At 39.4% G+C, this 144179-nt stretch overlaps 4 protein-coding genes and 1 long non-coding RNA gene across 11 annotated transcripts; 3 read left to right on the forward strand and 2 right to left on the reverse strand.

Moving 5' to 3' along the window:
* Positions 1–11862: 11862 nt before the first annotated feature.
* Positions 11863–29531, reverse strand: TMEM169 (transmembrane protein 169). 4 transcript variants are annotated; one of them, XM_075756981.1, is made up of 6 exons: positions 29420–29531; positions 29000–29183; positions 25888–26000; positions 24761–24874; positions 17193–17627; positions 11863–15723 (listed from the first exon to the last, which is right to left on the reverse strand). In XM_075756981.1, exons 5-6 carry the CDS (start codon positions 17494–17496, stop codon positions 15101–15103), a joined length of 927 nt encoding a protein of 308 aa, XP_075613096.1. In that variant the 5' UTR covers positions 17497–17627; positions 24761–24874; positions 25888–26000; positions 29000–29183; positions 29420–29531; the 3' UTR covers positions 11863–15100. The 4 variants fall into 4 exon arrangements, with proteins under 4 accessions (XP_075613096.1, XP_075613099.1, XP_075613097.1 ...); XM_075756984.1 differs by lacking the exon at positions 29000–29183 and having other exon boundaries at positions 29420–29525; XM_075756982.1 differs by lacking the exons at positions 24761–24874; positions 25888–26000.
* A 75-nt stretch (positions 29532–29606) lies between these two features.
* PECR (peroxisomal trans-2-enoyl-CoA reductase) lies at positions 29607–47121 on the forward strand. The gene is made up of 8 exons (XM_010305308.2): positions 29607–29746; positions 32803–32936; positions 40590–40755; positions 41380–41461; positions 43698–43794; positions 46022–46132; positions 46704–46815; positions 46938–47121. The coding sequence occupies exons 1-8, from the start codon at positions 29632–29634 to the stop codon at positions 47024–47026; spliced, it is 906 nt and encodes a 301-aa protein (XP_010303610.2). The 5' UTR covers positions 29607–29631; the 3' UTR covers positions 47027–47121.
* A 5500-nt stretch (positions 47122–52621) lies between these two features.
* MAP3K2 (mitogen-activated protein kinase kinase kinase 2) lies at positions 52622–102529 on the forward strand. Of its 3 annotated transcripts, XM_075756989.1 has the most exons (18): positions 52675–53065; positions 71131–71200; positions 72837–72918; positions 73509–73627; positions 75349–75389; positions 77845–77944; positions 79789–79902; positions 80543–80642; positions 81605–81735; positions 84778–84857; positions 86782–86849; positions 89748–89843; positions 92521–92727; positions 93469–93617; positions 96018–96149; positions 97516–97645; positions 98739–98916; positions 100718–101547. In XM_075756989.1, the coding sequence occupies exons 4-18, from the start codon at positions 73535–73537 to the stop codon at positions 100941–100943; spliced, it is 1845 nt and encodes a 614-aa protein (XP_075613104.1). In that variant the 5' UTR covers positions 52675–53065; positions 71131–71200; positions 72837–72918; positions 73509–73534; the 3' UTR covers positions 100944–101547. The 3 variants fall into 3 exon arrangements, with proteins under 3 accessions (XP_075613102.1, XP_075613103.1, XP_075613104.1); XM_075756987.1 differs by lacking the exon at positions 72837–72918 and having other exon boundaries at positions 52622–53065; XM_075756988.1 differs by lacking the exon at positions 72837–72918 and having other exon boundaries at positions 52636–53065; positions 89751–89843; positions 100718–102529.
* A 5331-nt stretch (positions 102530–107860) lies between these two features.
* ERCC3 (ERCC excision repair 3, TFIIH core complex helicase subunit) lies at positions 107861–130405 on the forward strand. 2 transcript variants are annotated; one of them, XM_075756986.1, is made up of 15 exons: positions 107861–107982; positions 108140–108345; positions 109509–109745; positions 110395–110444; positions 111784–111919; positions 112134–112298; positions 113215–113419; positions 114467–114781; positions 115978–116162; positions 119422–119624; positions 122924–123020; positions 123209–123326; positions 124507–124625; positions 128600–128752; positions 129564–130405. In XM_075756986.1, the coding sequence occupies exons 1-15, from the start codon at positions 107964–107966 to the stop codon at positions 129696–129698; spliced, it is 2343 nt and encodes a 780-aa protein (XP_075613101.1). In that variant the 5' UTR covers positions 107861–107963; the 3' UTR covers positions 129699–130405. The 2 variants fall into 2 exon arrangements, with proteins under 2 accessions (XP_075613101.1, XP_075613100.1); XM_075756985.1 differs by lacking the exons at positions 128600–128752; positions 129564–130405 and adding an exon at positions 126686–126833 and having other exon boundaries at positions 107884–107982.
* A 6253-nt stretch (positions 130406–136658) lies between these two features.
* Positions 136659–139694, reverse strand: LOC142602377 (uncharacterized). The gene is made up of 3 exons (XR_012836153.1): positions 138680–139694; positions 137646–137787; positions 136659–136759 (listed from the first exon to the last, which is right to left on the reverse strand). It is a non-coding gene; the product is annotated as an uncharacterized LOC142602377 (long non-coding RNA).
* Positions 139695–144179: the final 4485 nt, after the last annotated feature.

The raw sequence follows: 144179 nt of genomic DNA on the forward strand, positions 1-144179 counted from the left end.
GGGCGGCTGGGCTGGGTATGGCCTACCTGGGTGAGGGGGATTGGTCTCCTCAGGTCATCCCCTGGCACTCCCTCAAAGTACCACAGCTCGCAGCTGTGACTGTATCTGTGGTTTTGACCATGGGGTGAGCAGCATGTAGACAAGGACAAGCCCGGTTTGGGTGGACTGGGGTGCCTGAGGAGAGGCAACAGCAGGGCAGATCTCTGGGGCTGGAGAGACCCTCCTGTCCTCTCCTGCCTCACCCCATCTGTCACCCACACTGTAGAGCCCATCTGCCCAGGGCTCTCCAGCTTCTTCCCAGCACCTGGGAGTCCTATGGGACACATCTGCTGAGGGAGCAGCCATTCCCCTTCACCATCAGGACAGGGCTTTGGGCTGGGTGAAGTGTCCAATAAGATGCATTCTGCCCATGGATCACCAGTGGAACAGAATTGATTTATTTAAACATTGACAACACTAGCTTTCTCCCAACATTAACAGAGAGAATTTCTCAACCAAATTACATACAGGCTCTTTGATGAAACTGAAGCCTGCTGATTTTATAATAGATGCTATACCACATACATCTTGGCACATGTTAGATATTAAATCATCAGAGATGTATAGAGAATGGCAAATATTTCATCACATATATTGAGTACTTCTTGTTGTGCATTACCTTCCCTGTATCCTTTAAGAATATCACTACCAGTGTATCTCAAAAAACACATTATTATCTATGCACTGTTTTGAGAATAATTAAAGTGGTGACACTAGTATAGCTACAAAAGAATAAATCTCACATGAACACTTCAAAAACCTCGTACCAGAAGACTGACCCTGCAAACACAAGCTTTTCCTTTTTATAGTGATGACTGAAGACAAAATTCCCCTTTTCCTCCTTGCTATGTTGCCATGCTTTGGGAATATTGGCAATTGAGGGATTCTCCCTACAAAGCACTTTGCATATCAAAGGAACAGAGCAGCCTGGCACTGTGACAAACATTTTATGGGAAACCTGTAGATTTAAAAAAAAAAAAGAAAAACAGTCAACAACTGCAGGAGAAAGCCATGCGTTGTCTTCCTGAATGTCTCTAAGGAGATTTCAGATTAATCAGCCAAGGAAATCAGGTCGGCATACTATTATTATTATTGTTCCTGATGTTATTTTAGTCCCTAGGAGTGCTCATCACAGACCAAAAGCCCCCTCTTGGGCTAGCAACCAGGCAGGCCCCCACCCCAACTGATTTCTGACATAGCTTGCAGTCTAGGTGTGAGACAAGAGATGTGCACAGAAACATACGTAAATGGGAAGAACAGAGAAACAAGAATTGATCAACATCAGCAATGGCTTCTCACACACCAGCAGAAAAGCATTTTGCAAGGCATCATAATCAATGATCATTTTATTTTTATGCCAGGATTGGGAAGTAAAACCCCAGCCCTGACTACTAGCACAGAACATTGACACAAAACCTTTCATAGCCCTCTCTGAATCCTACATTTGATGCAAAAGCTGAATCCCAGGCTTTGGTCCAAATTCTCATAGCCAGAGCAGTAATTGTAAACATTACCCAGAGAAACCCAGTTTGGGCATGAACTAGGAACCTCTGCTTTGCAGGAAGGCTGCCATACCTGGCCCAGGTACAGCACCCTGTTCCCTTACAGGGTCTGAGTAAAACTAAAGACACCTGTAACCATGAAACACCATCTGTGATCTTCCTATCCATTAGCTCTCAGTCTGGCATAAATGGGATCTTATAACTCTCAGCAAAATACACAAACAATAAACCCAAACATTTCCCCTTCGTGCCTTCACACTGCCAAATTTCCTCAGAGCTATTTCCACCATCCAAAGGAAAACTGGCTAATCATTTCTGAAACAAACTTTAATCCCCATTTCCTTTTCCTTTGCAACTCTGCACAGAGCTCCCTTATAGGTAATCATCAGATCTGGCAAATGAACTCCATCTGGGGACACTGGGGCTTTGTTAGCCTGGATTAAGACTTGAAGATCTTTGTAAATGCCTGCCAAAAGATGCTTGTGATTAATTGGCCATTTCCATTTTACAGAATGTCAGTCTCTAGGTATAAATAATAAATATGTGACATCTCCAAGGACTCAGCATCCAGAGTGATCAGCTGTAATCTCATTTGCAGCAAAGCTAGTCAGGCCTCAGTCCCAGTGAGGTTCTCACTCATTGCTCTGCTTACTCCTTTTTTGGTTACTTTTCTTCCCCCAAAAAAACTAAGCCTGGATTAAATGAGCAGGCTCTTGGGAAATATCAGTGAGGGGCCTGCCTTGTGTTTAACTTCTCTCAATGCCTTTACAAGGCAACAAGGAAAATGGCTTCCCTGTTTTGTTACAGGAAGGAATGCATTATCCAGAGTTGCAGCTGGGACCCAGCTGCTTATGGCAGCTCTGAGCATATGTGAATGGCTTCCATGTAAAAGCAGAAAGATGACTTGGCCTTTCTCCCTCTTTGAGCAGTTGCCTGCAGGGTAAAACTTTAGATAAATGCCTGGTGGAAAGAGTAATACTGTAGCCATCTGGGATCTAGCCCAATAGTTTTATTGGAATAGATACAGGAAGCAGAACTTCACACAGAAGAATTAACTTTGTAATCATTACCTGTTCTTTGCCTGGGTTCATACATAGAAGTGGGCACTAACTACCAGCTGAGGAATTATGAACCAAATTTCCTACAGAAATAAATGAAGCAGGGCAAGGACACTGTGACCCAAATCAGCTTTGTATTCCTACCAGAACAAGCTTGGCAGCAAGCTAAAAGATGAAGTAGACAGGAAATTGGCACCCAAAGCAGAGCTTAGAAGCACATCTGTGAGCATCTTCCTGCATTGGGCTTCATGAGGTGCACACAGTTGTCTCCTCCCAAGAGGTCTTTCCAAACACCTACTTGCAAGCACAAGCAGACCAACACTACTATTTATGATGTCTGTTTAGTGATTCCTCTCAAGAGATGCAAGCCTAACACACTCTCTCTGCTTAGTTGCTTCACTAGAATACACCTGCAGGAAAAAGATCTCTGGTGAAACACCAGTGAAAACACTGGTTTCACTCTCCAATTTTACTTTGAGGATCAGGTATTAAGTCCACAGAGCTTGTCCTCTGGCCATCTATGACTCATGAACATTACAAAACTGTGCCTTTAATAAACTTGAAAATAATGAAAAAATCCATCTGGGGAATTAAATCCTTCTGGTATACTCGCTCAGTCCATTTTCAGTTTAGTTCATGCAATGGAAGGAAATGCAGCTACTAGGAAACATAAGGAAATTATTGTGCTAGGAAAATGAGAAAACTAAGAAGGATTATACCACATCATCCAATCTTACCTGAAAAGACAGAAGAAGAACTTAGTAAGGAGACGTTACAAGAGTATATTGACTCAGGGTGCATCCTGCCAGGCACATTCTAGCTCAGGGGCTTCCAAACTGTGGCAAATGGGTGGATCACAGCTGATGCACAAATAACTTCAAAGCAGCACACCCACAACTCCTAGTCCCACCCCACCACAGAGGGGACAGGGGATAGTTCAGAAACAACTCCACAAATCCTTCCTGCAGGAAGCTGAGAGACTCTGAGGCCCCATGGTCATAGTTCTTCTTCCAAAAGATAGTATCACTGTTGCTTTTCCCTCCTCACTGCCCCCCCTACCCCAGCTGTTGAATTTACAGCCTCCTCTTTCCCTCTGACCCATCCCATTTCTCTTCTCCAGCACATTTTTCAGACAGAATAAAAACTTCCAGTGGCTGTAATATACCAGCAGAAGCCTTATTAAGGCCCATAGAGAAAGAGAAAGCATGAAGTCACAAACTAACTCTGTTTACAACCCTTTTTCCCCATGTGGTATTTACCTTTTTCACACCATCACAGAATCACATTGAGAATCAGAGTCTTCTGTAGCATACATGTACTGTCCTGCAAAACTGCTGTCCATCCAGTGGTTCTTCCACTAATGAACAGAACATTTGCCTAAAGAGTTGCATCTTGTTCTTTTTCTTTCAGACTATTAATGAGATTTGCAACAATCATTTTTTAGTTCTAATCTTCTCAGCCATTGTGTTTGCCATCCCTGTCAGTTTGGGGTCATTTCCAGATTTCATAAGCGCATTTTGTCTTTCACCAAGACATAAAGAACAGTGCTCAGTCCAAGATAGCCACCCCTGGGAGCAACCACTAGACACAGCTCTATATATAACATTCTAGCTGCTTTTACACTTACTTTATCATACATCAAAATACACAACAGCTTGCTAGCCTGCTTATGAAAACATAATTTAAAACAGCATCAAAGCCTTATTAAAGTTAAGGGAAATAATTTCTATTCAAAAAGCCTGTTTTTTTCTCACAGACATACAAAAAGTTAACACCATTTGGTCTTTAAAAAAAATGTTTTTCCTTACTATCTTCTGAGCACCTACAAATGGTTTAATTATTTGCTATGCTAATTTCTAGTAACTGGAGCACAAATAGTCTATAACCTCCTAAAGTCTTTATGCTCCCTCATCTCTTTTTTTAAGAGTAGATATTATACTTATAATCTCACTTACCTTTTCAAGGAAAATCATGATTGTTCCAAGATTGATTTAGCTAGTTTTATATTTGCCTTGGATGAAATTCACCTGGCTCAACTGATTTGAAAACATCTCCACTATTTAAGCACACTCTGACTTTTCTTGGTTTCTCAAATCACCTTTTGCTGCTGGTGTTAATTGTGTGGCTGCCTGATTACAGGTGACCTTTGTAAGTGGATGGGCTTCTACAGCTGTCAATTATTTAATTAGCTCAAAACACGGAAGCATATGCTGTGGGTCCAAAGGTTTCAGCTGGGCTGAAACCCATGTAGCTGTCAGCAGGAGTCTATATAATGGAATTTTATTTTATTTCTTTAATGGGGTTTTCTTTAAGAAGTAAAAAGAATATTGATGTTCTAAAAGTCCATATCCAAAACATGAGGAAATTTTGACATTAAAGTTTCTCTTGCAACCTTAACTAAGTACTTTGTGTCCATATATGATGATACAGCTTCAACTACAGGAGCAGGCATGTTTTTGTCCTGCAATATCATAGTCTCTTGTGCTGGTTTTGGCTGGGATAGAGTTAATTTTCTTCACAGTAGCTAGCATGGGGCTGTGTTTTGGATTTGTGCTGGAAACAGTGTTGATAACACAGGGATGTTTTTGTTACTGCTGAGCAGTGCTTACACAGAGCCAAGGGCTTTTCTGCTCCTGACACCACCCCACCAGTGAGTGGGCTGGGGGTGCACAGGGAGTTGGGAGGGGACACAGCTGGGACAGCTGACCCCAACTGACCAAAGGGATATTCCATACCATATGATGTCATGCTCAGTGTATAAAAAGCTGGAGAAAGAAGGAGGGATGGATGGATATAGATACATGTGATGGTGACATTAGGAATTCCCAAGTAGCTGTTATATGTGATGGAGCCCTGCTTTCCTGGAGATGGCTGAACACCTGCCTGCTGATGGGAAGTGGTGAATGAATTCCTTGTTTTACTTTGCTTGTGTGTGTGGCTTTCATTTTACCTATTAAATGGTCTTTATCTCAACCCACCAGTTTTCTCACTTTTACTCTTCTGATTCTCTTCCCCCATCCCACTTGGGGGGGGGGGGGGGGGGGGGGGGGGAAGTGAGTAAGAGGCTGTGTGGTTCTTAGTTGCCAGCTGGGGTTAAACCATGACATCTCTTTCAATACATACTGGGATAAAATTAGGGCTGTGCACTAAAGGAGTCATTACACTCTTGCCTCATTTGTTACAAAAGTTGGAGACATAGAGTGAAAGAGGAAGTTCTTATGATTATGGTAACTGAATGATATTTTAAGAATTAAGTTCTCTGGTTTTGTTCAGCAGGTTGCCTGTGTTCTGATTTACAAATCACTTGAACCCAAGTCTCTCACCAGTAGGCACTGGTTATGTGACTCACATTTTCTTAGTGCTCAGTTAGAGATACAGTCAGATCTGTGTAAGTGCTGAGCACTCATAGGTATTCATGAAAGAAGCTTCACCTTCAACACAGAAAATGCCTTATTAAGCTAGATGTTCTGAAAAAATCAGCTACAAGGCATCTCTGTCACATGCTATTGCAAAAAAAAAAAGTATTTATGTGAAGTACTTATGTGTTACAGTGTCATGTGTTAGTTTGATTGCTTTGAGAGCGATTGCTTTGCATGATCTGTGCAAATGGGTTTTGGTCACACTTTGAAATATAAGGGCAAAACAAAATACTGCTTGCCATTAAATGTTTTCACATGCCCCACTACATAAGCCTGGCATGGCAGAGAAAGAATAGCATGAACTTCAGTGATTAAAGATTGCTTTAGATTGCATACCTATAGGGAACAAGGAGGGAGGTATTAATTTTATATGAATGTATTAAAAATTGGCATGAGGTAGCTTCTTAGTATTTGCCATTGCATTTCCATGGCATGTAGACTTCTTTGGATGCATTTCTAAGGCAGAAAAAAAATACTGCAGTGGGCTTTTTTTCCTCATTTTACAGTTCAGCCACTGGAGGGCAACATGATCCCAGTCACCTGGGCAGAGGAAGCACCAAAGCCTGCAGAACTAGGTAGCGTGCACCCAGCAAGCACCACCACACTGCAGAGGAATTTCTGCATACAGGTATGGCAGATATTAGACAATTTAAAAAAAACCCAACTTTTACATAGCACTTTTTTTTGGAAGGTAGATTTAAAAAATTCTTCCTACATCTAAAATCTATTAATCTGGGTTTCTGCTTAGGATGATGTTTTCATGAGTTCTAAATCTGTGGATTAGCCAAAGAATTTCTGAAGGAGGCGGTGTGAGGGCCACTTAGCCCGGAATCACGAGAGGCGAAATATTTCCCACTGCTAAGTAACTGAAAACCTGACACATGTTTCTACTCCTGAAATAACTCGGGCAGACTTTTCTGGATTAGTTGTTAAATCCATTATATCAGATGATTTCTTTATTAAATTTTACAGGCCTATCAGCATTGTAGGGTCTGATTTTCTTTAATAGAAATAGTTTGGCTCAACTGAACTCCAGAGCACCTGGGTTCCTGGAGAGGACCAGAGAGTTCATGTCAGATATGCTTTCTTTGGGGAAAGCAACAGCCCAGCAAAAGAGTATCAAATAGTGTTCAAAAAAAGTAAAAGCCAGTGTTTTAGGAAGAGGTAATAAGTCATAGAATCACAGAATCATAGAATGGTTTGGGTTGGAAGGAACCTTAAAGACCGCCTAGTTCCAACCCCCCCTGCCATGGGCAGGGACACCCTCCACTAGACCATGTTGCCCAAAACTTCATCCAGCCTGGCCTTGAACACTTCCAGGGATGGGGCATCCACAACCTCTCTGGGAAACCTGTTCCAGTGCCTCACCACCCTCACAGTAAAGAATTTCTTCCTAATATCTAATCTAAATGTACCCTCTTTTAGTTTAAACCCATTACCCCTTGTCCTGTCACTACACTCCCTGATAAACAGTCCCTCTCCAGCTTTCCTGTAGGCCCCCTTCAGGTACTGGAAGGCTAAGTACAAAGCAGATGCCAATAAAATGAAATAGCACCTTAGAAACTGGGGCAAAATGCAGGCTGCGTTATAGGATACAGGAAAGCAAGAACATTTTGCCCAGAAGTCCTGTTTTGGCTGCTCCTATTTCAGACTGGGTTATCACAGAAACAGAATCTCATCTGTCTTGTTCTCCACACGCTCTTCATTTTGCCGTATCTCTCACCTCTCTCTGTGCAGTCTTTGTTTGTGGCCATTAGCAATCCAGCTATGTTTTTGGCATCTCTGGAAAGTGATTTTATGCAGCAGGATTGTTCCGGGCAAGCTAGCTAGGATAACTCACTGTGTGAAGGATTTGCTTTACAGATGCACAAGGATAAGCCTTTAGCATCCTCCCCTCACCAGCATCATGCACGTATGCACGCATGCACACATACGTGCTGGCTAATGGCCCAGTTTAATTCTCGTAGCACAGGATTCATTCCGTATCCATCCAACCAGCCTGCGGGAAGGGATGGAGAGAGTCTTCAGCTGCTGAACAAGGCTCTTTCTGAGCTGGGAGAGAGGATCCTGTTTTAAATCCCTATTTGTTTGCCTGCACATGAAAGCAGATTGAAATCAGACTGAAGGGATGGAAGTTTGGATCTCTAGAGAAATATTAGCCTTAATGCACTTTAAAGATGGAGCATTGCAACATGGAGGATGGGATGTCATGTTTTAAAGCTTTTAATTCTTGTGAGTTCCCAGTTTGTACAGCTTTGGGGGACAAAGCAGCAGTGTGTAGGAGGGAGCTGCTATTTGAAAGAAGGGATTAAGTTTGGTTTTTATTTGCGTAAATTGATGCTAACCCATGACATTAGCAGATACGTGACAGTGTCAGATGTAGAGGCAGGGGAAGAACAATTTCAAGCTTTCCCTGTCAGTTACTTTTTTGCAGGAATTCCTTGGAGGGAAGGGAGTCATCATGATGACAGCTGCTGATTTCTGCAGGTTCTTTGCACTAGATAAGGCAGAGATTTCAATTTTTATAACTTTCTATTGAAATAAGTGGCAAATTTAGCCATCAAGAGACTTGATTTTAGGGTGGACTTGAAGCCTCAAGCAATCCTGCTGTAATCATGGGTCTGGCTGAAGTCACACCACCACCACCACAAGAAACTTTTGCCTTAGAGCCTGATTCAGTATTGGAGTTCATAGTTTCAGCGGTGTGTAATTGCATTGTGGAGGAGTCAGTATTACTATCTGCTTTGAGTCACTAAAGGTAGCTCTACCAACATATATTTGGTGAGAACAGAGATGTCATTTAGCAATAACACTACATGTGCCCTAGGATGATACTACTTACTATATTAAATATTTAACTCTTTTTTTTTTTACTACATGCAGATACTAGGAATTATTTCTGCTCATTTTTTAAGTCACAGGGGAGCTCATTTGAATAAATTAATGACGGTTAAAATTGCTTGTGTTTATTAATTCTGTGTGCAACTTTTACATGGTTAAAGTATTAAGGAAAATTTCCATTGTGATGGAAGGATATTCTAGTAATTGCCTGTAATTATAAGGGTGGCTCACTACAAATACATTTAAATACATCATAGTGAAAGACATTAGAAGCTGACACTTCCATAGTTTAGGAAAAGTAATGTATTTTAAAAAGAAATACTGAATAAATGGCATGATTTCCTCAGGCCAACTACCCCAGAAGCTGTTGGATTCATGCCCAGCATTGACACTGTAAAAGCCATTCACTTTACTTATGGTATTTGGGTTGTTAGGATCCCAACTACAGGTGATTCAGAAAACCAGACTAGAATTAATTAAGCTATATTTGTGTTATATCACAATGAGCCAGTTTGCTGATATTTTGTAGTAGAAATAATTGATTCACCTTATCGCTGTAGGAGCAGAAAGAATTTGGTGTACATATGAAGATAGTCAAAGGCACCTTGAAATATATTGGTCTTAATATACATTACTGGGAGAGAAACTTGTAATAAACCAAGACCTGAGGGAACATGTTGCCTGGGAGGTGGGTTTTTATCCTATTTGCCAGGCAGAACATCCTATGAAATTCAGTAGTTACCCTTTTTTATCTTGTGAAGTTAACTTTCCAGCTGGAAGAAATGGTTGAGAAAAGGAGCCCTAAGACAGGGAGATCACATCTGGGCAGAAATTGTGAATCTTAGAGGGCTCCAGGTCAAATTCATGGCATACCTAATTTCAATAGATGCAAACCACGATGGGTTTTAGCTGCTCTGGTTTTGGGGGAAGGTTTAATGGTTTAGCATGCTAAAAGCAAGGGCATTTTTTAACACAGGGACAAACTCATTGTCAGTCTGACTCAGGCGTTCTCTTTATTTTAATGCATTCTGACAGACTTCAGCTACCGTGTAATGACAAGAAATTAGAAAGACTGAAAGTTAATGGAACTGGGTGACCAAGGGGGATCCATGAGAGCCCCTCAAGCCTCGTTTCTCTGGGCTGCTTGTTCACATGCAGTCACACTTCACCCGTTTATGTGAAAGGATGCTTAGGGGGCTTTTTGACCCCCTGGAAATTTACCCTGATCAAACACACAACCACAAGCCCCCTCTCATCATTAAGTGGCTGCCTGTTGGAAGAGAAATTGTGCTTTAGTAGTTAAGACAAGGAAACACAATGTACCTTTTAATTCACCAAATTAATTGAAAAGTTAAGTTTCCAGGTGGATTAGCCCCCTGAATTTGCTTCAGCCTCTCTCTCTTTTTTGTGAGTTCCCATTTCCATATAGGGAATAAATTTGGATGGACTAATCTACTCAGAAATGAATCCATGTTAATCTAACTGCCTCCACATTAACAAGTCTTTGGAAAGAAGCGGGAAGGGCACTGATCTCACAAATAATTCACTGCCTGGGATAAAAAGGGCTTGCATAAGTTTTGAGAAAAATTGTGTCCATCAGAGGGCAACAACATGGGCTGTGCATCCTTATTTTCTCTCTTTAACACTAATGTAATTGCATGCTTCAGTGTGAAGAGAAGATTGGAGTTGCTTTTCTTAACTAGTGGTTGCAGCTTTGAAAAGGTATCCATGGGGGTAGCCACGTGGATCCATGGAGCAGCCCCTGCTGATAGTCTCAGAGTGAGGAATTGCAGGATCTTGGCCTCAGGATGCAAAGCACTGTCCCAGGGGATTAGAAAGGCGAATTCAAGGGACTAATTGTGGTTAAAAGTACAGTTCACACTGTGATTGTTTCAGTTCTCAAAGAAACTGAATGGGACAGGTAAGTCAGCAGGCAGAATTAGCACCTTCTTTTCTGGTGAAATACATGGTGCAGTCATACAAGTGTGTTTTGCCTGGTGGAAAGGTCTTCAGTAGGAGCCTATCCCACTGCTAACCATTGTCTTACAAAATTATTACCTTGTGCCTCAAAGGTGAGAAATGCAAAGGCTAATGAGCTAATTCTTTGGGCCCACTACCTCCATCCCACCTTGCCACACCAGGAAGCCAAGTGTCATTCACCAGGTTCTTCGCTGGGGGTGGGAAGTCCACAATGTCATCCGCGCAGTGAATCCTGTTCCCTTGGCAATGTTTGTAGCAGGCATCACACCAACAGCACCTTCCTGGTATTTCTGGCTGTTGCATTGGACGTGGCACTGCCAGTTTGAGGAAATCACGTGCAGGTAGCCTTTTGGCTCAAAGAGATGTTACACTGAAGCTGTGCTAGCCCTTGTCTAGGATTTTCATTTGGGTTTTCCAAAGATCCATGTCTCCTTCTTGGAAGAAAGAAAATGTCAAATAAGTGTTTGCCCTGTGCTAGGTGGGACTGTAGTAAGACTGTGTAGGGGAGCATAGAGGGTGTAATTTAATATTTAAACACCTCAAAGAACTGTATTGGTAGATTCTCCTTTGACTTATCAGAGACATATGTGGAGTACTTAGAAGCTGTAAGAAATCTTCCCAGCACAGCTGTAAATAGCAGCTCCAAGTCACAGACACACAGACCATATTTGTAGAGTTAAATGTACATCCTATTTTGGTGTGGAAGCGTGTCCCTACAGATCCTTGAGGCTAAACCCAAACAGATACTCAATAAGTGAAATTAAATCAAAAGTTTTTGTTTGTGTGCTATGAAGTAAAACCAAAGAAGAACCCAGAGTCCAGAGATCTGACAGTTCTGGATAGGCACAGGTTAACAAGAGGTAAAAGTGAGACCCATTTCAGATGCACTTTAAAGTGGGTCTTCAAAGATAATTGACTTGTAATCAATTATTATCAACATAGAATGACTGTGTCCATCCTACAGAACTGTTTTTAACACAAAGTCAAGCAGAAGCATGAGAACAACACTCTTCTAAAGCCAAGTACATCTTTATTCTCCACCCAGGCCAGCAAGGATGGGAAAAGGGAATGCAATTAAAAATAACAATCAGCAAACACACACTGTCTTAAAAAAAAAACCATCCAGACTAGAGCAGCCAGAAACACACTCAACAATCAGAATAACTGGAATTCCCTGCAGTTTAACAGTGGCACGTAAGCAGAAATTACTTGTGAGTTTCTGAAAGCAGGGGTAGAACAAGACAAAAACTTGTGCTTTTTTTCTGTTACAACAATTGATAATGATTATATATTTTGCAGCAGGCAAACCGCTCTGGGAGATAACAGGCAAGACAGAAAGCTATCCAGAGTTGTTTTGAGAAAAGTTTGAATAAAACTTTTACAAATAGCACCAGAATTAACCCCAAGCTTAAACTAGCCCCCACCAAAATCAATGGCAGAACACCCTGACTTTGGCAGGAGCAGAGCCAAGCTTGGTTAAGTCTAAAGAAGTAGAAAACACACGATGGATTGTTCCAGTATATCCCCAAAAAGGTGGCCTCCAAACCCAGAAGCAGAGCTGCCATGGCAGAGGGAGCGTACTATGCCTTCTCTGACACTCCTTTGTGTCTACGTAGCAGTAAGAGGCACAGATTTGGTTTTGTCTCCACTCTGGCAGGCCGTTTGCAATCCTGAAAGCAAATCCTGCAGCTCAGCAGACATTTCACATGGCTGTATTCTGTAATGAGCTAGTAGTCGTCATTCGAGCCCTCTGTAAGCCGAAGGCTCTTTGTGCTACTGACCCCAGCCTTTCGTCTAGCCTTGAACAGCTGCTGTTTGGCAGTGACAGCTGAATTGGGTTTTCTCCCTCTGCAGCAAGGCACACTTGCCAGCCATCCTTTCCCCAAACCCGGTTGTTTGCTGCATGTTGGGGCCAAGATACACAATCCACTCCTTTCACGCCAGCAGCGTCCCTCTAGGCAAAGCGTGAGAACAGTTGCCAGGGGCCTTCCTTCCCATTAATGCTTGATAAGCATCACTTCTTCCCACCCTCCAGCTATGTGAGCCTGCGATTTCCATGTGGAGGAGTATTAAGTAGAGTGGCTGCGCTGGGTCACTACAGACTGCCAGCACTGGCATGACTTGTCCTCAGCTTCTCTATTAATTCAGAGGCATATCAAGCTCCCTGATTGAAAAAGCCCTGCGAAAGGCATTTCACTGCTTGAAGTGGTCCCAGGCATGTCAGCCTCTTTGAACCCCTCTGAATCACCTGCCATTGCCTCACAGGTTGGGGTTTATTTCTTTATTTTTGCTGGAAGTTAGTCATTGCCTTTAAAGACTTAACCAGTAAAAATAAAAGCTGCGCATCAGGAAGCAACAAACACAGCCTGGCTCTACCTGTAAAGTGTGGGGCCAAGCCTGCTCTTGATATTTGGCTTGTGCATTATTCACACCGTTAATCCTCAAGCCAGCACTAAGAGGCTGCTTTGGCTGGACCTCCTGGAAGGGGATGGACCAAGGATGCAACAGGGACTTTATTTCTCACAGCTTCCCAGATGTCCTAACTAGGACAGCCATTCAGTGTAGTTTTGACCTCATCCTTGAAGTGCAACATGAAGCATTATTTCCTGTGAAATCCAGCTTCTGAATGCTTCTCTTTACTACGCTAGAACTACAGCAGCTCCCCCTCTGGTAGGGAGACTGGGGAAGTGAAACACCTATACAGACATGAGTGACTGTGCAGCCTGCCTGACTGCACACTACGAATTATCTACCTACATGCATGCAAATGGTGGACTCCTCTGGGTTGGGGCTGAGCCAGACTTTCTAGCAGCACCAGCTGAACTAGAGCACTCAGAAAATTGATCATGTTTCAGACATGTAAGTCAGTCTCCATTAGAGTCCGTTATACCTCTCTTTTATTTTCCTTGTGTCCTCCTTAGGCCAAAACCCCACCAGTCAATCCAGAAAAAGAACTCTGCTAGTAATTTTTTTAAAGATCTAATTTAAATTTATTCAGCCTAATATGGCCACCTCAGCCTGGTCTGGGAGCCCACTAAGATGCCATGCAAAATCCCAAAAGGAGGGAAACCACTTATGGAAATGAGACATAAGGGGAGGAGGATGTATAATCCATTGCTCTTCCATATAATTAAACCAGGGAGTGTGTGTGGGATGCAGATTTCCAGAGCTGAGGCACTAATGCAGTTTGCACTGGCACTAGCAGACATGGGCTCAGGACACCCCTGTTCTGAAAGGAAAGGTCCAGCAGCTCTTCCATAAAAGCAACTTGAAAACCAGAATGACTCTTTCAGTGAGACCTTCCCATCCCAAGCACCTTCCCCTAAGTACAGGTGCTGCCAGTCCACACTTGCATTGCAGTGACATGCAAACTGATCACCTTTCCTCAGAGCAGAATTTTCTTCCTTATAATGCAACAGTTTGCACTGCACACTGTGTACGACTCCTGTTGCCCATTCCTTCCCAGCAGTGCACCTATCAAGACACCAAATGCAAGTGTGTCCTCAGCACCTGTGTACCTACTGTCTCCTGAAGGTCCTTGGTGACAGGCCCATCAGGTCCCTACACACTGCATTACAGAGCATGCCCTACTCTTCCATCATGTGATGGGTGCATTTCAGGTCAGCACAGAGCTCACATGTCTTTGTCAGAGGCTATGCTGTCCTCTCCCAGTGAAAAGCTGGGCACAAGTTTTTGTAGAAGTCTATTTTTCAAACTCTGACAGTGTCTAAGCTGTTAGCCTACCTGGAAGGTTTGCTGCACTTGTCGGAAGGACCGGTAAAGGACTCTTTCTAGGAAAGCCACAGGAACATCGCATTTCACGATTTAGTCTTCACCTCTGAATGATTTCCTAGCTCCTGAAGATCATACCGTAGTAGAGACTTCTTTTCACTGAGTCGACAGGTCACTGTTATGTCCCATTCCCTAAAGTCTAACTTTACAGAAGTGGACTTTTCAGCATATATCTCTGCCACCCCAGAAAGAGCTCAAGCCCCATGGACCTGGATTTTCTCACCATTCCCAGAAGTTGTAATTAGCTAAAACAAGACGACAAATCCTTGGAGAGCCATGCACCTCCCTACCCAGACCATGTGAAGCTAACACACTTGAATTCTGTGACATTTAAAGAGCACTCCCAGCCCAGTATTTTATTCATTAAGTTTGTGTTTAAATATATATATATATTAAAAAAACCCCAGCGTGTTACTTTCTAGGTGAAAACCACTCACATATGACCAAAATAGCCAGCCAGGACAAAGGCTCAGACTGCCGAGGTCTCAACCCCCTGTGCAGAGCTCTTGCCAGAGAGACTACCTGAGATATTGTCAGAATCTAGCAGCTCGACAATGCTGTATGGAGAACAATCTTCCAAACCCAGCTTGCTGCAGAGCCAGCCACAGAAGCCCTTCTCCATATCCCTGACAGCATGCCACCAGTACCCAAAGGACCATGCTACCTGGACCACAGCCGAGTACAGGCCTAGGGAAAAAGACACAACCATAATTATAATTGGGTAGAAGATGATCAAAAAGGGACAAAAGGTGATTTTGTGCCAGAAGGTCCTCTCTTCGTTGTACACCAAGAAGATGTTGTACCATGTAATGGTTCCATAGTAGAATGAAACCACGAAGGACACTACAAAAATGATGGGGAGGCAGATGATGGTCCAGAGGACGATGTGGGGTCCTCTGTCCAGCCCAACATCACATTTCTTCTTCTTCTCAAGTACATCCTCTTTAGGAGGTTCCTTTGACTTAGCCAGTTCCTGCAGCTCTTTGTCCGTTAGTGTGACATGGATGTCCACCATCTGACCCTTCTTCTTTCCCCTGGTGATTGTTCCAGTCAAGGTGACATATCGGCTGTCTAAAGGCATGTTCCAGGCACCTACAAACACAGATAAATTCATCAACATTAGATTTATTTTCTGTATGGAGTATTTTGTGTAAATCCCCAGAGACACCAAAGACAATTAGATAGTGCATATGGAGTTAAATTTAAAAAAGATGGAACACAAGAAGCAATGCAGTATAAAGAAGATTATCACAGAAGATAATGGAAGAATAGCTAATGAGGGAGAAGATAGGAATTCCAGACGACAGAAATCACAAGGGAGAAGACTCCAGCATCTGCACTGGGGACAGTATGTGAAGTGAAAGTGCAGCAGGAGTATATGAGAAAGAGATGAGACAGAGTAACTGAATCAAAAATGGTTTGCCTGTTTTCTCATAGATTTATCCCTGAACAGCATGAACACTTGGGGTGAATCAGATAAATATGACTAAGACTCTTGTTCTGGAATAAGCACATCCACACATGGAATTATACTCGAATAGCTAATATTTCGCTTTACATTTGTACTGTATCTCAATCCAAATTAATTTTCAAAGTTTAGAAAAAACTTACAAACTGTTATGTAATTGCATTTTAAGGGATCAACAAAGGCACCAAACAGGAAAGGGTTGGGATGTGTGTTAAAGTCACAAGCAGACTGCCTTAGCTTACAAGTGACATTGGTTTAGGATGATCCCTGCAGTGGTACTGACCATAAATTCTTCCATGGGGCTAAAATATGCTTCCTCCTGGTCTTAATTCTGACTAGTTTGGAAGGAGGTCTTCAGAGGCTCTTAAAAGGAGGATGAGCAGTTTGCAGTGGCCCACAAAAATAGGAAGGCAGCAGATAAGCCATGAGGATAGGGGTTGGGATTGTAGGGGAATCTGGTGCGGCTGAGGGACTAGGAGCACGCATTCACATTTAAGCCCCTCTTAGCCTGCACTGCAGACCCACAAGAGGATTAGCCTTAGGACCTGCCTCCCACACATCTTCCCCGCAAGGGTCTCCAGGACAGACATCAGAGGTGAAAGTGGCTCCAAGATGCCCCATGGTGATCTTGCCAAATAATCACTCTTAAAGAGGAAGCTGTGCTGAGAATATGCAAACAGAAGGCAACACCAAATCCTAGATAATGAGTAAAACTCCCTGTCGCAGGTAGATCCACTAAATCCATCTGCTTCCATCCTTTCACTTAGCAGGCAGTTGTTTTAGACATGGAGAGGGGCTTGATCACAGCATCATTGGCTTAAAGTACACTCAGCATTTTTCTGGATCAACCCCAGCCAGCACATACATTTAAAACTAAGAGTGCGGCAACAACCAACCTCTGCAAAGAACTGTAGGAAACACTCCGCATCAGCCTGTAATGCTTTTCATTTCAGAGTGTTTTCATGTAGGAACTCAAGCTCTCCTTGCCTGCAGTCTTAGAGAGGGTTGGTCCCACAGTCACTTCCATTTGACCTTAGTGCATGCTGGCATCAAAAGAAGTTTATAGAAAGTGGGTGTTCCCAGGAATACATACCATCTGCCATGGATGGACCGAGGAACTTGGAGCCTTCCTCAGAGCTCCTTTCCCCTCCTTCTTCATCTGCCTGTTCTTCTTCCACCTTATTCTCATTGTCTGACCGATACACTATTATTGACTCGGGACGGGACTCTTTCTTCTTCTTTTTCCTCTGGTCCATAGTGGCTTCCCCATCAAAGGTGACAGTGGTTGCCACAGCCCTTCTCACGGAGCCACGGTGAGGGCTCTGGCTTCCAGATTTGCTCTCTTTCTGCACAGTCTCCTCCATCCCACTGCTGCTCTCAAGCACCTCACTTGGCATCTTGTAGCACTTGTTTCCAATCTAACAGCTCCTGCACTTAGAAGTCATTGATTAGACAATGGTCCCATGGATGCTTTGTTTTGGTAAGATGTCCCACTGCTGACATCCAAACTATGCACTCCATTCCCAGCCTAAAACAAGAGAGAAGGCTGAAAAAGTGTCTTTTTCTTACCAAGCAGAAAATAAAATGCCAGAATTCTCCTACAAAGGGTTACTTCAAACTGGTTTCAATGTCATCTGAAGATCCTTATTACTGTCCTGAACATCAATTTTATTACATGCATATATGTTTTGTAATATCACCTAATGGTGATTCTCAGGTTCAAATTTTAAATATAACAAACCAAAGCTACTGGAAAAGGAAAGAGTATTAACATTTATAAGAAGAGATTAAACAAGCACAGCTTACTGGGTGAATTTAACATTCCTCTGCAATGCCAGAAGCAAACAGAAGACAATACTTTTGGCCCACATGCATGAGAATGAAGAAATTAAACCATAGATGAAAAAGAAGTTGATTGATTTAAGGGCCTGGCCTAGATTATAGACAACTGCAGCAGGAACACTGCGTTCATCCTGCATTACAGCAGCTATATTGGTGCCAGCCTTTCTCATTTTGAGTGTCTTCTGATTTACTGCCCATTGGAAGGATATTACAAAAAGTAATCAAATGATGTCAAAATGAACGATGCTTCAAACCTTACCAATTTAGCATTACGTAGTGCTGTCAAACCTTAAAAATACAGTACACACAGTAGATTTAAAGCAAAATTACAATTAAGATGACTTCACTGAGGAGGGAATTGGAAACCACAGCAAAGTCTTCTGATATTGTGCAGGGAAAACAACCCAAATCTTCACAAATCTTTGTAGCAAATATAAGGGCTCAGTTTTTTACTCCTCATTGAAGCAAAACTAACAGCAATATCAAGTGACACTCTTATCTATGGGAAAGCTGCCTAAGTAAAAAACATATAATTAAACATGCATCGAGGCAGACAAATCCTGCTCCATGAACGAGGAAGACACAGGATTAATGGTTCTGAGATTTCATAACATTTAAGATACTGACGGTGCCAGGTATTCATGAAGTATTTGGGTACAAATCTGAATACACTGAATAATGTTTTAACAACTCTGAAGAGCTCTGTTGAACATTTACATGAACATTTATATTTAAAAGAATGCACATGACCAGTATTTAAGCTTCTGCCTAGTATCTGAGTCATCTCTTTAACAGGAAACTAAGAAACACAGTTATCATAATTTATAGCCCACACACAGTGCTGGGGAAATTGTTTTACTTGAACAGATGCTAGAAAACATTTGAGCATTTTTAGATTTGGCAGTATGGTCCTAGTCTTCCCACAGATAGTTTGTTTTGAAATTTGTTGCAGAACTTTATATCAAGTATTTATGCCTCGTACACTCACACTCACATACACACACAACTTTTGGTTGTATCACTTTAACACCTAAGACTGTGGCCAGTTAGCTCTACATGGCTTTAAAGAACTCAACAATTCAGATTATTTTTTCCATTATAGAAAATAAATCTTCTCTGGTGATCAGACGACACATAAAATGGAATTCCAAAAATCAAGATTCAGCATACCCCAGAAATTGGACTACTTCTAAAGTATGGCTGGGAACAGACTGTTTAGATTGCCATCTGAGTTTACACCTGCCATGCAAAAATGTATGCCTAAATTTGCAGACATATTGGAAAACAGCTCTGTAAAATACTAAATTTACTGCAAATACTGTCCCCTTACTGCCATGTCAAGTGTTGGACTTCAGAACTGCCAAGAAGCAACTCAGCTTAAATATTCCACTGTTGATCAAGGGAAGAAAGAGCAAAGAGGGGCAGTGATAATGAATGCCCTGGTCTGGTGTACCAAATAAGCGTGGTTCAGTGTGAGGGTTGTTCAAGATCACTGCCTGTGCATTCTCCTCCCATCCCAAAGTCCAAGCTTAACAGAAAACGAAGCAAAATAAGGGAATTTTGCCTCCTTTGAGTCTCTGGGAGAAACATCTCATCACCTCCGCCCCCCTCCAGAAAAACCCATAAATGAGCTAATGAGAAGCAATTCCTCAAGACAGTTCTTGTACCTCATCTGCCTGAGGAACGTGGCCTTTACATCTGTTTTGAAGCAGTGTGCAGACAGGCAGTTTTCCATGTACCATAATATAAAAGAGGAATGAGATATGCAAGAAACTTCACAGTGAAATCTAATGCTTTGCTTTCCACTTCCCCCTTTTAACTCCAAAGCAAACCATCCACTGACTTCAAAGATAGCAAGCTCTGGCTCTTACTGTGTTAACATTGGCAGGAGTCCGCGATGTCTTCACGTAAGCTTTCATTCAGCGTTTTTTAAAAATGCCTTTATGGGGAAATTTATTCTATGAAATAAACTCACTCTTTGTAGTAAATTCATCCAGGAGGTACAATAGGCTCTAACATTTTTCTCTGAGGATCGACAATAAAACTTCATGTTTTGCCTGTATGAAATCCTAAAATCACCTAATTGAGCCTAATGAGCTGCTGAGACAACAGTGCAATTCCCCTCCCAGACGTGGTGAAAAGAAAGCAGCCCTGGAGTCACAGAGAAGCCAAAAGCATCACTGCCAGGATGATCTACTAAAAGTCTGGAGACACGGAAGTTGATTTGGGACTAGATTTCCAAAGTTCCTGGCTGTACTTGCATGCTCAGTCCCTACTGCCTTGAAAGGAGGATGAGCTGCCAATAACCCAAAACTACAGGCAAAGATTTGTAGTTGGGCATTTTTTTCTTAGAAGTTTATCCAGCTGTGACCTTGATTAAACCCACAGTAGATGATAAGCTAATGTCAGTTCTCGGTGTGATGCCAAAGCCTAAATGACTACGTCAACCTTGACTATGCGAGGAGGAGCACGGTGATGTTTACTTTCGAATCTGGCACATGTAGGATTGCTACTGGAAACCTATGTCCAGTTCTTGTGCTCACCAGGCAGGCAGGATGCTGATTAACGACCAGAGGATGCTTATGATACCTGAACTATTTTGCTATGTCTGACGTTCTCACCTCACTACAGCAGCTGTTGCCACTGTGAGTTACCACCAGGACTAGCAAGAAACACCTCAACACCCGGGTTATCAAAGGGTGGCAGCTCAGTTTCTTCTCCTCTTGCTCCTGAGCTGAGAAGAGGGGAGGAAATGGGCAATAGGGGGCAAGCCCCTAAGAAGCGCTATTGCTGTCACTGGGTCAGAGCCTTTGGGATAAGGAAGTGAAGGAGTCCAGATTATTCTGTTTAAGGCACAAGGAGGTAAAATCTGATGTCAATCTGGCTACATCAGAAACAAAAACATGGAGAAGACAACGCCTATTTCCAGCAGAGGAGGATGCCGTAAGATAAAAAGATGAAGGATGCAAATACAGGGCAGACGTTAGGTAGGTGTTTTAACAAAGTGGGTAGATGTCACTTGATATACATCATGGAGGGCTGTGGAGAGTTGTCCCATCACTGGAAACTTCCAAATCTGGACTGGGTATCTTGGCAGCAGTTTGGTCACCAGTACTTGACCAGAAGAGGTGTTAATGTGGGAAAGGCTTCTGGTTTGTATTAGGGAGCAGTCAGATTGAAAGATCACAAAGATCCCTCCTGATCTGAAGCCTGTTTTCACAGCAGATGTTTATTCTTTTCTCATCTGCCAATGGAGCAGCTGGGATACCCTCTGCCACCTGGTCCAGACCTTCTGAACACAGCACTTCAAAACACCATCAGCCCCACATCCCGCAGGGATGCTGGTGAATCACTGAGGTTCACACTGCGGTCCCATTTTTCCTGGGAATCTTTTCTCCATAGTTGCAAACAAAAAATGGGCTCTTGCAGAAATCACAGCAGTATACGCAAAGCTTATTTTTTTCTCTCTTCCTTTTCTTCACATCCTGTAAGAACAAGGCCAGCCCTCAGCACTACCCAGCTGTCCACAGCACCAATGCTTTCAGCCATACACCAAGATCTTCACCCCTTAAAAGCCTTGCTGTGAAGCTGAAGCATGACAATTGCTGTGCATCTAATATTGGTGATGTCTCCCACATAGGACTACAGGGGCAGACAGGAATCTAATAACTGTCCATGGGAGGGAAGGAAAAGAAATGGTCGAATTTCAGAGATAGCAGGGAGCAGTTTATTAGCCAAACAATTTGTTATTAATCTCCATGTGAAAACAGATGGAGAACTCTGGGGAGGTGGCTCTGCAAAAACACTCTGTAGAGGAATTTTTAGAAGCACAGTCTTCTGTTACTATGCAGGAAAGCTACTGCTACTTACGCTTCCCATGACAGTATTAGTCTTTGACACATAAAACAGGAAAAAAAAAAAAGCTTGGCCTTGCATCATTTAGGTCAAAGGAAGTTTTTTCCATTGGTTTTCAGGGTTTGATCCTGCTGCTAACAGAAGAGAAATTACCCGGTTTGAATGCAGACGGGAAGGAAGAGCCTTCCCACAAGCTAATAAAATCCTTGATCTTAAATCCCTGCTACAGCACAAGTAACCTTTTTATGACTGCTCAGAGCAGACATGAGAGGAGAAATTGTAGACGGTAAGCAGTGAGGAGCATCAATTTTTATTTTTATAGTCACATAAAACATACAACACAGAAGAAGAACTCGCACTGTGTCTTCACTCACATCATGCAGGGGTCATCTGCAGAAACAGAAAACAACCTGTGCTTTAGAAGCACTGTGAGTTATCTTGGGTGAGGAAGAGATAAGGGGAAATTTACCCCAGAGACCTACCTTGAGAGAGACGTCCCCAGCCACGGACCATCCTCTGCCAGCTCCTTTTACTCCATAGCCTCCCCACCCCCAATTCCTTCTCCACCCAACCCTGCCTCTGATTTTGTGCATGTGCATGTGTGTGTTTCTGAGGATGCATGTTACCCAAAGGATTATTTCCAATCCCTAGTATTTTTAAAGGGGTTATCTGCTGGCAGATTGTACACATGAAAAATAGATGGTATCAGATGCATCCAGCTGTTCAGGACAGATCTGTCACCAGTCAATCATATTATGACAAAATGCACTGGTCTAATGCAGGACATGCAGCCCCAAGCCCTACCAAAACATATGGCAAGACCACTACAAGAAAGCACATTTAATTCAGACCTTATGCTGGGAGAGGACTGAACGGTAGGGCTCCCTCAACAGCTTTGGATCTGCTTTAAACACCTAAGTGATTCCACATAATCTTTCACATATGAATCCTCACCATACCCTGCTGAAACACAGGACGTCTGTCTCCATTTCATGGTGAAATAGCTCAAATTAGATTACACAGTTACTTCAATCTAGCAAATACTCAAGTCTGTGATGAATGACCCATTAGAAGGTGAGGCAAGAACACCCCCTCCCTATCAGTACTAGTGTCTGTGCAGCTTGCAGTGAGCTTCACAGGAGGATTTATCTCACTGAAAATAACCCTTTTGTATTTTAAAACAAAATAAAATGTTATTTTTAGCCAGATAGATTCCCTCATCAGGTTCACCATGCAGCTACCTCTAGAGGAAATAATGTCTAAGAAAGGGGAGAAAAACTACCCCTCATGGCAGCCACCCATTGCGAGGCTGCATTAAGCGTCTATATAACAATAGCAAGAGGCACAGAGAAACACCTGCCTACACCATCCCAGCAAGGCAGGAGAAAGCAAACAGCAAAGCTCATAGATCACACCCCTCCTTCCCTCCATGCTTAATCCACAAGCTTCAAAACACTTTCATTTCTTAGAGAGAGAGAGAAGAAAAACGACCATGCTCTGGGTGTGCATCTGAGCAGGAGCAGACCTTGAGCTGGACTGCCGAAAGCAGAAGATGGCACTGTACACCAGAGCAGAGGGGATAACGCAGTAAAATGACTCATGCCACCAAAAACTTTATGGGTGTTTGCTAATGGAGCCCCCTTGCCCCCATACGTAACCCTCAGGAGCAAAGGGTGCTAAAACCTCAAGCTAAAAGCAAAGGGAAGATTGGGCAAGTGACACAATCTCTGCAGGCAAGCACCAACAGACCCAGGTTTGCTGAGTCCTTTCAGATTTACTGCTGGCACATGGCTCCTGCCTGTCAGCAGGTGGCATTACTGCCAGCAACTGCCCCACACTGTTGATGCAGGGCAGCTTCTGGACCAATCCTGCTGGCGCCATGAGCCTGACTGCATCAGCCAGCATGGGTTGACCATCGCTGAAGATGCAGCTAGGCTAGACTTGCTCGGGTGTGGATTAAGGGCTTGCGGGCTCCTGGTGCATGCTGAGCGGCTTAGGCCCCTTGCTCTCCCTGCTGTCCTCTGTGAGACACCCAAACGCTTGCTGACAGTATTCTGACAGATACAGCCAAAACAACAACAACAGAAAAAAAAGTAGTGAAGAGAGTCATTCCAAAGTATCACTAAATTGTTTCTGGATGACATTTTCAAAGGATTTTTTTAAAAGTCAAGGACATTTTACAGAGTATCTGTTTCATGAATCAGTTCTTTTTATTTTCCTCTGCTGTTTCATAACTTTTCCAAATGTCATAGAATAATAACTGCTGTGTAGATCAGTATTACTAAAGCCTGGAAAACAGAATACAAGAATAGCTGTGCATTTTTATTTTATATTACATGAAATACCTGATCAATTTTCTTGCATACCAACTTTTTCAATATCCCCAAACTGTACTGCTCTACCTTTTTTATAGCAAAAGCCTGAAGTGCTGTCTCTGTTGTGTCCCCATTTCTTTGTTCAGACTGCTAGAAGAGAAATTGAGACAAAGGACTCAGAGCTTCCCACTGCCTCCACAGGGATGAGATCTGCTTATGTTTATTTTACTATGCTACAAATGTCAGTGAATGGCACATGCATATTAGCTTTTAAAGAGAACCAAGGCTTTAAAAAGAGAATGACTTGGAAATGGAGGTTGGTTTGAACTCCTCAAAGCAATTCAAGTGGTTTACGTAAGAATCTTGAATAAACTTAACAGATGTCCCTAAATCTTGTAGGAAAAAAATCTCAACCATAAAGTGGAGACAAGCCCTCTTTGTTCCCCTGCTCTACCCCTCACTTCGGCATTTGCCAAAGCAGGCCATCCTGCACCTTGAAACTGCATGTGCCCACTGTAATTCCCCCCACCATCCACCAGGTCACTGCTGAAGCAAGGGAGTCCCACCAACTAGAGCCCTGCATTCTGCTTCCACAGCAGCGCCCGTAGGCTGGGATCAGGTGCAGCATCTGTTTTTATTGGTATAATACCTGATCCATCCTCAGTTTGAAGCCTTTTTATTAAATGGGATTGGAAGATGCACTAGGAGCTTGCTCCACACATCAAACCGGTGTTGTGCTCCCTCTAAGCATCCAAACAAATGCCTAGAAAAAAGTAACAACGGAGCAAGCATGTAGTACATGAAAACAGAGTTTTGAGCCCCTTACCTCCCTTTCCAGAGTGCAGAGAAAACATCTTCTACACAGTGTATACCCACATACCCACACATATATGTAAGTAAGAAACGCTGGGAGTTGCTAGGTTTGAAGACTGCAAAGCCATGAAGGACCAGTGGTGGGTGTGAAGCACTTGTGCTAATGCAAGACAGCACAGTCCTAGCTTGTTAGACCTGGCTGGCAGGTGATTATTTCAGTGAAGGATTGCAAGAGCTCCGTCTCCTTTCCTTAGGAAATCATGCAGTGCTCTTGCCAGGATGTTTTAATGCATGCTGATCTTTACAGTAACTAAAAACTAGGACCTATATTAGCACCTAAGGCTTTTTTTCCTTTCCTTCCTAACTCAGAAGATCTCTGACCATCTTGGTCTCTTCTCCTTTCCTTCCCTGTTCTGTGCTGGCAAGATCAAACACCCCAAGTGCTTTACTCAAACAAAATGAGGAGACACCACACATGAAATGCCTGCAATTAGAGAGCAAGACTTTGCAGCTATGCAGCCCAGTGAAAAACACAGTCAATTGTAAATCCAGTCTGGAAATGATTATCTGAAAGATACCGACCCCAAACTACATCCTGCAGTTTTTATTTGGGCAAGATATTTGGGGGTTTCAGATCAGAGCTTTCTCTGATCCCAGCTACGGCCCAGGAGTTGCTGAAGAGCCAAACTGCACAGACAGAGAACTGGAAGATTCCCCTGGGAGTGATTCAGGATTGCTTAATGCATTGCACAGTAAATATAATCTAAGATATTTAGACAGTATCTCCAGCAGCAGGAATTAGTTGGCTCAGGGGACTCTCGATTGGATACAAGCACAGATACAGATCCATGATGCCAGGGTATTAAAAATGCAGCACTTTTAACTGCAGACAAGTGAATGCTTCGGTATCATTAGTACGGTATTAGCGGGGTGTGTGATTATTTAGCAAATCTGGCTACATACCAGTTTCAAACTGTTTGATGCTGGTATATCTTGCTCCCCTACGAACTCTGCTTTGAGTGGGGCATCTGTCTTCAGTATCTCCTGTACTTTTTTTAATCATTGAAATGAAATTTCTAGGGATAATGATGAAAGGTTGTAAAATTCTGATTATCTCCTAATTAGACTGAAATCCCCCAAGATACCACTGAGAATAAAGTACCTTTGCAAAGGGGAAGTCCCTAAAGAGATGAATTGACCAGAGAGCCTGACCATCAGCTGAGGCTGACCAGGAGGTGTTCTGACATGGAAACCAGAAGCCATGAAACAGAAAGGCTCTCACTTGCCAGTGAGAGATGATGAAGGGAGAAACAGCCACAGGAGAGAATGCACAGACAGGAGGTGAAAGTAGTAAGGATTTCCAAAGAGGTCTTTTGCATAATCCCACGGCAAGGTCCAGAGAGGTAAGGAAACAAACTCACACTGGTTTTCATTTGGTTTTGGCTCAATCCAGGCATTTCTTGTAATCGGGGTGGCAGGGAGAGAAATGATTGTTGTTATACTTTATGCAATTTGGATTCCCAGAAGAAAGATATGGAGCATCCATGAGAGGGGGAATCTGGGAAAGCAAAGGCAGCTGGAGTGCAAGTCTGATTTTTTCTGAAGGCTAGCTATCAGAAATCACCTTTGACCTTAAAGCTTTTCATTAAATCTCCTCTGCTCTCACCTTCTTTTGAGATGGCTGGCCCCAGGGATACCGCTCCCAGCATTTATATCCTGGAGAGGTTTCTCTCCTATTTGGAGCCATCTGTTTTCTCACATCAGGTTGGTATTTAACAACTCTGAGACCTTCTCTCTTGCCAACATGGATTATGAGCTATGGGAGGGCACAGAGCCCCTGAAGGACAGCAGGCTATGAGGAATTATTAAGGCAGTACATATTGCTGCCAGGATTTTTAAAGCATGGCAGCGTACTGGACTGGCAGGTGTCATCAGCTGAATAGCTGAGCCATAGGCTGGCAAAGCACAAAATCAGCTTTTGACAAAAGTAGCCTTTTCTGAAAACACAGAGTTTCCTATTCATCTCAACAAATTGAACTAGTTCATTTAAAGCCAAGACACAATCTGGGAGCTGTAAAAACAGGAAATCTAGTTTTTCCTCTTCAATCTATAAATAAAAAAGTAGATGTTGAAGAATGACATGTGCTAATCCCACAACTTTGAAGGAGCTGACAACTGGGAAAAAAGCTATTGATGAATTCTTTTTCCTAAATGTGTCATTTTGATTTTTGATTGGTTAATGTTTTAAGTGGTAGATATACCAAGAAAAAAAATTCAGATGTTTTTTAACTTCAAAAAATGAAAATGAAGACTCCAAGGCTTTAAATGCAGATTTATTTTCTTCCAAATGCAAGCTGACACATACTGGAAAAAAAAACCCCAAACCCAGCTATCTAATCAGACACTATTTCCTAACACATAAAAATTAAGAATCTGAACATTAAGTTTATAGAATAACATAAATATGTAAGAAGAGCCTTCTGCTTACTGAATTTACCACTATGGCTGCACGTAGTGCCAGACCAACATGTTTTAATGCTACCAATAAAAGAAAATGAACATTCCTTTGTGAATAAGAAAGTACAAGTGTAGAAGATTAAAATTGATTTTAGTTAATTAGATTTTCTTCTTTTCAGCTTAAATAATTTTCAATTTCAACCACTGGAGTAAAATTGATTCACACAAAGGTACACTTTGAATCCTTGGTTCAAATGCAACCCACATGATAGTGAACATAAGCCACTGCCTTGCTGAAAACATCTGTTAGCATTGGTTATCTCAGCTCTGTTCTTTGTGGATAATTTTGTACCAGAAGGGGCGACCCTCCATTGAATGCCAAGGAATGGATGTCTCCTTTTCTCGCCTCCTTACTCTCCAGTCTTTATGCCTTTCCCCTTTCTCCTCCCACTCATCACTCACAGAACCTTAACTTATATGTTCAGCCTCTTATTTATAGCATTTCTATGGCTATTGAGAAATTCCAAAACCTGAACAATTTATCCTGATAGGGAAGAAAAATCATTTGATAGTGCTTTCTGGGAAGAACACTGAAATCAAGCACGTCATATGAGCAAAGAGGCTCACTGGATTTTCTTTGGTGGCCTGTGGCTCAGTCAGGATGGCAGGCAGGTTGGAATATGAAGATCTAGTTCACTAGCACAGATAAGTGCTTCTCCCTGGGATTAATTAATGATCACTCTGATACAGCCTGCCTGAGATACGTAGGGCAGCCAGAGACAGTTAGTGGGCATGTGTGGAATCTACAGATTGTTGAAGATAATTAAAGGGGGAGAAAATGTTCTTGCAGTGTCACCCACAGTGCTTCACATTTTTGCCCCCAGAAAGTACTACTGTGCTTTAAAATATTAAAGTATTCTACAAACATTAAGCCACCTGGAAGGCAACTTTGTCTAATGGTTGCCTCAGTAGCCTAAGTCAGCAAGTCCATTCCTGTCTTGTCACCCTTTGCTGAATGAGTCTGGACACAATTTCTCCATGCCTTCCCTTCCCTACACTTAAAAAGAGGGTATACAGCTTCCTTTGAAACACACTAAACTTCAGGATAAAGATGTTATCTTACAATTGTCTCTGATTTAAAGTATTAAACCTTAGAATATGTTTTTGGAACAGTAAATAAATCCATTTAACAAATGAGAAAGCCAAAATAGCCTCAATGATTCTCCCACTTTACTTATATGTGTCTTTTTAAAAAATTCTCACTCTCTTTTCACATTAGCCATCTCCCCTGAGGCAAAAATAACACGTCGAAATTAAGATATCCTTCCAAACATCTCTTCTGTTGAAAAGGACAGAGGAGATGCCTGGGAAGATACTGAACACGCACGCACGCACACAATCCTGGGCGCATCAGCGCTGGTTAAAATCACCTGCAATGGACAAAGATGCTCTGTCACTTCACTGTGGGATAGAAAGGAAAATAACCTTGGCTGTCCTCTGTGCCAACTGAATAATTAATACTGAGCTTAATGAGGGCGATTTTAAGTGGGGGAAAAAAACTTCCAAAAGGCATTTTATCACAAAGTGGCTATGTTAGGGCCGTGGTAAATGATATCACCTCAGCGTTCCCGGCCTCTTCCCGACAAAGTCCACGCCTGGAAAGAGGATTCTCCGTCCACGGGTCCCTGGCAGGAGAACGGCAGCAGCTTTCTCTGCTATTTATGACACCTTTAGAGCATTACAGTGACTTCTCCCGGCTGGGGCTCCACTCCCCGTGCTCCTGAGGGCATCATCCCGCGTCGCTGTGGAAGGTGACCCGAAACAGTACAGAAAAATACGAAAACCCCTCCCTTTAAAGCCCACGGACGGAGGCTAGGCGGGTATGCTGAGAGGCTCCAGCAGGCAGAGGCAACCCCAGGGCACCGGGACGCTACCTGAGGAGCCGATCCCTCCCAGGCGCTGAATGAGCGGCCAACGGTCTCTCCACCGCGGGAACAAACCCGGGCGTTACCGACCCGTGGATAACCGCCCCCCTTACCTGCCGCCCGCGGGGCTCCGGTGCCGCGCTGTGCTGTGCCGTGCCGTGCCGTGCCGCAGGAGTGACCCAGCTGGCCGAGGCCCCGAGCACGGCCGGCACCGCTCCTCCGCCGCCCGCTCGCCGGCCACAGCACTGAGCCACGGCGCGGGCGGGCGGGGCCGCTCGTCACGTGGCGGGGGCTGTTGTGCGAGCGGCTGTGTGAGGGGGGGAAGATGGCGGCGGTGCGCGGGCTGCTGGCGGCCGGGCTGTTCCGCGGCCGGGTGGCCATCGTCACCGGTGGCGGCACCGGTATCGGCAAGGCCATCGCCGCCGACTTGCTAGCGCTAGGTGGGCGCGGGGGGGCTCCGCAGGGGCTACAGGGCAGGGTGGGTTCTGGGGGAGCAGGGCCGGGCGTGAGGTGAATGGATGGAGTTTGAGGGGGCGGGTCAGAGAGCGCCCGGGAGGGTTGTGGTGTGTTCTGGGGGTAGGCAGCGCTCGGTCTGTGAGGAGTTTATGGGTGGGACGTTGTGGCAGGAGTCAGTGAATAGCGAGGAGAAAGAGGTGAGGTTGGTGTGGGCTTTTGACCTGCTGGTCCTTAAGAGATGTGCTATTTTCAATGCAGCGCTCAAAGGTTGTGTTAAACCCGGACCCTTTCTCTCCTAAGTGAGTTTTCGTCTTGCTTAACTGAAGGATTTATCTGGTTGTTGAAATGAGGTTTATGGAGTAGTATGGTTTTGAACTGCTGTCTGCACAGTAAGCTTAGAGAAACGGTGCTTCTCTCTCCGTGCTTGTGACAGAAATGTCCTGAAGTTAAAGCATCCCTTCAGCGTGCACTTTGTGGGTTTTCTTTCTGTGGTGATTACACAGAAGTGGTAAAATAGGGAGCGAAAGGCAGTTTTTTGAGTCATCCACCTTGCAACACCTTTTCTGTAGGTTTCAACATAAGTTCTAGGCATCATTGGCATCAGACTGGTTTCACATGTTTATTATGATTGGATTCACTGTCTTCAAAATACCAGCACTAGCGTTATGCCTCATGGTGCCAGGCTCCCCCGTGGTTTGTGCTGTTGAAACGTGCACCGTGCCATTTCACTTCATAGTAAAGGGCTTTGTTTGTTAAGACTCAGTGCTGGGAGACATCTCTGCCTCTCCAGGCCTTTGTTGCCCTAGCTTTCCACTTGCTCTGTGGAGGAGCAAGTTCTGCTTGCTTTGTATTACTAGGGAACTAAGCATTTTTTTAAGATGTCCTTACATGCTGCCATAAAGAGGTGCTTTTAAGCATCATCACATTGTTGGTTGATGATGTTACCCAGTTACTTTAAAATTGTACTTAATTTGATCTGTGTTATTTTTCTCAAGCAAAATACAAATAAGAAAAGCGTGTCCTTAACATCCTAGATAGAAAACATGAAGAAGGCTGCAAATCTTTACAAAGCACACATGAAAAAATGAAGAGCTATGGCTTAAGTCTGTCTGAGTAACTTTCCTTACCTGCAGACTTGCTGGCTACTCCTGACAAGAAGATAACCAGGACTATTTCCCTGTATATCTTGCGCTTTAAGCTGTATTTTTTTTGGAGGGGGCCTGGCTGGACAGAGAATGCCTGTAGGAGCAGTGACAGATAATGCCAGTCATGATGTACATTGTTTTTGTAACCAGTCTCCTCTGAAACCTTCTGGACAGATTTTAACCTTTTCATCTGGAAACTTGTGCCCTTTCCCCCCTGACCCTATCAGGAAATGGTCTGGCCATTCTTTGTGAAGAAGAATATGTGAAGTAGTGCCAACTTGTACAGGAGGTACCAAATCTTCCTCAGTAAATTAGAATCTCCCATCCCCCAAGTAGTGTATTTAACAAAAATATAGTCTTTTACTGGACCTTCTTCTATATCAATGTGTGTTTTAGTAAGCACTTAAATTGATAAATATATGCTACAGTGATTTAGTGTTTTGTCTTAATTGATAATTGTGTGTGCCATTTTATTAACTCTACTCAGCGTTAGGTGATTGTGCAAGTGACTGGAGTTCTTAATTTAAAAAATCAGGAGACCTCAGAGACTAATATCTTTACATGTGTTGTTTTAAGATGGCCACTGATGTTGGTTTAAGATGGCCAAAGGTGAAGCTCCCATTCCTAGGGATATGCAGTTGCAGCACTTCCTTCTGAAAGAATTCAGCTCCTCTATTTTTTTATAGTCTTTTTTTTAGTTTTATGTATAGTTTCACAAGACAGTGTGAGCCAAATGAACAGCTTACTGCTCTTTACTCCCACTAGTTATTTTGAGTTTATTCTGGTGTTTGTTTGATCACATGAGAGGCCAAATTCCACTCAGTAAAATAGCAACAAAGAAAAAAAAAATACCTGGCAAGATCTTAACACTTTTTTTTTTTTTTTTGGCTGGTTTTGGGTGTTGAATTGGTTTATGTTAAAGCAGATGAACACCAGAACTGGTATGAGGAAGGGATGGCTTCTGCTGGGATGCTGAGATTATGAAAGGAGGGAACTGGGAGCAAGACCTCCTTGGCAGTGGAAGCTAGTAATTTGCTTATCCATAATATGAAATTGCATGCCTACTGGATTTGCACTAGGAACTAATCTGGTGTGGTATGTTTTAGTCTATGTAGTAGCAATTGCTGAACCTGTGAAACTGTTCTGAGTCTGCTGGTGTGACAGAAGAAACTAGACTGGTTATAGTGCTGTTAATTTGGCACCTGCATTGTTTTTCTGTGTAGAATGAGTCCTTTTGCCTCCAAATGCTGAAAAAAACAGAAGGTTTGAGCTCCTGCCTAGTTTTTTCCTCTCCTTTCTGAGCTAGGATTCTACAGCGTGTGGCAATGCCACGGGGAAGCTTCTGTTCCTGCTGTCTGTAGTCTGCAGATGGGAATTAATCTCATAAGGCTATCATCTTTTCCTTCAAACTCTGTAGGGTTAAAAAGCAGAGCATTACATTTGCTCACTACTAGTCAAAATTACAACCAGACATACAGTAAGAATATTTTTGTGGTTTTAGGAGCAAGCATTTTTTTGTAATCAAGACCTGCTGAAACATCTTTAAATCACATAATTGATGAATGAGGCAGCTGTGAGCAGAGGCAGCAAAAGTGATGTCTGAGAGCTACTTTGCTGACTCTGCAACTCACGGGCTATCTTCCCTTCTGCAGGAAGGAGAGGGAACCTTGTGGACTTTTTTTTTATTGCTCTTTTCCTGGCACAGTGGGATCTTGTTGCTTAGAAGCACCTGACATCAGTCATTTCTCTCTCTTGCAAGAACTTCAACACTGTATCTTCTAGTCAGCGACTGGTAAACACACATCCTACAAGATATCTCCATGATGTTATTAAAAACTAGCATAACTGTAATTTTAACTATGTTAGCTGAAGGATGTTTCATTTTGTCTCTACAGGTTGCAATGTTGTTATTGCCTCTCGTAAATTTGACCGATTAAAAGCTGCTGCAGAAGAACTGAATAATACATTTTCTTCCGTGAGTCCTGCCAAAGTGACTCCCATACAGTGCAATATCCGCAAAGAAGATGAGGTAAAAACTAGTGATCTTGTTCTTGGGCTTAACATGTCAAAAGCATATTGTGTATATAAATTCTTAGATCTCCAAAGGTCTTCTCTGACCCTCTCAAAAGTGGCTTAGATCAAGTGAAAGGTGCAGCACTGTTAAATTGATCTAGGTAAAGATGTGCTTTCCAAGGGAATACCATTTGTCAGCTACCTAAGCAAGAAAGCATTTGTAATTGCAAATGGTTTTTCTGACCATGCATACGTATTTCAGATGTTTGTGGGAGAGGCAGCCCTTGGAATTGGCATGTTCTACAGCTAAACCAGAGCCCACTTAGCATGATTCTGTCACGTTTCTGTGACAGCAGTGAGGGGGTGTTAACTTGTGAAGATGGAGACCTCATAATAGTTCCTTCAAACAGGAAGTCACAGCATGGAATCTCAACACTTGTGACTTGACACAAGTTCCCTGCATTGTCAGTTTTGCTTGTATTAAAGCAAAGAAAAACCCCACAGGTATTACTATTTTTAGCCAGGTTTCAAATTTTGGTTACAACTTGAAGTGTACCTCATTATGAACTCTATTACTATCCCAGTTGAATTTTTTCTTTTTTTCTCTATTACAAAAAATGGAAGATCAAGAGCAAAAGTACTTAATCCAGGTTCTTCAGAAGTCTGTGTTCACCTCCTAATTTTTTAATCTGTGTAATTAAACATTTAAAAGTCCAGCATCAGGTTAGACTTTTAACTTACTGAACACAGCTAGAAAATATTCCAGTAACCACTGATTGCTACATTTCTCTTCACCTTTCAAAGCCACTGTTAAATTCTAGTGTAACGTAAAGAAATATTAGAAATATTAATGACCTTCAGTAGCTATGTAGATTCTGGAACTATCCTTATATACAACCATAAAGCAAATAAAAATTAAAATTCTTCCCTCATGGAACAGCTTACGCCATAAAATATTTATAGTCATATACTTAGACTTTCTCTCCTGAAGGAGGTGAACCCTGGGGCTGTGCAGTAAGTCACTTCACCTACCAGTGAATTTTAGGTTTGTATCTACTAGCATCAGCAGTGTGATATAATAGGTTATGACAGATGTCAGGGGGCAACTTACATGATTAAAGCTACAGGAGAGAAAAGAGGTACAGGGAGAGAAGAGGTTTAAGCCTTCTTTCATGTCACTGTTCTTGCAGAAAATACTCTGGCATGCTTAATAACCTTCTGCAGGTGAATCTCATTTCTGCATCAGTTTAAAAATGATTTAGTGGGAACTGCAGTGTTCTGTGAGATGGTAGAGGGCTTGGATCATGAAACGAGGCAATCTTCACTAACAAACTACCATTTTTTCTTTGTTTCCTGTTTATTAAGTGTGGCTAAATACATACTTGATAAAACAGTCTTAGATGGCTTTGGAAACTTTTTTGAAAGTGCTTTTAAAGCCATTTTTATAGTGATGTGTAAAGTGTTTCGGCATTATTCTATTACGGGTAGCCATGCTGATAGTTGGAGAAACTTCTGTCTTAGGTATTACCCTGAAGTTTCATCATAGAATTGTCTTGTTTCCAGTTTAGTTTTAAGCTCTACTCATTTACAGACACACCAGAACTTTCTTAGAACTTTTAATACAATATTGCAGAAGCATCTATCAGGTGTCTTCTGCCAGTGGAAGTTCTCATAAACCATTGTCATTTCATATCCCTATCTATTGAAGAGAGGGTTCAGTGGAATAAGGTAGATTAAACTCCAGTCTTGAATTTTTCAGTCATTGACTCAGTCGTATAGTTTGACTCAGTTCAGTTCTCCAACCGCTCTTACTTCTTTCTGTTGAAGTCCTATTTAGAAAAAAAAAAATCACTATGAAAATTTTGTAAGCCTTTTGTGGAAGTTTTGAATAAGAAATGGAATTTCTGTTGCACATTAACATAAGAACTTAAGTGTACCTGCTAAACAAATATTTATCCATTCTAGATGCCCATCTTCAAGAGCAGATATTTTTACTGGTTAGAGAGATCCTGTGATTTTTGTTCTTTAGCTCTTATTTTTCTGGTTTTATCCACCTCCATTAGTTCTTTAATGCTGTAATTCTCAAAGATTGCTAAATTCTGGCTGCTTGTTACTTAATTTCTAAAATTACTATTGGACCAGAAATGTGTAGATCATGTTTTCAGCTTTTAAATCTGTAGTGAGGATAGCACTTCCTTACACTTAGGTGCTTAGTGTTTGTAAGTTGAAGCTAGATAAACTTAAACTAACAATCAGTAACTTACACTGCTAAAAACTGTCAGAACTGAGGGATGTGGCAGATTTTCCACAACCTATTGCTCACTATTGCTTATTTATTATATTTGCTAAAAGCAGCGATGGCAAGTACTTTTTTTCTAATTTACACTTGATTGTCTTACAGCGACTAGAGGAAAAGTACTGCTGGGCTTTCCCTTCTATTCAAAGAGCATTGTACATCCACTTTCAAAACCTATTCATTTCTTAACCTAAAATTTAGTGCCTGTGACTTGGAGTTTTAGGAACAGGGATCAGTAAAAGTTGTAGTGAAGGATTTTTCTAGCCTTGGGGGTGAATTTTGAGTAGAGGCAACACAGCAATGTTACTCAGTTCAGCATTTTCACAAATACAGGAGCAGCTTCCTGTTTACAGTAGAACATGGGATGAGAGGGCATTTAAACTTTTGGCTTCCCTCCTGAAAGAAACAAGACTTGTACAACTGGCTCTGTATGCTACTTATTAATAACTTTACAACTCATTGTCTGGTTTCAGCTTAGTATGAGTGAAGAGTATTTATCTCAGAAATTCATGGAATCACATTGTTGGGTAGAGAGGACAGCCTCTACAAGTATTTCCTGTGAGTCATTACATCCTCTTTCTCAGCTCTTATACCAGGTACCAAAGAATGTGTGAGAGAGAAAGACCTTATAAATGTTTCAACAAGGGAAAAAAACTTAGGAGTTCAAGCCTCCTTAGGTGTCAGAACTGATCCATCACAAGCTGCAAAGCCCAGAAAGCTTCCTGGAGAACTACATAATTCATTTAATATATCCTTCTCTTTGACATCTCACTGAAACCTTTCTAAGAGTAAATCTTTCTGTTGAAGGAAGCCACCATGATCACCTGTAGGAAGGAACAGCCATCTGTTCTTACGGTAGCATGTCTTTTGGTTTTTTTCATCCCTTCATCTCCATCAGTTGTTCTGCATTTCTCTTAAGACCCCTATGAATTTTGTCCAGGTTTTAATTTTATAATCAGGCAAGCTGAAGGGAGGGACATTGAATAGAGGAGATCTAAGAAAGATGAAAGTGCTTTCAAAATTGCCAGATGATTTTTTTTTTTTTTGCCTCCTATTGCAAATCTTAAAGTAACTGACTTGCTTTGAAGATGACACAGCTCATTCCTCTTGCGTGCCCTCGTTTGGATCTGTGAAATTCAAGCATTAGAAGATTCATCCTTCATCATATAGTGCAATATGTCTGCTAGAGCTCTTTCTGGCCTAGAAAGAGTCAAAGAAGGTGCAGTGAATTAATAGCTGCAGAAGCTTGATGGCAGATATCATGGGAATAGCTTAATGAATTCACATTTTTAAGTCTCTTAATCTTCATCCTCAGAGGCCCTCTTGCTTTCTAGCAAAGCTTACTTTTTGTTTAATGTGCAAAAAATAATCTTGCTTGATGGAGGATTTTCAACCACTGCATAACCTGTCAGGCTTATTTTTGTCACAAGTTTGCTGTTACTAGTTTTGGCTAGTTTTCCATTGAGTGTTTTGTAAAGTATAACAAATCTGTTTTGTTTTTAAAGATGGAAGAGTAGAGAGTTCTGGGATACCGGTAAGAGCACCTGAGGTTTCTATGTTCTGTTTTCACAGGACCTTATTCTGAAGCAGAGATTATGCACCTGTCCCTTATCTTGTGGTCTGGAGTGTATGTAATAATCAGTATTGCTTCTTAGTGATTATGAAGCTGAAGTGATTTTCATTATTTGGATATTTTCTAGCACTGCTCACATAATGTGTTGAATATATCAAGAGCGGGTCAGTTTGCTCTTGCTGAGATGCAGGTCAGACAGCTCTGTGTGTGTGTGTGTGTGTCTTTTCAAACCAAGCTCTTTTTGCAAAATCCAAGGATCTAATTAATTAATTCCAGTGCCTCAATGTAATGGTGGTCAGAGTGGAGTAGGAAGACCCTATCCTTTTTCCATTATGAAAAGAGCTTTCTGTTTATCTTTGTAGGTGCTGGGAAGACGAAGCATGTGTTTATGTGTCTTTAATGTTGAGGTACAGCAAATCTGTTGACAGGGGAAAGAAAGAGATGAGGAACTTTTTATTCTTGTAAAGCCTTTGTGCTCTATACTCTATACAAATATTTCTTTAATTGGTATATAGATAAGTAGAAGACATATCTAGGTAAATGGAAGATCAAACCTTGTACTTCTAGAAGACCACTGCCCTTCTTGAAATGAGCAATTCAGAATTCTGTGCACAGTGTCCCCTGTCCGTACTTGAGCTCCAGGAAGAACTGCTGCTGAACCAGACCATGAGGCTAAAAACCTATCACTTGGACATCTGACAAACAAGACTCCTTGAGACGGGCTCAATACAGTACTATTTAGTACTTACTAGTGAACTCAGATACAAGGTACATATGAACTCAGATACATAGTCTCAGTTGGTTTATACATCCTTAGTGTCTGTCTGTGCGAAGCCTGTGGTGGAAGAGCGTGGCTTGGTGGGGAGCTGTGGATAAGAGATTCCTGTTGTCTTTAAAATAACACAGCAATAACACAAAGTAAAAATACCTGTTACCACTGTGCAAGAATGCCTACTAGTTCTAGTTCCCAAATAGCAAATCTCAACCACTCGGTAGTGGATAATCTGCCTGTTGTGTTTTACTCAAGCTCGAGGTGACCTGTGAATGCATGTGGACATTTGTCCCTTTTCTCTGTGTCAGCGAATACTGTTATCTTGTTTATCTGTGAAAGTGTGTTACTGCATAACACTTTTGAGCTGCAGTCACACAAAAAAGGTCCATATTGAAGAGCTCTAGTCTTCTGGTTATGTCTGAAGTGCCTTATTTTTTGCTTTTTAGTCATCTTCAGAACAATGTCCTAAACTGTTAGCTATACCTTCTGCAGTTTTGCTTTGCTTCCAGAGAGAGTCTTTAGTAGCTTTTTTAGTAAGTTCTTTCTATTTGGATTTTGAATTTTTAGGACTAAAAAGGGATCTTCTTTAGTTCTCACTGTGATTTAAATGTGTTCTACCAGACCCTTTCTCACTATGCTGGTGGCTGCTGTCACCATGTTTACTGTAACTGGGAGAAGCACTGCAATGATGCTTTCTCTACAACACAGAAGACATGGTGAAGATTGCTACAGTTGGAGCCATCTGAGCTGTCACTGGAGAGCCTGCCAGCCTTTGCTGGCTTTCGAAAGCAGAACTGAGATGCGGGGGTTTTTTGTTTGGTTGGGTTTGTTGTTTTTTTTTTTATTACCCTGAGAATATGGTGCGACAAGTAGGGACAGCAACAGAATTTCTTAAGATACAACATGTGAACCAATTTGAACTGGTATGTCATAGCAAGTTTTGTCTACCTGTTGAAAACTTTCTTGTAATATCTCTTCTCAGTGGATTTTTCTTCTGTTTGTTTGTTTTGTTGTTGTTGTACGATTCTTAGCATTTTCCCTTTTCTCTCTTGCTCTTTCCACACGCACCACCCCCTACACACCCCTCCCCACTCCAGCCTGAATAACCTTAGTCTGGTCAAACATTCCTTGTACTGAAACCATTTATCTTCCATAAATGAGGCCATACTTAAGTGACTTACGGAGAACAATATTCAAAGCAAGATTCTCAGGCTGACAGGGATAAGAGTTTGATAGTGCTGGGTAAAGCATGACAACTTCTGCCTAGTGAGACATAACCTACTTCCCTCTAGTTGTGAGCAAACCTGGAAATCTTTGTGGCAAGGTGGTTCTCCCAAGTCATGGATTTGGGATTGCTGTCACAGATGTTTCGTTTTTTTGGTGTTTTTTTTCCTCAGATCCCACAAGCTGCAGTGACCGATGTGAGGAATAAGATGCTATTCAGAATTTAAATACGGTGATTTAGGTATCAAAATTATTTTCTTGAGGCATTTTTTTCTCAGCAGGCATTAGTTTTACAATCAGGCTTCAGTCTCTATATTTTTGTTTAGGTTTTCTTCTTCAGAGAGGTGCATCTTCACAGGATCCATACTATCATGCTAAACCATCCTGAACTGTTAGCAGCAAAAGCTGTAAGGCTGCTATTTATGAGACTGGATTGGTGACCCTCTTGCTGAGATACAGATCATGAACTGCTTGTTCTTTTATTTCTGATGTTTTCTACTGTTTATTCAACGCAGAGGAAGGTTGACTGATATCATTCACTTAGTCAAATCTGTTTCAGCAACAGCATTGCTCCTGCTGTTTGGTTTGGGTTGGGTTTTTTTGTTTGGTTGGGGTTTTTTGTGTCTGTGTTTTCTTTGATCACAGATGCTAGATTAATTATTTACATATGTTTGAGTAGGAATAACTGATGCATGGTATCTAGTTATGATAGGTAATGTAAGCAGGAAACAGTCAAGTTGTTCCATTTTCCTTATTTCTTGAGATAAAGGTTAAATTATTAAGCAGTTGCTATAGAGTGCTTATTACTATCTTGTAATAGGAAAAATACATCAGCTTTGGTATCTGTAAAATCTTTGAATGCTTTGGAATACATTATCCTCCAGAAGTTCTCTTGTGTTTAGTGTGAGTGTGGGGCAAAACTGCCGTACTTCTAAAAGAGAAGATAATGCAAAAGGCTTAGTTTACAGCCTGTAACTCAGATTAGGTCAGTGTTAGAGCTAGGTTTAGATTCTCAAAATCTCTTTCCTTCCATATGAACTTAAGCCACTCCTTTTCTGCACTAACAGCTCTTTGAGTGAGTCAATAAAATGTCTATTGCCATTTGCTGTTAATACCTTCGCAGAGTACCCAAAGGTAAATAGTGCCAGACAGTGCTCTTAATTGTAAGTATTCATCCTGCTTATAGATAGAAGGTATCTGCTTAGTCAAATATTCACCTTTCTTTTGCTGAAGAAGACAACTTGTAGTATTTCCAGCACTTTTTAGAGTTCATGTTTTATAGGGTAACAAACTAACTTTCTTGGTCTGCATAATATTGGTTGTTGCCAACTCATATGTCAGAGCTTTAGTGAATGTACAAATTTTCTATATAAAAATGTTAAAACTTCACAGGATGACTTACGTTTTCTATTAAAAATGCTCAGGTATATGGGTCAGATGAAAAAACCAGTAGCTTCCTTATATGGAACTCTTCCAGCACCTGATGTGAACACCCCTACCCTTGTGAAAAATGTCAGGAGATTCTTAGTAGGTCTTAAGTACCAGGCTTTTGTGTGTGTTTGTTTTTACAAACCTTCAGCGGCATAAATCCCCTTCTTCTTTCAGTGCTGATATTTCAAAGTAAACATGGACTCAGCCCAATCCTTCTTGGCTGACTAAACCTGTCATACTGATCTTCCAGCCTCTCTGAAGGCTAGTACCTCTTCTTTATGTGTGAAAAGGATATGAGAGAGAAAATACTGTCTGAGAATGAAATTGGGTATATAGCTTAATCAGCATACCACACTAACAAATACTGTTTCAGGTAGAAGCTTTGGTGAAGTCTACACTGAGTCTGCATGGGAAGATTGACTTCCTGGTGAATAATGGAGGGGGCCAATTTGCAAGTCCTTCTGAAGCCATCCGTGCAAAAGGCTGGAATGCTGTGATAGACACAAATCTGACAGGGACATTCTACTGCTGCAAAGCAGGTAAGGACTGAACATTAACCGTTATTTGTTTATTTGTTTTGTTTTTTACAGCAATACCAGAAGATAAGAAATGTAAAGTTTCCCTGCCTTCTTTTTGCACACATTTATCTGACAGCGGATATTTGTTTTCGTGAATCTCATCCAAAGCTTTACATTAAACTGTACATTACATTTGTTCATATATACAAACATACATTTAGGCAAGTATGATCTGGTTAAGGCCAGTTTTGGGGAGTCAGCTTGGATACTCATTTAAAGGACTATAGAGAAACCACTTCTGTGGCCTGGATTCCCTGTGTGTAACGCAGGAAAAGATTTCTCTCCTGTCAGGAATATAAATTTAAAATTAAATTAAAGTCTGATACATGATTCTCAGCATTAAGAATGTGGAAATGAAGGTAATTTATGTGGAAGCATGAAATCGTGATTTCCACCTGGACCACACCTGTTAGCTCACCAATCCAATGGTGAGGCTATGGTACAAAGAGCAGATTGTTTATCTAAATCTGCACAGGAAATGTGTAGTGTAATTTGAGTTAAGACTCCAAAGTTGGCTTCTAGTTGGCAAGTTTATTTTTATGCATTTCTTCTGATATTTATAGGTTATCTTCCTCCTTCATACAGTGTACAATGCCTGGATGCAGGAACATGGAGGAGCCATTGTCAACATTACTGCTGCCGTGAGAAATGGGTTTCCTGGAATGTCGTAATACATATTTTATTTTATTTTTACATTTTCCTATATTTTTCCCCTAGAAATACTAATTGCTCCTAAATACTTCATTTTAGAAAGGTGTGCACTGGGCAGCAGGAGTATAGAAATACAGTAGTTAGGTCAAGAGAGAGCAAGAGTATCACTTGGCTGTATGTGTGGGGATCTCCTATTAATTAGTGTAGACACTACAGGAGCAAACAGCATCTCTGGTCTCTGTCAACTTGTTTGTAAGAAACAGTGAAGCAAGACTTGCCAGTGAAGCTTTCACTGGAAATGGTATGATGGTGGGAATAGTCGCACTGAAATGTAACCTTTGCTTGTTCTCCTTCCAAATTTCTGGAAGATTTACAAGAACTTTGCACCTGTTGTTTTCCTCTTCTACTGGCAGTTTACAGGTATTGATGGTGTAATGAGTTATGGCAGTTGGACTGGGAGTAGAGGAGAAGGAAGAACATCTCCAGCATGTTCAGGTTTTGACTTTGTCATTTGGGTCACGTAATGCCTGCCTTTCCCATTTCCCTTTTCACTCCCACTTTGTAGCCATCTTTCTTGGAAAAAGTCTTTGATGCAGAGAATTGGTTCTATTTGCTCTGCTCCTTTCTTGACTGGGAGAAGGCTCATGGGTACAAACATATTATTTGTGGTTCTTTTATACTGACACAAACGATCACAGCTGTCTGTGAAAATACAGCATCCTCTCCATATCTGTATGTTTACTATATTTGTTAAAATTTCTTTAGCCTCAAAATGGAGGTGAGCAGGAGTCTTCCAATTTGAAACTTTTCTGCCAAAAAAGTTCCAATTTGTTGAAAGAGAAATAATGCTCAGAAAATTAACTGTTTCAGTTATGTTCTTTTCAAGGGAAATTTTGAAGTTGTCAAAATGCCGCATTTTAGTGTTTCTTAATTGAAAAAAATCCGATTTTTTTTCTTTGAAAGGACTTTTTTTAACTTTGAAATTGAATTTCTATTGAAGTAAATATAAAAATATAATTTGAGCAAATGTTACATTACCTCTCTCTGTCCTGATTCAGAGTTGAAAGTTTACAAAATTTCAAATTTTGAAGGAACAGCAGAGTATGTTCTCACTAGCTTGCTCTTGGCAATACAAAATTAAATGTAGAGATCCACAGGGTGGTGCTGAAGCTACAGTTATTTGAGTTTCTCCACTCTGGTTAACTCTGGTTGAATTGTCACACTGAATAGGCTGAAGCTATATTTAAGAGTTGAACCAAGAGATAAAAAAAACCTAATTCTGAATAACAGTGGAAAAAAGTTTCCTGAATAACTGTTGTGTGCGGATGTAGATGAATAGACAAAACTACTTTAAATTAAATTCCTGCTGCATTCATATTTTTTAGAAATGTTCTATTGAAAAAGAATTACCTTTACAAGTCCAGCCACTGCTCATGCCAAAAATCACCTGATACAGTTTTTCATAAGTATTAATTCTGAACATAAAACTAGTCAAGTTTGTTTGCTCATAGTGTGCCTGGAGGTTATTTATTTCTGGCTTAAACATATGAGTAAGTTGGGCTTTCTTACATTTTTCTTAAGGTGTTTTTTTTTTTTTATTCCTTTCCTGGTATTTGAGAAGCTCTTGTATCTGTCTCCTCTAAGTCTGGTTTGCTAGGCCAAAGGAACTACACTGTATTAGTTTGCTCTGAGTCCCACTGTCTATTATTCGTCACTGCATTTGTTCAAGCTTGTATTCATTTCAGACTAGTTTCCTATAGGAGCAAGGTATATGAGATCACTCCGCCTATGGTCATCTCTAGCACCATCCACCTATAGTAATTTTTGAATAGTGGCTTATTTTAATCAAGTTCATCAGCAGATCTAAATGATTTTTCAGACTACTGTTCTTCCAAGTGTGCAGCCTACCTTGCTTTACCTGTGCAGCCTACCTTTCGTAGTTTTACACAGTTTGAACTTTGCCTCCAGTTGTTTTTAATTTTATAAGCTGCTTCTGCAGTAGAATGTAGCTGACCTCATGTCACGCTGGAGAAGAGATGATAAGTATTTTCAGAAATGACAGGAAACCGTAGCATAGCTTGTTTAAACTGTGAAACTATAGTCAAACTTACAAAGTAGAAAATCTCTCTCTCAGGTGGTTGCTTCAGCCATAGAAAGCTACTCTGACTACCCTAGTAAAACTGTGGTAGAATTAACGTTGGGCTCTGTTAGCTGAGGGAACAGATGCTTCTTTTGCTTTCTTTTCTCAATAGGCATACAGGAGCTGCAAGAGCTGCAGTGAATAACCTAACCAAGACTTTAGCTTTAGAATGGGCCCACAGTGGAGTAAGAATCAACAGTGTTGCTCCTGTAAGTAATGGCAAACAATCTGATTAAACTTAGCCATCGTGCATATTCATGGTTAAAACTTTGATACCAAAAGGGATTTTAAAATCTATAGCCTGTTTGCAGATTATTTATGTATGCATTTATAATTCTGTCATTTATGTTCTTCAGGTGATTTAAGAGTGTTTTGTATTGTTTGGTTGACAAGCCAGAGATGTAGGATAAAATTGCTCTTGCTTTCTGCTTTGACTTTGCACTCTTGGTTTGTTTTTTTTTCTAGCTTAAAGAAATGATAGCTGGGAGGAGTTGGTGACCTGTCTTACAAACCCTTGACATAAAATTACCAAATGCTTTGTGTTTCAGTAATGATTACATTATTTATGAGTTTACAAAACTTTTCCTATTTGAGGTTCAGGTATGCTGATGGTTTCCACCTGTGTTTACAAAGTTATTTTGAAAATCTCTGAATGCATAGACATAATGTCTTTTACTTTGTCATTCTGCATGTTAAGTTAGATTAGTTTTAGGCATGCAAAGATAGTGTTTGGCGTGGACCTTCTGTCAAAGAAATTGAATGTAAAAATATGTGTTCTGATTTTTTTTTTTTTCTTATCAAATATATGCAGACAGGAAACCACTATACAGGACACTTAAAATATGCATGCCACATTTCTGGGGAAGTAGGTAGCATGTAGTAGTTGTTTTAAATAACCATATGGAAAGACCAGCTATATTTTCTAGTGTGTGGTGCTACAGATATAGAGGGTATGTAGAAGCCCTAGCTTTGACATTTGAGATTGCACAAATCACAACAGATAACAATCTTCACTCTTAACCACAATTTATTTTGCACATTTACTCCCTTGAAAACAAAAGAGGAAAGGCAAACTTTGTCCAGCTACTTCTACATTCAGAATTTGCCTTATTTCACAGGATAGTTAAGTGTCAGATTTGTTTAATTGGTCCCTAAGAAGATCTTTCTACTGTCTTTGTAGGATGTCTGTATATCCTGTTGTGCCTCTTGTCCTAAAACATCTGGCTCACTTTCTTTGGCATAGCACAGAATGCTTAATGGCAGATATGTAATGATAATTCAGGTAGTGGCTCTTACATAGCCTCTGTGAGGCCCAACTCATCTGGAGACTTGTTAAGTATTAAGATCTACTGGCTTGTTTTTCCTGTTTATTTCTTTTTTCTCATTTATCAAGTCTAGGGGAAGTAAGTAATTAAGACAGCATTATTATGTGAATATATTTTTTGGGCATGCTAATTACGTAATGAATTATACTCATTATATATTATAGCACATGTCAAAAGAAGTTGTTGAGAAGCAAACACTTCAGTGGTTTGGCTCTTTCAGAAGTATTTGCTATCTTTGTTACTATGAGGGTAACAAAAATCCATGTTATAGTTACAGTAATACTTTATATCCTTTTGTTACCTGTATGGTCACAGTAGTGTGGTAACCATACAAAACTGTATGGGAATGGGTACTAGAGAGGGAAACATGCATTCTAAAAAAAATAATTTCACAAGGGAGTTACTTCCTTAGCTCCCAAAACATAGTCACTCACATTTCACAGATATCTTAGAGGAGAAATCTTAGCACGCACTCCATGGATGTATTCAGATTTTGTGATCTTACTTAAACTTGAGTCCCAAAGGTTCTGTCATAACTAATCTCTGTAACCCTGTGTTCCCATTGCTGTAGCCTTCATCTTCCCTTCTCAAGTCTAAACTGGACTTTATAATCATCAGAGCAAAGACAGTCACCTTTTTTCTGTTTCTATAGCAGCTAAGTAGGGAGAGTCTGAAATCTGACTGTGAAATCTGTCTGCTTCCATAATTCACCATAAAATCAATCTAGTGTTCTTACAGATTACAAGAAACTGTTGAGAACTTGTTCTTGGGGCTTTGTAGTTTTCTGCTGTAAGCTAATATGAAATGCTTGTAATTTCAAAACAGTCTTTGAGTTTCTTCTTTATGCTCTCCACTTTACAGTTACGGAAGTGACAGTGGAAAATTGAAATAATCTGAATTACTAGGCTTGAATAGAGATGTGGCTAGCAGTCAAATTACTTTCTTGTATAAATTATACTATTACATTAAATTTAAAAACTTGGATTCAAGTGCTGTTGAGATAGTTCAATCCCACAGAAAATCCCAGTAATGACAACTTCACGGTGTTACAATGATCACATTTTAAACACATGCAAGAGAACTTAATTTTCACTATGCTGTTTTAAAATAGGGAATAGTATTTTCAGAAACTGCTGTTGCAAACTATGGAGAACAAGGTACAATGATGTGGTTAAAGAGCATACCAAAGGTTCCTGCCAAGAGGTCAGCAGTTCCTGAGGAGGTAATGTATTTCAGAACAGTTGTGGTATTTATACTTCTGTGTCTCTATTTTGAAGCCACTTTATTATATGGAGAACAAAAGACTTAATTTTGTACTGTGATGGAATATTGAAAAAGAAAAAAGCTTCTAGTAATGTTTAGTAGTGCCAAGTGGAAGACTTAACCAGTAGTCACTGTTACACTGAGAATTTAATTCAGATGCCTCTTACAGCTGAAGTGTTTCATAGTAGACATTAGTTCCTGAAAAGGTTGACTTCCAGCAGGGAGGACTGAAAGAATGAGTATTAATGTGAAAAAAGTGTATCTTAAAAGTACTTAGCTCACATTCTTGATAAACTGGTCGACTTTTTGTTTGATTTTCAGCATCTGATGCTGATCTTTAAGAGCTTATGGGTTTTCATCTGTTGAGTACTTGATGTTTGTGGCTGGAAAGATGGCTTTAAGACTGTTACGGTTTTCATTACTGAGTAGAAAACATTGCTATGTATTGCCTGTAAAAGTTTTTACAAGCATCTTTGACATGAACAGTTCCCAGCAGTTAAGAAAGATTAAAATTGTCATTCTTTTGCTAGATTTCTCCTGCTGTGTGTTTCCTGCTGTCTCCAGCTGCTTCTTACATAACTGGGATAACCATCGTCGTGGATGGTGGCCAAAGTTTATATAGCCATACGCTAGAAATACCCGGTAAGAAATGGGCTACAAAATAGTGCCCTTCAAGAGATTGAAGTTGGGCAATGAGAAGACACAAAACTAAAATGCCTAGTTTCTCAATCAGCTAAGTATGTTGTTTTATTTGTTTTCCCCAGATCACAACAGATGGCCCTCACCACCAGAAGGAAAAAATTCTGAAATGCTTAAAAAGCTTCTTTCTGGCAAGTTCAAACCAAAGCTGTAAAAGAATGAGATTTCACCTTATCCCCAGTTGCAAATCTTCAGTTTGTGGTTTGGGCTCGCTATTCTCAATAATATAATCTTTTTGCTCATATGTAACTACATTGAGTGCCTTGACTTTCGTTGGTTTATATTTCAAACTTGAAAGGCTATACATAGTAAATTGTTGCAAATTTCCTCTTAACTTTGCTGGAGTCTGAATATTCATAAAGCGGGGAAGTTCATACATAACGATGGTGAAATGCATCACTCATCTCAGGGAAATGGAACATTAGAAAGGTGAGCATTCTCCTGTGTGGGAGACATGTTCAGTCTGCAATTAATAAACTCCTCCACAGGTAAGAACTATAACAAACCTTTCCGGTCACACTGAATACAAGGAACTTCTATTTGACCTTGCCTTCTTTAACTTCCAGCAAAGCAATGGTTGTATTGAGATCTAAGCTAGCTCTTTAGAAGAGGGTTGTTCCTGTGTGTGCTTTTTTTCCCTGGCAAGGAGTTGAAACAGCCAGCATTTATGGAGTCATAATGCACTGCAGCTTAGTGCAGTAGGAGAATACACTCAAAATACTCTAGGGGTAAGAATACAGAAAATATGTCCTCAAAAAGACAAGGGAAAACATGAGTGTTCTCTGCATTTTTTGCTTTTATTTTTCAGTAATAATACTTATGTCTCCTATGTGTTGAAGCATGCTTATTACATTATATTAAATATTAGGATAGTAACTCCTTTGCTGTAATGATTTTGCAGTGATCACAGCCTCTCTTTTTTTTTTTTTAATTCTTGCACAAGGGAGAACACAAAATGTTTAATTCTCAGAACAGAGGTTTTATTTTGGTCTTTGCCTCTTGGGTCCATTTTTATGCAGATTAAAAGTATTCTAAAAGTTTTGCAGTGTCTTGCAGAAACCCAGTGTTGTGTCAGCTGGCAGCATGAATGTTTCAGGTTTCTGTTGTTAGTGCTGCAGATAGTATCAGCTGTAGCAAAGCTCTTCCTATGCCTTTGTACAGCAGCCCTTGATCAAAGGGCATTGAGAGGTTAAAAAAGATGGGTGTGGTAACAAAAACATCCTTGACCTGTATAAGATTTGGGTGTCTGAAGTTCAGAGAACAGGGCTTGATTTATTTTATTTATTTATTTTACAGGGGAGGTGAATGCAACTGTAGGAAAAGGGCTAAGGAACCTTAGGAGGAATCAAGGAGATTTATTGATCAAACACTGAAACTGAAACGTTTGCTGCACTGTATGGTTGTATAAGCAAAGAGGAGAATGTTAGAATGACAGTTACATTTACCATTCTGTTAGAAATCTCTTTTTTAGTTACTTCATTATTTACCTCTGGCTAAACCTGTACCTATTCTGCCTACCCCTTACGAGATACTCATTTGACTGATAAATAGGTGCTTATCAACTGCTACTTTGCTTCACTATCATAGAACTTCACATTTATGAAAGCAGTGTGGTTCCATGAAGGGGAATTTTTATCAACTGTACTTGCCTTATGTTTTACAGATGATCAATATTCTGCTTAACACAAAGAGTATTCAGGGTATTTATTTATAGTAAAATGAAGTTTGATTATTCAGGAGTTTTACTTAGTGTAAAATGAAGCCTGTGTTGTAAAAAAAATCTTCATTCTTTGAAGATTAACAGTCATCATGTTTGCTAAAGGGAATATAGTCTGTGCAGTATCATTCTGCAGTAAGGTCCATTGTCTGCCTTAAGATGTAAATGAACAAATACGAGGCAACAGTTGCTTGTTACAAGCTTTTATGGCCATGTTTAGTCTTCTGAATAGTTGTATAGAATATCCTGTATAATCTTTAAGAAAGCATGCTATTTGTCTGATAGTGTAATTTAATGTACTTCTAATCAGCATCTGCTAGTTTACTCTTGCATCTCAAATGGCAGACTTGTGTTAAATGGCTGAATAATGTAGACATTAGGGGAATAATCTTATTAGTAAAGTCAACGGTGCCTGTGTTCTGGATTATTGAATATGGCTGAGTCCTAGAGGTAAATGAGTTGCTTCATAAACTTCAGTCATGGGGTTGGAGCAGACAAACCTATCAGTACTGCTGCCCGGTCTCATTTATAGTGTGCTTTTTCTAGAGAAGCAACTCCATACCTGAATGACTCCTGTGTTTTTCCCATACTTTGGTCTGTTTCAAGTATTATAGACAAGTCAATAACTGGTTGCTCTTTATTTATTTTGTTCTGGAACTAAACTTAAATGTCTTGGGCAGTGGGAATGCATCCTGGAATGCAAAACACTAAGTATGATGGTAAATTCCAGTCTGGGTAAGAAATACAGTTGCTAGGGGGGGAAGACGAAGCCTCTTACGAATCTTCCAGCAGTGGTTTAGGACTGTCCTCCCCAAGCTATTTGCTCTTCCTCTCTTTCGGCATCAACCTCAGAGGGACGGTGCATTTCTGTTGGGAGGAACTGGAACTACTGAGATGCAGGCACAGGTTTTCTTCTGTCATGGAAAGGCAGAGGAGGATAGCAGGCAGGTAGGACTAGCAAAGGCTGGAAATAATACTGTTGTTTCCTCAATGCGTGCAAGCTGGATTTACATTTATAAACAGAATGTTGGCCCTCCTGCTGGTGAGGAAGGACTCTTGATCGTGTTATAACATTCTGGCATCACAAACTTTACACTACTACTGTTCCCAAAAGAAGCCGTTTTGACTTCTCTTATCTGCTCTGTCTCCAGCAGCTTGTTCCATTGCCTGTTAATTCATCTTTTGATGAAAAATATATGGAATTAATCACTTATTTAACTAGATCCTTTTCGGGATGTAGTTCAGAATGCGGTAACATGGTAATATGGTATCAGCTATAGGAAGGAACGGTGGGGAGGCAAAGAAACTTGGGGAGGAAAAGGAGTTTGATGGCATGGCCGTGAAAAGGGGCTGGTTGTTCCCATTTAAAGTGTTTAGAAGCTATGGCTTTAGCGTTAAGTAATACATGCACTTGTTAGCCTCAAGCAATACGTCTAGAAGGCGAGAACTGCTTATTGCAATGAGGTATTGATTCTGGAATCCAGGGAGAGCCATACTGCCAGATTTCAGTCAATTGCTTGAGTACGCTATCCTAAGATGTGCTTACCCTATAATTTCCACCCCCACTCCTCCCAGCTTCCATCACCTCTATAGGGCTTGTGCTGAATGCATAAATAACTAATTTGCTTTATTGCAACTTCTGTCATCTATTTTTATGCTCTTTTTCCATATCAGCAGTTACACTGTTCTTGTAAGCTTTATTTTGCTCCAGTAGCATGACACATGATCTCAGAACCATGCCCCTGGGTTTAGGCTGAGCTCAGTGTGACCCAGTGTCATAAATGCTGATCCCTGGTGTTGGTAGATATTTTTAATCTCAAAGTCAATATTTAGCTGTTTACCCTGTTCCTGATACTGAAGATGCTCTGGTTTAGGGATTATAGCACAGTAGTGCTGATGCCTCATCACCTCTGCAAAGCACTCTTGGGACGGTGGTCATAGTGCAGTGAGAGCTCTGTGCTCTTCGGGCTTTGTGCAGAAATTCGAAGGACCACATGGGCAGAGGAATGTGGGATGTTTTCGCACAACCCTTGCTTGCTGTTTCTGTAGTGAAGGAACTCTGGCTTCAAAACCTACTGTTCACTAACCCTTCCTCCATCAGTGAAATCCATTTGCAAGATGCTAACACTGACAAATGGCCATGAACTGGAACATTAAGGCAAGGGAAACACTGGATGTGTTTTCAAAGCTGTGTAAGCAGCTGTGGCTCATTGATCTTGCTTGATGGTGCAGGAGCATCACACAAAGTCAGCATTTTTCTTGGCTCTTTCCCTATCATTTAGCAGAAAAGGTCACCTTTTTAACTTTTCTAGTTAAAGATTCTTGGGCACAAGAAGTGTCTCACGAACATGGCTGACAGTTTTACCAACTGTGGAACAAAGTGTCTCAATTTTGAGGCACAACTCCATTTCCTTCATGTTGGCTCTGGAGTTCTTATTAATCACTGTGATTCAGAGCCTTGTGCCTTTCTTGGATATGCTTCATCAGTTGGTCTTTTTAGCACAGTCCTCTTCAATCAATTTTTTTTTATTAAAAGATGACAATACTTGTTTTTATAATTTTCTGCAGTCTATTTCAGTGGAAGATCTCAAAATACTCAGGTCATTTTTAGTTTCATAGGTGGTTCCCACTGAAAATTTACTTGCCTCGGTGTGCAGCTCAGGGTCCTGTTCCACTGAAGACTTGTGTGTTTGAAAGGACTTCCCTGCATAATTATATATATGCCTATAATGATGTAAGTCTTGAATGGAAGTTTAAGTAGGTTTTCCCAGATTTAAGGTGGCCCAAACAAAAAAAAAAAAGCCCCCAACCCTTGTTTTGGGAAGATTTTGAGGCCTTGTCCAGACTTTACAAACCTCTAATTGTCTTAAAGGTTAAATATCTCTGGCCCTAGGGCCAGAAAAGAGCACGGAGCGGCAGCTCAGTGGAGACTGCGGTGCTGTACAGTCAGGTGCAGCAGCACACATCACCATACCTTGGTACCACTCTCTCTGAACACACATTGCCTGTCACATGCCCCAGAAGGGGCTTTCCTAAACACACAGGGGTCACCCATGCATCTTGTACACAAAGGTTCATCACTGTAAGCTTATTTTTAAATCTGTACAAAAGTCAGTGCCACGGTAATATTTACAGGCATCTACTACTTAGACTTCGAGGGTAGCAGTCATAGCTGTCCTGCTACGTATTAGGGAGTGCTTCCTCGCTGATTAATTTAGGGTAGCATCCTTCTTCCTAGCATGTATGGAGTTCCTGAGGGAAGAAGGCAGCTCCAGCAGAAAGCGGTCAGCATGTGCTGGGAGAGATGGGCACCCCGAGGGCGGCAGAGCAGCATTTTGGATTGTCCTAAAAGGCAGGCGCAGCCATGGAGTCAAAGCAAGCCCTTCTGGAGGGGTGCCGCTGCGGGCTTGCCAGGGGCAAGGGGGTTTTTGAAGGAAGCAATGGAGACGTGACTGTAACGAGGTGACTGCTCACATCCTGTCCTTGCACAAAAGGGATCACAAAACGTCAGAAAAGCAATGGGCTGGGCCGAACTTCACATCGCCTGACGAAACACGGCGGCCGCTCCTCCGTGCGATGGCGTACAGCGCGACACTCGAGCAGCAGCAGGAGGCACACAGCCCTGTGCCGCTGGCCTGTCAGGCCGCCGGGTGCCGCGGAGAATCCCAGCGCGGGCGGCCGCCGGGGCCCGGGCTTCACCTCCCGGTACCGCCGCACCAGCAGGCGGGGCGGCAGCGCTTTTCCGCAGCTGCACCGGGGAAGGCGGGGCCTGGCCCCGTCCCCGGCCTCCTCGCGTCAGTCGGGCCGCCTTACGGAAAGGCGCGTCGCGCGGCGCTCGGTCTCGCGCACGGCCGGCTCCCCGCCCCGCAGACCGGGCGCGACGGAGGCGAGGCCCGGTGCGCATGCGCCGCCCCAGCCCTCCGGTGCGGGCTGCGCTTTCCTCCTCCTCTTTTTGCGCGTGCGCAGAGGCGGGCCGTTATTCTTGCACCTCCCGTGCGCCGTGACGCAGGGTCGTGGTGACGTGCTCCCCCTGCCCTCCTCTGCCCCCCGCCGGCGGCGCGGCCGACGTCACGAGTTTCGGCGGAGGGGGAGGCGGAGCTTTCGGTTGGCAGCGAAGCGGCGGCAGCCGCCGGCGCCTCACGCCTGACGGGATCCCCCCCTCCCCCGGCCCGGCCCGGCCCGGCCCCGCCGCAGCGCCAGCGCTCCGGGGACACCTTTCCCCGCTCCCCTCCTCACGGGTCCGCCTCGGCGCGCGGCTTCCTCCGCGCCGGCCTCGGTGGCTCCTGTCACCCTCCCCGCCGTGCCCCCGCGCGGGCAGGCCCCGGGCCCCTTCCCCCCCTCCTCCGGGGGGGGGTGGGCTCCTCTCCGGAAACCTGGCCGCTCTCTCCGCGCCGCCTGCCCAGCCGGGCCTGCGCCCGCCGCCGCCGGGCAGCGCGGGGGGTCCCTCGCGGCCGCCCGGCCTCCGCTGTGACACAGGTCGGTGCCGGCGCGGCGGGCGGGGGTGGCTGTGGGAAAGGCCGGGCGGGGGGGGGGAGGCCCTCGGCCGCCCCGATGCGTGTGTGTTTCGGGGTCGGGTTTGTCAGTGGAGGGGGCCGCCGGTCTGGGGGACGCTTGGGGCAGCTTCGGCATCCCGGAGGTGCCCGGGCTGGCGGGGGGGAGCGCGAACCGCACCGCTGGGAGCCGCCGGGGGCACCGTCCCTGTGCAGATGGAGGTACGCGGCGGTGTAGTTATGTGAGGTGCTGGGGGAACACGACGCGTTAGTTATCTACGTTGTAACTGCAGAATCTTAAGGATTTTTACGAGGTCTAGAAATACTCATATGTCACCGTAAACCTTCCTGCGATTGCATGCTGATGCTGTAGTCTCTTGTCTTTAAATTGCTCTGCAGTGATAGCAGTGCTACGAATTGGGTATGTAGGTCAGATTCTGCGAGATATTTTTGTCGGGGGAAAAAGTGAATGTTAGATTATTTTTTCCCTTATTGCTTTTGAGGTGCATTGCAGTACCCACGAGGTTGCTTTTTTTTTTTTGCCCTTTTTTTTTTTTTCTGGCTTCCTCTCTTGCTTCATAAATCTGGTTTAGTTTTTGGCTGTGGAATTACTGAAGATCAAAGCATTAAATAAGCTGAGCGCTTCTAAGCTGTATTGTATCATGAAGTGCCCTCTGAGAGGGTGGTTAAAGGTAATAGAAGCCCACCTTGAAATAAGGAGGATTTCTAGTTCATACAGAAGACATTTCTCAGCTATAACATTTCTTTTCTTTAAACAATGCGGCACGTTGCGGAGTGTAAGAGGCCTTCAGAAATGTGTTGCTATGCATATGGCAAAGACGTATTTGCAGGATGAATGTCTACACGCTTGTCTTGCACAACATCTTGGATTCTCTCGTGCCGTATTAGCAGAATACCCTATAAAGTGTTCTTTCCTGTGGAATTCCCTTATGAATAGTTTTAAGAGAATGGGCACTGATGAGTTAGTACTCATGCTAAACTGAAAAACCTTACAAGAATTTTCTTCGTTGTTAATTTTCCCCTACCCTATAGCTAAACCCTTCACTGTCATTTGAAAATAACAGAAATACTCTATGAGGAAATTTTACTTTCATGTATGCCTTTACTTACAGTGGCTTTTTAACTAACTGCTTTTCTCAGAAATATATTAAAAAATGAGAACTTGCTGTAATTCCTGTTTTCTTTATGCTTTGTGTTCCGTCATGATAGCCACTGAAATGTATTGAACCTGAATATTGATTCAGATAATGAGCCTGTATATAATTAATCTGACTTTTTTCCCAAGGTTTTATTGTATTTTGATAAAGCAGAATAGCAAGGTAATGTTTGTCAAATTGACTCATTGCTGGAGAAAAATCTGTGTACAGTTTGTCTTGATGAACTCTGTGTCAGTGGTTTACCTGACACTAATGGAAGAAAGAAAACAGATGTTTCTGAATTGCTTGTCTTGGCTTGCTGAGATTTCTAAACTGTCAGAGGAAACTTTTTCTAAGATAGCTGTGGTGTTTGGTAATCTTGAGAGCTTTTGTAGTATATGTGAGTTGGCAGATATCTGTGACAGGTAGAATTTTTTAACATAGAGTCGCAAGACCTTTATCTTGTTGGTTAATATTATGGTAGGGAAGGTCATACTTTCTCTTTTTTTTTTTTTCTTTATGTTGATAAAACTGTAGATAATTCATGGTAAAAATAAATAACCCTTCAAATTTGGTTATAGACCCATCAGTGATTCTTTGCTGTGGTTCTTAGGAAAGCTAGTCAGTGTGCAGACTTGTGGAATTTAAAGCTGATTTAAGCTAAATACAGAAGACTTATTCTTTTATTATAAAGATACAGCTTTCTTGTGGAGAAAGCAAGAAAGTCGGTCATGCTGTAATTTAATTCACATTTATAGTTTTTACTTTCCTTTTTTTTTTTTTCTTACAATTTACTAAAATACCGTGTTAATATTTGGGTACGAATCAGAATGTTTTTTAAAACCTTGTCAATATTAATAAGTGTTTTTTTTAGAAATTCTTGGAAAAAGCTTTGCATATTAGCAATCTTAAGTTTCATTTTTTTGTCTTTCATCTCTATTACCTTTACTGCAGGCTGACTTTTTACATCATCAAACTAAATCTAAAGTAATGAATAACATGTAATTTATTTTTGTTACACACTGTTCAGTGGCCCTCAAACCAAGCATTCTCTGAACTAAAATTAATGTTTTCTTATGAAGTGTAACCTGAGAATGATAATAGAGTGATTTCCTTCGTTGATTTCCCCTTTCCCACCAAACACACAGCCAAAGGGGTTCACATTTGGTCTGGAGTAATGAACTTATTTTCTAATAATTTCTTCTTAGATCTTTGCTGTTAACATTATCCTTTATTTAGACTACTATTTAGAGAAAAATGAATGATGAAAATGTGACTGATCAATGTAACTAAGTACATCTTGTTACTTTTGCAGAACTTACTTTCATATATATGAGACAAACTAATGTAAATATACATATTGGCTAGTGACTCTACCTAGGTTTATCTAATTAGCAAACAGTTAAGTTTGCTGTCCTGAAAGTCTGATTTCTAAATTTAAGCTTTTAAAATTCTGAAGTAGAACTGACATAGTATTAAATAATAAAAAAAAAAAAAAAAAATCCCCAGTGAATTTGATTAACCACACTAATTCTTTTGTGGGAGAGAAGAAAAGAAATATGTTTTTTAAAAGAACCAATACTGCATTTGCTATTTTGATATTCTGGTATTTTGTAGTGCTAAGGAATAGGTCAAAATAGATCATGCATGCTGTAATTGCACATATCTTGCAAAATAACATTGTAAACATGTAATTGGGCAGTGGGAACATTTTCAGAATGCAGTGCATTAGTTGTGATTGTCACATCTGGACCTTAGCATGAGATCTTGATTTAGTAATAACAACAAGTACAGCTTATGGCTCTATGTTAACCTAATTTCTTAGACTGAACATGCTTGCTTGCAGTTTTTTCTGAGATGTTTTTAATATATTCACCTTAAGTGTATTTTTTGAGAAGCTGCAGGAGGTTTGGTGACAATGACTGAAGGAAAGATGGAGTTCAGTGTTAGGATATTGCACCAATTTCCATCTGTGGCAACCGCTGCTCTAGAGACACTTGACCCGCAAATACACATATAGCCCAACTTAATGAGGCCATTTGAAGTTGGACTTACTTGAGCAAGGCCAAAGCAGGGGTATCTGCAGTGTGCTTTAAAAACTGAGAGTCGGGAACTGGTAATGTAGGGAGGCCTGTAGAGACGTGACCTTTTTTCCTGTCCGTTAGCAAAATCTTTTACTTATGTTTACTTCTTTATCTCAAATTATTGCATATTTTTGAAATTATAACAGCAAACTGTAACTTAGTTTTTCACATGAGAGGAAAATAATTTTCTTTAGGCTAAAGTTTGGGTTTTTTTCTTTGCTGTAGCTTTGTTTTCAGCCATTTTTGAGTCCTTCAGTATTTTTTTCCCCACTTGCTTCTTTTTCTGTATTTCCATTCAATCATTTTCCACTTCTGTGGATTATCTGCAGTAGTAAAAGATGCTACTTTTGTGTTTCTGGGATGTTTTGTGCTGAGTACACTAATAGTCTGACAACAGCAATGTAATAAAATTCAAATGTTGATATTGCAAAGACTGTACTTTTGAAGCTTAAGTATGATAACGCTGATAAACAGTTATTTGGATAAATGATGAAATGATAGATGTGTAAGAAGGGAAGGGATTTCATGAGATCCCTGCTGTGAGGCAGAAGCAAATACACTGAAATTATGTCCGGCAGACATTAGTCTCATCTATTCTTAAAAAACTCAAAAGAGGGGAATACCACATGTCTTCACTGGTCTATTTATAGCTAGTACATAGCTATCATTATAGTTCAGAGGCTTTTCTTAATGTTTAACTTAAGTCTCTGTCTTGGTGCTAGTTAAGCCAGTTAGTTCTTGTCCAACTATTACTACTCATGCAGGTTAATGGTTTCTGTACTCTTTGCACCAACTGTTTGCATACATGAAGATTGTTCCTCCTTTTATTTCAGACTTCTCTTTACTGAACTATGCAAGCAGACCTTTTCTTCACAGGTCATGTTTTCTCAGGAGTTTTGTTGTTGTTAACTTTCACTGGACTCCCTGTGATTTGCCTGTATCTTTTTCGAAGTTCCCCAGACAAAGTCTTGCAGCAACAGGGTAATTAACTTTATAATTTGCAGGAGACAGCCTTATTAAAATGTCATTCTAGGGTGTGTGCATGCACCTATGGTTGGGGTTTGGTTGTTTGTTTTTTTTTCCCAACATCATTAGTTTCTTGGTTCCTGCATTTGTTAACACAAGGGACTTGTATAAGTGTTTGTTAAATCAGGTATCTTTTTCTTCATATTTGTGAATTTGAGTTATCTTTCCGAAGAATACAACGTTATACTGTATTGAGTTCAATCTTTATTTCAGGTTAGTTTTCTTATGTTAAGTATTTCTAGACTCAGCAAGATCACTGTTCAAGAAGTTATTCTACAGGAAAGTATGCAGTTTCTGCTCTTCTACATCTATTTCCCAGCACATGCAGTCCCTGTGGCTTTTGAACATAAGCCTGTTCTACAACAGGAAACTTGATTGAGAACAAGTTCTTCTAGGATTAGATGCAGCTTCTATTGGAAAAAAAAATGTCTTTACCAGTCTATTTTATACATGTTCTGTCTTTGAAGTTGTATTGCTAAGATAATTTCTGTCAGTGTAACTGTACCTGAACAAGCCTTTTGCCATTTTTGAGATGTCATATAGTCCAGTGCCATAGTAGAAGAAATTTTTGTCCTATAGGCGTGTTTTATTGGAAGAATTGCAGAGCCAGCTACAAAACAGATGTTTTCAACATGTTCCCTGGCTTTACTCCATTTTATCTGACTTATGTAAATGATTTTATCCATAATTTTTGAGACTTGATCACAGATGGGACAAATTGTGTGATTCTTTCAGCAGTACTGCCTTCACAAAAAACCAAAACAGATACCAATAATAATTATTAAAGAAGGCCTTTAGCTTCTTGCAGGAAGAAGTATTCAAGTAGTCAGTGTTGGTTACCTCTTACCTATCCTGAATGTTATTTTAAAATAATTTAGGCAAGACAGTTCTGTAAATGTCAACAGTTTGAATGCTATGTTACCAAAACAATAACAATGGGAACTACAGTCTCACCTTTGAGCAAAACAGTTCAAAACTGGAAAACATCTGGATCAAGCTGCTGTTTGAATTAAAGAAAAAACAAAATGACAAACTAAAATAGTAACACAAGCAGTAATTAAATGTCTAAAGAAAATAAACAGAAAATAAGATGCTCTTGTGAAGAACATGAGAATTGTTACACTAAATATTTTTGGTTTTTAAATCTAACTGCTGAAAATTCATTGGTAAAGCTCAGACTGTATTTGTTGTTTTGTCATACTGACTGTGTGTATTTTTAGCAGTGCCACAATTATTGTAACTCCAGCATGAGGATTTTTATTTTAAAAAAAAAAGTAATTGCAATGGCAAACCCCCAGACCTTCACGCACTGTTTTGTTTTTTCCGTAAGGGCTTGATGGAAAGTGAATGGGTAGAAAGTAGTAGTTAGAGTTTCTTGCACTGCTGATACCAGTCAGTGCATTAACTTCTGGCAGGGATGAGGTGGATAGTGTAATGAATGACTTTGTAAGCTATTGCAGCAAGTTCCTTTAAAGAATACCTATTAAGGCTCTGTGTCTGTGATATTGGCGCTCTCATGAATACCAGCTGAGACTTTCAAATGAAAATGTAAATGTTTTTGGTGAAGTGGCTGAGAAGTTTTAGGTAAAATCTTAATCCATGATGAAATCAAACAAAAGAAATCCAATATTCTTCTTCCAATGGTAAGCATGAATGAGTGATTATGGAAGAGTGAGAGCACGGCAAGCATATACAATACTTGTCTTGAATATTCTTTCAATCCCTAACTATTTTCAGTAAAGATCTGTTCTTAATCTGATGTGGGTTTTGTGTAGTTAGTTAGTAACCTTGGCCAGTCCTTTTTTGCATGTAGCTAAACATTCTACAGATATGCTATTTGTTATGTTAAAAACTACCTTTTTTTTTAACTTAGCTTGTTCTGGTTTCCTTTGGTGCCACATTTCTTCTGGAAGAGTGTGAACAAATCATCTCTGCCCATCTCTCTGTTCCTCATATGATTTTGTAGCCCTTTATTGCTTTCTACCTCCACCTGAATATTTCTGAAAACAAGAGGATTGGTTCCATTATAAGTTCTTGCTCCTTTCTTTGTGTTGGTACTTGTGCTGTAGAAGTGAGAGATCCATTGGATAGGCTGATGGTTAATTAAGATGTAAAATAAATCTTTTCAGCTGGATCATCTGTTTGCTCTAGATCTGCTTGTCACTGAGGTTCAGCTGGAAAGCAGCAGTAGCTGCAGGCAAGCAGGACTACTTCTGTGACAGAAATGCAACCTTAGCCGTGGAACTGTAGTCTTAAAGATGATGTTTGGATGTGGGCATGTACATAGTAATCCTTCCTCTGGAACTTTTGAATCTGTAGTTAGTTTACCTTATTAGCTGTATTTATGAGGGTTCTTATACTTTCCCTCAAGTGATAAAAATGTAATTATTTAGCATCATAGATGTCATTGTAATGATTTGGTACCTGCTGCTAAAAAGGTATGCTATGGGAGATGCAAGGAGGAAACCTTGTGAGGATACATGTCTTTATAGGTTTTTCTGGTTTGCAGGAAGCTAAAGATTGTTTACCACAGCACAAAGTGAAAAAGAGCATATGTACCTTGTAGCTTAGCAATATCTTAATGTGTTGGCCTATGTGGGTCATGCAGTTTAAAACCGGTGCCTATTAATATGGGTAAAAACTTAGAAGTTTGTCTATTTAGACCTGCTCAGCGATGATGCACAGTCATGTTATGTGTGTGGTAAAAAAATCTTTGGATTTTGCATATCTTAAATATTCTGTGTTAGTGTATTATGAGATATTTTGCATTTTATGTTCTTCCTGTTGGTGATAGAAATAATGGAAGAAATGTCTGACTGAATGTACAGAGTTAATTTGAGTTATGATGGGGAGAGAGCAGATGGAGTATTGAACTGGAAAGTTTGGAGTGTGAGCCGGGAAAGGCATTTTAGGCAGAAGCTCCAGGTGATGGTGTGTTAATGTGATGGGAAAACTTGGTGGCAAGGTAGTGGAATAAGATGAGAAAAATCGTAGTTATGTTATCATACTCTGGATTTCATCATTGTATCGCTGCCTTTTGTAGTGTGCAGGAAGAAGTGTGCTTTGTGGAACAACTGTGCTTTGAGGAATGAGTAAGATGGTATAGAACAAAGGCTGTTCACTGAGGATTCCTCCTTGATTTGATGCAAAATTTGGAAGATGTATAGCAAATGAGACTGAGATGTCTTCACAGTGAAGATGGGAAAATGTCCCTAGAGAATTAGATTGTGTCCTTACTGGTGTCACAGCAAGATACTGGGCAGATCATGTTAATCAGAAAGGTTTGTATGTATTGGTATGTTCAGTTTTTGTGGTACTTGATTTGAAATGATAGTGTATTTTGCAGCCATGATTAAAACTAACAGTTACAACTGTGAAATCAGTGAGTTTTACTCTGAATGGAAGATGCTGTCAAATGTGGTGGTTATAGTGAAGAAAAACAAAGTTTCTCAGTTTAGCACCTGAAGATAGATATTAAAACTAGCTGTAGAAGTGGGTTTATTTCTTTGGCTTATTTCCCCAAATAGTCGTCTTTCAGCCCATCATGATTACAGAACTGGAAGATGAACTGAAAAGGATAGAACTAGTTACTGGAGTTTAACGATGTGGTTTCTTCTGTGTGTTCTCAAAAGCAAAATCTGACTGATGAGTTGTATGTAATTGCTCTCATACATTAATTGAAATGCTTCATTTGTTTACAATACTCGATTTTCTCTTGGAAGCCTGCTTTTTGTCTCATGTACTTTATTTTTGCTTAAAGAATAATGTTCATAGATTATAAGTGATTTGTGATAGATTCACTTTTCTAGTGAATGGTTACTCTTAAAATTCATTTATTTGTCACTGGTGGTAGCACAGTGCTCCATTCGTAAGAGTTGTGAAGATTGCAGGAATTGCCAATACCAGCAGTGCTGGTAAGAGTAAGTTTATTATCCTGTGTAATTAGTTCTTTGGCTTCACTGGTGATCTTGGATTCTGTCATAGAAAGATAAACTGTATTCTTTTAAGGTGTATGCTGGGATCTGTCTGTGATTAAAAAAAAAAAAAGTTTTCCTCCTATAGAATCATGGATAGGGGATGTGAGGTTACATTTGTAGTGGGGAATGGTTTTCATTGTAACACCTTCAGACCTTCTTCACAAATATTTTGACTTGATAGTCCTAAGTTTGGAGTAAAAATAACATTGATGCTACTCATGACAGCTTCAGCAGAAGGCCTCCAGAGAACAGCAGCAGGTGCTGAGCTGAGAGCACCACTGAGAATTTTAGAAGGAGAAACAGAAGGATCTAAATCTCATTATAACACTTGTTGTAGTGCGTGTTTCATGGCATTGTATGGATTAAAATTTCATATGCTTTATTTTCTTTGAGAAGCATTTTATGGGGCTACTCAGTTCACATCGTAAATTAGGAAAAGGTTACAAACATCACAGAAGTGTTTTGCTCTGTGTTTGTGTGAGCACTATAATGTTCATATACTGAGTAAGCCTTGAACATTTTTATGGTGTGAATAGCATTCATCAGTTTATGTAGCTTATAGCTTATTTAATGGTAAAGAGTTTGTTATTCTTAGCGTTGGGATGCTCTGAGACTTTCCGCCACGATGGTGGTGGTAAACTTCCAAGACTTCAGAGTGATTTGGAGGTAGTGGTGCAGTTATTTGTAGCACAGTGAACTGCATCTATTACTTTATAACATACTTTTGTGAGAAAATCTGGTCTTGGGTAAGAGTAGAGGAGTATGAGCAGTCGATTTCTAGCCAGTATGTTCCGTTGCAAAGTTGGCAACACTAAATATTTTGCAAGTTGGCATCTGTCTGCAAGTTTGAACTGTTGTGACCTTCCACAATTTAAAATGCAAGTTTGTTTCATAATAGTTTGGGGTTTTTTGTTGGAATCATGAACAGGTCTTAAGAAAGTATCATGATTTTCAAGGCAGATTTGCTTGATGTATCAGCAAAGTCATTCTTCAGATCTGTCTGAATGACAGAAATGAGCTGTCAGAGTGCTTTGGCTGCTGCTGAGGCAATAACATACAGGAAGTGGAGAAGTTCTGTAAAACTTGAATTAAGTGAAGAAAGAGATCTTGTTGAGGAAAGTAGATGCTTTTCTGTTTGAAGCCAATTACAATCTTATCTTTTTTTTTGTGTACTTGAAGTGGAGTGGGCTTATGAAGGGTTAGCCAACAGAGGCTCTTGATACCATTTGGAAATAAGAGGTTCATTCAAAGCAGGAAACTTGCACTTAAGTGTCTTGAAACTCTCTAAATGTGCTTATCTCCCTATCAACTGTAAAGGAAGTGTAGGGAGATTAGCTTTCCTAGACTACAGTTACTCTTTGTGAATATTGCTGTAAGTGTTAAGATATTTATCTCAAAAGCATAATTTTGCTATAAACTCATCTTGAACTAAATTATCTGCTACTTTACATTTTTATGAGAACAATCCTTAAAAACTGTGTTCTTGCATTCTAAAGCCTTCCAGCACATTTTAACTTTTTCAAGTCAAGATCATTGTTCATCGAGCTGATAAATGTTATATGAATGTGCCAAATTACAGTTTATAGAACAGCAGAAACTAAAGATTTAGTGTGAGTAGGATGCAGTTTTACTTTTGTCATTGAGCATGTTGGATCCTTCAGTTTGTTCTGAAGTCTGTTTCTCAAAGTACTTTGAGAGATGAGCTGTATTTAGGGTGCTAGAACTGATAGCACTGCTATTCGAGGTTTTATCCTCCCTGTAACTGGGAGGGCACCATCCATAATTAGAAGTTGTATTTTATGCCAGTCTGTGTTTTGGGTTTTTTGTTTTTGGTTTTGGTTTTTTTTTGTTTTTGTTTTTTTTTTAATTGAACTCTGGAAGGAGTAGGAGCTAGTAACCATTCTTTTCAGAAAATAAATACCAAATCATGTCTGTAGCTGTACAGATGAGGTAAGTCTGGGTGGTCTTATGTGGTAAATTACACATAAAATTCACCCTTTTTTTGCTCACCAGGAAGATTTTTAAAGTCTTCAACTTAAGAAATGTCAAGCCTGCGCATTGTAGAGGTAGCTGATACATCTGTAATAGCAATAAGGCACTGATGCTTCAGCCGTTCCACACTTGCTGTCTGCAGTCTTTCTGGTCCTCTGCACTAAACAGTATATCTGTAGGTTGTGTACAGAAGCAAGATGGCTTCTGCACACACTGGTTTGTTTTTATTTTTTACACGAGGATTGCATTATCCCTCTTTAATTTTGTATTGCACTTCTTAGATAATTATATATTGTGATTTAAATAATTCTTCTGAATTGTCTCTTGCTAAGACTGTCCAATCTTGCAGCTGCGACTTTTTTCCGATTTCCTAAATGATTGTCTCTATGTCAAAATGCATTCAATGCAAAAGCATTATTTAATAAATGTAATAAACCACAATATTTAGACTTACACAAAATATAACTTCTAATTACAGGTTGGTGCCTTCCCAGTTGCAGGGAGAATAAAGGTTCAAAAAGCAGTCCTGTCAGTTTTAGCACCATAAATGCAGCTCATCTCTTTAAAAAAACCCCAATTATTAAACACAATACAAAAAATATTAAATGCAGGGAGAAAACCAATAAACTGTTGTATTTGTTTAAAATATTCAACTGTATTTAAATACATTTGACTTTTTAAACATGATTCAGGTCATTTGCTTAAGCTGCAACTTGTGTATCAAATTGTGCCTACCTGATCATTGCCAGTCTGTAGGGGGTTGCACTAGGAATCGTATTCATTGATGTTTTCTGCTAAGTAGAAAGATGGGTCTCAAAGTATTTTATTTTAATCCATCAACTGAGTTTCCTGATACTTAATTGAGACTTTAAAGCAAATAATTAATATATCATGTGATATTTAGCCAAATAGGTTGGAAAAACCTAAGTAGGGTAATTGCTGTAGTTAGTTCTGTTAACTAATCTGTAATCATTTCAAGAAGCCATATTTTGCTTGGCAAATCAAGGCATTTACTGTGTGTTTGCTTTTCATTCCGTAGTAGAAACCAAGCTAATTATTACATTATTTTACTCAATTGTGGAGGTAACTAATCAACAGCTCTTTGATCCTTTCCTTTATCATTCTCGGTTATTTCTACAATATTTACAATCCACTAGAATCTTCTTGTTTTCCAAGTATGACCAAGTATTTGCAAGAATGGTGCAGAAAACTGAACCACTAATTTTGTGAAGAGTCTTAGTTAGACCCTTATAAGTCCCTGGATCTTTAATTTAAAATATTTGATCTGAAGCATATTACAAATAGTGCATTGTATCCCTTTGTTGTTATGCATGGTGAAATTTCTGTTCCAGTAACGCTGTGCTGTGGTTTGTATACATCCTCTTGATATTTTTTTTTCAAACCAGAACAAAAAATGGATGCTGTTTATTTGTTCCTGTTTTTTATCACCACTTGCTATTTTACCATCTAAATTCAGTAAAACACATGTATCTAAAGGTTGGGGTTTTTCCCTTAATATGTTTTTATTAAAAACAAAGTCTCTTAACTTTGAGTGAGTTGGATGCTATTGTTTTATGAAGCTCATTATGCTGATAGCGGTAGTTGGCTCATGGTACTATGTGTTTAAGGTTGCTTGGTCTCCGTACAATAGGTTAAAATAGCTTGGGGTTCTGAATAAACTGGTTTAATTACAAGAGAGTGAGAAATTCAGGGGGAAGTTTAGATGTATACTGACTAAGCTACATAAAATCAGGACAAGACTAAAAATATTTTGAAAAATAAACCCAAGTACTTTTGCAGGAAATAAACCAGAAATGCTCTTTCTGCAAAGGAGTTATTTGATGTGTTTTATGTTCCTTGCTCTGTCAATCATTCTAGTGGTAGAAGGGTTAGTTCAGCTGTTCAGGATAGAATTGTTGAATGATGGTAACTATGGAAAAGCAAGCAGTAAGGTGAAAAAAAGAGGGGCATACAGTTTCTGTCAGAGCTGTCTGAGTCCAGGACAGGTAGTCAGTCTTGAATCACTGCCCTGGTTGCAGGGATGCTGTGCTAGATTGTGTCTCTTTTCCTTGCTCTGGGGCATCAGCTGGCAGAGCTTGATTGGTTCTGCTGTTTTGCTAGGCTTTCCTAGCACAGCAGAACTAGGTGGACCCTCTCAGTGTATCCTGTCCAGTGCAATTAACCTCACTATTTATCACTATCGGGATAAATTAAGGGGGGGAGAAAGTGCTTCAGAATAGGTCACATGACAGAGGAAGATGTAAGGAGGAGAACATTACTGCTTAGTGGCTTATGCCATTACTGGTGTGCTGTTGATAGGCAAGATCCCTCCTGCTGGCTTTCGGACCTTAAGATTCCTTGATGTACGCAAAGAAGGCTGGAATCAAACGTTTTAACAACTTTTTTCTAAGAAACTTTTATCCATTCATTCCTCTCTAATATCTTTTCTTTTTAAAAGATCCCATAGTACTATGACATGAAAAATATTTCTGTTATTTTATTCACCAGTTAAACTTAATTTCTAATGTTCCAAATTTGACCCACTGAGTCCTTGTTTGTTTGATTGATTTTCCAAATGTTACCTTAATTTATCAATGTGTCATTGGCTTTTGATTTGGATTGATTTAATCTTTCTCTGTTTTCTACTTTCCCTGTGAACACCTTTTCTTAAGTATTATTACAATATGTTAAAGATCTGAATTTTTATAAAACTGAACGCACATCTGATATGTTATTGTTAGACTCCAATTATTAACAGACCTTTTTGTTACCTGCTTAAATATTTTTCTTACTACTATTCTTTACTTCTCTTTTTTTTCCTATCCTTCATGATTTTCTCACTGCTGCTGCTTTGAAAAGGGCGGCTTTTGTCCAATGTTCGTTTGTGTGTACGTTCATATAAAATCCTCTCCTTTACACTCGTTTCTATGCAGTTACCTTCTTTTAGGTATCTGCTAATGTCTTGTAACAATAGTGTATTTTCTTCTGTGCTTGCCACACTATGTAAGTTCCTGTCATTTATGCCAAGAATTGCTTCAAGCTATGAAAAATTCTTCTATAGAAGTTCAGATTTAGGTATTACTGTTTGCTGTCTTGTTCACAGACACTATTTTTATTTGATTTTAAATAAAAAAAAAGACAAGCAGTGCTGCACATTGTTTTGGTTAAAGGTTAAGTAGGAGTATTTGTCTAGAAGATCACTTGAGGTTTTGTCAGCCTTGCTTACTGTGATTTATAAGAGGTTGGTTGTGTGAGACCAAGCATTTGATTGTTTAGAAGTAACATTTAGTCTGGCTCATTCTTCTTCTTATGAAATAAATTTTTATAGTCTTATTTTATATTCTGATTATCCATTCTACAGTCTGAAAAATTACCTGTGAATGCTCACTCTCCATGTTTACCTGGCTCTTTGTATAATCTTTTAATAGACAAGTATGTGTCTGAATAGCAATGGTAGCAAATTTTGATTTCTTGTAATTTTGGTTTAACTTGCTTATGCCTAATATAATATAATTTCCAATTTAATCTTTACCTGTGGTTGGAATAATTATAGTACATCTTCTTTTGAGTTCACACTGTATCATTTTGCTTTGATGCAAGAACAGGGAACTGTGTATTATCGGACTGATTTATTTTAGTGAAAATTTGTAGGGAATTGATATTCTTGAGATTCCTGCCCCGCTCTTGGAACAGGTTTGGACTCCAAAGGTGGGAGGCACCTTGCTGTGTAGGTAAAGTGTTACTGTAGAAGTCTGAATTCCTTACAAAATCAGGCTAGGAAAGATTACTTGCTTCACTGTGGTTTTTCTTCTTGATTTTTAACATATGAGGCAGCGTGAAAGCTGGCTTATGTTCTTAAGTACTTCCATACTACCTTTACTGTTCTCATATGATTAGTTTATGGCTCTCATTGCAGCCATAGATAATTTTACTCTTTAACTGTTGTACTTTTGTTATGACATTGGATGCTGTAGAAACCATTTCCTTTCTGCACGCTATATATCTCTATATTCTACAGAATTAAAACACCTTTTCTAGCTTGCTTAAAAAATACTCACCCCAGATAGCATCTACTTGCTTTCTTCCTCTATTGTGTGTAAAGCTTTTTTTTTCCTAGCCTACAAGTTTTTGAATGTGACCAAGTCAGTTATGAAAGGTGATGTATGCCGATGTTTGTGTACTTTTATCTCTGAGTAACTGAGAGGCAGCTTAATCCTGTTGCGTTTATTACAGGAGAAGCGTATGCATATGGACAATTAGCACAGAGTATTTGAACAGCTAGATTATCATCTGCATGACTTATTTGCCTTCAAGCTTAGTTTCATTTGCTATGAGAAAGCTAAAAACAATTTCTAAGAATCACCTGGTATTTTCTTCCTTCAGCGGCTTTCTGAGATTCTGAAAGACTTTGAAGCTCCGTGGAAGGTGGCTGATGGGAAGTGAATCATGAATATGAATCAGCATCTCTCAACCCTTATATCCAAAATGCTGTTGCTAGGATATTCTTCTTTGTTTGCTACTCTTATCACATCATCACCTTTTTGAAATTCACTGTCATACTTTCTTTAATTACATTCAAATTCAAGCTGCTTGTGTTTCTCTGCAAGACCTTGACATAATTTTATTCTACCTTTGCATCTGCCCTTGTGTTTTGCTGCCTTTGCTTCTCCTGATTCTTTGAGTTCCAGTTTTCTCTGCTGCGCTTCCTTTTTATGCTGGATTGTCACCTAGTCTGTGTGTATGTTTTGCTAATGCTGCTTTGTAACCATGGATTAGGATATGCTTTTTTCTCTTTATACTGAAGGTATATTTTTTTGTTTGAAAAAATGTTGATTTTTGCCAGCTTGTTACAACTCTCTCCACGCCACCCCTCTGTTGTTACAGTCCATTGTGAAAATGAAGTGTGTTCTCAATTCACAAAGGTGAAGTCTTCATAAAGTTTGATCTGGGTCACCTGTTTAATTAAAATTTTAATGTTTTTCGCTTATTTTTGAAGTGAAACTAAATGCTAACAAAAAGATTGTTAAGATGTTTAGTTGGTGATTAATTATACTTTATATTTGAACAGAAAGAATTTTCGTTAAAAGGGATAATAAAGTGAGAAGTCCCTAAGTTATTCAGAGAAATTTAATTTTTCTAGTTTTTTGGTTTGTGGGGTGGTTTTTTGTGTTTTGTTTTTTGTTTTCTTCTAAGAAATAAGAAGGAAATGGAAGGGAAAAGAAATGGATGCTCGCTCATTAGCTTACGTTTTTCTAATGAGAGCTGCCACAGATTAATACTGAAGAATGAATTCTTACAGCTGGAGGAACTTGCAGAAGATGTTTCCTAAGATGTTTCTTCTTATTCTGCTTCCCTGCCCTTTATGAGCCCTGTAGCTCAAATCTTGATCTTCCAAGTTTGGTTATTTCAGCTAGGTTGAGGAAGAACATCTGGGGTATTTTTGTTTGGAGATATAACTTGTTCTTGTTTTCATAAAGTGTGGCAGAAGATTTAAAATGCCTCACAGAACTTTTGTATTTCTTTGAAATGCTTACAAGGAAGTATTACAAAAGTACTTCATCCAAAGTCATGAAACACATTTCTATGCTTAATATATTAAGACAGCTAATTAAATAGACGCTCTATGAAAACAACACTCATTTTCAGGCAGTTGGATCAAATACAGAATTTTGAAAAATGTTTTATAACCATTTTAGTGAATAACTCTCTGGAATATCCCCCAGGACTACTGCTGGCAAAAAACATAGCGTAGGAAATCATTGAATATATGTTCTATTTTGGGGTTTTGACTCTTAGGGATGCAAAAGACGCAAAGAATCAGACATGGAAGAAAAAATTAATTGTGATATTTAAGGCTATAAAGGTAATCCCAGTTCACTAAGAAAACCAGATGTCCTGGCATCTTGTGTGAGAGCAAGGCCCAAATACTCTGTCCTTATTTTGAGTGATCTTGGCTACTATAATTTGGCAAATAAATGAAAATTCAGCCACTGTTTTTCTCTGTGAAGATTAGTACAAATCCCTTTCTTTTGTATCTTCATGGTTTTCCTTGTCTGTTATGGAGCAACAGAAGCTTTTTCTTTTTTAATTTTTCTGAAACAGATTTTTGTCTCCTGCAGTGGTGGCATCAAAAGGCTGGAGACCATGTTAATGGTAAAGGTTGGGGTTGTGTCTTGAGACTATGGGCAGCCCAGGCCAGATGGACTTCTCACACTCTTGCGGGCTTTAATACTTTACAAAGCATTTCCCACAACACTTGGAAGCTGTTTCAGGTCCTGTTTTGAGGCTGTCCATAGACTCTGAATGGACTTGTACCATATTTTCAGCTTTATTTTAGTTCCAGTGTGCTTTCTTGCATGTTCTCTCAACTGAAATGATTTCTGATAGCGGAGTGGGACCTCTGGATCTTCTTTAAAAGCCTGATTTTTTCTTGGTTATTATGGAGCTTGAAATAGACAATAGTAAATGATTCATCCAATATGTAGGTAAAAGGCAGTATACAGCAGAGACCTTTATATGGCTCTCAAGTCCAAATTTCTCTCTGAAAAATATCCCAGAAGTACTTGAAGCTTTCTAGTTCCACTGGTGAAATGAATGCTGCTTAAAAAGGCTGTTTTCATGAAATAAGTATGTAAGAGACAATACGAGAAACTCTTAGATGCCTAACTGAAGATGCTCAGAAATTCTTTGGGAAGTTGTAATTAATTTGTTATTAGCTAGAAAATTGGCAAAATATTCCAGCAAGGAAGCCTGGCTGGCTGGCCCACCTCTCCTCTGTTCTCAGCCACGTGCTTCCACCAGTGGCCCTGTGCTGGTATCAGGGGTCATTTGACACTGGTAAGGAATTAAACCAGGAGAAAACAAATTCCGTTTAAAAAAGAAAAAAAAAATAATTCCTTTTCTGTTGGTGTAGCTTCTCTTTAGTTCTTAGCTGTTAAGCTCCATAATAGCATCTCATAGAAAGATTATTTTAATTGGTCCTTAATTATTGGGGTTTTTTTAATTGATGTTCAAGATATTGTGATCTTCAGGGTTTGTACGTAAATGTGACCCCTGTGTTTCTGCTTTTCTGGATAACTTGTATATTGTATATTTAAAAATTATACCTGCTGTATTCCAGAGGCATTTGCTTTCAGGAGTATTGGGATATCTGTGTAATGCTCTTGAATTATGATGAAAAAAACTTACCAATTGAAATTTTCTGGTTTTATATAATCAGTAGCTATTGATGCCTCTTGATTTGTGCTCTGAGTTTCATATATATTTATTTATATATGAACTATATATATGTAGTTCTGAACACAGAACTTTGAACACCAGATATAGGAACCTGTAGAAAAAGAATCTGTTCTTAATAATGTGGAGTAGTGGATATCCCATGTAGCAGAGTGTTATGGCTAATTAAAATACTAATCATCATTTGAGGGTGTAGATAGAGACTAAAATCACCTTAAGTCTAGAAGAATATTTAGTTTGGGCTTTATGTCTTCTGAAAGTCTATATAGAATCACAGAATTGTTTTGGTTGGAAAAGACCCTTAAGATCATAAAGTCCAACCATTAACCTAGCACTGCCAAGTCCAACCACTAAACCATGTCTCTAAACAGAGCCCAGTTGCTCAGAGCTCAGTGAGGCTTTGGGGACAATATCTGTTTTCTCCACATGTCATATCTACATATGCAATCTTATTTATAGTTTATATGCATAATTGCTATGTAGACTATTAGAAAAACTGCCCATGAACAGTGAAGAATTGACTCTTTTACATGGCTTTGTCAGCTTCAATAATTGTGTATATCTGGTTTTGTATTTTAGGAAATAAAATAATGCTAATGAAGCAACTATTTCCCTGAAGTTCAAGTTTTCAGGCTCACTGCCATTATGGGTAAGTCTTGTGTGTAATGTATATAAACATTTAATTCGGATACTTTTCATTTCTATTGAAGTCCAAAAACATTAATGTAAAACCATTCCTAGGAAATGTGTGCTTTGGCTGTGTATTTCAGTGTAACATCTACATGAAAGGCAGTGTTCAGCTGCTTTGCTAGTATTCAAAATAATTCTGTTTTTTTTTCCGTTGGAATTAACACTTTTCCCTCATTATGTGGTAGCTTAAAAATCCAAGTATAGGAAATTGAGATTCATGGTATTAGGGTACTGAGCATTATTTACTGTGCTCTAAATGGTAATGGCTATTGGGGGAAAAAATCCCCCACAAAATCTATATTAAAGAATTTTATCGTATCATCTTGTGTCATTGGAGTGCAAAGCCAGGACTGTGTAGATGGTCTAACTGTGTTTTTCTAAATATGTAGCACATTTGCATTACTATAAATTTGATGTCAGTTTTTCAAGTTGTACATGCTTTTTAATTAGTTGGCAATGTTGTTATTGGTGCTCACTCTCAAAAAAATCCCAACAAACCAACGAAAACATACATTTTCGTATTGCTTTTGTTTATCTTTTATTATTATGCTATTTTTTCTGAACTTCATGCTTAATAATAAAGTAGCTGAATCTAGAAATACAGCACTCTATAGATTTCTGAGGTTCTCCAGCATTTTGTGTGAGAGAAATGACTGTTGAGTCATATTGGATATTAAGTAAACTTTAGATGCTTTGCCACAATGCTTAGATTTCCTTTGTATGAAATACGCTACATAGTGACCACTGGAAATTAAACCTCCTCCAACCAACTGCTAAAAGAACTTTTTTTTTTTTAATCCCTGAGTGCTAGAATAGGCTATAACACAGTAAAATAGTTTAATAGTTTAACTTTTTAAATTGTGGCAAGTTTTGAAATGTGTTTTAGTGTGAGAAAGTGAGCTGCGAGAATGCCCTCAGTTCTGCCATTAAAAATTGCTGGTAAAACTTGCTTTTATAGATTTGCATATATTAGTAGAGTTGTGAATAATGACAGCATGAGTGATGATCAGAGTTATTCATTTTCAGACCAGCTTTCTGATCTGTTAGGAATCTATTAAATTGGAACACTGAAATCTCACAATTTCCTGATATGACAAATACATTTGGTTATATTTGAATAGAGTGTGAAGGAATTCTCATCATTGCTGAATACCTGGAATGCTCGCTTGCTGATTTTAATGCTGAGTTTTTCTTAGGTCCATGTTTGAGAAATACTGTTCTTTGTAAGCCACAGCACTTAGCAATGAATTCTTCAACAAACATATCCATTGTAGAGTAGTGTGAAGGCATACAATCAACACCTTTCCAGATAAATTTTGTTATCCAGTGTTCTAGATGCACATTGAGTATAGAACTGTTGCTGTGGGAATTAATACAAAATATTAATGACAAATAAATTTCCCTTAGTGATGGATGTACAGGCTTTTGAGCTCTTAAGTGCTTTCCTGTCTAAAGGAGCATCCCAGTTCCAGGGCAGACCTTGTCTAGCATGGCTGCAGGCCATCACAGCTGCAGCAGATCATCAGGATTTAGGATTTTGTGTGAACTTGAAATCAAAGCTGCATACCACTCCTACTCCTAAATTGTCCCTTTAGGTTCAGTGCTTCTGTTTCTCCTTGTGAATTACTCCTGTGAGCCTTAAAACCCCTACATTTGCAGTCCTGGAAAAGTTCTGTGGTGGGTTTGTTTGTTTTAGTTTTTTAATTTTATTTTTAATTACTATGTGGGCTGCCAGCAGATGCCCAAACAATGGAGGTATTCCTCTGGGAGTTTGTGTACACTTCCTATGTGCATGACTATACCTGTTCAGGACAGAGGAAAAATGATGCAAAAGTACTTGTTTTTTTTCTTTATTTTATGAATTAGGGGGAAAGTATGATATCTAGTTAAAATCTCATCCATGGACGTTGTTTGAAACAAAGTAAATAAACCTTTTTTTTTTCTTTTTTCTGCCCTTCTTGTAGTTGACAACTCCACAGAACTGCAAGCTGTATTATCTCTGTTATGACTTCAGGTTTTTAAACCTGCCATTTAAGTGTATTTACTGATTAAGCTGTTTATTTCCTTAAGAAGTGTTAATGATAAATAAAATAAAAATGTTTGCAACATGGCAGTAATTTCTTTCAATTTGGCAATTATATATTGAAGTGTAATATGGACTTTTAGGTTTTAGAATGATGACTGCCTAATTGTGAAATGAGACAGTAATGCACTTCAAATGTAACAGTCATTTACACTTCTCTTATCTGGTCTTTTCTTCTGAGCAGATGAGCAGCAAGCTTTGAATTCAATCATGCAGGATTTGGCTGTGCTTCATAAGGCCAGTCGTCCTGTATTGCCTCAGCAAGAAACAGGAAAACCAAAGTCGTCTTCACCTAAAAAACAGGTAATCTTTAATATCCTTACTAACCTATTGAACACGGAATGTCCTGCTGTGACTTCTATAATTATTTTTCTTGCCAGACCAGTGAGCGTACCAGAATAAGCTATTAGTCTCCCACGTGTGCTGCCATTTTCTTTGTTCGTGTTCTTAAATCAGCAGCAAAATGAAATGGTGGCATTTCAGACCAGATCATAGTGTATGCTTAAATGACTCCAGTCCTGACAAATTGAAGATTGTAGGGGTATTTTGACACTGTGTCTAGATTGATATTATTATTATTATACTGGTATTAGACTACTTTAAAATATCAAGATGTGCTAGTATCTCTTATTTGGAATACTTCTTTAGAATGAATTTTATAGGTATATTAGATTGCCCACTTGTCAGCTGTATCGTACTAAAGAATGTCAGTACAGCAGCAGAAACATACTTAAGCTCCTTTACTGCATCTTTGTCCTCAGTTTCTTGTTTGTTCGTATGCTAGAAATGTGAGGAGTTCTCAGCTGGGTTTTTTTTTTTCCTGCAGATACTGAACACAGATGGAAAAGTAGTAAATACTTGGTTGATAGTTTTGAACTGCTGTATGGAGAGATTAGGAAACTAGAGGATGTAGATTTTTACCCAAATTGTTGTAATAGCCCTACTGAGTGAACTGTATGCTTATTTGATTGGATCCTTAATTGACAGTCCAATATTTCATGAAACTTCAGTTTGTGCCGTCTTTTTTTTAACCTGTTAAAGATCAAAGTATTTGAATATATTTGGCTCTTAAACTGTCAAAACCTAATGGCTACGTCTTTTTCATTCTGTGCTTTAAAAGCTGTAAGAGTTTAGTATATAACACAATGGTGCGTTGTTAGTTGAATGTAACTAATTTCTGAGCTGTGACTTTAGACATTGTAGTAATGTGAATATATGATCCAAAATGATTTGAATACAATACATGTTTAGAAAGTTAGAAAAAAAAATAGTTGAGCCGTTGCTGAGTTTAAGTGTAGTGGTGAGGTGGAAATACACGTTTGTCATTCTGTTTAAATTTGTGAGTTTTGAAAGTAATCACTTGATGCACAAGTAATTCTTTTGGAAGATACAACATTGTTATTTGGATATAATTGGTGTGGTTGAATGTATTATTTTTTTTCCTGCAATAGTTGCTAGTACAGTTTGATTCTTAAAATTATGATTTTGCAAAGCAATTTTATTTCCATGTACTACAGATCAAGTATCAAGTTATTGTTATTGGGAAATTGATTGCATGAATGCTGGCCTAATTACATGTGTGGGTTTCTATGGTAATGCTTATGAAACAAAATATGTTTCTTAAGCCTGGAATGCTCAGCTCTGCAGCATACATAAAAATCTGTTACGGAAGCGAAATCTACCTGCCTGTTGATGATAGAGAATTCTTTAGTAATCAGTTTCACGCTAAATTTGAAATCAGGATTCTGTTGTAATATTAAAATATATTGATAGAAAATAATGTGTTTACTTACAGAAGCATTCCTTGTACTTCAGAATAATTTTTTGGGTTTTTTACACACTTTAAGCATCTATCAGATACCTCAGCAGAAGTAGCTTGTTAAAATGCTTGGTATATCAGAAAACGAATATGGACTGCTTAAGGATTTGACTTTTGGTGTAGGATGACTGAATAGGATTTCATGGCCTTCATTGAAGGAGGTGGTAACAAACTAATAGTGGTTCCTTTATCTCTTTTCTTACAGAATGATGTTAGAGTCAAATTTGAACATCGAGGTGAAAAAAGGTAAGGTCAGAACACAGGAAACTGTCTTGTCTTTTAATTATTTATAGAATTTTCTTGGGCTCCTATCAAAAAGGTTCAAAGAAACTGTTCAAAGTGTTTCAGATATCTGAGTGTATTTGAGCTTAAATTTAATTTTGATATGAATGCAATTTAAGGAGAATTAATCTGTTTAAAATGTGGGCTCTAAGTATGCATAGTAAGATACTTCTGCATTTATGTCCCATGTAATATCTTTCATTTGTTCACCCTTCAGATAGATGTTTGTAGCCTAGAACAATTACTTAGAGCATTAGCATAGATCTCAAATATGAGTAGACCAGCAAATAATTTTTTTTGCTCCATCATTTGCGTAATAAATGCATGATAATATATTGTTACTGTAGCACCCAGAGGAAGAAGCCTAGATCTTAAAGCTCAATATTGGATTGTACTTTGGAGGAACCAAACTGAGAACTGTATTAGACTTGATAATTAGATTGTTTTCATTGATAATTTTGAATAATCATTTTAAATTTTTCATTCTGTGAGAGGTGAATGATGTACATGCTTAAAGTATATAGACATCTATCTATGTATCTCCGCTCTGATGGCTGCTCAAAAGCTTTTACAGAAGTCAATCTACAATTCCATGCAGAACTGATTTGTGGACAACTCCTTTCGTCTGTTTGTCTCTTTCTGAAAGCATAACCCTTCATTGTACTTACAGAGAAATGGTTATAGACTAAGATGTTGGAAAATACTTAATGAAAAAGGAAATAATATTCTGGTCATGCTGTTTGTTAATAGAAATGGTAAATTCCTTAAGTAAAGATTGCCTCAGAATGAAACCTACGCCACTTCTGGGCAGTCGTTAGTGTGATGTGCAACAGATGAGTGTGTACCTGTGCTGATTACAATTTGTGCCCTCTTTTTACATGGAGTAGTGAAACAGCAGTAAGTTCCCTAGGTATTAACATTCTTCAGCTTCTTTGTATCGCTTTTCTGAACATCACCTGTAACATTGCATGAGTAACGGTTGAGTGCTGTAAGTAATTTGAAGGAAACAAGTCTTTTCAAAAGCTTTGAAAATTGGGGACTCTTCTATCTAGCAGTTTCTTGTGAAATAAGCAGAAGCATGAATTTAAATCAAGGAACTGTTTACTCACTGCCAGTCTGCATGGACAGTGCATTGTTGCAGTTCATCTTAATTCACTTTCACAGTGGACTATGTTAATCAATTTAATATGAATGCAAGCATGAAGTAAGTGTGTGGAAAGATACCTTTCCCAAGCTTTTATGCTGACGAGCATAGCTCTGTTTTGCACTGTCCCAAGTAACTTGAGCCCGCTTGCCCAGAGGTACTGGGTAGCCTAGGCTCATTGCTCAGCATACTTTAGATCTATGTGCTCAGGCAACAAAAGATAAAATAATGAAATTATGCAAGAAAAATAAGTTATGCAATGGCTTTCTCACTAATTTTTCAAAAAGGGAAGTGGAAAAGAGAAGTGATTCCAGAGTTTCTTTCAGTAGTGAATGTGGCACTCTGTACCAAGGAGCAAACAGTGTGATGGACAGAGTTCCAGGCTTGCTAAACCAATAAACTACAGTGAGAACTGGCATTGTTTTTTGGGGTTTTTTTTTTTAAGATTCTTTTTTCAAAATAATTATTAATTGGAAGTAGTCTGGCCTCTAGTCTCATTTCAGTGAGAAATATTGTTCCCTAACCAGAGTACCAACTGAAACACTGATAAAAGGGACAGCTACCTTTTGCTAATTTTTCTGCTTCACAAAATTTGAGTGTCACTAGCTTAGTTTTTTGTTTAATGGTGTTGTGTCTCAAATAATACAATAGTTTTCTATAGTAAAAGGTCAGTTACAGGCATTTTGGGATATTTGGTTTGACAAGACATTGAGTTAAAAGAAAACCTGAGTTGTTGACCTACAACTGCACCATTCTTACAGGAGCACACTTAAAGCACAGTTAGTGATGGACTCAGCAGTTTGAGTGTGTAATTCATTGTGGTAAAGATGGTGACATTTAGTTACCTTCCTCAGATAAGATAGTCTTTTGGATTTCCAAAAAATGACGACTGTAGGAGTAATTCCTTTCTGATGCTTATGCTTGTCAGCCTACAATATTCTATTATCTTAGTTTTCTGAAGTAGAAAATTTTAGAAGTTTCTAACAATTTACCTCTGGATTGAAGGCATGCAAAGCATTAAGTTAAGAAAGAAGCCATATGCAAGTAAGTAAAATAGTCGTAATGAGATGTAATTTTATGTGTGATTATCCCTTATAACCTTTTCACTGCTTTTCTCCGTTTTTAATGACCCAAAATATGGAGGACAGTGAATAAAACATAGCTTCTTATGGTCTTTTTAGTAATAAATTTAATTCTAGGATTATTCTTAAGTAATAAGTTGCCAGATTTTCATAAGTAATGGGCAAAAAATCTTTATAACTTACTGTGTTTCAGGATTCTGCAATTACCAAGGCCTGTTAAACTTGAAGATCTTGCAGCTAAAGCTAAAGTTGCTTTTGGACAGACTATGGATTTACATTACAGCAATAATGAGGTAATATTCTGTGTCTCTAAGTTCTCAGTGACTTGTACATTGATTATTTTAAGGCTGAAATTTGCTCTCGTAAGCAATGAGAACCACTCCTGTGACAAAACTTACTCCCATGACAAAACCCCAGATTTCTAATGTGTGTGTTCTCAAATATGTAAGGCTTGCCTAAATTAGAATAGGCAGGAGATGCATGAAAAGTTTTATGAGGAGAGTTTCATCTTAATGAATTATGTCTCAAACTTGATTGGGAATGGGTAAATTGTCTTCCTGCTCCACCACAGTCCTGTTGTGTGACTTTGGGAAAGTCTTTACCTCTTTGAGCTTTGTTGTGTTTGTAAATTTGAAATAATACTTATACTTCCTTGTACACTTTCATTTCTTTAAGGATTAATCTTTTTAGGTAATCACTAGAATGCTGCATTTAGTAATGTTTGGATTGGAGAACTAGGCTTAATTGTTGCTCCTCTTGATGTAGCTGGTTCACAAAGATTTCTTGGGAGTAGTGCTAGTGCCTTCAAACCACTTATGCCTCATCAATATTACTTCCAGCTTTCTTTTAGAATTAGAGATGGCATTTTTAATAGGAAATGTATTTACAGATGCAGGATCCAGTCTTAGGAGTTACTTCTGGTTTTTGCCTTGATTCAGCGAAGTGCACAGAGGCTTATTGGTGTGCCTGGTTATGCACAACATACTTGCTGTATCTAATCTGCATCTTTGCAGAAGAAAATGCCTGTAATTGCTGTTTGGTACCTTGCCAGGCACTTCTGTGAAACTGAAGAATTCCTATAGAAGGCTTTTGGAGTTTATGAAGGTCAGAAGAAATGGCCATTCATGATTCTTTAGCCTCAGCTCCTTCCTCTGATAGAATTTTAGGCATTTGAGCAGGTTTTCTGCTTGTCAGCCTCTGCAGTAGTTGGCAAATCATCCCATTGCCTTTCAGAAATGTGATGGTAATAACCTGTTATTAGCATTAAGACTACGACTTAAAATGAAGAGTCTGCACACTTGTTATCAAGACTTTCCTCCTTCATTCCCATTTCTTTTTGTATAAAAGTACTGTATGTCAACTGCTGTCATGTTTGAGCATCACTGAGACTGTTTACAAGTAGAATAGATTTTTAAAAATCTATATTGCGTTGATACTTTGTTACAAGCAGAAGTTGTAATTTACGCTCCTGAAACAAAGCCCAATTTTAATTGTTATAAAGTGCACTTGAGATCTGTATTCTGATTGCATAAAACTTTCTGTTATAAAGATACATATATGTCAAGCTAATTCTAATTAATTAGATCCAGGTAAGATTCTAGTGAGGACTACAGTTCCATGTGGGTCACATCATGCCTGATATGCTTCCTTAACAAATTCTGGTTTTCAGTGAAGCAGTTCTGTTAATGATGCAACTTCAAACAAATATAGTTGCAATATTCTGAGATACAAAAATGTGCTTTATGGTCTATAAAATAGGTCTTATTTTATTTATCTTAGACTTGCATTGATTTAGGTGATGGCAAATACATTGACACTGTTGCACATGCTTCTCTGAAACTTGTAGGATATTAAGTCATATGTATGTAAAATGGTTGCTCCTTCATTGTGAAGACTAGTTCCACCATGCTGTACCTATTGAAGGCATCTGAAGAAAGAGTTAAGATTGAATTTCAGACATTTTGGTGCTAACTTGAGGCATCATTTATAATAACTTTTATTTTCAAGTTGTTTGGAATGAAAGGAAAGATAGAATCAGTTTATTTGTTTCTCTGCATTTGAGTTCCTAATTTCTTTCTTGTGTCCTGTTTAAGATATTTTTTAATGTGTCGTCGTCCCCCCCTCCCCCTTTTTGTAGCTTGTAATTCCATTAACCACCCAGGATGACCTGGACAAAGCTGTTGAACTGCTTGACCGTAGTGTGCATATGAAGAGTCTCAAGATATTGCTTGTAATACATGGAAATACACAGGTACCAGTTGAAATGCTAAATGTCTTTCCTCAGTTTTCATATTGAAGTAATTGTATCTTTTCTTAAAGATTACATTTTTTCCAGCTGAAAATATTACTGATTGCTTGTTCAGTTCACTTTAAGCATCTTTTAGCATTTTGTATTGACTCAGTTTTAACTGTTTCCTAGATCCTGTTCCTCTCTCTTTGTTTGCCTTCCTTACAGTGGTAGAAAAGTGTTTCTTAATAGAATGATGATAGGATACAAATTTGAGAACTGCTTAGAATTTAAGTAACTGTAGTTACTCGAAACTGTTAAGTCAGATGCTGGTGACACTCCTTTGTGGCAAATCAAATGTTTTTTGTAGCAAACAGCAGCAGTGGACTATAGGCTAAATACTGAGTTACAATTCTGTGATTATCTGATGCATTGTGGCCATGATATTAATAGAATTTGTATACTAGTACATATTGAAAATTATTTTGAAATACTAAGAACAAGCTACTAAAATAGATTAATTTTGATATAAATTGGCAAGCTTCTTTTCGACTGCTTGAAAAAAGGAATGTACTGTACGAAGCCTATAAAGTTTGTGAAGTATTTTCATTGTCAGGAGTATAAAGTAATAACTGCAGTTGTGGTAATATGTATACATTTTCAGTCACCCAGTGTAAATAACGTGGAACCCTTGCCCTCACTGGAAGATTTAGATAATACAGTGTTTGGTGTGACAGACAGAAAAAGGCGACTGTCTGTAATAGGTAAGCTACATATTTCAATAGCTTTTAATTGTAAAAACTTTTTTCTTTTGTAATCTTCTCTTCATGAAGATCTTGCTCTCAACACAGACTGTTGGAATTTGTCTTACTTATCAATGACCGTACTATGGAGTTTGCACTTGGGGGCAGTTAATTTTGAATTTTAAGTCAAAAGTGGTTTAAATATATAGAATACAGAAAGTTAACAAAAAAAAAATCACAAGTAAATAAATTATGTAGTATTTTTTGAGGTAACTGATGGGTATCCTAAAAAGTTGATGTTAGTACTCCCCTTTATTTTCAGATACAGGAAGGAGTTACTGAAAATTCTGTTTGTTTATATGGCTGTGTGTTTCCTTGATCAATTTAGGACTCCCCTATTTTTTTTAATCTTAATGTGTGAACATTTAAGATACTTATTTTGGCATTGATATAACCTTTTGTGCTTATTCATGTTTAAAGTTGGTGTGATGTTAACTTCCAAATTTAATTATGAAACTGGAGAGTTTAATGAATAATTTTTCAGACCATTTAATTAATTTATTATGCATTTATTGTGAATAGAAGTATTCATGTTCTTGCAGACATAATATTCTACAAAGAAAAACTGAAATTCTCAGGAGTTGGAAAGGATTAGTTGACATGGGTGGGATTTTTGGTTTGGATTTTTATTTTGTTTGAAAAGAAGAAATTTACCTAGCTAGATGTGCGGGCAAATTATATTTCTGTTCCTGTATAATGAAAATTCTTTTTAATGCTGTTGAAGCAACCCTGCCCTGATTTTTTTATAATTCCTGGGTTACATATATTAAATGCTGTACGTAAGTCTTGTATTGCATAGGCATTTGGGAAATTTCTAAAGCAAGAAGTGATCCAGGCAGGCTCAGTGCCTTGGAAGCATTTGAATAAAGCCCCTGGGTTCTGGGTTAGTGAAGAGACTCTGACTAGCCCTTTTCTTTCGAAAGGTTCTAATACTCGTGATAGGAGTTCACCTCCCCCAGGATACATTCCAGATGAGCTGCATCAGGTGGCCCGAAATGGGTCTTTCACCAGTATCAACAGTGAGGGTGAATTCATTCCAGAAAGTATGGATCAGGTACGTGTACGATTTATTAAAATTACAGGGTTTGTTAGGTTGATTTATGAAATACTGCTGTTCAAGAAGGATATGGAATTTTTAGAAAGAACAGCTTAAAAAATGACAAACCTAGAAAATGTGATCTGTGAGAGATGGTTAAAATAACTGTGGTTGATTAGTCTTGTAGAACCTGTTTTTTTTCTCTGTAAGTCTCTTCAATTATTTAAATATGTTGCTACAAGGAGAAAGATAATATTCTTAATTTCCATGATAGTTGAATGAGGTAGTGACAGATATAAATTACGATAAGAGATGTCTACATTAGAAAGCACAAACTCCTTTATTTTAATGAGAAGGATATGTAAGCAAGACCAGTTTTACAGCTTTCCCAGGTAATTAAAGGAGGTTTTAAAGAAGAGTTTGGATCTGTCAGAATTATTTGGACTCAGTTGATACTGTGTTGGGATAGAAGCAAGGGGATGGCGATGGGCCTGATTTAAATAATCTCTGAAATACTTTCCACTGTCACATTTTTGTGTGAGGATCACAAATGTATGCTATCTTGTTCTCCTTATGCACCTGCATTATTGGTGTGGGATATGAGCATGCTTAGCATGAATAAAAATCCTACTCTCTGAGTATCAAAATTGCCCTTAAAAACAGCAGGAAAAGATGGAGGAATGTAATGGCTCACAGAATTGACAATAGAGAAAGAGATATTTTAAGGAGCAAAATAAAATAATGCTGCATACCCGAATCACTTTAAGTTCTTGTTGACATTGGCACTGTATTCACAAATGGCAAGAGGCAATGGTTTTTATGACCTGACTAAATGAGAGACAGATGATAGAATAAAAATAGAGGCAAAGCGATGGTGCAATTTGTTGCACGATTTTAATGACTGAGCTGGGAATACAGGCTGAATCTCCTCATTTCCAGACCAGGGTGCTATTCATCATCATAGCCACGTGGTCAGATCCAGCCCAGACCTCGATTCATTCAGTGAAATGATTACTTTTGGCCTGGGCAAAGTCATTTTTGGTTACTGACTGGTCAAACAACCAGATGTTCTCTGAGGCGCAGGATGTCTTTTCACTCTAGCGTATTCAAGAAACGTGTAACCTGTCATGTACGCATTGCTGTGTAAGTGGTCAGCAGGGTTTAAATACAGGAATTTTGCTTTCATAGGAAGGCAAGTTAGTTCAGCCTATGCAGCCTTAAGGGCCAGATTGGGAACTCACAACCTCTGCTCCCTTCCCCCTAAGTTGCCACATCACTTTGGCAAGTGTTGACCATGCTGCCCACATCTGTCACAGCCTGCCCCACAAGGACGAGAAGGGAATGTGAGAGTGGAGGGCTTTGCTCTGCTCTCCTGTTGATCTGTCTGAGCACAGCTATTAACGTTGACAGCAGACCCCATGCTTTCTCTACAGAAGAGATGATGATTTGGATAGAAGTGGGCCATGGTTTGCCAATTGGACCATACTGCATTAAGTTATAGAGGTAATTAATATGGCAGCAGATGGGCTTTTTTCCCTTTCAGCACCAACTGTTCAGCATGAGAAAAGAGGAATATAATTGCTGAAAATATGGTAAATGTTGTTCTCCCTAATACAGAGTTCATTTAAGTGTCCCAAGTTTGCAGAGTGCAAACTCACTTTCTGGACACTATTTCTTTAATAAGTTCTTGATTGGTACTCGGCAAAGTATGTACCTAGGACCTTTAAGATACAGCACTGACCATAAAAATTGAAGGGGTAGCTGCTTAATTTACAGTAAAAGACTAGTATCCAATTCATAGAAAATAATAGATGTTATGTCATGTACCAAAATAAACTTTATTTTAGGAAAGAGATCATTTTAAGACAACACGTGAGCTTTCCACTCTGTCTTTAAGAAGCAAACTGATAAAATTGTCACATTCAGTAATTCAAAATTGAGAATCTCTTTCCACTTCTTCTGTACAATAAATCTGTAAAACATTTCAGATTGCTTTACTGCAAAAGAGAAGGGAATGATTTTTGCCTATCATTAGATTTAGGACTTTCAGAGTGGTAGTGTGAGATAAACAAAACGTATGTCAGCCAATAGAAATAGCTGGTAATCAAGAGCATCCTCTTGAATAGCAATCCTTTTGTTTTTTTCCTCTGGATTAGAATTCGAGAAACAGAGAAAGTGTTGATGACTGTTTTCATTATGTAATAGATCTGGCCTAGATAGTCGGTTTTCTGACTTCTTCAGACTGATACATGGCAGATTTCACACAACTCAATTACTAGGTTGTCAGAAGTATTGGGGAAAAATAACATCTGTCTGGTATTTTTGTAAACTCCAGTTTCATATGAAAGTTTATTTTATTTGAAACAGGATTTTGGTTTGGTCGAAAAGAGTGTTTATAAACTTTATGTATTCTTCCTCTTTCTCCTTCCATTTTTTCTTCAGTTCTATTTAAAAATTTGTGTAACTCGCTTGGAGTCCTAACTAGAGATAAAAGTTTAGAAGCTTTTTACAGTGTTTGATTTCAGCCATTTTGTGTGACTACTAGTTGGCCAGAGTTAAGCCACTACAGAGATTATATAAATTCTATTCAGCACAATCTGTGTCATATTTGAGGTGTTTTTTTCTTTGGTGATGACAATGAAGTCCACTTTTTTTAACTGTCTCAGCTTTTTTATCCTTTAAAGGCCTTATTTTTGTTATGCTGTTAAACTACTGTCATGCAGATATTGCTATAATATTAAGAGTCAATGTTGTGTAAGGGAATAATGTAGCGGTACAACTTGTTATGTACAAAGCATGATAGAGGATTAAATACCTTAACTATATTCTAGTTAGATGCAAGAAAAATAACTTTCAGGATTGCAGAATGCAATGCAGGTTCAACTATGGCAGCTAACATTTTCTCTAGTAATTGATATTTCTGGTTTGTTTTTATTTTTTAAATTAGGTGTTTCAAAGCAGAAACCTTCAAGTATTAAAAAAACCCAAAAACAAACAAAAAATCCCAAACCACAAAACCATAAAAATTTGAACTTGTTGGTCTTTGTTTGTTATTTTTAGATGCTGGATCCATTGTCTTTGAGCAGTCCTGAAAACTCTGGCTCAGGAAGCTGTCCCTCACTTGACAGCCCTTTAGATGGGTAAAAATTACTTATATTAATTATTTATCTTTATTAGATTGCATAATGTATCTGTTGTAACATATAATAACTCTCTAGTGACAGCTGTTACTGAACTTCTTCCAGAAATTCCTCTGTAAGTTATAGAACATTTATAAAAGCTTATTGAAACTTAGTCACTTACTAATGCATGGAAAATACAAGTAGCTTTCTTTTTCTTTTTTCTGTTTTTTTTTTATAATTTGCATTTGAAACACAAATTTACACTTCAGATCCTACAAAAATGTACTGAAGATTTTTACTAAATTTTGCCAGTCTTACATATATATGAAGTATATTCCTTGGCAGTGAGCTGCCCCATAAAATTTACATTTCTTAGATACTGTTACGTGAAGTAAGCTTCCCTTTTTCAATGTAGAGGGTACCCAATTCAAAATAAAGAGTAGAATTGTTTAAAGACTTCAACAGACAATCCTCTCCTTTTCTTTGCAATTACTGTCCATTCCTCTCCCCTTGTTGCCATTACAGACTTTTCGCTTATTTTTCTGTGTTTAATCTTGTCATTTAGCCAGAGGTGGTATGTACTGTGGTGGGTCTGGAGGTTTTGATTGACCTGTTAGGAAATTGATGTGTTTTGAGAGTGTCACTGTCCACAGTTTCTCAGCCACCAGGTAAGCCAAACAGAGCATAATCCTGTTTGGCTTATGGTTGGTTAGGCAAATAACCTTGGATCTTAATTGCTCAGATTGGCTCCTCATTGATTTGGAACTGCTATACAAATAATACTGCTAATTAAATATTTTATTTAATTGGTAGAAAGGTAAAAAGTTGGAAATAATTGCCTGTGGCAATTAATCAGAGCTATAGTATCCCATAGTACCATTTCATTTTAGAATGTTATTTGAGGACACAAATACATTTGGTCTAACAAATTTTTGAGTTAAATAACAAGTCTCCATTTCACAAGTAAGAAAACAGTAGACACAAAAAGTATTTTGTGGTTGGAGTGTGATAGGTTATACACACACCAGGTTTAACATGGTCACATAGGATAGAAATTCAACCAAATTGACACATTTTTAGGGGTTTTTTTGTGGGGTAGGGTGAGTGGAAGAAGGGGGAAACAAAGCAATCTTAATTTGAATCGTAATGTTTCTTCTTCAAAACTTCTTTTGCTTGTTTTTTATTTACTTCCACTACTTAGTTTGTTATCCTTTTTTGTTTGTTTGTTTTTTGTTCAAATGTTTCCTGCAAAGATGTAGGTTTTGTGTCTCCATTTAGCTTCTGTTACCCATTAGAGAAATTCATACTTAGAAAATGAGGACATTGTTTTGGTATGTTTATGGAAATACACTGTGATCGGTTGCTCTGACTGGCAATCCCATCCATGCCTTTTGGTGGCTGGAAGTTACATACCAACTGTAGATAAGAGACAATATGATCATGTAAGAACCAAAAAATTATTCATTCCTTCTATAACTCAATAAAATGACTCTCTTAATCCTGTATTTTGAGACATTAAAAGGTTCCGCATTTCTTTGGTTAAATTTCCTCAAGAGTTTTTCTAAGCTGTATAAGAGATTTTGCCACTCTATAAACTTTTGTGTTTAGCCAGAAGGTGTTAAACCTAGCAGTGCTCCTTTGTGGCTTTACTTGTGATATTCATATTTTTACTAATATCATTGCTCATTAACACAGTCTGTTGCTTTTTTATTATATTAAGCTCAATAAGCAAGCTTTTCTGTTGTTACTGATCTTGAATTATTATTGATACCTATTAGATTTGATGATATATTTTTTTAAATTAGGTTCCACATAACATGTGCAGCAACTTCTATAGCCATAAGTTTTCATCAGTCATAAAGAATTGTGAGACAGTAAGATTAAATGTTAAAGTACTAGATTAACAGCAGTTTTTAGATGCTCTATGTTTTTACACTTCCAGAGACAACTATCCCAGATCTCGGATGCCAAGAGCACAGAGCTATCCAGATAATCATCAGGAATTCTCAGGTAGGCAAAATCACTGAACATACTAGATTTCCAGAACTCTTCCTCTTGCAAATAATAGGACTGAGAGGAGAAGCTCACATTGAGAGACATAATATTATACAAACTTAATATGGTCAGAGAAAGAAAATGACAAAATGCAATCCAAAATGCATGCAGTAGAAGATACAATGAAATACAAGATCTTCTAAATGTTTTCTTCTAGATTGTGTGTAGCACCACTGTTCGTGTGCATAGTATAACGTATCTGCTTCTCTGAAAAGAACAAGTGATGCAGTGAATAGGGGCACACAACAGTTTCTTAAACTGGACTGTAATATCCAGCTCTAACTTGGCACATAATCTTGATTTAACTTATTTGCTGTTGGAGTGTTGTGGCTTAACCCCAGTAGGGAGCTCAGCACCACATAGCTGCTCACTTACTCCTGCCACAGTGGGATGAGAGAGAGAATCAGAAGGGTAAAAGTGAGAAAACTCCTGAATTGAGATGGAACAGTTTAATAAGTAAAGCAAAAGCTGCACATGTGAGCAAAGCAAAATAAGGAATTCATTTACTACTTCCCATCAGCAGGCAGATGTTTAGCCGTTTCTAGGAAAGCAGGACCTCAACACACCTAACAGGTACCTGGGAAGGCAAATGCCATAACTCCAAATTTCCCCTCTTCCTCCTCCTTTCTTCCAACTTTTATTGCTGAGCACAACCTCAGATGGTATGGGGTATCCCTTTGGTCAGCTGTCCGAGCTGTGTCCCTTCCCAACTTCTTTGCACCCCCAGCCTGCTCCCTGGTGGGGTGGGGTGAGAAACAAAAAAAGCCTTGATGCTGTGTAAACACTGTTCAGCAGTAACTAAAACATCCCTGTGTTATCAACACTGTTTTGGTCACAAATCCAAAACATAGCACCATACCAGCTATTTTGAAGAAAATTGACTCTATCCCAGCCAAAACCAGTACATGGAGCCTTCGTTTTTGCGACTTCTGTGATTGAAAGCACTGCAAAGTGAAAGGATGAAGAACTGTGTGCTGTGCCTATAAATTAATCATCACCACTAATGTTGTTTTCATATGACACTCTGGCTTGAATCCAAATTGTTGTGCTTGGTTCCGGATACGAAGTGCAATGAGTAACATTGAAAGTGCTTTGTGGTGTCTCTCATGGACATACCTTGCTACAGAATTTTGCTGTTGAACAATAATTAAGGTTCTAGTGAATCTGGGGTGTTTTGTGGTTTTTGATCTATTATATACTTTAAGGCTTCTTTTTATTTTGTTTATAAAGCTTTATCCAGAGAACTGTGTGATAATGTGTGTTTTTTCTTTTAAGGATTCTAGAGTGCTTAACAGATTACAGCAATTTTAAATGAAAATAAAAATAAAACTATGTATAAGAAGCATTTAGGTGGCAGTAATAAATACCAAAAATGTTGGAAATGTCAGAAATCAGTTTGCTTTTGGTAATCTTAACCTAGTTTACTTGTGTTTATTATGGTTACTTTTCTAATAAGATGATCTTGCAATATTTGTTTCTGCTTTTTCCTGTGGGATGCTCTGGTATTTTAACAATGGGATAGATAGCAATCGTTAATTCCATATTCAATATTTATTCTCATCATTTGATGTGTAACACACAAGTCAGAAAAAATGTCCATCTGGCCTAATCTTTTCTCCTGCCACAACCAGTACCAGGCTTCTATAGAGGAGCTTGGCTTAAGGGTTCTGCAAATGCAAGATGCTCTTCTGTGATTCGATGGATTTATTTATTTTTTTTCCTTCCACAAATTTTTTCCAGTCCCTATTTCAACTGTATAAACTTTTAAAGTATCAACAGTATGTTATGACAAGAAATTATGCAGTTTATTGTGTTTTATGAAGTATGCTCTTTGTGATTTTTTTTTTTTTTTAAATAGACCTCTTTGTCTCCCTTTGAGCTGTTGCTTTTCTAGTCTATAGAGGCCTACATTCCTTATGGAGAAGCAATTTTGTATCTGTGATCATCTCTGTACTTCTAAATCTTTTCCATTTTTACTAAATCCTTGGAAATGCAGTAGACCAAAACTTTGTTCAGTGTATCTTGATGATTTATAGCATTTAATTTGCTTCTTAGCCAATACAGAGAGTTCAGCTGCTGCTTTATTGGAACTTTCCATCACAATCCTTTACACTAGCCTACACTGAATTTCATCTGCCATTTTAACATCCAGTCACACAGATTCTTAAGAGCTTTCTGTAATTCTTCTGTTGGCTTTATTTCTCCAGATGATTTTGTCACCTCGCTATTCATTGTCTGTCCAGAGAATTTATGCATAGTTAAACTGCATGAGTTGTAGCCCAGATTCCTGTGGAACTGTTGACCGTTTACTCCCATCTTATGTAGTTATCTTCTAACCAATTATTTATGCATGAGGGACTTTTTCTGTACCTTATGAATGCTTTTCTCCTGTAATAATTTTTAAAAGAGGAGGTATTGAATGTATGTTATTAATTCAAGCTGTGTAGACTCAGTCGCCAATTTTTCATATTTATGCATCTTTAAATTTTATTCTTTGTAATAGTTTCTGCCAATTTTCCTGGTGAACTGTAGTTTCCCAGAATTTGTCTAGAAACTATTTTTAAAACTAGAGTAATTAGACATGCTGCAGTCCTCTGACGTTCTTTTAAGCAAGAGGTTACAAATCACTTGAGCTATAGCTCTTCCTGATCCTTTGGAACTTTTGGCTGAATGTTCTTTTAGTTCTTGTGATTTGTTAGATACGTGGCTTTTGTTCTATAATCTCTTTTGCTCTGATGTGTCAAGTTGAAGCATATCCACTGATATGTTCCCCCATGTTTAAGTTTTTATAATACCAAACTGATATGCTTTTGTCACATCTTAAATTTTGAAATGCGTCTTCTTATTTTCTAGTAGAGTATGATATCCCAATATTTGAGAAGTTTGGAAAGGGGGGCACTTATCCCCGAAGATACCATATTTCATATCATCAGCAAGACTACAATGACGGTAAGTGTGAATACTGCAAGAGTTCTACTTTATTAATCTGCTTTTCTTTTGTTAAAAAGTGAAGAAGAGAATTTAGATTGTAAGATCTTAATGAATGAGAATATTGAAGCAATTCAAAGCTTAACTTCTTTCCCCAAACTCATTTGCTAAATTTCTAATGAGTGATAGAACTGCTGAGCAGTCTTACCTCTGTTAAAGTTCTGGATTACAGAATTCATGACTCATATGCACAGCTATGAAAATGTTCTTTATCTTTGACCATGCGTAAGCTTTGTCTTTGTGTGTAAGCTTTTGACCTTTGTGACCCTTTTCTATCCAAAGTAGGTATGTCAGTTAGTTTGTAATTTCTTGTTTTGCTTTAAAAAAATGCGAATACAGTGGTGTTCCTATTAACAGTTTCTCAGATTGAAAGAGTAATTAACACTGAAGAGTAGTGATTTAAACTGAGAATTAACAATTAGCTGCTGAAATTAATTGTTGGAATGCAAGACAACACTTGCTGATGTGGCCACAAAACTGATTTGGACAGTAATAATATAGATGTAAACTTAACACATGTTAAATTTCCAAAGGAAGGGAAGAGGAGCAGCTGAAGGATTGTCTGACTTGAGGGTGTGTCAAGAACTAGTTGAGAAGTGTGAAGAAACTTTTTGAAAGATCAGATGGTTTCATTTGCAGTATGGAATGAGCACAGCAGTAAATGGAATTCTGTTACAGAAATACCAAATAGAAGGACTGCAAGGCAGCTTTGGTCCAGTTCCTTGCTCTAAGGCAAGATTAGAGGCAAAGATCTGTCACACTGACTTTTAAGTGAACTCTAAAATGACTCTGAAGAGATACTCATTTTCTTTATGTAACTAACTTCAAAAGTAATTTATCTTATAACTTACCTTTCTCTCTCTTCATTTGCAGGAAAAATTATTTAGAAACTAGTAACTAGTGACTCCATTTTAACAGTGAAAAGTTGGTCACTGCCTATATGTAACACTACATCACACACACATCTGATTTCTCTCCTTAGTTTTCTTCTTTCAAGCCTTAAACCTTACCTCAGACATTTTTGCAAGCCGCCTCTTTTTTTTTTTTTTTTTTTTTTCCTGGTCTCTTCTCCTTTCTTGTAGTGGCCAAAGCCTGATAGAGTACTCTAGCTGAGGCTTTTCTCATGGCGACTTTATGTGTAACATAGGATGTAACCATAACTCAGTGTGTTACAGTCATGCTAATACATTCCAGAATGACACTTTATTTTTTTTTTTATAGTCACTATGCTGACTGCTGTTCAGTCTGTGGTCTATTATAGTTCCTATATCCTTTTCTACATGACTTTTAGCCAACCCATTACTTTACACTTTGTGGTTTCTGCATTTGATTTCTCTTCAAGTATGTATGTTGTACTTCCTTAATGAATTTCGTCTTGTTGATTTCTGAATCATCTCCAACTTACTAATATCATTGTGCATTTTGATTTTTATCTTTAAATGGACTTACAGCCACATGAACTTGATGTCATCTGCAATATTTCACTGTATTACATTCCATCATACATATTATATCATCAGTTAAAATAGCGTATGGAAGTGAGCTGAAGGTAAACTGCTGGGGGGTGCTTAAATTATGCTCCCCTTTGAGAAATCACTGACAACTGCTCTGGATCTGTCTTGGGCACACTCTGCATAGTAAGTTGGTCTATGCAACACTTCACTAATTAGCCTATGAGAATGTCCAGATGAAATGGGGAGATTGGATTAGCAACATGTGACAAACCAATTATGGCTGGTTTATCACCTTATTATCTTCTCAGTGGTTTATAAAACTGCTTAATAATTTGTTTCTTGGAATTCAAATTGGCCAGACTGGTTTATAAATCTGAGTCCACATTTTCAAAGATATTTTACCTGCCTTCTTCAGTCGCCTGGGAACTCCTTCTCCAGTGTAATACCTAATAAATGAGAGACTCCTTCAGCTATTTCAATGAGTTCTGTTCGATGAAACTTCATCAAGCTATGCTGACCTAAAAATGTTCATGTTATCTAAATAGATTAAGATGACTTGTCTTAGTCATCTGGTTGTAATTAACCTTTATGAAGATCAGTGGTTTTTTATTATTATTATTCTAATGCTGTAGCCATCTCTGAATTATGCATTGTTTGTGATTTTTTTTTTTAATATTTTTTGTGATCTGCCTGTTGATTCCATGCATAGGAATTTCTCTGCATTCAGTTCTTACTAGTTTGTAGGATGAAGAGGTGTCAGCCTGGGTGCCACTGGAATGTAAACATATCTCTCACTCTCCTATTTATCAGAAATTTGGTATTTATACCTTAATAGGCCAATAAAAGTAGAGATGTGGCATTTTTGTTTCTCCTCTCACAATCCTCCAGGTTTCTGAAGCATGTTGATTATGTTTCAGAACAGTTCTAGAATTTGGTCCCAATTTCAGTCACTTAAATGTAAACTGGTTTTTGATTCAGTCTAGTCCTTACATACATCTGTGATGAATGTTTGTTTTCTTCTAGGTGGAAAGTTAAACCAGTAAATTACATGATCATCACATCATATCATACACTGTGGAAGATTTGAGCTATGTTATGTGGAATTTATAAAGTATTTGCATACACACATTGCATAGCAGTATATTTTGTAGTGTAATATTAGTATTCTTTGTATGTCATTGAAGGTCGTAAAACTTTTCCAAGAGCCAGAAGGACTCAGGGGAACAGCTTCCGATCACCAGTGAGCTTCAGTCCCACTGATCACTCGCTGAGCACCAGTAGTGGAAGCAGCGTCTTTACGCCAGAATACGAAGATAACCGAATGAGGAGGAGAGGAAGTGACATAGACAATCCTACCTTGTCAGTCATGGACATCAGCCCGCCCAGTCGCTGTAAGTTAAGGCGTTTTGTGAACTCCACTGTAAAACTCTTACCTTTCAAACATACCATGTCAAAACTAAGCGTGTCATCAAAATATATGCAATTGAATATGTTTTTATCTCTCTAGTAGGAAAAAGCCAAGACACTATGCTCATCAGTTTTTTCATTGCTTACTGTCAACCTTCATGTAGATTTTCATATGGAAATTGGATCTGTGATAACAAAACACTACAAATACATTTGATTATTTGTTAGACTCTTGAGGACCCAAGAAGGGTTATGTAGGTAGCAGTTGCTATTTATTTTTGCAGATGTTGGTCAAGTTTTTTGATAAATTGTCGACTCTAAGTGGCACTGTTTTGTATCTGTAGTGGCATTTCAGAAGAAAATATACTTTGTGATAACTTCAGTAGTTGCTATATTTTAATCATGCCTTGATTTATTTTTTTTTAAAATGTTACTAAGTTTCTTTAACGTGCTTTTTCTGTTTTTCAGATTAGCTGTTTCTAGTGGTTTTGAGTATGTCTATCTCTACCACAAATTTTTTTGTGAATAAATTTAAGTAGCTCATGTTTTCCATCTTACAGGAAGTTTTATTGATCTTTGTAACTTATATGGAGAGATTTAGGACGCACAGTCTCTGTTGTTGAAAAACATAGCCTTTTAAAAAATTATTTTCTGTGTATTCCAGTTTTTCTCGATCAGCTGAATAACAAGCTCATTTGAAAACCAAACCATACTTATATTTTCAGCACCACGAGCTCCAACTAATTGGAGACTTGGTAAGCTGCTGGGTCAAGGTGCATTTGGCAGAGTATATCTGTGTTATGATGCTGATACCGGAAGAGAACTGGCTGTTAAACAAGTTCAGTTTGATCCTGATAGTCCAGAAACCAGCAAGGTAAGTGATACTGTCCTGGTTTTGGCTGGGATAGAGTTAATGTTCTTCCTAGTAGTGGATATAGTGCTGTAGTTTGGATTTAGGATGAGCGTGATGTTGATAACACACTGATGATTTGGTTGTTGCTAGGCAACGTTTACACCAAGTCAAGGACTTTTCAGCTTCTCATATGCTCCACCAGCGAGGAGGCTGGCGGTGCACAAGAGGCTGGGAGGGGACACGGCCAGGACAGCTGACCCAAACTGGCCAAACGAATATTCCATACCATATGACATCATGCTCAGTATATTACATGGGGGAAGCTTGCCAGGGGTGTAGACCACAGCTTGGAACTAACTGGGCATCAGTGGTCTGTGGGTGGCGAGCAATTGTGCTGTGCATAATTTGTTTTGTATATTCTTTTATCATTATTATTACTATTATTGTTATTATTCTCTTCCTTTTCTGTCATATTGAACTGTCTTTATCTCAACTCATGAGTTTTACCTTCCCCCCCCCGCCCCCGATTCTCTCTCCCATCCCACTGCGGGGCGGGGGGGGGGGGGGGAGTGAGCAAACGGCTGTGTGGTTGTTTTAGCTGCCAGCTGGGTTAAACCACGACAGATACCAAAGAGAGAGATTGTAAAGGGCTTCTGCGGAAGTGGTGTGTTCTAGACTAGACTGATGTTCCTTTCCTTGCACAGGGTGATGTTTTAAAACCTGTTGTGTTTTCATATCCTTGTTAGGAATCCTGTTTTGTCAGTACCTCAGAGAATTAATTTGGTTACCTGTTTCTAATGTTACACCCCATTTATTAATTTTCAGACATATCCTTATGCAGTGAACATACATAACTGGGTGCAGTCTCAGTCTCTAAAATTAAACAATCCATTATGAAGTGTGCTCTAAAATAGATAATTATTTATACTTACAGGAATTAGAACAAGTTCCATTTATAAAAAGAAAAATCTGTACTAATTTAAGTATTCCTGAAAATAAATTCTTGAGGATATTTTGTTTGGCTATGAAGACATTTTGAGATTCTTATCTTTTTTATCTTTTGGGGGGATTTGATGTTTTTGGGGGCAATTGTTTGTTTTGTACTTTAAACTTTGGGCATCAGGGCTAGCCAGTATTATTTGCTGTAATTCTCTCTGAATAGCAAAAGTTTTATTGTCAGTTTATTCTCTCTCTAAAATTGAACTTGTCCTTCTTTAAATAATGGACACTTGAGGAGAGAAACTATTTAAAAGTAGCACCAGTCTTCTATTTCTTTTTTCCCAAACCACACTTGCTGCTTTTTACAGGATGGAAAAAGAATTATTACTTTTCCTGCATTAGGACTGCATTCTGCACTGTGGGGAGCAAGGCCAGGGAAAAAATGGGTATAAGCATGATTGCAGAATTGAGTGGCTAGCAGTTATAGTTGCTGCTACTAGTGATGTAGGATCAAGGAAGAAAGCCAAGAATGACTTGTGCTGTAGATTTCTAGGGTAGTTGTTGTTGCTACTTCTTTAAAAACGTAACAAAAAAAATGTTAAATGTAAAATACTGTAGTCTCTCCTGTAGCAACAGTTTTGTGACCTCACTTGCCATAGCAATTGGTAATGTGTGCCTCTAGTGTAAAAAAAAAAAAAAAAAGAAAAAAAAAAAATCTGTTTTCCTTCAAACCTCAGAAGTGTGAGGGTATCAGTAATAGCCTGTGACTGATAAAAAGTAAGTTTTGATGAAAGACTTTTAGGCAAAATTTGGAATCTAGTCAAGTTTGAATTTGTGGGTTAGTATTTTTCCAGCTTCTTACTGTACAGTCGGTTTCAAAATATCTTACTTCCTGTTTGCAAAACTTTAGTATTTCAGATAGCTCTAGAGAAAGTACCATATGTGTTACTGTTTTTCTTGTTGTATTTCTTTATTACGATATGAAGTGGTCCCCAAAGGCATTTTTAAAGTGTAATCTGTCATCCTGAAAAAGTTACAAATTAATGCTAATTATTCCATTACAAAGATTTAAAGGGTTTTTTTATTTTTTTTAACTCAACTGGAGGCTTGTGACATGTTGCATAATGATCACTAACTTCATACACATACTGATGTCTGCTGTGCTCTGAAATAAAACTTAACTTCAAAATAAGAGAAACAATAAAATAACAGCAAAATCACCCCAAAGTCAATTTATAGAAGGGCCACAGTGGTTTTTTTACTTCCCTCAATCAAGCCATAGTGGGTTTTTTACTTCCTTTACTAATGGTGATATTTTCTTGTTAAAAAATGTATGAACTTTACATAAGCTACAAGAGTATTTTGTTACTTTTTTTTTTGCATAACCCTTCATTATGTACATATTGTCCTGCTTTTAAAAAATCCAAAACATTATTATTACTACATCAAATGTGGTAAATCTTGTCTGTTTTTTCCTTTTAGGAAGTAAATGCACTTGAATGTGAGATTCAGTTGCTGAAAAATCTGCTACATGAAAGAATTGTTCAGTATTATGGCTTCTTGAGAGATCCACCAGAAAGAACCCTCTCTATATTCATGGAGTATATGCCTGGGGTAAGCAAGAGAGCCAGTGCACTTCAACCATTGTTTCTATGCAATATGACAAGCACCCACGTAGACAGCTTTTGCAGAAATGGACACAGATATTAAAGAAATGTCCAAGTTAAAAACAGTAGCTAAAGATGACTACTGACAACTCTTATAGGAGCCTGTCTTCTCCATTGCTTGTTTGGGTTTTCAGAATTACAATGGCTTGCACAAAAGTTGTTTGCATTTGATTTTGGCATAAGAAGTGCCTGGCAGCGTCTTTGAAAAGACAATATCATCATTAGTAAACTCTTGATTCTTCCTCAATTTTAATGTTTCTTTTTGCTGCGCTTCAGCTTGTGCTGTACTGTAGTCACCTTCTCAACAGCTTAAGTATTTCAGGAAAACAAAAAGTAGCTAAGATCAGTGTGGGAATAAGTGCATACAGAAAATAATCTTGGTGCTTCATTTTTGTGTGGCACTTAGGTACATGCTGAACTCTTCTTCTACTGTTTTGTTAAATATTATAATGTCAGAAAACTATAGATTTTCATTTTCTTACCAAGTGGGATCAGCAGAGCTAAATGAAATATGCTTGTATAGAAACATAGGCTCTGTAATTCTGAATACTTACAGCATTCTACTGTGAGACTCCAGAAAAGAAAAAAAAAAAAAAAAAAATAAGCAGTGTGTGGGTATTTTTGTGGTGGTGGTAGTGTTTTGATTTGTTTGGGTTTTTTTTATGCAAGTTCTGGGCTTTGTTTTGGGGGCCTTGTTGAATGTTTTTGAGATTGAGGACAGTGTCACAGAAGTAATTGTAGCAGTTTGTAATTCTGTGTGACAAAGTCAGTTTATACAGAAATAGTTACAAGACCATGAATTTTTGATTTAATGTCATTTTAAGCCAAGACTTGCTTATGTCTTAGTTTTTACATAAAGCACCATCCTCCAGCATGTGTTTTTTTTTTTTTCTTGACAACCTTTTTTTTTTCCTGAGTATAAACTAACCAGGGTAAACGGTATGTGTTTTATCCAACTTGAGTATCACCATTTAATAATCAAAAAAAAATTGAGAGCAGTGTTTGAGTCAAGATACTGCTGTTCTCTTTTTCTGTACATCACACTGGAACTATTCAGCTGTTTGACAGTTTCAAAATTAACAGCTTAACATTTCAGTATATGACTTTCCCGTTCAGCCTCTTTTTTGTCAAAGTTTATATTTTTCTCAGTGGAGGTAAAAGCGCAGATAGAGTTGATCTAGAGAAGTACTGCAACTCTAAATGACTACATTTCAGGCATAAATTTCATTGAAATTTCATTGAAATTCAACTGCATTATTAGCCCACTTGTGATTCTAGAATTCACAGTGTTTTATACTTCTTGTTTGCCATAGGGTTCCATCAAAGACCAATTGAAATCATACGGAGCACTCACAGAGAATGTGACTCGTAAATATACGCGGCAGATTTTAGAAGGAGTTCACTATTTGCACAGTAATATGATTGTCCATCGAGATATCAAAGGTAATGATAGTTCTGTGCACAGTTCAGTGCTCTTTACTACAAATTCTTTTCTACTCTTGTGTGAAGTGCTAAAATGTGATTAAGTTTGAAATGCAAAAATACTGACTTAGAATCAATGAGATTGCTTTCCATCATTTCCATCACTGTTGTAAGCTGAGGGGGGAAAAATAAGCATCTTTTTCAGAAGTCTGCTAGGACATCACAATGTTTCCATAGTCTCTGTCTGCAAAACGATCATGATGCATTTCTTTCTGATTTTATTTTAATATTAATAGTTTTGAATATATCAAAGGATTATGTCAATATCACAAATAGTGCAGAGGAAAGCATTGTGACTCGAAAGTTTATTTTTAGAGTTTTGTTTCTATCAGTTACATAGAAATTACCCAGCACTTCACTGGTACAAGAAATGACTGGCAGAGGTGACTTGCCTGATCAAATGACTCTGACTTCTTCCATTTTACTGCCAGGAAACCTGAGGAAACAGACATTTGCTTTTTGCAGACATATATATATATATAGGTGACTTGCAAGTGCTGTGTAAGCAAATTACGAATATGTATGAAGATGGTGATGTGCAAAATAGGTGTGTTGATCACAACCCTGTTGTATTCCCTAAACTCTTACAATTTTCCTGTTGCTTTATATCAATAGTATTTTGTTCCAAAAAATAGTTGAGATATCACGGTCAATTCATACATGCTTATGCAGGTAAGTGTTTTGAACAAATCTGTAACAGAGATTGAGATTTTGCTTTAATATAGTATGAAGACATTTTCAGTTGTGTGGAAATCTGTTTCCTGTTTCTTTTTATTTCCCTTGTATGGCACATTCCTTATTGTGTTAGGAAGGCTTTACAAAGTGACTGGGACATCCTGGAAAAGGCCTAGGATGCAAACCAATGTGTACATTTCATTATTTTCTGAACTTCTGAATAAAGTAATAGAGAATTTATGTTCTGTGCTCATTCCTGGCTTGAAATACTAGGCTGATCTTGCATTGTATCACTGAATCCAAACTTATGTTACCGTTTTCCACACCAAAATGTTAACGGGCTTTTCATGAATGTAACGCTGTGTTCCCTTCCTTACAGGAGCAAATATTCTGCGAGATTCAGCAGGCAACGTGAAGCTCGGTGACTTTGGTGCCAGCAAACGACTGCAGACGATATGTCTCTCTGGTACAGGAATGAAGTCTGTCACAGGAACTCCATACTGGATGAGTCCAGAAGTTATTAGTGGAGAAGGGTACGGCAGAAAAGCAGATATCTGGTATGTTTAAAAAAAAAAAAAAATTCTTTACTGAAAGGTGTCATGTCAGAATGGGCTCTTTTTCAACCGTGTCAGTGTTCGTTATCTGAAGTTGGAGTGTTTCATTCTAGGGTTTAAGCTGAAGAAGCACTGACAGTCACATTTGGAGAGTGTAACACTGAAAATTGGGAATTTTTCATTTGGCAGTTCCTCAGCCCATTGATTTAGGGATCATAAGAGAATCCTTTGAACTGACCTTGCATGACGTTAGGATTACCAGACTGTTTGCAGATCCTGGAGTGGTACTGGTGAAAGCAACATGTGAAGCTTTGAAGCATCAGTTAAATCAATGTCCAGTAATGAAACTTTATCACTGAAATACCTTTGATGCAAGGCAGAAAATGAAACGCTGATTCTTTAAAAGATGAGCACATAAGAATGAATTAGCCAGACTTCAATGGGAGGTATCAAAAAAAAAAATTCGGTTTAAGTTGGTATTAAATATTTAAGAATTAAGAGGGAAAGGTAAATTTAAAAAATGAATATTTTTGATACTTTGTGTAATATGGCATAGTCTAATGTAGCTCCAGCCCAATGGACAAATGACTTTAACAATTAGATTCCTTGCACTGCAGGTGATCTGTGAACAGACAGAATAATACGTAGGCACCAGTAGATATGCAGGAGTAGTAACGCTTTGTGTGTTTAAAAAGGAACCACGTTATATCCAAACGATGGCAATACTTTTAATGACAGGGAAATTAATTTAGCCTGCTTCAGATCACATAGTAATTATTCTGCTATGCTTGAATAACAGAACAGCCTTACAGATTTCAGGCTGTTAACTTGTTGAACTTCGAAGTATTTGTACCAAGGCTAATACATGTTTTTTGATGGAGAAAATCCTTGTTAAAACTAAGAAAAAAATACTGAAGTTTGGTTTCTGTCAGTCAGCAAATCCTTATCGTGTAAAGAAATGTACCTCTGTCTAACCATAAAACTTCTTGCAAGCATCTTGAAAACCCATAAAACTTCCTGAAAATTGGGAAATTGTTCCAGCCTATCCATTTTGCGGTATCATTTGCTTGTTAGGGGAAGAGGCTGATCTTGCAGGACTTACGAAACAAAGTTTTTTCTGGCCATACGCATGCCCTTCTGCCTTCCTAAATCCTTTAAACATCAGCTTTGTATACAAAGATTGTTTAGGATCTTAAAATTTTGTTTGACAATCTAAGTATATTTTTAGTATCCTTAACTGAAGAGGAAGATACCACTGAAGTATGGTTTTAAACTTTTCAACTGCCACACTGTGTTTGCACATTATTCCTTGGTTGATAACTTGTGCACTTCTAATGAGCTAGCAATATACGCAGAATACACAAAGCATTCCTGTTGCTTTGCGTTTCTGTTAGGCCATAATGAGCAAGAAAGCTTTCCAGCGCACTCAAATCCTGCGGGTGTCTGAAGAGCTGGGGTACAAGGGTTGTGCAGCGCTCGGGGCCTGTATCAGCCTGCTGAGCACTGAATAGCGGCCATGCCGTAACGCAGCTGGTATTGCCTAGTTAAATACCTCATTCTCTCTTTGCTGAGGTAGTAGCTTTCGGCCAATGAAGATGTAGGTAGTGATTTGTGTAACTTTGATATAAAACATACAGCTGTACATGCAATTTTTTTAAACATCTGTTTTCCGCTGCACTTGCTCCATGGAGTTAAGTGGACGCTACTTATTTGTCGTATTTCAGTCACTCTCTGCTATTTCTTGTTTTCCTAGAAGGGCATGACTCTGTTGTAACCTGCTGTTTCACTTCTGCCTCTGTTTCAGGAGCGTAGGTTGTACAGTGGTAGAAATGCTCACTGAGAAGCCCCCGTGGGCAGAGTTCGAAGCAATGGCTGCCATCTTTAAAATTGCCACTCAGCCAACCAACCCCCAGCTGCCACCTCATGTCTCCGACCATGCTCGGGATTTCTTGAAACGGATTTTTATCGAGGCCAAGCTGCGACCATTTGCAGATGAACTGCTAAGACACACGTTTGCACACTATCACTAACAGCCTGCCTCAACTCAGCTTGCATCTACTGCGTTTATTTTCTATTTGACTGCACTTTTATTTTTATTTTTTACAAAAAAAAAAAGGAGAAAAAAGACAAGAGAGAGAATATTCTCTTGAATCTTTGTTTCACTTAGATTGTAAACAATCTAAATTTTGTATCTAAAATGAGAATCTTCTCTCCCCGGCTCCCACCAGGACTAGAACTTTTTGTTTCTCTAATGTACTGATGTGGTTCGTGTAGATAAAGCACTTTAGTACATATTTGTTCCTTATTTAAAGGGGAAAAAAAAAAAAAGACAAATGCTTGGACAGTCAGGAACTGTGTGACTTTTTCTGACACCGCTGACTGACTCAGGGTGCAGGGAAAAATAGACATGCAGCTAAAGGACAAGAAGGTTACTTCTCTGTGATTCTTCTTTATATTATAGGTACTTGCGGCAGAGAGTTCTAAGTTCTTACTATATCAGTTTCTGGATTTTGCGGTTTAAGCTGGAACACGCAGTTCTGAGAGTTAATGATAAAGCTGGAAGAACTTGGAACTCTTTGTACAGCAGCGTGTCTAACTGGTACTTCTATGTGACCAAAAGAAAATAACAAAAAATAACTCAACACTGATGTACTAGTTAGAGGTTTTGGTGTAGAACTATTGTATTACCTTAATAGGAAAATAATTACAGGTAAACAGATTATGGACCCAGACTCCTAGGAGCTACTATACTGCAAGGGGAAAATTTCCGTAATAGACAAGGGTCAGCTGTTGGATGTAAATAGTTAGGAGAATGCCTCCTGCTGTATCTGCCAAAGAGAACCTCTGTTGCATAAGCTTGGAGGGAGACGGTTATCTTAAATAATTAAAAATAGTAATGTCAAGAGTCAGTTCTCCTCCACAGTCCCGTGCATGGCTGGAGGGGAAGGGGAGTGACTAATCCTTGTGCAGTATATGAGTTACTTGATTCAAAATGAGCTATAAGAAATGTTTTCAAAGCTGTTGAGAGGCGCTAGGGTGGAATGTATGTCAACATCAAGTGCCTGAATAATGTAAAATTCTTCCCGTTATGCACTAAAAAACTGTTTTAGTAACGCCATTCAGTCATCTGGGATGTGTTGAAATGTCCTGGAATAAAGTTAAACATCTTTTAACACCAGGAATAAGTCACTGAGAAAGATAAGACTCCAGTTATATTTTTAATAAGGTAGTGATGATGAATCCACGTGAACAAGGAGGCACAGCATGAAAGATTGTATGACGAATAGGCCAAAAGTGCAGAGAGAGCCAGCAATTGAGTATCATGAGCGTGATTACTCCAGCCTGATAATCCAGATGATTGGTGTTTGTCAGATTTCCAGCTATCATAAAACATATGTTAATCACTCTTTCCATTTCTGAAAGAGTATAATAAAAGAACAAAAGTAAAACTCAGAAATACTGCTGCTCAGTTGAGCAGTCCAGGTACTGACCAGGTGAAGTGAATAACTGACTTTTCACAACAGAAATGTCAAACTCTCATATTTTTGTAGAAGAACACAACATAAATAATTTAAAAGGGCATTTGGAAATAAACTATTGGACTACAGAACTGAAATAATGTATACTGTTTTGGATGATTCATTGTTTGTTTTTGTTGTATTGTAAAGACAGAGCGGGCTGGTACTGTGAACCTTGTCCACTCTGACAAGCCTCTACCTGGTTTGCATATTTAGAGGACTGTCAGAATTACAAAGTGCATGGAGATAGAACTATAAGCTTACCCATTCCTATGGTACTTCACTCATGAGATTTCTGAATTTATCCTGCTAATTTCCAAATTTTGTACTAGGGCATAAGCAGGAGTATAGATCTATCCGAATCACTTTACCTGTAGTGGAGTGAATGATTTTTTTGAGGCCATCTCTCCTGAGACTGAGAGTGGTGCCTGCTTCAGTTTTACCCAGCTTATAATTTCCTTGGTCAGGGTACACAACTGTGCAAGGTTTTCTGAGCATGAGAAGAACTAGTCAGACCAGGAGAAGTTTAGAAGGCTGAAAGGAAAGTCAGCTTGTGCTGACTTTTTTTGCTTCACTAGATAAAAGCTATGAAACCCTTTAAGAAGAATTGGTATGTAATCTGCTGTAAAGGGCCTTTGCTTTATAAGCAAAATTTAGTGACAGCAGGGATGGGAAGTTTAACGTAGAGCCTAATAGTTTATGTAGGTAATTTAAAGATCGTGTAATTGAAATGATTGATTTTAAACAGATAAAGAAAGTACCAAAACCAAGGTGAAAATGTATATAAAAATCAGTAGTGGACAGTGATATCTGAAAAGGTAAGGAAATTTTACATTACCAAAAAAGGACATTTAAAGGGAAATTGTAACCAGGTTTGTCTGTAGCATTCATAAGATTTAAATATACTATTCTAAAAAGAAACTGCACTCTCTGAAGCTTGAAAATTTTCAGAATCTAGTTTTCTTATAATGTGTCCTTTTTGTGAGACAGTGCTGGCTCATGTATATTGCAATATCACTTCCTCATTGTGATTTTTCATTACTGAATAATCAAGCTTGCTGCTTTTGTGCCTTTTCTAAGAAATGGCATTCAGTCATGACAACGGTACGCATTTTGGAGCCAGGAAAAAAAGAATTTGCAGAATTAATTTTCCTTAATTTCTTTGACATAGCAGAAAGCTACCATTGTGTAAAGACAGTACTTCTTAAATGAAGATGATGTTTGCCAGTTCTGGTGATCCTAGTAAAACTTTATGAATTTAACCAAGATTAGGCTTGAGCTGGTTTTTTTTCCCACCCTGTGGAGAATTTATCTACTGACTTAAGCAACTTAGAGCAAATTAGGCAGTTATTAACATAAATGTTTTGAGCTAGAAGTAATTATGAAGCTACATCAGATTTTTACCAAAAGGTGAGCTAATATTTGTCCCCTACTGGGGTAACGCAGTAAACCAAGCTGCATTAAATCACGTAGTACCTCTGTATGCGATGTCTGTAAAGCACTTACCTTGACTACTGGTGTGATAACGAACAAACCCTCGTTCTGGAATCAGAGAGGGCATGTGGAATTGCGTGCTTAACGCTCCATTGGGGCAGGGATGCAGAGCCAAGATCCCTGCTCGCAGCTTCCCGTATGCTGCTAACAGATACCAGCGTTTTAGAATCATGAATTAGTCTTAACGGTTGAATCCAATTACTAGGAAAATGCCAATGAAAACAATACTGTTCCGGGGTTGTTTTGCTTTTCTGTAAATGCCATGGTGAAGCTATGATCTCAAAAAAAATAAGGATTGAGGTTCACAGTGAGTATGCATATTTTCAGAAGACTTAGCTACTAATGAATTTTATTATTCTGTCTGCATGTATTAAGTAGCAAAAGTTAAGCTACTTCTGTAGTATGGTTGTAATGCTGTAACTAACAGTCCTCTTAGAGTGACTGAAAGTTTCAGTTGTATTAAGGCAAGTTGTTTATTTTTAATTTGGGTGATAGAAATATCCATGCAAGGAATTAAAAAGGTATGGATCTAATAATTGCAAAGTTAAATCGACATAGATTTTTTTTTGACAGTTTAAATATAGGCTTAAGATTTTTTATTTGCAATTCAATTTGTAGCTAACCAGTCCTTTCAGTATAACAAAATGAAAAGTTACTTTCTTTTTTAGCTAGTGCCTTTTTATCTGTATGCCTTAATTTGGTTCATATTTGAACACCATATTGAAATATGTCATACAATTCCATGTCACCAAAGCAGTCTTAGAGTATGGGTTTTTTCAAAGTGCCCAAACCAGAATTCGCCCAACTGCACTGAAAAGTGTGCTTTAGGTATAACCTGTGGCAGACATTTCAATTCAGAATTTTAAAAAGTGATTTTTGGAGCACTTCCTGAGGGCTTCCTGTGCTGATTCAGGTTCGGTGTTTGCGTTTTGGAGATTGTACACTGATGCGCATACCAGAAAAAGGACTTTTCTGCACTCGCAGAAATACTGCTGGAGTCGAGGTTCAGCTTCCTGGCTCTGGTACCGGACTCTGGGTTTGTGTAGGGACGGCAGCAGAGTTCTTGGTGGACTTGAAATTGTAGTTGGTACGCTTGGGGTGCTGTATTAAAAGCCGTTTACTTTCAGCACGTGGAAATGTGATGTGTCTGAGCAAATGAACAGATTTCTCAGTGAAGTGAGCATCGTGCCCGTTAAATTCTTTCCTTTGGATATTCCTCGCCCTGCCGTTGTCTTGACTGAAAGCCTTGCAACACCTGTAGGTACAGCACAGTACAGCAAGCCATTCTTTCGGACAACATAGAGCAATGTCTAACTGCAGCTTCAGAGACTTGAGCAAATTGGTCAGATCTACAGTTATTTATAACCAATTTCTTACTTTTTATAATCTTGAAAGTCATTGTCACGCATATAGAAAAGCATAATGTGTGTGCTTGAATGTAAGTCCCCTATGGTGTTTCCGGAAAAGCAGAAGTATTACCTCCAGTATCGTTCCTTCTTGCTGGTAACTTGCTGTCTTGTAGTAATGACAAGTCTGCAGTGTAAAATCACATACAATTACCAAAGCTTTTCTACCCCCATATACATATAGCCAAAAGTGATGTTTCATGGATTAGTACTGTTACTTATAGATACATATATATCCATCAGTAAGCTATTGCTAACTGAGCGAAGCAGGTACTAGTAAAAGGTGATAGACGCTGCCCATATTTAAGAGATTTGGGCGTTCATAGTTGCTGTTTTGATGTGCAAAATTCATGCCAGCATTACAATGAAGAGTTTACTTTTTAAAACTCTTTTTAACTTAATCTTCTTCTTGTCATTCTAAAAGCAACGCGTAAGCTTGGTGACTCTAAACCTGGTGACTTCTAGAGCTGGGTTTGAGCTTTGGGACATTTAAGCAATGCCATGAAGATAAGTAGATTTGTGACCTGATCCGCTCTGTGCGCTGCAATAAGAACGTTTCAGAGCTGCTGGGGAGCAGTCCGCTTGACGTGACAGCCAAACGTCACCCACAGGTACGGGGGTGTCGATGCTGCCTTCAGGAGGCACGCCAGAGCACCCCAAAGGTGCAGGCAGAACTGCATCAAAATCCTCGATCAGAAACAAAGGAGCTCCTTTCTCCTTTTATTTCCTCACTTGGCCCTCACGGTTTATTTTTCTTTCATGTTGGCATTACTTAAATACTGCATAGGTGGTGGCGGTCACTGGTGGCTCCTGAATAGGGTACGAGTTCGTGTCCAGGTTTACACCAGGGCCCCGGTCGCTGCAGCTCGCTGGAGCAACCCTTGGGTTTTTCTAGCAACGTGTACACGTACGGATTTGAGGGGTAGATGGAGGAAATGAAATTTCCCACATTTCAAAGCACCGATGCTAGCAGTCACGCTTTAGCTGGGTCTTAGTTTTCATAAACTTTCTTCTAAAGGGAGAGGAACTGGATTAAAACACATTAAAATTGTATCTCATGGTTCAGCCCTTATGCTGAGTCCACTGATGAGGGCTGGAGGTCAGGGTCTTCTGTCGCGAGACAAGGCAAAGGATACTCTAATTCCAGAGTTGGGTATTCATGGGAAATATTTCAGAGGTTTTTCATGTCTTTTACCCCAAACCCAGGCGATCCTTTTCCCCAGAGGTTATATAATGTGGATTTAAACCAAGGATTGCATTATTATTATTTTTTTTTCCTGAACAGGCATTAGACTGTCGGTTCCCTAGTGTTTGTTTCTCGTTGATAGTATAAAAGGTGGTGTCATCCTAAAATTGGAACAGTTTGTTAAAGCCTAGTGTCTGTCATCTCAGACCTCGCAGGAGTCGTATAATGGAGTATCACTGTAAATACGTGGAGGAGACTTAGGTGAGTTGGAACGTAGGCTTTTAGTTTTCATGAAGCTATGAATAAAAATTTGTAAATTTACTCGATCTAATGTACATTTTTATGTAGCCATTAAATTCTCTATTTAATCTATCAGTTTCTCACTGTAAATGTTTTTACTCTCAGTTGAATGCTGGGCACAGTTTGTAATGTATGTACACAAAGGTGTTTTTTTCTATCAACGTTGACTTTTTTGCACATTTTTGGAAATATTTAATTTGTACACTGATTTAATACTCTGACCAATTGTTGATGGGTGTATGAGAATCACGTGTGTGTGCAATGTACTACTGTCTGGATGTATGGGTTTTTTTATTACTTTTGAGATGTTGCTACCAGTAACTGCACTGCTGTTGCTGCTTTACATGGAATATCTTGTGTATAAAAAAAAAAAAGATAAAAACAATTTAAAAATTAGCCTATGGTTGTCTTGGTTGAGGAACTCAGGAGTTGAGCATTGCTTACTAGTTCCGTTAGGCTAACAACCTTCCAAACTTTAAAAAAAAAACAAAAACAAAACCCCTTGTAATTCTGTGTATGCATTGAATGTGTGTGTATATGTATATATCCCAGTAATCTTATTCCACAATTTCATTTCTACATTTTTATGAACTTGTTTTTTAAGGGTACTATGTTTAGTTAGAATAATTAAATATATAAAAGCTTTGAGAGATGATTTACTAGATAAATATATTTTCAGCTGGCTGATGTTCAAAATATTTTTTTAATTTTTGTTTTTAACCATTCAAAATGTATTTGTATTTCCAAAATCAGACACGAATTGTACTTAGAAATATATTAAAACACTCTGTAGGGACAACAGTGTCATTTATCTTTTAAGAATTTTGTATTTTACAACAGTGCGGAATGTCACTCTCGTACCTGAATTGCAATTGGCTTGCTTTTTTTTTTTTTTAATTGTGCTTCGCGGCAGCCTGTATTTTTAATTGTTATTTTTAAAAAGCACTTTCTCTGCCTCGGGCCCTTCTCTTTGCCCCGCTCTAACCGAGGCCCTCCTCCGCTGCCCGCCCGCGCCTTCCCCCGCGGCGGGGGCGGTTCCGGGAACAGAAAATCGACGGCGCTCGGCGTGGGGCCGCCCGCTCCGTGCCTCCTCCCCTCCCGCGCGGCGGAAGTGACGCGTCGGCCGGGCGCTGGCGTGCGGCGGCCATGGGCAGGAAGGAGCGCGGTGAGCGGCCGGGCCGGGCGGCAGCCCGGGGCGCGGAGCGCGGCCGGGAGCGCCGCGGGGCGGGGGGGGGGAGCGGGCCGGGGCCGGGCCGCGCTGGGGTGCCGCGGGGCCGGGCGGCGTCCGCGCCGCCTCGTCACAGCTTCGGCTTTGCTCCCAGATAAGAAGAAGTCCAAGAAGCGCCATTACGATGACGACGAGGACGATGAAGACGAAGCTCCCGGCAAGGAGTCGCAGGAGGCGGTGCCGTCCGCGGCGGGGAAGCAGGTGGAGGACAGCGGCACCAAGGTGGACGAGTACGGGGCGAAGGACTACAGGCACCAGATGCCCCTGAAGGCCGACCACGCCTCGCGCCCCCTCTGGGTGGTACGTGCGGCGCGAGGCCTCCGCCGTTGGCCGCCCCGGCGGCGCTGGAGGCGCGCGCGGCTCCCGGTGACCGCGGTTTGCGGCGGCGCGCGATGCGCCGCGGGCCCGGGCGGCTCCGGCTCCGCCAGGGCCTGTTCGCGGGCCTTCCGCCGTGAAGAAGCCGGGGCCGTGCCGCAGGCCGGCCCGCAAACCTGCTGCGCTCCCCCGAGCCCCGGGTCGGCGGCTCGCTCGGAGGGAGGTTTGCCCCGGTGCTGGTGGGGCCGGCGGTACCCGCGGCGCCTGCGGGCACCGTGAGGCCGCCCGAGAGAACGGCGCCTGCCCGCGCCTGGGAGCCCCGCGGGAAGCCCGGGCGAACTTGCTCCTTCGTGCCAGCAGCCTCCTGGCGGGTCCCCTCTGGGTCGGGCGTCCCTTGCTGGGGACGTCCCTGCCTCCCTGGGCAGGGCAGCCGAGCACCGTACGCTTCTGGGAGGGAGGTAAAATGGCTCGTGGAAGTGCCTGTTGGCTGATGACACAGGTGGTTGCAGTGACACATCAGCGGGGTTGGAATGAAATAGCCTTAAGACATGCTGGTTGTGTCTTCTGTAATTGGTGCCGTTTGTTTTTTCTACCCTGAAAGGGACATCCATAAACTCGTCTGAGGCTTGGCTAGTAGCACAAGGTATAGAGAAGAGGTGGTTGCCCCGCCAGCGCCCACAGGGCATCTGTTACTGATTGCTGTGACACACAAGTGCCATTTTTCATCACCTGTGCTGCTTGTTCCATGTAAAATGAGTGAGGAGTTTTGTTTTGTTTCAGGGGAATAGGGCTGGAAGCTTGCCTCTGCTCGAGCAATTTGCTTAGCGTTAAAAAAGAAAAAATACCCCAGTGTGTCAGTCTGGAAAAGCTTCAGCGACCTGGGTGGGGTTTATTCTTACTGCTATAGAAGGGACATGGACAAATCAATGTCCGAACCCTTTAAGATGACAAAATTTGGATGTTCCTGTGTCTCCTTTCGGCTTTTTCTTGTAACTTTGTTGTTAGGGCAAATGCTTTTTTTGAAACCCTATGATGTGTTGCTACCGAAATGGTGGACCGTCTATATCGCAATGGCTGCTTTATAGGAACTTCCTGATTCTGTTCAACTAACACTGTTGTGCCTTCAGCATTTCTTTTTGCTTCTGTAGGCTCCTGATGGCCATATCTTTCTGGAAGCCTTTTCTCCAGTTTACAAATACGCACAGGATTTTTTGGTTGCCATTGCTGAGCCCGTGTGCAGACCAACCCACATTCACGAGTACAAGCTGACTGCTTACTCGCTGTACGCTGCTGTTAGTGTTGGCCTACAAACAAGTGACATCACAGAGTATTTACAAAAACTGAGCAAGACTGGTGTCCCAGATGGAATAATTCAGTTTATCAAGGTAAGGCTATTTTATTGGCATAGGAAATATATCTACTGCTACTAGTGAAATCCTTTCTTGCTGCCTCTGCTTAATTGATTTTTTTTTTTAATTATTCATTGGTTTTAATCACCTTATTCTATTCTGTCACTGTTTCAGAGGCTTTATCTTGGTTTTTTGTCATCTTCTATAGTATATTGTTGCACACGTACTGTTTTCACCGTATATCTCTTGTGGAGTTTATACCTTTAAAAAAAAAAAAGCACACCCAAGTGTCTGTGTGCACACTTTCAGCCCTTCGGAGTTGTATGTGGGGAGGGTTTGCTCAGATTTGCTCTGGAAGAAGACTGAATGAGGGAAGGAGTCTGGAGTAGCCGGGCACTATAAAACACAGCCTGCCTTATTCTGCAAGTATGTTCTTGCAGTCTTGGAAGCAGATTGGAATTGGGTATGAAAACTGAATATCTGTGACTGATCTCCTGCGTGAGATGGCGTGCGCGTCTTCTGAAAACACCTTTTCAGGTTTGTTCCATAAGCGTAATGATGTTGCAAGTAAACGTTCTTTGATAGCATGCTTCCCCACAAAGACCTGAACTGCATGGCAGCATTTGATCCCAAACCTGGAATTGCTGTTTGGCATCTCCTGATGACTGTTCTTGTTCATTTGTAGCTGTGCACTGTCAGCTATGGGAAGGTGAAGCTGGTACTGAAACATAACAGGTAAGCAGCTTCTTTCTTAACTGGTGTGGCAGAGGAAGTCCTCCAGACACGCAGCTGTGCGTAAAGGAGTGGTCTCGGTAGCTGTTGAGTCCTCCAGCTCCTGGCTGAGTGTAGCATCTATCAATACAAGATGACTTTGTCAATTGTTGAAGGTGTTTAATACGTTAGTCAATGAATTCACTTTGGCTGTCCTGAGTTACTAGTGGTTGTCATTACGTTTTTAAAAATAGGTTGTGAATTTGATACTCTAGCTTGTTTGTTTATTGCTTGGACTCGCAATGTATCTTTAAGGTTTTTAGATAATTGTTTCATGTATTCCTTCTGAATTTACATGAGCCTGATTAGACAAGTTTTTCTACAACTGTCTTTCAGTCTCGTGTATTCTGCCTTGTAATCCGTTATTCAGGAAGCATAAGCAAATCCCTTGGCAGGAGGTGTGTGCTTGTTCCTGGGTTGAATCTGATTTGTTTTAAACATAGAAGGTGATGTTGGAATGGACCTTGAGAGCTCAGCTAGGTTAGAGCTGATCAATTTTATCTGAAACTATGATTCTGCCATAAGGAGAGGAAAGGAAGGAGACAGCAGAAGCATGAAACCTACGTCTGCACCTTCCCTGTGTTCTTTTTCTTTCTCCTTTTATTTCTGCTGCATAGTTCTCTGTTGTCTGACAGCCACAGATAAACCCTAGGACTAGAATCTAATGCTCTGCTTGTGCTGCTGCTTTTTAGCAGGGTTTTGTCCTCTTCCTAGGTGTTTGTGAGAAAAAGATTTCTCCTATGCTAGTTTGGACTTAGGTCTCTTTTGGCTCAAACTTTACCTGTGATCTCCAACGAGCATCATTATTGATGAATCTCTAGGGAGAGAAGCAACTTCAAGATGCACTAATTTATATTTTTAGATGGGTTGTGTTTTGGAGGTTTTGGGGCTTTGTCTTTTGAGCTTTAAAGTCCTGCCCACAGGACCAAAACCCACCACATCCAGTGTTTTTACAGATTCTCACCTCAATGTAGTCTCCAGAAAATTGACTAGTGTCACGTGTCACAAATAAGACTTGTATGTGAGAGCGCTCTCCAGGCAGTTCTGCTGGAGTTTTCCCACTCATGTTAGAGGACATTTGAGCAGGATGGATAACTGCAAAGTATGTGTTGCTTTTGGTGTAAGACATCTTTTAAAAATTTTGATCACCTTAATTTCTTTATTTTTAAATTACCGCCCCCAAGATGAGATACCTGAGAGCGCATCTGGGATAGCTATTTATTTAAGTGTTTGTGCCACTCTTCCTGTAAGGTATTCATTTGATTAGTTTATAAAAACGTTTTTCTTTGTTCTTTAATTTTAGGTATTTTGTTGAAAGTACCCACCCTGATGTCATTCAGCAGCTTCTGCAGGACCATGTTATTAGAGAGTGTCGCCTGAGAAATGCCGAGGGTGAAGAAACAGAGCTCATTACAGAGACGTTCACAAGTAAATCAGCGGTATGTTTGGGCATGTTTTAATATGATTCAGTTAACGTTAGATAAACTGTTGTAGTTTGGAGGGGTTACTGTTTGTTCGTTGTATCAGTGGTTGCTTTCAGTTCTGTCAGCAATGATCTGTGCCTCCTGAATGAGCCCTAATTGGGGGGGATGGACTGTGGGGGGGGTGTCTCTAACAAAACCCGTGGTGAAAATTCTTGTCTGTCTTTTTCAGATTTCCAAATCCAGTGAAGGTGGCTTTGGTCCGTCGACATCCCAGGGCACAGATGCTCAGAATAAGCCAGATGTCCCAGCTGACTTATTTGAGTTTTATGAACAGATGGACAAAGATGAGGAGGAGGAGGAGGAAACGCAGACAGTGTCTTTTGAAGTCAAGCAGGTACGAGTATTTTAGTCTCTGCGTTTGTAGCTTTGGGGAACGTGCCCAGGACTTGCAAATAAGCGTGAGAACTGAGAGTACTGTGGCTCTTTGATAGGTGAGATCCCTGGAAGTCATAAACATTTCTTTCCTCTTGCCTTCCAAAATCTTAGGATCTTCCTCTTCAGTAGAGGGCGTGGCAGACTGGGTATTGTTCCTTTGCTACCCACAAGACAGTTGGTTTTGGGGTTGGCTGGGTTTTTTTTTTTCTGGTTTTGTTTTGGATTCATATTTGCAGAAGGAACTCTTGATGGTTCTGATTTCATAGCTGGAGGTTGGGGCACAGTTCTGGCTTGACCTTCAGAGACCTTTTGTAAAATTTCTCAAGTTGTTTTTGGACTCGGTGATTCCAATGATGTATCACAGGGGAAAACAGAAATTTTTTTAAAAGATAACTTAATAGCTATTTTGTTTATTTTCAACAACCTAAACCTTGGTGATTGAGTCAGCCTGTCGTTGTGGTGGAATAACTGCATCACCAAGGTATAGAAGTTTTCCACATAACAGATGTGCAGCTTTGATAGTCCTTCTGTGTAACACACAGAACCTTTTGTGTCTGTTATTCAGCTCTTTGTTGCAGGACTTCAGGGTGTAGTTTAGTCACTGCCAGATAAACAACACATCTGAAATTAATGCGTCATGTTCTTCCATCTGTCTAAAGAGCCCTCTCTAATGTCGACTGTTACATAAAATGTTTGGGAGGGGCAGGGTGGTCACGAATAAAGTTTTTGGAATAAACTGTAACTCTTGCAGACTTATGAGTGTAAAAGATAAATGTAACTTCACATGGTACTATGTAATCTGGTTGTTTGGGGGGAAAAAAAAAATTAATTCAGATGTGAAGAATTTACCATCAGACGCTTTGTTTCCTCTCCAGGAGATGATTGAAGAACTTCAAAAGCGTTGTATCCATTTGGAGTACCCCTTGCTGGCAGAATATGATTTCAGAAATGATTCTGTGAATCCTGATATTAATATAGATCTGAAACCTACAGCTGTCCTCAGGCCCTATCAGGAGAAAAGCCTAAGGAAGATGTTTGGAAATGGACGAGCCAGATCTGGTGTTATTGTCTTGCCATGTGGTAAATTGCTGGGTTGATTTTTAGGGGTTTTGTTCTTTATTCACCTGTAGTAAAGTCCTTTCTAAATATGACAGCTGCTTAGATTTCAGATAGTAGTAGGGACTGTTCTGGATACCTGTTAGTTTTTGGCGAGGCTGTGGTGAGGGAGAGCCCAGTTGATAGAGCTGTCAGGAGTCTGCTTAACAGCGCTGTCAGTATCCCTGCAGTGACTGAAGAACTGATGTGGGTTGTGGTAGCTTCAGGTTACCGTTCGTGCTTTCCCTGTTCCCTCTGTCAGCTCTGCTGATCTTCCAGTGAAAGGTAAAGCTGTTGGCATTGGAATCATCTGTTCCTTGGCTGGGAATAGAGAGTCGGGGGGGGAACTAGGAATAGAAATATGGTGTAATGGGGGCGGCAAGGAAGAAAAGAGCTTGCACACGCAAGTTCTAGGCAGGGGAGCTTGAGAAAGAAATGAGGGATGTGCAGATTGGGACAACCTAAAGGAAGCAATGGAAAAGGGAGAGAACTTAAAGGAAACAATGGAAGAGGGAGAGAACAGGAGACTGCATGCCAGTGCCCTTGGTATTGGGGGTGGAGGAGGCACATGGGAGATACATCGAGGGCCTGAGAGAGTGTGTGCTGGAAGAAGTGTGGAGGAGGACTGGAAAGATTTAAGGACTTACTATATGGGGGAATGAGCATAGCTGATGGGGGCAGTGGGATAGATCACCTCTAGGGGAAGGTTTCTGGAGCCACCTGGAATTTAACATGCTTTTGAAATTAAGAAAGCATTAAAATTATTGCACCTAATTGGCAAAGCCGTTGTTTAGAGTGATTTTCTTGAGAAGAGAAGTTACACGTCCAGTAGACAATCCAGCTTGTTTTATAGAAGTGAATACTCCATTTCTTTCAAACTGTTATAGTGAAAAAGAATGAAGAATTTGCCCTTAGATGATTTCATATCCTCTCACAGTTTTCCTGTTTTCCTTTGCTCATTTTTTTTTTCCCCCTCCTACTCCAGTGATATCTGAGAGATGACTAATGAATATTACTCTTCTTCCTCTGCAGGTGCTGGCAAGTCTCTGGTTGGAGTGACAGCTGCTTGTACTGTCCGCAAGCGGTGTCTGGTCCTTGGGAATTCTGCAGTGTCTGTAGAGCAGTGGAAAGCCCAATTCAAGATGTGGTCCACCATTGACGATAGTCAGATATGTCGGTTCACTTCTGATGCCAAAGACAAGCCCATTGGCTGTTCTATTGCTATCAGCACATATTCCATGTTGGGACACACAACGAAAAGATCCTGGGAAGCAGAAAGAGTAATGGAGTGGCTTAAAAGTCAAGAGTGGGGCCTTATGATACTTGATGAAGTGCATACTATCCCTGGTAAGGAAATGGTGTGCAAACCTTTCATGTTGCATACACTGTTAATGTTACTTTGCTCTTTTAGAAGTGGTGGGTTTTTGCTGTCTTTTTCGTGATTAAACCCATGGCTTAGGGTTTTGAGACAGGTCAACTGCCTTGTTCTACTTTCTTTTTTACTTCACCGCCCCCTCCCCGCCCCCAATAGTACAGAGTTTAGCTGACCATTTGTTTTCTGAAATCCTTCAAATTAGACACTGTGTTTTCTGTAATGGCAGTGTAAAATACAAGTGCCTTCTCCTTCTGTGTAGGCTGATAAAGTCCTCTTAAGATACCTGAACTACGTTTATATAATTTTGCTGTAGACAGATTTGAACAGGAGAGGAACTCATCTGCCTTCTTTTCTTTTGGGAATATAGCAGCACTGTAGGCTAACATTTAATATCTGTTTCTGCTCAGTAAAATATGAGTTACCATAGTGATTACTGTGCAGAAATAGCTGTTGTATCTGAAATTACTGTGTAATTGAGATCTATGCTGTTGGAAAGCAATAATGTAGTATTAAAAGTGTCTGTGGAATAATCCTGACTAAAAATACCACCCAGGATTCTGTTAGCTGCTCTACCTTGTTCTCACGATTTCATTTGAATATAATTTGGTGTCTACAGAAATGATGGATTTCAGAAGTAGACCTTGATGATTAACTGCCATTTTATCAAAGTAGCATATTGCTGCCACTGTTCTTTCACTTCCGTTCTTTCTTGGTTTCATAAAAACTAAGGTATAGGATCTTCTCTCTGTCTTCAGATTCTGCTATTACAGGATCTCTAGCAATACTAAAGATCAGTAACTGCCATATACTAGAAGTCCTGAATGTGGCAGTCAGCCAAGGCTCATTCTTTCATCCTTCTGTCATTGTTCTTTCTGTGAAATATGACCTAAACTAAGCCATGTAACCTCTGGGTATATTAATTTTCTCTTGGGAAATAATACAGATGCCAGAAGGTTTACGGGGATTTTCAGAGCACACTGAAGATGTAAAGTAAAGTTGCAACCAGTGTGAAGTTTTGCTGTAACAGATTTGTTAGAAGTGTATGTGAAACAGGGTACTGTGCTTGCTTTGTGTTCAGGAGTTGATGAAAGTGGTTTTTTAAGTTGCAGTGTTTGTCTTCTAAATCCATTCAGGAAAGTAAACAGAAAATTTGTCTTGCATTTCTTAGCAAAAATGTTCAGACGTGTGCTCACTATTGTCCAAGCTCACTGTAAACTGGGGCTGACTGCTACCCTGGTCAGAGAAGATGATAAAATTGTTGACCTGAACTTCCTGATTGGACCAAAGCTCTATGAAGCCAACTGGATGGAGCTACAGAACAGTGGCTACATTGCTAAAGTCCAGTGTGCTGAGGTGATGCTCTGCTTTTTGGTACTACTAGTGTTTATTTAGTGTGCTTATAACCCTTTTTTTCCTTTTTTTTTTTTTTTTTAAGGAAGATGTATAAAATTGTAAATATGTAACTGGGAAAAACAAGTGCCCTTGTGACTTTTTGTTTACTTTGTAGCTTAGGCCAGGCTGTTGCTGGTTATTAGGAACATGTGGGAAATCCAGTAGCCATGTGTTATTCCGAGTGACTTCAGCACTCTTTCTCTTTGTGGGGATTGCCATGCCTGATCGGCTGTCTCCACGTCAGCATTTGGAAACGTGAACGGTAGTTGCAGTATTGTAGACCTAGTTCAGTGCAGTTGACATTCATGTTGTCTGACTTGACTTCATATCTTAAGCTCAGGTCTCTGGTAGTGTAACATCGTGTCATGATGACCATGATATCAGGTGGTATGCTGGAAGCTACTTTTTAGAGACTTCTGTTGGTGGACAGTCTGTAGTTGTTTGAGGAAAACTCTTGTAACTCTTAAAACAAGGATAGTAGAAAGTTTAGAAAACATGAGAAAACACCTGCTTATTTCAAGCCTGAATGCATGAGTGTGAAAATTGCGAACATAGGACTGGATCTTACTGTTTTTTACCAATATAATGGTGCGTGACCTCTGATCTTTCCAGCATATGGATGAGAGAAAAGTCTGGTATCAGAGCAGGGGAAACACTGCTTTCACACAGGAGCATTAGAACATTAAAGGAACCTTTCTGGATCAGACTAACAGTCTCACTTAATACAATGTCTCTGATAATTGTCAAGGATGATACTTAGGGACCAGTGTAAAAACAGGGCAAATATATGTTGCTTCTCGTGACACTTCTTCAAGCCCTCAATTGTATATGAGCTCTACCTGGTTTCTGTGTAACCATCAGTGGGTTTCTTTTTCATAAACTTGTCCGGACTCCCATTGAATGGAAATAAAGTTTTAGCAGCTACAACGTGCTGTGGTAGAGTTTCATAACTTAACTGTCTCCTCGGTTTTTCCTGGGGGCTTTTGCTTTCTTGTTTGTTTATTTTTCATTGTTTGTGGGGGTTTTTGTGTTGTTTTTTGTTCTTGGTTGCTGGTGTTTGTTTTTGTTTGGTTTTGTGGGATTTTTTTAAACAAGTCTTGCTAGTTCCATGCAATTCTTCCTTGCTCTGGTACTGGAATAAAAAATGCAGATGCAGATCAGCTGTTCTCTGTTTGAACTTTGTGCAAATTGGAGGTTGTAAAAAGAAAAAAACCCACAATGATTTTTAAGTAATAGAATGCAGGTGAAGAGCATCTTGAAAATAACTGGGTTGAAGGGAGAGTAACCAGTCTGCAAATTCAAATGTGACTGTTTGAACACTTTGGTTAATTTTGCCTTGGGAGCGTAATTCTTCTCAGTCCTTAAACTGCCCTTTAGACATTGAAAAGTGGAGCATGGGCTACCTTTCTTCTGAATGAGGTGAAAATTCTGCATGTTTAGAGTCTTTACACCAATGTTTTGAAATAACATTCGATGGGAATACCAAAAGCAAAGAATCAAAGCAGCCAATGTTGATGGCTGATAAATAACAAGTCTAATACATGCACAACTGCATTGCATGTTTGTTTGAATTTTCTCACCATGTTGTTGAGAAGTAGGATCTTTAATCAACTTGCCATATTCCCCCTAGCCGAAAAAGATGTCTGGTTTGCTCTATAAGTGCAGTTCTTTCCAGGTGGCAAGAGAGGGCAGTGCTGCTGTCTGATAAAGCAGGTCATGGTCACTGAAGGTACTGTTCTTTCGCTGCTCTAAAAGAGAACAAGCAGCACAGTTTAAAAAGTTAAAAGAAGTTTAAAAAAACCCACCCCCACCCCCACCCCCCCCCAAAAAAAAAAACAAACCCACCAAAACCAACAAGCCTGTTCTTTAATTATGTTTTCAGAGTTTTGTAATTTAGAAATAACCTCTTTCCCAGCTGCCATACTGATTTTTTGGCTTGGAGTGCGCGTCTTACATAATGTAAAAATCATTGGGGTGAGAAGCAGATTTTATCCATTTTCAATTCCAGAAGAGAGTACAAATACAAATTAAAATATATTCAGTTTGCCATGTATTCAGAGGCATTGAGCAATACATGAATTATTTTACTACAATCAAATGTTCAGTATTCATATCTCATTCTCACTTTGAAATACTCTCTTCTCATTTAAGAATTTCAAATCTTTCCTGTAGACAGCATACAATAACAACGGGGCCTATTCAATGCCTAAGTTTATTGTTAATGTAGTCAAGGGATGAAAAAAGCCTCATCTAGCACTTAACTCACTGGAAAAAACATTTTGAAACAAAAATTAGTTCTTAACAGTACAGAACAATTCAGGTTGTTTAAATAAACTCCTGTAAATTGTCACCTAACTTCCTTAGCTGAACGATGGTTACAAAAGGGGCTTTTCTTTGCAGTATTGTGTTAATTCGTACTGTGCAATGGGTATGCGGCAATAACCCATGTGCAGCAGAATTAATGTCTTCTAAATTATGTGCAATATAGATAGTGTTATTTCACTGGCATAAACTTTTAAACTTCATAATTTCTTCTATTTTCATGCTACAGTAGCAAATATATCTTAGTAAGCCTAGACTTCTGCAGTACTATATGTGTTTACATAATGAAATAATTGCTTTGGGAAAACTATTGAAAACTTCTAATCAATCCCAGTGTTTTCAAATTTGTAGACTCAATAGCTGTTAAAATAAAGGTCACTCCTTTGTGGGTATATGAAGAAAAGATTGGTAAATTTGTTCTGTAATGAAGACTAAATGTGTGTCTCAGCTTTCAGAATATGGATAAAAATCAATTTTTATGGAAAAAGCTTTGACTGCTGTGACAGGGAGATTACAGAGACAGTTCATTCCCTTAATTATTGCTCTGTAAACAGTAGCAGCATTCAGTCAAATTATTGCGTATGAAACATAAAGGAAACGTCTTCCAGTCTTGTTCCACTCCCACTGCCTATTTCTGTCGTGGATCTCCCTGCCAAAGCATTTTTGAAGGCCAGAATATTAATGAGGTTAAACAGAGTTTGGCAGCGGTGCTGGAGACTACACCAACCAGTAGTTTTCATTTTGGTACAGAAATTAGTGTGTTAAAAACTGTGGCCTGTGCTATACGGAAAGTCGTAATGCATTATCATTCTCCCGATATCTTTTCAGTTCCCACTGGAACAAAATAAATAACAGAGGGTTACTTTGTGTGTGCGTGTGTGTATGTGTTTTATTCTAGGTTTGGTGCCCAATGTCACCTGAATTTTACAGAGAATATGTAGCTATCAAAACAAAGAAACGGATACTGCTGTACACCATGAACCCAAATAAATTCAGAGCCTGCCAGTTCCTGATTAAGTTTCATGAGCGACGGAATGATAAGATCATTGTATTTGCTGACAATGTGTTTGCACTGAAGGAGTATGCAATCAGACTTGGGAAGTAAGTGTTTGCAACCAACGATGGCTCTGTTGTTTTCCTCCTTCCTGGAAAATTGCCTTGTAATCTTGCAGCTTTTAGTAGTCTTTAGATATTTCTTGTAATACTTTGGTTTAACTCCAATCCTCCTGTATGAAAAGGAGCTCGGGAGGGTATTTTTTGAGCAGATTTTTTTGATGCTGCAACGTCATTGTGGTGTAGAACTGTTTGAAAAGAATCTCTGTTAAGCAGTTGCCTCAGAGGAGTTTTCATCCAAGATTTCTGTGAAAGACCGTTAGTATTTCTCCATCTATTTTATTGTTATTAAAAGCCAGTGGAAAAATGAGGGACTTTTAAAAATATGACTAGTAGTATTTTTTTAACGGGTGGTAGCTTCCCCTTGTCTCTCTGAGACAAAGGTTTTCAAATATATGCTCTCTGGATCTTTTGGGACTCAGGGCATTCCTCTTCACGTACTTCAAAGGTCTTCACCTTTTCTAAAAAACTAAGACAAACTTTTTTGGGATCCGTGCTGTACCAGTGCACTGCCTAGAACTACTGTAATCATTTAATAAATGAAAGGATGCTGCTCCCGTGAGCTCCTTGGCCACTTTAAATGACTCTAACATGAGTGCAGTTACGGAAGGTTGTACACATAGAGTTTAGTGAGGGGTTAGCATCAGTGTGTTTGTAAGAATTGCGGAGGGATGATCAGAGAGAGTATTTGCCAGGATCACATGTAGAGCAGTTCTTGGGGAAAATAAGTGTAGAAACTGGCCTCATACTTTGACAAGCCCAAATAACATGTTGCTTGCTGGAAGCTGTGGGGCATTTTCATGTGTAGGAATTTCAGCAGTACTTCTTAGCAAAACCACAAACAAGCCTTAGATTTGCCAAAATTCACGATCATTTTTGACTGTAGTTAACAGCCATGTTGTGCTGACTTGCTGTGACATCAAATAGTAAGCAGAGCTAATGGTGCTGGATGAATTCCAACACCCGTGGTCTCTTTCATCATTTTTTTAAATCTGTCTGGACAGAGATTAGCTGTAATGCTGCCTCTGGAATGTCCCTAAGCAGCGTTTAGTGCATCACAGAAAAAGCCTTTACCAAAGGCGATGCTGGGAGGAGGTGCTTGCTAAGTAGCAAAACAGTTGTTAAGTGGGGTTGATGCTGTAGAGCATGGCAGGAAAACCAGATGAGGAAATATTAGGTGCTTGCTTTTCATGTTCTTGAGTGAATTCTCATTCCTCACATTACATACGGAGCTCCAGGTTGTACAGCTGTCAGTGTTAGCCAGAAAGGAGGCTTGCAGCGCTGGATGAAGGTGAGGGAGTCTTTATTTTAACCAGAGACGTTTCTATCATAGTTTGCTGTGAGTGTGCTGAAACAAGGGGAGCTGTGTGTGAGGAGGAGAGAGCAGCTGTCTCTGTCAGCTCCTCCCTTGCCCCCCTTCCCCTGGTACCAGCAGGGAAACACCATGCACATGATAGCAGGAGTTATTTTGACTATAATTTTTGGGGCCACAGAATTCAAGCTTGCACAGCCAGCTTTTACTCTGTCATGAGTCTGTCATCCAGTGTCGTATAGTTCATGTGCTGACTGGCTTTTCCTGGTGTTATTGGTATGTTTAAATAACTGTTTCTGAAGGACTGTGTCTCGCTGTTTTTGACAGTTACGTCAGTTAACGGGAGAGGGATCTGTCTTTGCAATCCCTCAAATACCTTTTTGCAATGAGATAAAGGGGTCATTTTAAAAAAAAAAATCTAGTATTGGATATTCTCAGTTCAGGAAGGTACCAGGGCAGGTGAAATAGAGGATAGGTAGCCAGGAGTTCTAGGTTATCCTGTTCTTAAAAAAAAAAAAAGTGTTTGAACCATTACTTGGTGGCCTTAAGAAATAGAAGGCTCACAAATGCTTTAATTTTAGTTTCTGTTTAAATTATCCATTTAAGTTTTGTTGGGGATTAAAATAATCACAATTTAAATATTAAATGAAATTTCAAATAAGGCTTAAAATATTACTGAATGCTACTGATCAAATAATAGTGTTATTGTTTCAGAGTTGACTCATTTGCCACTTTCATTTTTTAGCTGTGTTTTTCTAGAAATCTGGTTATGCTAAATAGAATAATTAGATTACAGGTGATTAGGATTGTTTGGTAAAAGAAAAACTAGAATAAAGTTCGTCGTAAAGAAAGCAAGAGGCATCAACGCACAAGAGTTAGTTGATAAAAATAGAAAACCTTAGTACTGTGCACTGCGTGTTTATGTCCAGCTACCACCTGTGTTTGTGCAGTATTAAAAGTTAAATGAAACATTTGAGATTGGTTCCTTGTCTTAGAAATAACGTATGGAAGTGTGAACAAAATAGAAATTGTAGAACTTGATTCCTGGTTTTGGAGGTGGTTGTTAACAAGCATTTGGAAAAGTAGCGCAACAGATGAAAAAGCAGTGGCTGTGCACTCCTGTACGCCTCTCATTTTTTGTGGGCTTTCCCATTTCTAGCTTCTTTTTTAAAAAAACAAAAAACAAAACAAAACAAACCCAACACCCCGCAGAAAAACCAAACTCTGCTTAGGCAGGAAGAAAACAGCCAGACTCGAGAGAGAATCTTGGAAAATTCATAGTAGTCCAAGTTGCTCATGAAGCCTGTGGGTGACTGAGAGTTTGTGTGAGCCTTCTGGATAGAGATATTAAATGTTCCCAATGATTCTTCCATCAAACATTAAAAACCTTAGGTGAAGTGCCACTGTGGCCATGGAACGTTGTTCTCATTTCAGTAGGTCCAGAAGGTATTAGGAGGGGCCAGGGGTTAGCTTCAAAAGCAAAAAATAATTTTTCCCAGCGCAACATCCAACACCAGGTTGTGACACTCAGCATATCATTGATCAAGCGGCCTGGATTTTCAAGTGTTTAAATAGGAAGCAAAGGTTGCAGCTGTCAATGTGCTAACTCAGTAGATTTGAGGAAAAAAATTTCTTATGTTAACAGCTGTCTTCAGTCTTTCATGTAGGCTTTAGCAAATGTATTCAGTCTGTTGATCTACAGCTTCATTGGTGCACGTAATTGCAAAACATTTATAACTGCCAGAATTTATTTCTGGCAGACTGAGTTGCTGCAGGGGGTTCCACAAACAACTGACTAGCTGCCATAAAGAGCCAAACAAGCCAAAAGTAAAGTGCAAGCTGCACCAAAATCTGTTTTGTTTTTAAATCAATTCAGATGTGTGCTGCGCTCCCTGCCATGGTATCTTAGTACCTCATAAGAAATGATTGAGAAATCTTGAATTGATGTAATTTGTATATGTTCTGTTGTTTTCAGACCCTATATATATGGTCCTACTGCACAAGGAGAAAGAATGCAAATTCTGCAAAACTTCAAGCACAATCCAAAAATCAACACTATTTTTATTTCCAAGGTGAGGAGGACATTCAGTGTGTCATTGTGTCCATCTTAAGAGTGAACTTTATTTAAGAGTGAGTTATACATGCATGTTGTGCATTTGACAACTTTGTATCGCAGCTCACAAAGGTGTATGTTGTATTAGGTCTCTGTTTATGGTGTATGGAAATAAGATGCTGCTCAGAGGCTGCTTCTCTGTTGTAGGTAGGTGACACATCCTTCGATCTGCCAGAAGCCAATGTTCTGATTCAGATATCGTCCCATGGTGGGTCTCGAAGACAGGAGGCTCAAAGACTGGGACGAGTGCTGAGAGCCAAAAAAGGTAAATGAGGTGCTTGTTGGGCTCTGGATCTTGGATTGTGGTACCACAGAGCTGCAGAGAGACTGGATGTTCAATGATACTTCTTTACATTTCTTGGATTTATGTTTGAGTCAAAGAGAATATAGGCCTCTATACCAGTGAATGAAAATGAAGCATTGCCTGGGTCCATAAAGCTTTTGTGTTGGGAAAACTTCCAAAGGACAAAAGAGCTGAAGGAAAAGGAACGTTTTGTTCTTTGGTGGTCCTTTCATTTTTTCATTCCTTGATAATTTCCTTAACATAAAATCGTTTTTAAAAAGTAACAGTATTACTCTAAAAAGCAAGTCTCAAGAAAGCATGTTTTTGATGCTTCAGTTTACTTTCTTTTAAAAATGGGATTTGGTTTCCAGGTAGTTGTGTTTTTGCAAAACATAATCAAGGAGCTTTTTGTTTAGAAAAATGATTCTTAAAACACTTTCTCCTTGCACTTAAGATCTGCATACACTTACTCTGTGCACAGTTTGTGCTTGTTACAGCTGAGGCTTTGTTTGAAAATGCATACAAAACCCATCTTAGTGAATTAACAAAGTCTAGTGAAACCTTGGGGTTTAAAAAGAGAACTCAATGCTGTTTGGGTAACAGACCTTAAGGACTGTAAATTTAAAAAAAAATAAGTTATGTGCAGCTTGTTATATCCCGTGCTTCAAACAGCCCTATGAATTATTAGCTAAATATCTCTCACCTTTTTTAGTGCAAAAGCACTGCAATCTCCAGTTTACATTGATAAAACTTTTCCTTTGTCTTTTTCTATTGAACTTTTTTCACGTGTGTTGCAATCCTTGCTCTTGACACTTTATTACTTCTTTACATAATAGACTTAAAATTGTTTTTGTCTTTCACCTTGCCTAGCATAATAAAGAAGCAGGTTCTTCTCAGAGCTCCAGTGTAATTGTGTTAGTCTACATTTCCTTTTCTGTTTTTTTCCTTTTCACCCATTCTCAAGTTATTAAGAGCAAGAGAAGGAATTTCCATGTTGTGTATGTCATGGATCAGTTTAAGGTCTGGGTGCAGCTAAACTTTGCAGATTGTTTTTTGTGGAGAGACATCTTATTTGAACACCTGTTTTCAGTATTCAGTCCTTTTTTTGTTCTTGGTTGCCAGTTCCAAATGGAACTAATTACTCAGTGTCTTTGTCTCCTAGGCATGGTTGCAGAAGAATACAATGCCTTTTTTTATTCTCTTGTATCCCAAGACACTCAGGAAATGGCATATTCAACGAAGCGACAACGGTTTCTTGTAGATCAAGGTTATAGCTTCAAGGTAACTTGTCCCTTCTATTTATTATACTTCTGGCCTAAGACTATAATTTTCATGTTCTTTGATGTTAGTAATTGGTCAAATACTTGAGAATTCTGGTTGTGAGATGCATTAATGAAGGTTTTGCTCACAAGCAAGAACTTTTCATAGAATTGTTTTATCGTCTGTGTTACTGTGAGGGTAGATACAAGTAGCTTAGTATGGCTTCTAGAACGGTAAGTATTCTGACTTCAAACCAAGCACACGCTGGGGAGCGAAGCAGAGCGTTACTTGCATGGTCGGTTGATGTTAATGCTCTTCAGTTGTCCATCTGTGCAGGCCTCCTATTATACTTTGTCATACTGGTTGTGCATAAAGCATTGTTGACAGGTGTTCATGTCGTAGTGGCCAGCAGCAATTCAGAAAACTTCCAAAACATCACAAGTCACAAATAATTTCCAAAGAACTCTAGTCTCAGACCAGTATTTCTGTTTCCTTGTGGCTAAAGACAATACAACAGGCAGGGTTCATCTGTCCTACATTCATACATCTGACTCCAGGAATCAAAGTTAGCTATCTGAAGTGTCTAGCAACCCATTCCAAAACAAATACCTTTCAGGGGTCTTTGTCCACACACTAACCCTGTGTGCCATTTCCACAGCGCTGTCCAAAGCCTGCAGTGGAACAGAAAATCTGTCAGGATGCAGACACAGTGGTTCCGTGTTAGCAGAAACTATTCTGGCTAATGGAGGTCTTCAGGCTGTGCTTATTTAACTTCCAGCAACAGTTTGATCTTCCTCCTGTAATTTTCTCTGCATGGAATAAAGTATAGCACCAAAATCACTGGGCTGAATAATCGATTAAGAAATGACAGAATTTACTGCAGGAAAAGACTGTTACTGCAAAGTAGAAATCTTCCTACAACTAAAATATACATGTAACAGAGCCAGGACTTGAAAGTCAGAAGTTTCCCCTAAAGTCCCTTTTGTAAAGGACTTGAATGTTGTCATTTCTCCAGACACACTTGAAAATTGTACTTCAGTTTATTATGTATCTCTCTATGTCATCTTCTTCCAAACATAAAATGTGGTTCCACCAAATCTCCTCTATTTTACAGATTCCACAATGTATCGCTTATTTTTCCTTTCACCCATGGGCTGCCCCATATGCTCATCTGTTGGATTGTTAAAGGTACCAGTGTGTCATGATAGCTCTTGCTTTTAGGTAAATTATTCCTTTACAAAAATGGAGATTACGGCTCTGATTAGAAGCCTTCCCAATAAGAAACATCGCTGAGAAGAATAAAAGATAAGGCTCCCATATCTGCCTTTGGGGAACAAGCTGAAGCTTATGGCGTAGGCAGAATCGTGCGAGACTTGCAGGAGGTGCAAGGGCAAGCAGCCTCTGCCGGATTGCACTTGAGCCGAGCTATTTCACAGCGTTTGCTCAGGAGGCATACGGGCAGGACGGGACATCCCTGTGGGTAAAACCTCTCTGAACTGCAACTGTGCTGAACTACATAATTGCCCTGTAAGCAGTGGCCCATCAAATAGAGCTTTAAGGGGGTTCTTACACCGAAACAGGCATGTCACAATCTTTATAGGTAAAAACCTTGTTTTGCTTTGTAGTGACTGTATTTTGACAAAATTGTAGTTCAGTACTAAGCTGCAGCTAATTACGGCAAAGGCATCTGTGTGGCTATGGCCAAGGAGATTAGAGAAATCCCTTGACTTGTGTTTGAATGCCTTGGATTTTAGAACTAAGAAAGAGGTTAAAATAGAGGGATTTTATTTTGCAAGGAAGACCGAGTCCTGGGAGCTTTGGTGTAATATGGGGAAAAAAAGCAGTACAAGTGGCAGCTGAGTATCTGGAGTAACATTTTAGTTGGCCAGTACTGGAATGTTCTTTATTTGCTGTTTAGGAACAAAATGTTAGAATATCTATTTTCTTCTCTTCGCCAAACTTTAAGCCTTAGTCATAGCTGGCACCAAAGAATAATAGGGCTGGAAGAAACTTCCAAGAAACCATCTATTGTGTTTCTTTATTCTAAGCCAGGATCACTATGTGTATGTTATTCCCAGCAGATGTTTGCTGCCTTATTCTTGAAAATTTGGAGACTCTACCTCATCTTTAGGTAATTATTTCAATGCCAATGTCCTATCCTTCAGAATTTTTGTTCCTAAATTAGTAAAAATTCATTACCCCTTTAAAAGGGTAACAGTTTTCACTTTTTTTTCTAGGACTTGCTTTCTTCTCACCATCTCTCAATAGCTTCATTCTCTGCCCCTCACCAAAAAGAGGATTGGAATATTTTTTTGCTAAATCACATCATTTGTCTTTGCTTCTTAAATAGGAGCCTTGTCATCACAATTTACTGCTTGGAGTTTACTGCTAGCAGGCTTTTTTCTGTTAGCTAACCATAGTTTAGTTATTTACTGTATTGTGGTTTTATTTAGAGTCTGAATGTAGGATGCATTAAATTTTAAACCAATAGCAGAAGAACTCACTATATCAAAGAGAAGGGGATAACTTTAAACTTGGCATCTGTTGAACAGCTTAAAAAATGATGATGCATTGGGAATTCTTTCCATTCTATGAATCACATTAGCACTGTTTTGCAACCACAACTGGAAAAAGGCTAACACAATTTAAAATTGCTTTTCGTGACTCCTTTTTCTTTATTTTTGAGGTTAGCATAGCACATGTCCTTCTAAATAAACAAGAAAGGGGACCATAGTGTTCCTTTAGTCATCAGGTGGGACAGGTTTCTTCCCTGAATGGATTCTTAAAGCTGGGACATTTCTTAGAAAGACATTCACTTTCAAATTAGAAATTGCCATTGACAACAGCCCACAACACTCATTATTTGTTCTAGTGTTTCACTACCCTGTTTTTCAAAAAAGTTACTTTGTGTCCAATGTGGATTTGTTTTACTTTAAGCTGTATTTATATTTTTTGTCAGTGTTTGTGATCAGATCCAGCCCAGATTACTGAGGTAATTAGTTTCTGATTGTACTGACTGAAGAGATAAGCTGAAAAAGGAAGGTGAAGAGGGAAAACACTACATAATCAAGGGAAATAGCTGAATTAGAATGTCTTTCTCAAAACCTTTTCAACTTGCAAAGACAGTGGGAAAACTTAGATTCTCATGTATAAACATATGTTTACCAGAATGCATTTAACTGCAGGAAAAAATATTGTGAAATTTTCAAAATACCTGTAATGAAGAAAGCAAGCTGCCTGTTGTGAAGCTTTATAACAGAAGCTTGGGAGCTCTTCAATTCTTCAGGAGGTTTTTCAGCTAATGGAGTATATGGCACTGTATTGCCAGCAGATGGCATGTGCCCTGCATCTGTGGTTACCAAATGAGTTAATAAGAATTTCAGAGAGAACAAACGTAACAGCTAAGTTACCTTGTGTTTAAGTATGCAGATGTTCAAAGAGCCCTTTTGCTCTGCTGCTTTGTTGCAGGTTGCTGCACTGTCAACAACTGATCATACATCTCAATTTGTTAGGGTTTTTTGCCATTGTTCCTCAATGCTTATGCTGGAAAGCTAGTGGATTATTTTTGTTGAATATATAGAACTAGAGCCCACAGCATGAAGCTAAACATGGCAGTAAGTTGAATATGCTTCTGAGCTGTGTGCACTTTGGTCAGGTTCTTGGTCAGGCTGGAATGGACAGTGTTTGGCTGATGTTCTCTTGTTGAGAGCTTCTCTCTCTTTTTCTCTCTTTCTTCTCTCTCTTTTCTTTTCCAGAAGGTTTGTATGTTGCATTTCCAGCTAGAATTAACAATGGGTGTGTACACGTATATATATGTACACCATGTAGCAGGATTTTATATGTATCTGTGCTGTCCATAGTGTTAAGCTGTTCAGACCATTAATAAAAGTTGAAGGCAGTTCCAACAGGATATGGAATCAGAAATCCTTTTCTTGGTTTTGAATAGCTAACAGGAGGAAGAGCGTGCTCACCTTGTACTGTGCCCTGTTTCTTAGGTAATAACAAAGCTTGCAGGCATGGAAGAGGAAGAACTTTCATTTTCATCCAAAGAAGAACAGCAGCAGCTTCTCCAGAAAGTCCTGCAAGCATCTGACCTGGATGCTGAGGAGGAAGTAGTTGCTGGAGAATATGGTTCAAAGTCAGCTCAGGTAATGAAGAACACTTTTTGAAAAGGATGGTCACAAATGCAACAGAACTGGAGCATTCAATTTTAATTCTAAACATGATGACATCATTGATGCCTTAGTATCTTTGTGAAACATTGGAGAACAGATTTATTTTTTTAAGCTGCATTAGCATGTCGTTATTTGAGTACTTCACTTTTTGGGCACTAGAAAGAAGTTAGATACAGAATTCACGTCCTCCATCATATTTGAGGAAGATGACAACAGATCTATTGTTACAGATTTTGAAGTAAATCTTTTAAGTTACAAGCAGTGAAAATATTTTAAAACATTTCAAAGATACACCTATGTCACAGCACATACTCTTTTGTGGTGGCACTGTGCTCCTTGAATCGTGCCCCAATTTCCTCATGCTCAGAAACATAAGGGCCACTTTTGTTCATTTTCAAGAGAAGTTCTATTACTGTAGGTCCTAGTTTGACATTTTCAGCAGCAGATACAAGAAAAATAAATAGCCTGAAACATTTATTGATAAATAAGTTAAAGTCAAGCTACAATGTGGTAATTAATTTGTTAGGGTTAGTTTTTAGCTAAATGGCATTGTGTTGAAATGCATTAGGAATTCCCACTCTAAGGTATCTTTCCATATTAAACCTTACCTATGTTTGTATACTTATGGTGAGTGGCAGGCAGTGACTTTCTTTGTAGAAAAAAAACCTTCGAAGGCTTTTGGCATTCAGGTCACTAAATGAACAGTGCTACCCAGTAGCCAGTGGGCATCAGTAGGTTAGAGTTGGTCTGTCTAATCACATTGGTTTTCTCCCTTTACTTGCAGGTGTCACGTCGTACGGGCACAATGAGCTCTATGTCAGGAGCAGACGATACAGTTTACATGGAATACCACTCTTCACGGAGTAAGGCATCTTCAAATAAACACATCCATCCACTATTTAAACGCTTCCGGAAATGATGTCCTTCACGGATCCATGTACCTGTTTTCATAACTAAAAATATGGAGTTGAAATTTCTGACAGGTTCTTTAAAAGACTTTTTTTATATACACATCTATATACCCACATATTTACTTAGCAATATGTGCTCTCGTGGATGAACGTGAAAGGAAAAAAAAAGAACTAAATCTTACCACAGGAAAGATACTTTCCAGTGACCGGATCCTGGTTACACCTGTCTGGTTTTCAGGGTAATTAATAGAATTTATTTTTATTGGCCGAAGACCCTTTTTCAGAAGAATTCTGGAAAGGTTTTGTAAATGAAGTTTGTACTGATGTTTGAAATATTATTTATCTGGTTATTGTGTCTGCTCAACAACATATTGTTTTTTAAAATGCTTAAATAAAAATCATTCACTGAGCTGAACAAATCCTGATAGGAGCACTTTACGTAATATTTTTAAACTGGGAGCTAATTTATACTCATCACATAACCGGTCTTAAAATTCTAACAAAATTTTTTGAAATATTTTGAGTTTCAAAGACAAGGAGAAAGAAGGTCTCCAAAGTAAACTCAAGGAAAGCATTACTAAATACAAATAACTTCTGTGCTCCATTTTTCTCATTTTTCTTGCTACTGCTGAAAAGTTGCTGAAATAAAGCTGTTTCCCCTGTCATTTTATTCTATTTATTAACCATGCAATAAAACCATCGTAACTGCTAAACAGCACAATGTCACTGCAAAAGTTCTTATTGAATCAGAAAGTGTTTTGATGTGTCATAAGGTGAGTTGGAAGCAGAGGTGTGAGGGGGAAGATTCCCGAGTTTGGGGCTTTTTCTTAACGAAGACTGCAGAACATTTCTAGAAAATTTGAGGAGGTGGGTATGGTTTGTGGCAGAAGAATGCTTTTTAAGTAACATCGGCTTAATATTGTAACAGTTATGTTGCTGGGTATTGTATTATGAGGTGGGTTTTTTTGCTGAGAGTTTGTAGAGCTTTAGGAACAACTTACGACATAACATTGGTCTTGATTTGTTGGTTCAAAATAAGTTAGTATAAATGTTTACCATACTAGTAGAGTATGCATGGTAGAGCTATCCTGGTTATATGACAAACGTGCTTCAGAAAAATATTCTGTTCCTTGTGAGCATAAATTCATAAATTGAGAATATAGAAATACTGGAAGCGTAATTCAAAACACATAGTACTTGGTTTTGGTCTCTGTATCAGAGTCAGGACACTTTGAAAATGGAACTGATCTGGTTCTGTTTAAACTTTGTTTAGTCTCTGAGCCCTACCCTGTGATGCCTGGTTATTTTGTTCTGAGACTCCTGCCTCACAAACTGGGGCCAGCCATGACAGTGCTTGAGTGGCTTATGCGTGGTGGCTCTTACGTAGTAAATCTTGTCTATGATGACTAATGATCTTACTCTTCTAAGTAATGGGTCTGTGTGGGATGCAGTACTTTCATCATCAAGTAAAGCATAATAATTTTACAAGGTAAGAATGGCTCCATGCTTCAGTAATGGTGTGTTGGTATTCAAACTAGGTTTAATTACTTTGATATGATTACTGCAGTAATTACTGCCTGCTATTACTCCAGACTGTATCTGCAAGTGGCAAACTGATAGGCACTTACTCAGAAGAGTTGCTGCTGCACATGGTAGCATCTGTACTGGAATATGGTCAGTCAGTTCTGCTTTCTAGATGGGTTAATCACTGAGAAACACTGCTGGTTCCTGGGCTTTCTGTTGTACTGGCCTCTTGATCCTCCCGCAGCCCAGCACTGCTCAAAGGTGCTCGTGCAGCGTGGCGGTGCTCCTCACCCAGTGGTCACAATAGCCTGCTCCACAAGAAGTCTGTAATCCCAGCCCTCTAGGAAACAAAATTGTCTTGTTCAGCCACAAACCTCAGCACTGTATTTTGTCAGGTGGGTGTCTATTTGAAGCAGTACCGTAGACTGCAATCATGCTTCACCGTAACCAGACTGCGTTGCAGGCTCTCACTGCCCTGCAGCCTGAATCCAAAGAACCTGGGCCCCAGCTCTCTTGGAGGGCAGTCAGGTCCTCACATGCTGGATCAGATGTTCCTGTTGGCCAGCGCTTCTCTCGCACAAAGGGATAGCAAGATCCCTTGCTAAGTATGCTGTGGAAACAACGTGGCTGGGAGCTCCGTGTTTGCCTTGAAAATGGTGCACGTTAAGAAAATACTGCTTTCTGCCATTGCAGCGCTGTATACATACTTCTCTGAGATGCTGTCTTTATCCCTACGGAGTGTTCTTGCACAACGCTGCATGTTTCCTAGCAGCAGCAAGGTGCAATACAGCTCATGGATCCAGATGACTTGCAAATGAACAGTGATAGCTAGGTGATTACCCAGAAAGGATATGTTTGCTGTAGGGCTCTTGATAAACTGGGGGCAAAATAACATAGACTGGTGTGGCAAAACTCTTTCAGACCATGAGCAGGTGAACTTTGGGTATGTTATTTCTTGGAAGTCTGTGGACAGAGGAGGTGCGATTTTCTTGGACGTAATTCAGGTTTCCTTGCTGAAATAAAAGCTTTTACGCTGCTCCCTGGCCACCTCCTTAGGCTGAATTCCACACTGAGGAAACTTAATTTTCTTGAGGAATTGTCATTTTTTAATAGTTATTTTCTTTGTGTTTCTGATAGGCTACAATACTGAAATCTCTATGTGCTCTTCGTTCTTGTGGCAAACTAGCAACTGTGAAGGAATTAATGCTTGAAGGATATTGTTGTTATTTAATAAGATGGTCTTCTAGACTAAAAGGGCATAGTGACATTGGGGTGGCAATTTCAGCAGCACTACAGCTCAGCAAAGCTCTAAAATACACCCAATTTTTGTTTCTCTGATTCCTTATGCCCTCCTGATGGTCATCATTTTTAGTAGCGCCTTTTTTCCTAATGTGTTCAAAAACCTGGGGCGTGAAGGCAAGTGGTTCTCAGGGTAACTGAATGGTACACAATAAGAAGCATAGGATAAGGATCTAACCCTGCTACAAAAAGTCTACAATTAGAGCTGAATTCTTGCTTTGTTCCAGTTTTGTTAACCACTGGCCAATAAGTCATGCACAGTGCTATCAACACCTGGGTGGGCTAGCTTGCGCTGATTTAAATATCTTCTTTTGTACAATACTCGATTAGGATTTAATTATGTGGTAGATGAAACCAAGATTGAGAGAAGCAGTTTCATTTTTCTTTTAAACTAAAGCTGCTTCAGTAGGGAATTACCTACAAGCTCTGTTCTCACCTCATAGCCTGTTAAGTTCAAATTTGTCCCCTTTTCAGGAAAAAGCATGGGAATTTAGAAAGCATTTAAAATTCCAAAGTAGTACCTTCACAACTTGAAAAGATCTGTCAGAAGACAGGTTTGAGGACAGTCAGAAAAAGCAAAAATCATTACTAGTTGTATGGCTTTTTCAGTGAAGGGATGTTTCAAACTACACTGAAAATTTTGCTTACATCTCTGACATTTCGACACTGTTTTTTAGCTTTTCTTCCTTGCAAATGTTCTGAAGAGCCTATCTGTACAGTCTCAGCTGAAGGTGTTACTTGGGCAGAGTTAAATGCCTCTAATAAAATATCTTTTACTTCCATAAATTATACTTGTGGATGCATTAGCTATTTAAACAGTTATGTAAAACATACAGTACAATATTTATTACACTGTATATCATAAAATAATGTTCAAACAATTGCAAGCCAGATATAACCAAGACTGTTAAAAAAGTGAGAACTGTTCTAAGAAAACAGAATTCCTGGTAAGATGATAATGTAACCATTGACTCTGAATACTGATGTTATTAAGACACAAAGAAAGCTTCAACTGAACTTTGTCAGAGTTCATGCAAAGAGGAGGGCAAGTTTAAATTGGATTTAGAAATAACTAAGTGAAGGTAACAAAGTACAATTAATTGACCCCACTAGGGGTCTAGACTGAGAGAACAGTATGACTCGGGGTTTGGAGGCAAATTATCATCCAAAAAATAATACAAAATCTAAATTATCGATAGTCAAAGTTTAGTTCATAGTGTGATCCTGTTACACCGCAAAAGTTAACTAAAATTGAAGCACTTCTGCAAAGAGGCATGTGCTTCAACTTGTTTGAAATAACAAAAGTCCAAACTGACTAGTTACATAAAACAATTTTTCAACCTCAACAGACTGACAGGCGAGGTCAAATGTCATTGTTTAAATTTAAAGACCTGTGAGTGTGTTTTCAAGTTGGGGTTAAGATGCCTGACAAATATACATGCTGGAAGATTGTAGAAGGAGGAAATATTTATCTTCCAAGTCACATAAATGTGTTTTGGTTGGCTCTTGCTGATGGCATAACTTCTCCTGTGTTTACAGTTTGGTGGATTTACATGGATTGGAAGGAGGTTTTATGTTATGGATGCTACACTTGCCATTATTCTTGGGAATTCTGTGGTAATACTGCTGGACTGGTATTACCTGAAACAAGTCTGTGATCATATTTGGGAGGGAAATGGGATCAGGCAATGCTGAGCCCTCCACCAGTTTAGGTTACACCCTAAACCTTTCACTACGTAAAACCCTCTGCTGCTCTTTCAAATGTTTGTTGGTTTCTTTCCTTCACTCTTCCTTTCGCTTTTACAAGTCTACTCTAGGAAACTGTTATTTTAGCGTCGCCTATCTCCTGTAGCATAAATTTGCAGGTTTACTCATGTTGATTATTTAACATGTTGCAGTTTGCAAGTTTGACCTCCACCCAGATTCTGCAGTAATAAGGATGCTGTGTCAATAAAACAGCAACTTAGTGGCTTTATATACATTATACATATATACAATATACATACATACATTAATAACTCTAATTTGAAACACAACCATGCAATTATGATCTGGCATAGCAAAAGGAAACAAATAGTTTAATTACACATTCCATGTTGTGGTAGCCCACATGTATCATTCACGTTCATAAATATTCCCTTCCTGTATTTGGCTATTTAAGCACTGTACAATTTGATTATTGTTGTCTGGAGGTGGTTTTTTTTTCTATAGTTTACCTAGAAAAACAAACTTGTATCTGCACAGATGGGTTACTATAGTATTATTGATAATTATTGTATAGTAGCATTGTAATAGCATACCTGAGCCTGCAGCTGTTAGTGGCTCTGCATTTCTACTTCATCTAACAAACCTCCTAGAAATATCCATTACTTATAAATATTATCGAACGTTGACACAGAGTTATTTGAGACCTATTTTGTGAACCTTCTCTCATCTGTTATTCACTGATGACAAACTACAGTAAGAAGTAATGGAGGTGTCTCTCAGGCGCTCCCTGGTTAGGGCTCTCTTCTCAAATGGCACATACATTCCACCTTTTCTTTAAAAGCAGGCAGCCAGTTAGTATAAAATCTTATTCAAGTTAATTATGTATTTTGAGGTTTTCCTGTAATTTTTGTTCTTTTTTTTTCCATTAATAAATATTTGTGTGTGCATAATCAGAGAAACTGTCTTAAACTTTCCATTGTTGAGTGCTATCTTAATAAACAACAAAGTCTATCCAGACAGCAGAGAGCGCACCAAAGTCCTCAGAAGACTTAGCACAATGGATAGCTAGAATTTTTTTCCTGAAATTGTCCTTTCTGTGATTGTGTAAGCTGCATATACTTGATAGCCGGTAATCATACGATATTTGACCCATATTAAAGATTTGCTGAGGACTGCCAATGAGATCTGAACGTCTGCAGCTGTTTTACGTGCCGCACCAAATGTGCTAGTGAATAGAGAACATATATAAATGTATACAGGTAGCTGTTACATTGGAGGATACATTGGCGAGCAAGGTAACTATTTAAGAACAGCTTGGCAAGGTAGAAAATATGTAATAACTAATTACTAATCCTCCAAAGACACTACAGATGTGAAGGAACATGGCTGCCTTGCCTGCAATTAAAGACAAGACAGCTCTACTTTATAATATTAAAATCATAACACAGCCCTCCCTGTCCTGGATTGCTGCCTTGCATGTTGTACATGAGTTCTATGGTTTAGTGTCTCCTGAAGTGAATGGTGTATGGATGATTAGTGCTGTCTTCAGCTCCCTGTTTTACTGAAATTGCATGTTCTCTGAGTGTTTACCTGTTCATTTTAAATGGGATCTGTGTTTCAGACCATTTTAGTGCAAACAAACGAAAAACTAACAATAAGTAAGTTGCCTGGAAGACTGGGTGAAAGTGGGGTTATACAACACAGTTCCTATGCTGGGACTACTGCCACCTCCAGAAATTCCTCAGAGGGAAAACAGGTATTGTTCTGGCAAAACTTCTGAAACTCTTTTTCAAGTAGCTTGGCTAGAACCACTCTCTCCTACAATGATTTTAATGGAAAAGAGGTAACAGTGGGAGGAAGAAAGTGAATGTCCGAATATGGAATTAACTGCAAAAATGTACAACCAGGGAAAGCTACTGCCAGTTGCAAAACTAGTCTTTACAGCATAATAGTTTATCTCACTAGCATATTAATAGAAGCAGATGCTTTACACTACCTTAATGGTGTATGACTTTAAAATAATAATAAAATACCTACCATACTGATAGCTGTGAGCAGCAGTTTTTAGGAAGGGTGCATATATTCCCTCCATCAATCTAGAAAGTACAATATGAATGTAATTTTTAAAGCTGGAGAACTATTGCATAAATTTTTAAAAACCTCTCATTTTCAGAGTATTAGTATTGAGATTAAGGAGTTTTTATATTTTTTTTAATTCTGATGTAACCTTTAACATGTATAGCTAGGGGATTATAGTGGTGTTCATTACAAAGTGAATTCCTATTCTTTCCTTTCTATTTGTTGACTTACAATCTAGGGACATCTGTTGTTCAATACCTTTCAATTTTTGTGGCAAATATAATTTAGATGGTGCAGATAATTTAGATAGTTTGGATTGTTCTTTGCATGTTCTAGGACTTGTATCCATCTTTCCTGTCAAATGAGTAAGTGTTCCATTTTTAAATCCTCCTGCAGACACCTCATAGTGCATCTACTTGCTCTGAGAGATACCCCTTGTTGTTCTTGTCCTCCACTGTGCCTAAGGGAGACATGGAGTTAGCCTTTCATTTACTTATGATGATAAACTTATTCTGAATTTCACACTCACCAGCTGGTTTTAATATTTTTTCCCATAAGGATTTATTTTCTTAGCAACTGTGTATCTCAAAGCATCTTTGGGTAAATATTAAAGAAATAATGTAGTTACACCATGTAGAAATATAGGAGGAAAAGGGAAACTCCAGAGGTAACCTAGACCATGATTTACCCAGATGTGCCTGACAGATGTTTCTCAAACATGTTCTTGCACAAGTTCAGTGATAGCAATTATGTAACCTCCTGAGATACCTTGGCTATCTGAAATATCTAAGAGACATCCCAAAAATATCTGAGATAGCAAGGCTACCTGAAAATCTAACCAAGAAATCTGTAGCTGCAAACTAAGCCCATTGTCTTCTGTCTTCTCTCTCTGACGTGCATCTTTTTTTAACAAAAGATGTACACATCTGTAGGCTGTTGTCATGCTCCTGGTAGTCATCTTTCCCAGATGAAATAATTCTCTCAACCTCTTCCTTATGTAATTTTTTAAAAACTTCTATTTTATTTTATTTTTTCTGTTGCTGTTCTCTGGACCCTTTCAAGTATGATGAAGCCTATTTTAAAGACAATATTTTAGCCTAAACAATATGGACTTTATAGATTTTAAGACTGTTTACCATCTGCCTTTTATTCCTGTAACATTTACTGCTGTATCTACAAAGACTGATGCACATGTCTAACTTGAGAGGTAGATTTATTTCAGTGGAGTTATCAGTGGTAAAATTAAGCGTGTACACAAATCTTAGATTGTGGCCTCAAAAATATAAATGTAAAAGATAAACAGTAAGAAAACAAAAGCAAATAACATTGAAGCTCACTGGACTTACTTTTATTTTTCCAGCAGTTTATTCATAACTAGGTTTTGGAAATGCAGATCTTCCTTGAGACTTTCCTCTCTTTTCCTCAAGTTTTACCTGAGCTTCTGATTCAATTAAAACCAAGTGGGTCCCTTCCATGTAATTTCTGAAACTAATCAACATTTTACAGATTATTACTAACACCTTCAGAATTACAGAAATAGGAATAAAGACAGCACTAGCATTTTTGAAATTGTGCAAAACAAGTTGATATACAGGTTGGAGCTCAAGTTCTGTGTGCGTGATTATAGATCTATGCAGCCAAATTGAGGAAAAAGTGTGGTGGAACACTATGCAGTTACAGGGCACTGGTTATTTTCTACAAAAGTCAACACAAGCTGCTTATGGAGTATATACTGTCCAAAAGATAAATCATTCTGCAATACAAATAACATCCCTGGATATTGTAATTTACAGGAACTGTTTGTAAGGTTACTGTGTAAAATCACTGCAAATTCTATGTGGATGCAGAAATGTTTTCCGTATATGTTACAGGATGAAGAATGGTACTAAGAGAACTTCTGGCAGAAAATATAGTATTTTTCTAACATGGGAATGAATTAATGCCACAGAAAAAATAGCCCTAAACCCACCTTTTTAATGAAGGAGAAAGATGGGATAATCCTTGTGTGAGCTTTTGCCAAACTAATGGGGAAAAGAGGGAAAAACTAAACTTTGTCTGCATGCTTAATGGGTAAATTTGTCTGATTTGAATTATACAAAATAATAGGTTCGTTCTATTCAAGTCTCATCCCAGACCCACCCCCCTTTTCCAGCCCTAGGGGAGGGAGCGTTAAATAATGGTCTGTGTAAACTGATGCTCATGCAGTAAGAGTTTGGAGAAGTGCTGCTTGTACAAGTTAAAGCAGGCGGTGAAGAAAGAGCAACCAAATAAAACGCAGCTGCAGGAGCAAAGTGGACCTTTCAGAAATTAAGACATGTCTTTCTTCACGAGAGTTTTGACAATGAAATGCAAGCAGACGCTTGAATCCGAGAGGACTTACTTTTACCACGCGATTTTTGTCAGCAGGTTTCACCAGCTGCCCAAACTTTCCAGCAGCCAGTCTCTGGAGGTGCAGAATAACTCCCCGGCAGCGGCAGAGAACAAAGGCGCGGAGACGGTGGCAGATTCAGGGCGCGGAGGGGAGCTGCTGCAGCCCCCCCCGCACCAGCTTGGCAGGGTGAAGAGCCTGCAAGAAATGCCTGGACCCACACCTTCTATAATCTCTACGAGTTCTTCTGGAAGGACGGCTTCGGCCGCATTCATGAAATCCAGGTACAGCTTACTCGGCTTCTTACTGTTTTATTCACGCCAGGACTGCTTAAACCTTCCCTTTTCCCCCTCACAAAACATTGCTCAGTCACCGGGTTGCCAGCACCGCAGCTGGTCGCAGCGTCCCCGCTGTTAGGGAAGAGCCGGGATCAGAGGATCCCCCCCGTTCGGTCTCCGTCCCCCGCAGCACTCGGGGGTTTTGGCGGGTTTGCTTCGGTGAGGAGCCTACGAGTACGTGGCTTGCGGGCCGGGCCGACACCCTCTCCCGAGTCCCCCCTTCCTTCGTACGTGAGGGGACCGCCTCGCCGGCACCCCTAGTCTGTGAGCTCTCCCCCTTTTCATATTTACGAGTATTTCGAACTTTTACATAGGTGCCTTAGACTTAAAAAAAAAAAAAAAAAAAAAAAAGCCATCTTTTGAAACGAGTGGTTTCACAGACTCGTAAAGGACTTATTTTTGGCGGGCAGAGCTGGGAAGTGTGTGCTTTCCTCGAATCCCGGACCGCAGCACCCACCCTGAAGGTGAGGCCACGCCGGGCTGTTTCCACGCGGGACCCCCTGGTCGTGCCGCGGCTTGCCAGGGTGGTGTGAAGGGGACTCCCGCCGCTTTCCTTCTTTCAGCTCAGCCCGGCGCCCCTCCGTTGTGGCCAGAGACCATTTTGTCTCTCCAACCCTCACTTCTACCCTGGCCTCCCCTTACATAAATATACTTCGCATATATAGGTCCCCTGAGGGGGCGGTAGATGCGCCTGGCCCCGCTGCCGTCAGCTCTGGCCGGCCCACGGCTGCCGCCCCCCTCCCCTCAGCAGGAGGCGGGCGGTTTGAAACCTTCCGGGGTGGGGGGGTGGGGGGGTGTGCGGGAACGGGGGGCAACGGCGGCGGCTGTGTTGCCCCCCCCTCCCCTGGCGGCTCCATTGGCTCGCGGGCCGGAGGGCGGCGAAGGGGAAGGGAGGGGAGGCGGGTGGCGGGAAGCGGGGCCTGATGGCGGCGGGAGGGCGATGGCGGGGGGAGAGGAGTGAAAGCGGCTCCTGTCACCTGGCGGATGGCTGCTCTGGAGTACGCGGTGGGGCGGGAGACGGTAAAATAAATCTGAACGTGGGTGGGGGTTGAGAAATGCCCGCTGTGGTTTGGGCACCTCCGCTGCTGTGGTGGTCCCCAGGCCGCGGCGTGTCCCCTTCCTCAGTCGCCCCCTGCGATGGCGGGTGAAGCGCGGTTAGCCGTGCTTGGGACAGCAGGAGCTGGGTGAACGAGTGTCCTGTGCAGCATTTCGTGGGTGTTGGCACGGGCAACTGCCTTACTGCAAAGCTGTCTCTATCCAAAGATGATTTTTTTAAAAATTTTTTTCTTGGTTGCTTGGCCAAACACGTGAGTTTCATTCCTAAAAAGTCACAGTGCAACTCCCTGGGGCCCCTTCCCTATGTAGTCCAAGTGATTCTGAAGTAAGCACTTGTGTTTGAGGGAGTAAGGCAGTGATTTTCACCCTCTTTCAGTGGTGGATCCATAACACTTCCCACTGGCAGTACAGATCTCTTTGGAAATACCTCAAATTTAGTATTTTTTATTTTTCTTATTGACCTTTCTGAGATCACTAGGAAGGGATTCAGAGACAAGCCCAAGAGGTTCACTACCTGAAAATCACCAAAATAAAAAAAAAAAACCCACAACCCACAACCGAGAGGGAAGTAAAAGAAGAGGGAAACCAAAGAGAACAGGACAGAATTTTAAATGGTTTGAGGATCAAAACTCAAAAGTCAGGATTTACAAAGGGCCTAAAACCATCAGAAAGAGGCAGGAAAGAGCTAAAAAAAACCCCAAAACCACGAGTTGCTTGGTTTTGTCTGGCTTTGTTGTCTTTACCATTTAGATGTCTAGAAGTGTTAGGCTCCTCAGTCTATGCTGTGTTTGATAGCAGCCGAACTAGATTGCTGATGATGAATTGCTCAACTTAATTGGCTTGCTAATCAAGTCACATGCAGATGGTAACTTCATCATAGCTAAAGCTTTTCGTTGCATTAGGTTTTTTGGTTTTTTTTTTTTCTTCTACCTCTGTGGTAGTATACAGAATTTGAGGCACTCACCATAGTCTCGTAACACTAAAAAAAATTACTACCATTGAATTCAAGTTCTTTCACAGTCAAAACAGTGAAAATTATTCAAAATATTAAAAGGAATATAAGACAACCTAAACAGCGTGTACTTTTCACTACCACTAGCTGATACGGCTATTTTCTTCTTAATGAATGTTATTCATAAAAAAGGAAAGTGGGATGAAGGATAAGGGGAAATTGTAATACAATACTAGTTTTTATTCTATTTAGAGTCTCAAAAATCACATTACAAATCATGGATGCCCTATTTGCATACATACTGGATGCAAATAGGCATTTACTGGATTAATAACAGTCTGTTAAATTTAACAATACAGTGAACATCAGGAATGAATTAATCTGAAACCCTCTGGTAACCAGCACAGCTACTTAAACGATGTCCTTCGGCGCACACAAATATTCATACCCTATATGCAGAAGGGGTGGGGAAGCCGAGCACTTTTTCACAAAGGAGGTTCTGTTCTCAGTAACTTGATTCCAGTTAGTCCTGGCCAAAGCAGTAATGCCTACAGCAATTATGAAAAAGAAAAGTATTTTTAATTTGATGGGGTTAGATCTCTTTTGTCTTGTCAGTGGCTGTGCAAGTATAAAGAAAAGAAAGGTGAGGGGGAAGGGTTTGGATGCTGGCAGCTTGAATTTATGATGTGTGAAAGAATGTCTGGTGTGAGAGTGGTATGTGAGACATGAAAGCGTAGTATTTTTAAGGTTTGAAATGAGGGAAAAAAAGCCTATGTTGTGATAGAAAATATGGAAGAGGAAATTCCGGGCATTTCTTTAAAACATGAGGTTGATACACTGAACACCATTTCTGCTGAAACCCAAGAGATGTCCAAATACCTTGTCCTTGTCTGTTTCAGGTTTAAAACTAATATTTCATTATTTGATTGGAAGGCTTGACACTTGATTTATTTTCTGTTGAAGTTTATCCTCTCAGGTAACCTCACCATCAGTGGAAAAAAAAAGCTGCTCTGTAAATAGCAAGATTTGTTGAACCTGTTTTTCTGTGACTGGTGACCTGTATCCCCTTCACCCCGCTGCCGTTTCCTCACAGCCTTACCACACCCAACTCATGCTTTTCTTAAAGACTTATGCTCTTAATTCTCTCCATGTTCAGTTTCAATATCTCTGAAATATCTCCAGGGCAAGAGATACTTCGGGGTTTGCAAGTATCTGTTGGTATATTGGTCTGCATGTGGTGTTTGGTTAGCGACAGACCAAGCAGAAATGATAACAGTTGAGTTCGTACTGTAGCATTTCCCTCCTCAGGGTGACTAATAAGCGCGTCTCATTTGAATCCAGGTGCTGATTTTTGAAAATGGTAAGAATATAGTTGTAGGAGACCTTTAACTCTGTGTTAAACTTGACTGAAATTGGTCATTGTGTTCCAAAAGTAGCTAAAAGGAGACTGGCAGGGACCACAATTGCACAACTCTTGTTTTATTTGGAAACCAGGCAAAAAGAGTTACGTTTTTTATAAGCGCTTGGTACCATATGCTGAAGTGTGATTCATGTGTCTTAAACTTTTTGTTTGCAATTAAACAATTCATCTCTGTAACCAAGACTGATTAAAAAAATATTTCTCATAAGTTAATCTTGGGTCAACACGAGACTTTCACTAGTGTAGTTGTATCGAACATCTTTGATTTATAATCAACATAACTCTGCAAGCAAGATGTCTTTGGATTAGATGCAGGTAATGTGTCAAAGTTAAGCTTTGGACAGTTTAACTTGCTTGCTACTTTAACCTGAAACAAAGGCTTTAAAATGTAAAGCTTTCTTAAATCTAAAATCCCAATAATATCTCTTTAACAAGTCCTTTGCAGTTTTGTTTTTTCCCTCTAAAATGATGGTGTACCACTACTCCAAGTGAATTCATGAGAGCTGGGCATTTCATTTCATCACTATGTCAGAATGAAATTTATTTGAAATTATCAGTAAGATTTCATGGGACAGCGATAGCACAATCTTACTGGAAAACTTGGGGTTTTTTAACACATAGTTTAATGTTTTTCAATCCTCTTTCTTAATTGCCTCCAGCTTGAATCATACAGCTTGTGGATCAGCCACTAAATAAACCTCACTTCAGGAATAAGACATCAACTTTTCCTTCCTTTTACAGAATTAATGTTTGTCTTTCTAAAGTCCACTGCTGATGAAGCTGTCCCAAAATGCAGTTTTTCACCAGGTGCTGTGCTATCATCGTCCTCGGTCAGGTGTGAGAAACTTATAAGTAGTTTTTGTAAAGAGTACATCTTTATTTACAAAAGACATTAAAAGTAAATTATTATATCTTTGTATGATACTGTTGATTTAACCCTATTTACCTCCATGCTTTTCATTTTTCCAGACATTCTTTCTAACCTGTGTGATCTGAAGAGATGTGTTTTAAGTGCCCCAAGTCCTTTCATCATCTCAGCATTTGGTTTTCACTCGCGCTTTGTGCCTTAGAGCTTTGGGTCTTTTCAGTCAGAGGTCCTGAACAGTGTGACCTCTCTGTTTGCCTTGTGAATGCTTCACAGTAGTGCTTAGATGCTTTTTCCTGACATTTTGAACCATTCCTTGACTGGAAGGCTGGGGATCAAGTTCTAGATGCGATAGATTGATTCGCTTTATGACAAATTGTCAGTTTCCTTTTGTGTTATTTTTCCTTAGTAATACTTTTCTTTCTCTTTGTTGCTGATATTGTAGCAAAAACACACTCAGGAATATGGAAAGATCTTCAAGTCTCACTTTGGTCCCCAGTTTGTTGTATCCATTGCAGATCGAGATATGGTTGCTCAAGTCCTCCGGGCAGAAGGTAGAGCACCACAAAGAGCTAACATGGAATCCTGGCAGGAATACAGAGACTTACGAGGGAGAGCTGTGGGACTTATTTCTGCGTAAGTGTTGTTACCCCTTCATTTTCTAAGTTTTCTTGTAAAACTTTTGTGATTTTCTGAAGCACTGTACAGGTCATCTGGCAATTCAGGCTTTTCTCTGTGGGGAAATTTGTGTGTCTAGTAGGGGGGAAGAGGGTAGGAATTTATGGTACAATTTTCTGTTCTGCTCTAAATTTTCAAAGGGACAGTAATGATGTGTAGTTTTGAATGTGGAGTGAGCTACCTTGCATAAAAACATTATTGGA

Source organism: Balearica regulorum, chromosome 6, assembly GCF_011004875.1.
Source record: "Balearica regulorum gibbericeps isolate bBalReg1 chromosome 6, bBalReg1.pri, whole genome shotgun sequence".
Taxonomy (NCBI): Eukaryota; Metazoa; Chordata; class Aves; order Gruiformes; family Gruidae; genus Balearica; species Balearica regulorum.

Coding starts and splice junctions, on each gene's coding strand:
- MAP3K2 (XM_075756987.1), top strand. Junction 80,643..81,604: donor AAGGCGACTGTCTGTAATAG/GTAAGCTACATA, acceptor TTCTTTCGAAAG/GTTCTAATACTCGTGATAGG. Junction 84,858..86,781: donor CTTGACAGCCCTTTAGATGG/GTAAAAATTACT, acceptor TTACACTTCCAG/AGACAACTATCCCAGATCTC.
- TMEM169 (XM_075756983.1), bottom strand. CDS start 17,496: ATGCCAAGTGAGGTGCTTGAGAGCAGCAGTGGGATGGAGGAGACTGTG. Junction 15,724..17,192: donor CGGTCCATCCATGGCAGATG/GTATGTATTCCT, acceptor CTGTGTTTGTAG/GTGCCTGGAACATGCCTTTA.
- ERCC3 (XM_075756986.1), top strand. Junction 112,299..113,214: donor TGTCTTTTGAAGTCAAGCAG/GTACGAGTATTT, acceptor TTTCCTCTCCAG/GAGATGATTGAAGAACTTCA. Junction 128,753..129,563: donor ATGGTTCAAAGTCAGCTCAG/GTAATGAAGAAC, acceptor CTTTACTTGCAG/GTGTCACGTCGTACGGGCAC.
- PECR (XM_010305308.2), top strand. CDS start 29,632: ATGGCGGCGGTGCGCGGGCTGCTGGCGGCCGGGCTGTTCCGCGGCCGG. Junction 32,937..40,589: donor ATATCCGCAAAGAAGATGAG/GTAAAAACTAGT, acceptor ATACTGTTTCAG/GTAGAAGCTTTGGTGAAGTC. Junction 40,756..41,379: donor ATTCTACTGCTGCAAAGCAG/GTAAGGACTGAA, acceptor TCCTTCATACAG/TGTACAATGCCTGGATGCAG.